This window comes from Stegostoma tigrinum, chromosome 32, assembly GCF_030684315.1.
Source record: "Stegostoma tigrinum isolate sSteTig4 chromosome 32, sSteTig4.hap1, whole genome shotgun sequence".
NCBI lineage: Eukaryota > Metazoa > Chordata > Chondrichthyes > Orectolobiformes > Stegostomatidae > Stegostoma > Stegostoma tigrinum.
In genome coordinates this window covers 807,400-945,003 of record NC_081385.1, presented here as the reverse complement: position 1 = coordinate 945,003, position 137,604 = coordinate 807,400, and the positions used below count along the sequence as shown (strand labels likewise).

General features: G+C 44.8%; 3 protein-coding genes across 6 annotated transcripts in view; 1 reads left to right on the top strand and 2 right to left on the bottom strand.

The window, feature by feature from the left end:
* Positions 1–20,628: 20,628 nt before the first annotated feature.
* Positions 20,629–95,881, bottom strand: hoatz (HOATZ cilia and flagella associated protein). 4 transcript variants are annotated; one of them, XM_048562448.2, is made up of 7 exons: positions 95,635–95,881; positions 90,956–90,994; positions 75,472–75,542; positions 38,041–38,100; positions 28,131–28,183; positions 24,013–24,137; positions 20,629–20,792 (listed from the first exon to the last, which is right to left on the bottom strand). In XM_048562448.2, the coding sequence occupies exons 1-6, from the start codon at positions 95,858–95,860 to the stop codon at positions 24,014–24,016; spliced, it is 573 nt and encodes a 190-aa protein (XP_048418405.1). In that variant the 5' UTR covers positions 95,861–95,881; the 3' UTR covers positions 20,629–20,792; position 24,013. The 4 variants fall into 4 exon arrangements, with proteins under 4 accessions (XP_048418405.1, XP_048418406.1, XP_048418408.1 ...); XM_048562449.2 differs by lacking the exon at positions 24,013–24,137; XM_048562451.2 differs by lacking the exons at positions 24,013–24,137; positions 28,131–28,183.
* Positions 95,882–104,903: 9,022 nt separating this feature from the next.
* Positions 104,904–125,663, top strand: btg4 (B-cell translocation gene 4). Its single transcript, XM_048562315.1, has 5 exons — positions 104,904–104,937; positions 117,729–117,918; positions 118,831–118,968; positions 123,192–123,558; positions 125,366–125,663. The coding sequence occupies exons 2-5, from the start codon at positions 117,746–117,748 to the stop codon at positions 125,540–125,542; spliced, it is 855 nt and encodes a 284-aa protein (XP_048418272.1). The 5' UTR covers positions 104,904–104,937; positions 117,729–117,745; the 3' UTR covers positions 125,543–125,663.
* An 11,672-nt stretch (positions 125,664–137,335) lies between these two features.
* hmbsb (hydroxymethylbilane synthase, b) overlaps positions 137,336–137,604 on the bottom strand; it is a 19,285-nt gene continuing 19,016 nt past the window's right edge. Inside the window, exon 11 of the mRNA XM_059639071.1 lies at positions 137,336–137,604. This exon is cut by the window's right edge and continues 3,258 nt beyond it. The gene's annotated coding sequence lies outside the window, so the exon portion shown is untranslated.

The window sequence follows — 137,604 nt, the reverse complement described above, 5'->3', positions numbered from 1 at the left end:
ATGATTTCACAGAATCACAGAATTATTACAGAGAAGGCCATTTGGTTTTTCCCAGGTTTTGCCTCCACACTGAGACTGCCAAAAGCAATCCCAGACATCACCGTCACCGAGGCCGAGCCCCAGCATGTAAGAACGCTCGATCTTCGCCAAAAGGCTGTTCAAAGAGCATCATTATCTCAAGCCAATCTCCTTTCCTTTCCCTGTTTGCTGCACACTATTTCTATCCAAATGACCATCCAATGTCCTCTTGAATGCCTCAAATGAACCTGCCTCCATCACATTTCCAGGCATTGCAGACGCTAACTCCTCACTATGTAACAAAAACTTTTTCTCACATCAGCCTTGCTTCTTTTGCAGATCACTTTAAATCTATTCCCTCTTGCTGTTGATCCTTTCATGAGCGGGAGCAGCTTCTCCTGACCTACATAGCAGCCCGCTCATGATTTTGAATATCTCTATCAAATCTTCTCTCCAAGGAGAACAGTCCCAGATTCTCCAATCTATACCCAAATGCAACATGAATTCCTGGAACCATCCTTCTAAATTGGTCTACACTCTCTCTCCACCTGTTACAAACATTTTCTTCTTTAAAGAAGTGGATACAATCCGTCTAGCTCAACAGAAGAAAAGGAAAGCTCAAGTAAACTAATTATTTAATACTTTTTCCTTCTTTCAATTGTTCACAAGTTAAACATTTGAGTTGTGGAGTCAGAAAAGTCTTTTCTCATTGGGATACATACATACCTCCTCTAAAGGAGAGCAGAACAGAGAGATATTGAGAGCACTGATGGAGCACTTTGCCCAGCACAGTCAAGAAAGAAGCTATATTCATTTAGTTAAGGATATAAATGTGTGGTTTGGGTGGAGATTCTGCCATTTAAAAAAACATGATTCAAATGATTTTTGCTTGCTCTGGATTTTATTTTCCAACTGTTTTGACTAGTTGAGAGAAGAGTTAGAAATCTGAGGCTGATGGTTCTGACATCTGAATTCCTGGGTGCAGGGGGAACTTCCCAGATCCTAATAGACCGTCATTTTGGGGGCAGGGCGGGGGGCTGTTGCTGCATTTTTTCCTGGACTGAAGTTCATCACATTCTCTGATATGGCTGTGAATGAACCCCTTTGTCAGCATCAAATCTACTGCTATTTTCCTTCTGATGTTTCAATCTGAAACTGAACAGAAAACTATAGCTGCCTTGTTATGTGAAGCACAGGCCATTTCCCAGTTCCTCATTGTGTCTGTCTTCCTGTAGGAAAAGAACTGTTTTATTTTAGCCATTGGCCGGAAGGATATTAAATCCTGACTGCAACACAAGTGACGCAAAGGTAAAAGAAACAGAACAAAAATACAATCAAGAGAACAGTTCAGTAATGATAATTCAATCTTTGCAAGCACTATGTAATAGCAGCAGGTATTAATCCACATTTAGCTTCTGATTATCGAATAACATATGTAATAAACTATCTTAATATTGTACAAACCATAACAGAACATAAAATTCTAATAGATGGAGAAGTAGGAGTAAGTGGATGTTTTTTCAATGAGCCAGCACAGACACAATTGGATGAATGGTTTCCTTCTGCACTTTTGGATTCTATACACTCTATGAGAATTATTTCCCTGAGTTTCTAATGCTAAATAAGTTTTGGTATGTGGCATGCTGTATGATGGTTTGGTTGGTGAATGTTGTGCCCAGTGTGGTACTAAACCAACACAGCACATTCCTTGTTCTCACATTCCCTTGACCTTAGAAGCTGGTGAATCCTATTTCAATGTGTCATAGAATGACAGAGCATAAAAGGAGGCCATTCAGCCCATCCTACTTGTTGTGATTGGTTCACTCGCCAAACTGCTTCATTAGTTCATAAACGTTTCAATACTGTGCTGGGTAACATCATCAGTGCAGCCTCTGTTGAAGCACTGTTTGCTTTCCACACTTGCTGTTTAAACACTGGGTTGCGTTTGAGATGATTTCTGGTTATCACTTGCCATGATGTGTATATATAGGGTCTACTTCTACCTGTCTATTTATGATGTTCTTGGTGGAGAACCAGGCCTCTAGGAATTCCCGTGTTTGTCTCTGTTTGGCTTGTCCTCGGATCCTGATGTTGTCCCAATCGAACTGGTGGTTCTCCTTATCTGTGTGAATGGAGACGAGTGAGTATTGGTCATGTCTTTTTGTGGCTAGTTGGTGTTCATGTGTCCTTGTGGCCAGTTTCCTTTCTGTCTGCCCAATGTAACGTTTCGTCGCAGTCTTTGCATGGGATCTTGTATATCATGTTGCTTCTGTCCATAGTGGGTAAGGGGCCATTGGTTTGTGTTAGCTTTTTGGCGTAAGGTTGATGTAGGTTTGTGTGCCAATCCTCTGCCCAGTGGCCGTAGATTTGTGGTCAGTTCAGATATGTTTTTGATGTATGGTAACGTGATGACTGTGTCGAGGCATACTGTATCTTCCTGTTGTTTGTGTGACAGGCATCATCATACCCAGCCCAATGGTATCAATGCGGGTTTCACAAGCTTCAAAACCTCCTCTCCCCTACTGCATCCCAAAACCAGCCCAGCTCGTCCTCGCCTCCCTAACCTGTTCTTCCTCTCACCTGTTCCCTCCTCCCACCTCAAGCCACACCGCCATTTCCTACCTACTAACATCATCCCCCGCCCCCTTGATCTGTCTGTCCTCCCTGAACTGACCTATGTCCTCCCTACCTCCCCACCTACACTCACCTTTACTGGCTCCATTCCAGCCTTTTTAACTTGTCTGTTTCCTATCCACCTACCTTCTCCTCTATCCATCTTTGATCCACCTCCCGCCTCTCCCTATTTATTTCAGAACTCTCTTCCCCTCCCCCACTTCTGATGAATGGTCTAGGCCCAAAACGTCAGCTTTCTTACTCCTATGATGCTGCTTGGCCTGCTGTGTTCATCCAGCTCCACACCTTGTTATATCAGACCCAGCTGTTCAGGTATCTGTTGTCTCTGAATACTTGGTGGAGGTATTAGAGAACTCCTAGAAGCCTGGTTCTCCACCAAGAAGGCCACCAATAAACGCATAGAACCAGACCCTACATACTCCATTGCAAAGACAAACCAGAAATGAGATGATCAACAGCAATGGACCCCAGAGTTTAAATAACAGGCTGGAAAATACAACAGCATTTCATCAGAGGCTGCACTGTTGGAGTTACCCAGTAGGATAATGAAACATCTGTGAACTAATGAACGAGCTGAGCGAGCAAACCAACCACAAGATCCACAACCTGAGCTGCAAACCTGCTCAAGAATATTAGCCACCTTACTAACCATCTTTATCACTATCTCTTGTGAAGCCTGGTCAAAGGCTTTGCTGAAATTCATATAAACAACATCAATCACATGACCCTCATGGTCACCTCCTTGAAAACTTCAAATTTGTTATGTATGACCTTTCACTGACAAAGTCATCTACATTTGAATAAAATGAAACCACTGTAATGTGAATTAATTAAAATGAAATTGAAATTTGAAAATACTCATGCCATCTTTGTGCTTTCATTAATCATTGTATGTTAAAGACAATCGAGTTGGGCTGAAAAATTGTTGTGATGCTAGGACTCTCTGTTTAACCAAGAGGTTCTCTTGTAACCTGCCTGTACCTGCTGCATTGTCAGCTGATAGTGAGTTACACAAATCAAACACTTTCCCTGCTGTGGGGTTGCATGCGATTTCCCCCGCTTGCCACTGGCATTTTAGATTTTGATTCCAATCATGTGAGAACCAGGGGAAAGCAAGAGAACAAAAGTAGTACCCATTTGCTTTTCCACTGTCAGGAACAGTGCATCACATTGAAAATTCTGCCCAGCGGTCCCCCTTGTAGTGAAGAGGCCACTGTGATGTAAGGTGTGTGATTCATGTATATTTTAAAATCAATTAGTGTTGAGATAGAACAAAGAATAAAGAACAAAGAAAATTACAGCACAGGAACAGGCCTTTCGGCCCTCCAAGCCTGCGCTCACATGCTACCCATCACAACTAAAGACCCCTACCCTTCTGAGGACTGTATCCTACTATTTCCATCCTATCCACATATTTTTCAAGATGCCCTTTAAAAATCACAATCGTATCTGCTTCCACTACCTCCCCTGGCAGTGAGTTCCAGGCACCCACCACCTTCTCTGTAAAAAAATTGCCTCATATATCATCTTTAAACACTGCCCCCTGGCACCTCAAACCCACAGCCCCTGGTAACTGACTCTTCCACCCTGGGAAAAAACTTCTGACTGTCCAGTCTTTCCATGCTCTTCTTAGTCTTGTAGAACTCTATCAGATCACCCCTCAACCTCCATTGTTCCAGTGAGCACAACCCAAGTTTAGAACATAAGACCATAAGACATACGAGTGGAAGTAAGGCCATTTGGTCCATCGAGTCCACTCCACCATTTAATCACTGCTGATGGGCATTTGAACTCCACTTCCCTGCACTCTCCCTGTAGCCCTTAATTTTTTATGAGATCAAGAATTTGTCGATCTCTGCCTTGAAGACATTTAACGTCCCAGCCTCCACTGTACTCCATGGCAATGAATTCCACAGGCCCACCACTCTCTGGCTGAAGAAATGTCTCCTCATTTCCGTTTCAAGTTTACCCCCTCTAATTCTAAGGCTGTGCCCACGGGTCCTAGACTCCCTGCTTAATGGAAACAACCTCCCAGCATCCACCCTTTCTAAGCCATGCATTATCTTGTATATTTTTATTAGATCTCCCCTCAACCTTCTAAACTCTAATGAATACAATCCCAGGATCCTCAGCTGTTCATTGTACGTTAAACCTACCATTCCAGGGATCATCCGTGTGAATCTCTGCTGGACAGGCTCCAGTGCCAGTATGTCCTTCCTGAGGTGTGGGGCCCAAAATTGGACACAGTATTCTAAATGGGGCCCGACCAGAGCTTTATAAAGTCTCAAACCTCCAACCTCTCCTCATAGCTAATGCCCTCCATACCAGACAACATCGTGGCAAATATTTTCTGTACCCTCTCCAAAACCAGCACATCCTTCTGGTAGTGTGGTGACCAGAATTAAATACAATATTCCAAATGCAGCCTAACTAAGGTTCTGTAAAACTGCAACATTACCAGCCAATTTTTAAACTCAATACTCTGGCCAATGAAGGCAAGCATGACGTATGCCTTGTTGACTACCTTTTCCACCTGTATTGCCACTTTCAGTGACCTGTGTACCCGTACACCCAGATCCCTCTGCCTATCAGCACTCTTAATGGTTCTACTATTTACTGTATATTTTCTGAGATAATAGTAACAGCAGATGCTGGAGAATCTGAGATAACAAGGTGTAGAGCTGGATGAACACAGCAGGCCAAGCAGCATCAGAGGAGCAGGAATGCTGACGTTTTGGGCCTAGGCCCTTCTTCAGAAAATTTTCTGAAGGGTCTAGGCCAAAACGTCAGCCTTCCTGTTCCTGTGATGCTGCTTGGCCTGCTGTGTTCATCCAGCTCCATACCTTGTTATCACTGTATATTTTCCATCTGGGTTAAAACTTCTGAAATTAATTACATCACATTTTTCAGAATTAAACTCCACCTGCCATCTCTCTGCCCAAGTTGCCAGTCAATCGATATCCGGCTGTATCCTCTGACAATCCTCATCGCTGTCCGCAATTCTACCATCCTTTGTGTCATCAGCAAGCTTACTAATTAAACCGGTTACATTCTCCTCCAAATAATTTATATATATTACAAACAGCAAAGGTCCCAACAGTGATCCCTGAGGAACACCACTAGTCACAGCCCTCCATTCAGCTATTTGAATTAGAGCACATGGATTTGGTCTAAGTCTCTGGAGGTTTCCATGATTAAGCTTGAAAAAAGCCCTGTTCAGTTTCAGTATGCAGAAGTCTTAGCTGAAGCTGGATTGAGACAGTTATTCCTGAAGAAGGATATTGTTTAAGAAATTGGTTATACAGTCATAGAGCTGTACAGCACAGAAACTAACCCTTTGGTCCAACTCATACACGCCAACCAGATATCCTAAATTAATCCAGTCCCATTTGCCAGCATTTAGCCCTTATTCCTCGAAACACCTCATATTTGTGTAGCCATCCAGATGCCTTTTAAATGCTGTCATTGTACCAGCCTCTGCAAATTCCTCTGGCAGTTCCTTCCATACACGCACCACACTCTACATGAAAAAAATGCCCTTTAGGTCTCTTTTAAATCTTTTCCCCTCACCTTAAACCTATGTTTTCTAATTTTCAACTCCCTGCCCTAGGATAAAGACCTTTGCTATTTACCTCATTCATATCCATCATGATAATGTAAACCTCTATAAGGTCACCCCTCGGCCTCCGACGCTCCGGGGAAAATAGCCCCAGCCTATTCAGCCTCTCCCTGTAGTTCATTCATTTCAATCCCGGCAACATCCTTGTAGATCTTTTGTGAACCCTTTCAAATTTAACAACAACTTTTCAATAGCAGGGAGTCCAGAATAAAAGCAATATTCCAAAAGTGGCCCAACAAATGTCCTGCGCAGCCACAAAATGACATCCTAACTCATACTCAATGCAAATGTACCAAATACCTTTCTCATTACCCCAAGGTCTCTTTATTCGGCAACACTCCTCAGGATCCTACCATTAAACATTTAAGTCTTGTCCTGATTTTCCTTACTAACATGCAATATTTTTCTAAATTAAACTCCACCTGTCACTCCTCGGCCCATTGGCCCATCTGATCAAGGTCCTGCTGTACTCTGAAGTAACCTTCCTCACCATCCATTATACCACCAATTTTGCTGTCATCTGCAAACTTACTAAACATACCTCCTATATTCAATTACAAATCATTCATGTAAATGACAAAAAGCAGTGGACTCAGCATGGATCCTTGCAACTCACCACTAGTCACAGGTCTTCAGTCTGAAAAGCAACCCTCCACAATCACCCTTTGTCTCCTACCCTCAAGCCAAGTTTGAATTCAAATGGCAAGTGCTCCATGGATTCCACGTGTCTAGCAGTCCCCCAGTCTACCATACGGAAACTTGATGAATGCCTTGCTGAAGGCATTCTCGTCTACTTCTCTGCCTTAATCAATCTTCTTTGTTACTTCTTCAAAAAACTCAGTCAAGTTAGTGAGACACAATTTCCAACACATAAAGCCATGTTGATTGATTGATTTATTTATTTTCACATGTACCTAAGTACAGTGAATAGCTTTGTTTGTGAGCAGTACAGGCAGATCATAGCAACCAAGGACATACAGATCATAGGGTGAGAAAATTTGGATAGAGTAAGGCATACAGGTTACACTGCACAGGGTGTGTATGAGACAAGATCAACATTAACAAAATTGACTTTATGTTAAGTTAGAGAGTTCATTCATCAGTCTAACAATGGCAGGGAAGAAGCTGTTCTTGAACCTGCTGGTGTATCTGGTTAAGCTTCTGTATCTTCTGCCTGATGGAAGAGGGTATAGGAGAGTATTAATGGAGTGGGAGGGGTCTTTGACGATATTTGCAGCCTTTCCAGCAACGAGACATGTAAATGGAGTCCACGGATGGAAGGTTGGCTTCCGTGATGATCGGGCTGTGCACACCACCTTCTGTAGTTTCTTACAGTCTTGGGCAGAGCAGTTACTACACCAGGCTGTTATGCACCCAGACAGTTTGCTTTCTATGGGACATCTGTAGAAGTTGGTGAAGGTCCTTGTGGACATGCCAAATTTCCTGAGCTGCCTGAGGAGGAAGAAGCGTTGTTGCACATTCTTGACCATCACATCCTGGACAGGTTGTCGGTTATCATCACTCCTACAAATCTGATGCTCTCAACCTCCGCTCTGTTGATGTAGATGGGGATATGTTCTCTTCCTTTCTTTCTGAAGTCGATGATCAGTTCTTTAGTTTTGCCAAAACTGAGAGAGGTTGACTATCCCTAATCAGTCCTGGCTTTTACAAATATAGGTAAATCCTGTCCCTCAGAATCTCCTCCAACAACCTACCCACCACTGACGTCAGGATCACCAGTCTATAGTTCTCTGGCTTTTCCTTACCTCCTTTCTCAAATAATGGCATCACCAGTGGCTATTGCTGATACAAATATTTTACACACAGAGGTTACCTCAGCATAAGAAGTTAGTTTAAAAGTTGCAGGTTAGAAGGGGTTGATTCAAATTTTGAAGGATTATTCTGAAGTTGGGAAAGACTGCGCTCAGTTGTGTGAAGACTCAGTGAAGTGGCTATCAGTTTCTCAAGATGGGAGATTGAAGCCACAGTTAAATTAAAGTCTATAGGTGCGATAGAAAAAGAAACTCCTATTCAGGAGTGCTGTTTGGATTAATGGAAGTGTATTTTATTGTGTGTTTCAAAGTCTTCAAAACCACAGCTGCCAATAACAAAGAAAAAAGGACAATACAGCACAGGAACAGGCCCTTCAGCCCTCCAAGCCTGTGCTGACACATTTTCCCCCTCCATACTAAAACTGTCTTCACTTACAGGATCCATGTCCCTCTGTCCACTTCCTGTTCATGTTGCTGTCCAGGTGCTTCTTGAATGCTGCTGGCGTGTTTGCTTCCACCACCTCCTCCAGCAGCGCGATCCAGGCACTCACCACCCTTTGTGTGAAAACCCTGCCTCGCACATCTCTTTTAAACTTCCCTGCACATGCCTTGAGCCTGTGCCCCCTAGTATTTAACCCCTTCATCCTGGGAAAAAAGGCCTTGTACTTTTCCCCCTATCCATACCACTCACAATCTAATAAACTTCTATCAGCTTGCCCTTCAACATCCCGCGTTCCAATGGAAACAAACCCAGTCTATCCAACTTTTCTTCATAGCTATAATCCCCCTTACCAGGCAACATCCTGGTAAACCTTTTCTGTACTCTCTCCAAAGCATCCACAATCTTCTGCTGGTATATACTTAAAAGAAAACTAAAAAATACTTCGGTTTATTCTATTTTATCTTCATTTATTTTGCATAATAGACTTATGTATCACTTTTGTTAAAATCAAACCTGCAGCATTGTGTGTTTCATGAAAGACCATCATATAAATAAAAAAAAATCTATCAAGCCAGATAGCCACACTGGGATCCAACTTGTCTAGTATTACCATCGTTTGGGATCATAACACCATTGTCCTCACACTTTTTCCAAAGGCATTTCTCCTGTGTTCCCCATTGATTTGTTGGTAATTATCTTATTTTGATGTTGTTCTAATCCAAACTGATGGTAGTACTGGACACATCAGATCCCAGTGTGAAACCTGGTTTGATGGATAAAAAGTGTTATTTTGGTTACTATGGTGGTTAGTCACTCAACATATGCACACAAGGTTGTCATTATATATTCAACAAAAGAATAAAAGGTTATTACACTAAAGGAAAGAGAAACTAAGCTATATGTAGATCTAAGTCAATTTGGAAAGGTCATCATAAACATCAAAAAAGATCCAACCCTTTTCTCAGCAATAATTGTATCAGAGGTCATGGGAACTGCAGATGCTGCAGAATCCGAGATAACAAAGTGTGGGGCTGGATGAACACAGCAGGCCAAGCAGCATCTTAAGATGTGTTCATCCAGCTCCACACTTTGTTGTCTCTTTTCTCAGCAATTTCCTTTTCAGATACTCAACTGCAGTGAAGTTATACTTCTAAAGCAACACTGTAATTTCTTTTTCAATTGACACAATTGCAAATAGTTCCTTTCAGACCTTGCACATTCACTAGATGTTATTTTCTCCCTTATCATCTCCTCCTGAGATATACAGACTCCAACAAAATTGCTAACATTCTAAGCTGTACTAAAGAAAAGTCCTGTCTACTTGAACTGCGGAAACAGTCTCAGACTTCTTTGCAGCTCTGATAAGCATTAAAGTGCCCTTCTGCCACTTTGAATATTTTTTTCCCAACTAAAACCTGATTGTGGTCCCATATTATCTGTTTTATGTTGTAAAAATTCAACTTTATAAACAATTAATCAATTAACTCACCAGGAAACTTGCTAGCCATTTCACTTAAATCACGTGCTCCTCAAAAATGTTGTTTGAATTCTCCTTTCAAAAAACGACTTTCCGACTGTTTTATTAAAAAAGGTCCCCTTCACAAAACCAAAAACCTATTTAACTCTATTTTAGAACCCAAATTCTGAAATGATTGCAATACATTGCAAATCTTGATCATAATACAGAAAGTGTGACCATACTGAGTGGTTGAAGTGGGTCTTGCATTTAAGCTAAAGCTAAGACAGCCTAAAAGGGAGAAGGGAACATAGTTTACAATGATCAATTTTCTTGAGGAAAGATGTGAAGAGGCTCCAGTGGAGCATGAACATTGGTATTGACAGGTGGATTAAATGACCTGGTTTTATTTCTGTATATCCAATATATTCACATAAATCTGAGCTCATTATCCAGGTTGACTTTTCTGTACAGTACAGAGGGAATGCTGCACTGTTGGAGGTACAGTCTTTCAGAACAGACATTAACCTGAGGGCTGCTGGCCTGTAAAGAAAGGAGAAAAAGAGTAGGTTTTTGCTGACCAATATTTATCCCTCAATCAATGTTACATAAACAAATTAATTGCTCATTAATCTGACATCATTTTGTGGGACTTGCTATGTGTAAATTGACTTTTTTTTGCCTATAGAACAATTATAATTACAATGGTGTTGGTGACACAGGCATTATGTCACTGGGCTGGTAATCTAGAATCCCAGGTTATTGGCCTGAGGTAGGGGTTTGAATCCCATCATTTGAAATTTAAATTCAATAACAAAATACCTGGAATTAAAAAAGCTAGCCTAATGGTGACTATTTATCCAATCTGGTTCACTAATTCACTTTAGAGAAGGAAATCTGCTGTCCTAACCCAGCTAGGCCTACATGTGACTCCGCACCCAACTCGATGTAGTTGACTCTGAAATACCCTCTGAAAAGGCTAAAACAGCCATTCAGTTCCAGGGCACAAATACTGATCTTGCCACTGATGCCCAAGTCTTATAGAACCATAGAGACATACAGCACGGAAACAGACCCTTCGGTCCAACTCGTCCATGCCAAACATAATCCCAAACTAGGCTAGTTCCACCTGCCTCCTCCTGGTCCATATCCCTTCAAACATTCCTATTCATGTTCTATCCAAATGTCTTTTAAATGTTGTAACTGTACCATCGTCCACCACTTCATTTGGAAGTTCATTCCACACACAAACCATCCTCTGCATAAGAAAATTGTCCCTCATATCTTTTTTAAATGTCTCTCTTTTCACCTTAAAAATATGCTTCCAGTCTTTAAATCTACCATCTTGGGCAAAGACAACCACCATTAACTCTATCTATAGCCCTCATTATAAGTCGCCTCTCAACCTCCTACTTCCTGTGAAAAAAGTCACAGCCTATCCAGCTTTTCTTTACAACTCAAACCCTCCATACCTGGCAACATCCAGGGGTAAATCTCTTCTGAATCCTCTCCAGCTTAACAATATCCTTCCTATACTGAGCGACCAGAACTGGACACTGGATTTCAGAGGATGCCTCACCAATGTCCTGTACAACCTCAATACGACATCCCAAGTCCTATATTCAAAGGACTGAGCAATGAAGGCAAGCTCCTTAAATGGTATTTTAAGTAGCCCATCTATATGTGACTCAAACTTCAAAAAGTTATGTACCTGATCTTCTAGGTCCCTCTGTTCTACAACGCTACCCAAGGCCCTGCCATTATTGAATAAGCCCTACCTTTGTTTGGTAAATGCAAAATGCAATACCTTGCATTTATCCAGTTTGAACTCTATTTCCTAATTTTCAGCCCATTGATCCATTTGATCCCTGTGTAATCTTAGAAAACCTTCTTCACTGTCAACAATGCCACCAATTTTGGTGTCATCGTGCCATCTACTTTCTCATCCAAATTATTTATAAAAATGACAAACAAAAGAGGATCCAGAACCAATCCCTGTGGAACACCGCTGATGACAGACCACCAGTTTGAAAACCAACCCTCCACCACCACTCTCTGTCTGTTGCTGTTAAGCCAATTATGTATCTAATTAGAAGAAAATTATTTCCTTTCTATAACTAAGATTCTTTCTTTTTCAACATTTCTTCACTGCCACCTCTCTTTTATGCATGACTTACATTTATTTAGATTAAGATCCACCTCCTATATCTTAGTCAATACACCCAATTAGTCCAAGTATTTCTGAAAATCATTCATCATTTTTTATCTGCTGTCTGCCCCACTCTGTTTCATGTCACCAGCAAAGTTAATAATGAATGTTCTCTTGTTCTGAAGCAGGAGAGAACGTCCTCTATAACACGCAGTCATTGAGAATTCAGTCAGATTTCCACCAGTGGTTATTGCATTCTATTTCTCATCTTCAGTCATAAAGCCAATTTCAATTCATGTAGATCACTTACTATTGACTCTCTGAGTTTCACTGTCTCACATGAAGAACTTTGTCTGCATCCTTTCTATTTATTCCTTGTTGTTAACTTCTTGGACATTGTATCAGGGAACATTTCAGACAAGGAATAATATAATTTATAATAATATAATTTCCAAAGAAATGACAGCAGAACAATTGAAGAGGATGCATTGGAATATACAATTTGATCAGCATGTTGGATGTGCAGAAAAACATCAGATACCTGCAGATATTCAAAAACCAAATTACAACTCACTGATCCAGACTCCATCTCTCTCCTGGTGTTGACTTTTATACATGTGAGACACTCAGCTGACTATATATTATCCTGTAGACCTGATAATTTTCAATTTATTATCTTGTATTCCTGATTTTTACACACACACATGATCTAGGTCTTGGTGTGCAAGGGACAATTTCAAAGTTTGAGATGACACGGAACTTGGGAGAATTTTAAACTCAGGAGGACGGTGTAGAAATTTGGGACATTGACAAGTTAGTGGATTGGGCAGATAGGTGGCAAATGAGGTTCAATATGGAGAAGTATGAGGTGATGGAAACAGTGTAACATGAAATATACAACTCTAAATAGTGCGCAGAAGCAGAGATGCCATGGAGAAACTGCTCCATTTGCAAGCAGATTTTACACAACTCTTTAAAACACAATTTTAAAGAGTTTGTAAAAGAAACAAATAAGAAATGAGAATTTTGTTTTTCACTTGGTGAGTAGTTAGGGTCTGCAATGCACTGTCTGGAAAGATGGTGCAGGCAGTTTCAATTGATGCATTCAAGAGGGCGGTGGATGATTGTTTTATTTAAACAATGTGCAAGGTTGCAAAGGTAAAATAGGAAATTAGCAACAAAAAAAAGCTCAAAGAGCCAGTGCAGACACAATGAGTCAATGGTGTTCATCTGCACAATAACAATTCTATGATTCTGTGAAGAGTAGCTCTCCTGATTGTTCAGCACCGTGTGGGTGACAATCTCCTTGATATTAGTTATTCTGTGAATGACATCTTCAGTTAATATTTACTGTGTGTGAGAGACTCTTGGGTTTTACTTATTTTCTAAGTGACTCTTTCCTAATTCATCCATAGGATGAGGGCATTGCTAGCCTGGCAGCGTTTATTGCCCATCCCTAATTATCTAGAGGGCAGTTCAGAGTCAACCACATTGTGGTGGGCCAGGCCAGGTAAGGATAGCAGTTTCCTTCCCTAAAGGACATTAGTGAACCAGATGGGTTTTGTTTTTGACAATCTACAATGGATTTATGGTCATCATATGCCTTTTAATTCAATATTTTTAAAAAATTGAAATTCCACAATCTGCCTCAGCAGGATTTGAATGCAGATTCTGCAGAACAACTTTTGGGTCCCTGGATTAACAGTTTTTGCAGTAATACCACTAGGCCAATGCCTCCCCACGATTATGTTTAGTCACTTTATCAACCTTTTTAAGATGTGTTATGACACACCTCTGGAATAGGTGAGACTTGAACTTAGGCCTTCTGACTCGGACAGAGGGGCACAACTGTGCCTTAGGAGCCTTAGAATAGCAAAGGATCATTTCAATCCATCAACCCATAGGTTCTGAAGTTAACATGCTCCCACTGCACCACTCTCTTGGCTGCTATTACTATTAAACTTAGTTTCAAAGCTTCCTTTTTACATCTCTAAATAAACTTAATGAGTTATTCACATCTATGTATTATTTAATGCATGTGTTTATTTAATAAACATGGTTTCTTAATGTTCCCCTGGGAATTCTATACCTATAAATCTAATTGAAACATTGTAGTTTATTGATGGAACAAGTCTAATATTTGATTGTGATAATGCAACGGAAGTTTAATCTACTGGCATAGACTCCAGAGTTTATAACATTCTCTGCAGAGAATGGGAATGAAACTTCGCTGGTGTTGCTGGCAGTCAGATGTTTACTGATCCTCTCTAGATTTTGCTGTGGGTTTGCAGTATGATTAGTCCTGGTGCCAGAGCAGGTTCATTTTAACGTGCAACGAGTAAGTACTATCACTTGGCTACATCCGAGGTCCTCTGTTTGAAAACTTGCTCTCTACAATGCTCACAACTATTTTATTGTTTGATGATTGCTTTCCTCTTCCTTTCTGAATGATGGTGTTCATAAAGGATTCCAGCCTTGCCCACTGCACTCAATCACTATGATCCGAGAACTTGAACATTAAATTCTCATTGGAGGTATCTATACATAACTACACATTGAGCCTACTCTGACGAGACAGTATTGGATACACAACAGCTAATAACTGTACCTGTTTATGTAAAGTAAAAATTAAGTAAAAGGAATGAATTTGGATGATTAATGGCTCGGGGGTACTCTTTTTCAGACAGCTCTTCAGGATTGAGGCCTTGCTTCCACTCTGGTTTGATGAATTCTGAGGATGGCTTCTAAACCCGATGCTCAATCTGCAGACTTTGCCACAAGCAAGGTAGATGATTCTTCAAGGGTAGAGTCAATAGATTATATGCTCCCTCCAATACCTCAACTTCACCCCTGGATATTTCTGGTAATGTTTCTCAAGATGCCTGGTACCTCTTCAAACCATTTGGTTACTGGTCAGGGTCTGTCAAGAGTCAGTGGGGATGCTTAACTCTTCAGGGATGCTTTGAGAACCTGAAAGGGTTTGCACTATCCTTCTTGGAATTTCCTGGCATATCCCAGTTTCAAGTAGAGTTGCTTCAGGAGTCTAGTGCCACGTGTATAAACGACCAGTCTACCCATCCAAATCGGCTTTGATGTTAGCATTTTGGCTTCAGTGAGTGCCCTCCTGTTGGATTGTCTCTGTCATCAGTGGAGTGGAACGATCTTGTGAAGGCATTACAGATGATAACTTCCCAGTGCTTTGATGAAGAAAGCAGAGAATGGGGATAAAAGGGTCTTTCTCTGGATGGCAGCTGGTGAAAAGTAGTGTTCCGCAAAGGTCAGTATTCGGACCACAACTTTTCACTTTATACATTAATGATCTGGTGAAGGAACTGTGGGCATTTTGGCTAAGTTTGCAGATGATACAAGGCTATGTTGAGGGGCAGGTAGTATTGAGGAGGCAGGGAGGCTGCAGAAGGATTTGGACAGGTTAGGAGAGTGGGCAAGGAAGTGGCAGATGAAGTACAATGTGGGAAAGTGTGAGGTTGTGTACTTTGGTAAGAAGAGTCAAAACATGGATTATTTTCTAAAAAGGGAGAAAATTCAGAAGTCTGAAGTGCAAAGGGGCTTGGGAGTTCTAGTCCAGGATTCTCTCAAGGTAAACTTGCAGGTTGAGTCCGTAGTTAGGAAGGCAAATACAATGTTTGCATTTATTTTAAGAGGACTTGAATACAAAAGCTGGGATATAATTCTGAGGCTTTGTAAGGCTCTGGTCAGGCCACATTTGGAGTATTGTGTGCAGTTTTGGGCCCCATATCTCAGGAAATATGTAATGGCCCTGGAGCAGATTCAGAGGATGTTCACGAGAATGGTCCCTGGAATGGAAAACTTAACATATGAGGACTATTTGTGGATTTGGGACTATCCTCACTGGAGTTTAGAAAGATGAGGGGGATCTAATTGAAACTTACAGAATACTGAATGGCCTGGACAGAGTGAATGTTGGGAAGATGCTTCCATTGGTAGGAGAGACTAGGGCCTGAGGATACAGCTTTAGAAAAAAGGGAAGACCTATTAGAACAGAGATAAGGAGAAACTACTTCAGCCAGAGAGTGATGAATCTGTGGAATTCACTGCCACACAAGGCTGTGGAGGCCGGGTCATTGAGTAATTTACGACTGAGATAGATAGGTTCTTGATTATCAAGGGGATCAAGGGTTACAGGGAGAAAGCAGGAGAATGAGGTTGAGGAACGTGTCAGGCATGATTGAATGGCGGAGCAGACTTGGTGGGCCTAATGCTCTATTTTCTGTTCCTATGTCTTATGGCATGACCTCACACTTTCCCATGTATTCAATCTGCCACTTCTTTGCCCAATCTTCTAATCTGTCCAAATCCTTCTGCTGTATGTCATCCAAGTACCTGAATCATATAAGGACACAAGGGCCACAGCTGTCTAGTAAACTAAAATTGGCATAAATCTTGGGCTTGAAATCTTGTTCTCAAGTATTCTTTTCTTCAGTTGGCCAAAAGTTGAATTGGCATGTTGGGAGGCCATCCTGAACTGTGTTTGAGGAGACTCTTAAAATTTAATGAATTGCCCACTTTTTCAGTCACATGTGTGGTCTACTCTGCAGAGCCTTCTTCACCATCTCCATCAAGCTATGGCCATCTGCTGCCAGTTAATCTTTTGTCATCCTAGTAAATCCTTACTGTTGACACTATGCCAACACTCCAGCCAACTGAACTAATCAGTATTCCTCAAGGAGAACTAGTTGCTGTGGCAACATACACCTTTACAGGCATGTTGTAGGCTAGACCCATAATTAGTGATGGCAGAGGCTTTGCTTATGTATCAGGGTGAGTATTTGCAGTGGGGGTCATTCAAATAAAGTTCACTAATTGATTCCTAATCTACAAGGAAAGGTTGAGCACATACTTATTATAGTTTAGAAGAATGAGGGGTGATCATACTAAAGCATTTAAGATTCTGACAGAGTATGATAAGGTATGTGCTGAGACAATGTTTGCCCTCAAGGAACTCTGCATACAGTTTCTGGATAAAATATTCCTTATTTATGAAGAAGATAAGGAGGGACCTCATCTCTCAAAATGTTGCTATGCTTTGGAATTCACTACCCGAAATTTTTGAACAACGACGATGTCAAGGAATAAGAGGACCAGAAAAAGTAGAGTTAAGGCCATAATCAGGATCAGCTATGAATCTGAGGAAGGGTCACGGGACCTGAAGCATTAGCTCTGTTTTTCCTTCACAGTTGCTGCCAGATCTCCTAGCTTTTCCAGCAACTTTGTTTTTGTTGTTGTTGTCAGCTATGAATCTTACTGATGACAAATCAGGCTCAAGGAGCAGAATGGCCCATTCCATTTTTATGCACTATATTTCTGTATTGGACTGCATTGGGGAAAAAATAGTCTAAGACTCGTCATCTGAACAGAATCTGCTACTTTTGTTTATTTTTTTCCCTGATCTGCAACCAGTGAAAAAGCTAGAGCAACATCATTGTTCAAGCTTGACTTCAAATTCAGGATCCTTTCAAAATCAGGAAGGTATTTTATGTTCTGGACACACTAACAACACCAAAAGATTTAAATTCTGTCTTTGCCTCCCTGGTGTCCTGCAGCATTTAAAATATCAATCCATTGTCCTCCCCAGCACTGTATTGACTGGGAAATGTCAGTCTCCTGTGTCTGGCTGCTGGTTTTGCTGAAAATTTTCAGCTGACTACAGGTTATGGTTAAATAATACTCAGTAAGAACTGCCCACCAGTTGAATATAGGTAAACAGAGAGCTGTAGATTTCTTTTAACATCTTGATTTATTGAAGCAGCATTGGCTTTCTGTACTATACATTATGATTTTCTTTATCTATATCCTGTTCCCATTTTTATGATCTGATAAATTGTTGCCCGAATTGTGAATTTAGCAGCACCTCTGCTACATGGATAAGGGATATAATTGATTAGGGTAATCCACAGGTGGGAGTGTCAATATAGAACCGTCAGAAATGGCTCGGGTGCCAGAAACCAATTATGTCGGGTCGATAAGGATAATTCATTTCAATTGGTGAATCTTATCCAAGTATTTGAATTTTTAAAGAATCTAGCTCTCAAGTATCTGCAGAGTAGCATATAATGCCTCGGTTTTGTTTGTGGACTTTGTAAAGAAGTGATCTATTACACAGCTCACATTTAGACAATGTCCATACTGTGCTAGGATCTATTCCCATTTGGAAGAAAATGGACTTATCAGTGATAGGCAACATGGTTTTGTGCAGGGAAGGTCATATCTTACCAACTTAATAGCATTCTTTGAGGACGTGACAAAGTTGATTATGAGGGAAAGGCTGTAGATGTCACATACATGGACTTCAGTAAGGTGTTAGATAAGGTTCCCCATGGTAGGCTGATGGAGAAAGTGAAGTTGCATGGTGTCCAGGGTGTGCTAGCTAGATGGATAAAAAACTGGCTAGGCAACAGGAGACAGAGAGTAGTAGTGGAAGGGGGTTTCTCAAATTGGAGACCTGTGACCAGTGGTGTTGCACAGGGATCTGTGCTGGGACCACTGTTCCTTGTGATATATGTAAATGATTTGGAGGAAGGTGTAGGTGGTCTGATTAGCAAGTGTGCAGATGACACTAAGATTGGTGGAGTAGCAGATAGTGAAGGGGACTGTCAGAGATTACAGCAGAATATAGATAGACCGGAGAGTTGGGCAGATAAATGGCAGATGGAGTTCAATCCGGGCAAATGCGAGGTGATGCATTTTGGAAGATCTAATTCAAGGGCGAACTATACAGTAAATGGAAAAGACTTGAGAAAATTGATGAACAGAGAGATCTGGGTGTTCAGGTCAATTGTTCCCTGAAGGTGACAATGCAGGTCAATAGGGTGGTCAAGAAGGCATATGGCATGCTTTCCTTCATTGGGCGGGGTATTGAGTACAAGAGTTGGCAGGTCATGTTGCAGTTGTATAGGACTTTGGTTCAGCCACATTTGGAGTACTGTGTACTGTTCTGGTCGCCACATTACCAAAAAGATGTGGATGCTTTGGAGAGGGTGCAGAGGAGGTTCACCAGGATGTTGCCTGGTATGGAGGGTGCTAGCTATGAAGAGAGATTGAATAGATTAGGATTATTTTCATTAGAAAGACGGAGATTGAGGGGTGACCTGATTGAGGTCTACAAAATCTTGAGGGGTATAGACAAGGTGGATAGCAAGAAGCTTTTTCCCAGACTGGGGGACTCAATTACTAGGGGTCATGAGTTCAAAGTGAGAGGAGGAAAGTTTAAGGGAGATATGCATGGAAAGTTCTTTACACAGAGGGTGGTGGGTGCCTGGAACACGTTGCCAGCGGAGGTGGTAGACACAGACACATTAGCATCTTTTAAGATGTATTTGGACAGGTACATGGATGGGCAGGGAGCAAATGGACACAGACCCTTAGAAAATAGATGTCAGGTTAGACAGAGGATCTTGATTGGCGCAGGCTTGGAGGGCCGTAGGGTCTGTTCCTGTGCTGTAATTTTCTTTGTTCTTTGTTCTTTGTTTGACACAACTAATTAATTTGGGAAAATATTAGGGAATGATGGTATTGTCATGATGGTAGCAATGAAATGAGTCATTGGTAATCAGTTTTAATACTGATGTTGGATGAGGGAAGAATGTTGCTATTTATGTATATCCCAGAGGTTCCAATGAGTTACATCAGGGAATTGGTATGGTTTGTAGTCCAACTGAAAGCTTTATAGGTGTATTGTGTGATTCAGTTGCATTGATCCCTGGATTTCCTGTTTGTGATAGATGCTGTATAGGGAATTTCAACTTAAAGTCTCCATTAATTTTGCCAACGGTTTCCTGGGGTTTAGCAATGCTGCTTTCTGGCTAGCCTGGTCGTCAAACTGAGCCATCTAATAAACCATCAGAAATCAACACTGCCCATAAAAGATAAAAAGTACTTGTCAAGACTATGCGTTCTTGATTTAATTATATCTACAAAAAGAAATAGCCACTCAGCCCTACACAGGTTTAGTTGTCTATAATTTGACAATAATGTGCCACATTGTTCTCCCCTATGAGCTAATCAGGCTGTTCCAGCCTGTGAGGAAATAGACAGTACAGGGAGCTTAAGCCTTTTCAAAACATGGTGTGTACCACGGGCCTCTTGTGCGTGCATATGTATATGTCTCAGTCCTACACACACAAGACCTCAAGAAAATATCCAGTAACAAACAGTAAATGAGTTAGTGGCCAGAGGGAGATATTGCAAAAACATGAGTTTTTAAAAGTTGGTCTCCTCTCTGGCCCCACCAACCAGGGGTTCAGCTGTGTCTCAAAACAGGTGGCAGCAGCGATGGTAGATTGTGATTCCTCATAATTTTGAATATTTTGCCAACATTACCATCTAAGTTTAGGCACATGAAATAATTGCTTGGTTGGGAAGTAAGCTATGCCTTGAACTCAGAGCAGCCAGCTTCAATATGTAACTGATGTTGGCATGGGAGCTGTGTCAGCTGGGTGACTTACAGAGGATGTGCAGAATTACAACACTACAATATGGACAAATAAATAGACAAACCAGTTACAGCTGAAAGAAAATACAGTATTTATTGAAACCAAATAAGTAGTTCATCCTCTGTTAGACGTCTCTTTTTCCTGAAAGATTTGCTGAACATTCAGTCAAGTTGCCTTAAGATCTGATAAGTCTCCTCAGCCTCGTTGCTGATCTCTGGGCAGGCAGGCTTTCTGTAAGTAATCAGATGTGACATGTTATGCTATAGACAGGCTCCTTTTGCCTACCTGCAGTCCTTGTTCCTTAAACTATGGTGTGTACAGTGTTGTGTGGCTTGGTCCTGGAATTATTCTTCTGCAAATACAAAGTGTAGCAAATGAAAAATAGGCTGACAACCATGTAGATGGCCCGAGAGACTGGGAAAAAATATATTATCAGCACCCTTTCTCCCTGAGGAAGAATATCGCAAAGAAAGTATGTCAGTGGACTGAAAGGATCACTTTGAAGGGTCTGGGCCTGAAACGTCAGCTTTTGTGCTCCTAAGATGCTGCTTGGCCTGCTGTGTTCATCCAGCTCCACACTTGTGATCTCGGATTCTCCAGCATCTGCAGTTCCCATGATCTCTGATCACAATTTTAACCTCGCTGCGAAGCCTCTTCCAGGATGCCTAAGCTGAAGAAGTTATCCTCCTCCCTCCGGACCAACCTCAGGGGATCTCTCTCCCACTGCAACTCTCTTGAAGGGTCTGGGCCTGGAACGTCAGCTTTTGTGCTCCTAAGATGCTGCTTGGCCTGCTGTGTTCATCCAGCTCCACACTTTGTTATCTTGAAGCACAAATCTTATGGTTTTTCTCATTGCAAGAGCAAACTGAACACAAATCAGGGTTGTGGATCTATTTTTGATTTGCCTTGCAAGTTCAGTCACCATTCACTGCTGATTCAGCTATAGACCCCACAAACAGCCAACAGGCTGCAGATCACAACTCATGACGAACAATGACTGCCAAGGAGTTTACTGTTGCGATAGTGTTTATTACACCATCAGTTCAGTGTGGTTTCTGACCTAGGGCCAATGCAGAATCAGTGAGGGTTGAATGTGAAACATTAAGATGTAAGTGCTTTATTCACAGTGCTGTCAGAGAGCCCTCACGTTCAAACACTTCTCCTAATCCATTTAACTGCAAAATGCTGATCCCAGCACCTTTTGTAGCAACTCAGCTTCTCCACTTTGATGAGCCTAAGAAATGATTTTGTGCAAACTAGACTTAAGCAGCCTGTACCCGAGGTGCTGGTTCCTTGTTAACATTCCTGGGACTGTACGGACTCTATTGGTGGAGGGGTCAGGTGGGGTGCAGGTCTTGTCTCCTGCATCCTGATGTCCCGTGTACGTGATTCTTCATCTGTTCAAGGCTGACGTAGACAGATTTTGAAACAGTAAGGGAATCGGGGGCTAAAGGGAAAAGGCAGAAAATTGGAGTTGAGGATTATCAGATGAGCTATGATCTCATTAAATGGCAAAGTGGACCTGATGGGCAGAATGTTTCTAGTCCTACATCTTATGATCTTTATCAATGCTTAGATAATGTGATGTTGCCGAGCTGTTAGACTGAATGGTCATCATGGCCAAGATCAAACCTGTCATGGATTGAGGACCACTCAATATCACTTCCACTGATTCGTTCACCGTACAGTTACAGCATCCTTAGGGAGTTGAGTTTAATGTAGGCAAAGTTCAGAACAAACCATGCTCTGTGTTTACTTCCAGGACCTTCTGGGAACCTATCATTGAAGTACTTCTTCAAATTTCAGTGAGCTTGCTACTGTGCAGCTGAAGCTGAATGTCAGGAAAGGGGAGGAGAATTCTCACAGCTTGAACATCTGAGACTCACTGAGTGGGATATTGTGAAACTGAAAGCTTATTTAGAACACTAAATAATGAATTGGGTCAAAATCCTAGAACTCTCTCCCCAGTGACATTGTGGATTTATACACAGCAAATGGACGTAGCTGTTCAAGGCAGAAGCTAACCACCACCTTCTCAAGGTCAACTAGGATTGGTCAATAAATGTTGACCCAGCCAGTAACACCTGAAAGGATTTGAACAAAGATGCACTAAGCCGAGCTCTAAAACCTGCAGCAATGGTAGTCTGCAATTTGCAATGCTGGCACTCTGTTTACACTTTGGACACAGTGGCAGAAAGAAGGAATTACATTATTCTGTAAAAGAGAAAGGGAAACACCAAATGGTTTCCTTATAGAACACTCATGAGCTCTACAATCTTTGCGAAAGGTGTAGGCCTTGCAGCAGGCCGTCCTCTCACAATGGAGCCTGGATGGGAGAGATTTCCTCTCAATCTACACTCACTGAGGATCATGAAAGTAATTTAAGGAAAAGAATAATTGTAGTTCACCACTACCAGCTCACAGCAATACATGGGAGACAGAAAGAGGCTGAGATAGAGTGACAAAGAATGGATTAAAAGATAGTGGAACAGACCTATAGTGAAAAATATGACACAGTTGAAGATACTCAGACTGAAAGCTAGAGACATGAGGATTCTTCACTGGAAAGTAATTTCTGCAATGCTGATTCATTTGTAGGCATGCTTTCTCATTGAGTCATGCTTTCCCACGCTGCTGGTTGTAAGGCTCTGTTCTTCCACCTCAACATCCTATTTCTGGTTTAACTTTTTAAAAATTCAATCATCATGTGATAGTATTGCTGACTGGACCAGTATCTGTTCCTCGTTCCTAGTTGTCCTTGGCACGGTAGTAGTGAGCTGCCTTCTTGAACCACTGCAGTCCAAGTGCAACACTGGTGCTGAGGTTAAAGAAGAGAATGGTAGAGGGAGAAGACACAAATTATAAAGACTGTAACTTTTTATTTTTCTGTACTTTTGACTGTGAGCTGGAATGGGAAAAATTATTTTTTTTAAAAACAAGAACTGTGGAAGGGTTGCTACACTTCTTAAAAGCAAGTTAGCAGCATTTATTGCAAGTGTTGTTTTACAATGTTGTTTGTTATAGAGTCATAGTCATAGAGTCAAACTGCAGGAAACACACCCTTCAGTCCAACTAGTCCATGCTGACCATGTTCTCAAACTAACCCAGTTGCATTTGCCTGCATTTGGCGCCTATCCTTCCAAATCTTTCCTATGTACATACCTGTCCAAATGTCTTTACAATGTTGTATCTGTGCCTGCATCTACTACTTCTTCTGGCAGTTCATTCCACACACTATATATTCTCTGTGTTAAAACGTTGCCTCTCATGTACTTTTTACATCTCCTCTCACTTTAAAAATATGCCGTCCAGTTTTGAACACCACCACTCTAGTGAAAAGGTCCTTGTTATTTGCCTTATCTATGCACGTCATGATTTTATAAACTTCTATAAGGTCAACTCTAACCCTCCTATGCTCCAAAGAAAGAAGTCCGAGCCCATCCAGCCTCACCTTACAACTCAAACTCTCCATACCGAGCAAAATCCTGGTAAATCTTTTCTGAACTTTCTCCAATTTCAGAATATCCTTCCGATAGCAGGGTGATTAGAACTGCACACGGTATACCAGAAGAGGCCCTGTTGGAGGATGAGTGATGATGTTTATTGCAGATTAAGTGTAAACCTTGGAAGTGTAAGAGATGCAACAAGTCGCTGACCTGTGGAGTGGTGACCAGTTCTCAATGACAAACGCTTTTGCCTGCCAACAACTATGTGATTGGATCTTAGGTAGCTGAACAGCTTGTCTGTGTGAATGACTATAGCCAGAAGCTATCAGGGGACCTCAGGAAATTACAGTAGGGTCCATTTAATCTGTAGTAAAAGCTCGGTAAAGTCGAACGAAAACCACCTTATTTTCCAAGATAACAAAGTGTGAAGCTGGATGAACACAGCAGGCCAAGCAGCATCTCAGGAGCACAAAAGCTGACGTTTCGGGCCTAGACCCTTCATCAGAGAGGGGGATAGGGAGAGGGTTCTGGAATAAATAGGGAGAGAGGGGGAGGTGGACCGAAGATGGAGAGAAAAGAAGATAGGTGGAGAGGAGAGTATAGGTGGGGAGGTAGGGAGGGGATAGGTCAGTCCAGGGAAGACGGACAGGTCAAGGAGGTGGGATGAGGTTAGTAGGTAGGAAATGGAGGTGCGGCTTCAGGTGGGAGGAAGGGATAGAACATAGAACATAGAACATTACAGCACTGTACAGGCCCTTCGGCCCTCGATGTTGTGCCGACCTGTCATACCGATCTCAAGCCCATCTAACCTACACTATTCCATGTACGTCCATATGCTTGTCCAATGACAACTTAAATGTACCTAAAGTTGGCGAATCTACTACCGTTGCAGGCAAAGCGTTCCATTCCCTTACTACTCTCTGAGTAAAGAAACTACCTCTGACATCTGTCCTATATCTTTCACCCCTCAATTTAAAGCTATGCCCCCTCATGCTCGCCGTCACCATCCTAGGAAAAAGGCTCTCCCTATCCACCCTATCTAACCCTCTGATTATTTTATATGCTTCAATTAAGTCACCTCTCAACCTTCTTCTCTCCAATGAAAACAGCCTCATGTCCCTCAGCCTTGGGTGAGAGGAAGAACAGGTTAGGGAGGCAGAGACAGGCTGGGCTGGTTTTGGGATGCAGTGAGGGTTTTGGGTTGCAGTGAGGGGAGGGGAGATTTTGAAGCTTGTGAAGTCCACATTGATACCATTAGGCTGCAGGGTTCCCAAGTGGAATATGAGTTGCTGTTCCCACAACCTTCGGGTGGCATCATTGTGGCATTGCAGGAGTCCCGTGATGGACACGTCATCTGAGGAATGGGAGGGGGAGTTAAAATGGTTCGCGACTGGGAGGTGCAGGGTTTGTTGCGAACCGAGCGGAGGTGTTCTGCAAAGCAGTCTCCAAGCCTCCGCTTGGTTTCCCCAATGTAGAGGAAGCCACACCGGGTACAATGGTTACAGTACACCACATTGGCAGATGTGCAGGTGAACATCTGCTTAATATGGAAAGTCATCTTGGGGCCTGGGATGGGGGTGAGGGAGGAGGTGTGGGGGCAAGTGTAGCACTTCCTGCGGTTGCAGGGGAAGGTGCCGGTTGTGGTGGGGTTGGGGCGGAGTGTGGAGCGGACAAGGGAGTCACGGAGAGAGTGGACTCTCTAGAAGGCAGACAAGGGTGGGGATGGAAAAATAGCTTGGGTGGTGGGGTCGGATTGTAGATGGCGGACGTTTCGGAGGATGATGTGTTGTATCCGGAGGTTGGTGGGGTGGTATGTGAGAACGAGAGGGATCCTCTTGGGGTGGTTGTGACGGAGGCGGGGTGTGAGGGATGTGTTGCGGGAAATACGGGAGACGCGGTCAAGGGCATTCTCGACCACTGCGGGGGAAAGTTGCGGTCCTTGAAGAACGTGGATATCTGGGATGTGCGGGAGTGGAATGCCTCATCCTGGGACCAGATGCAGCGGAGGCAGAGGAATTGGGAATTGGGGATGGAATTTTTGCAGGAGGATGGGTGGGAGGAGGTGTATTCTAGGTAGCTGTGCGAGTCAGTGGGCTTGAAATGGACATCAGTTTCGAGCTGGTTACCTGAGATGGAGACTGAGAGGTCCAGGAAGGTGAGGGATGTGTTGGAGATGCCCAGGTGAACTGAAGGTTGGGGTGGAAGGTGTTGGTGAAGTGGATGAACTGTTCAAGCTCCTCTGGGAACAAGAGGCGGCGCCGATACAGTCATCAATGTAACAGAGGAAGAGGTGGGGTCTGAAGCCTGTGTAGGTGCAGAAGAAGGACTGTTCCACGTAACCTACAAAGAGACAGGCATAGCTTGGGCCCATGCGGGTATCCATGGCCACCCCCTTTGTCTGTAGGAAGTGGGAGGAGTCGAAAGAGAAGTTGTTGAGGGTGAGGATGAGTTCGGCTAGGCGGATGAGGGTGTCGGTGGAGGGGGACTGGTTGGGCCTGTGGGACAGGAAAAAGCAGAGGGCCTTGAGGCCATCTGCATGAGGAATACAGCTGTATAGGGACTGGATGTCCATGATGAAAATGAGGTGTTGGGGGCCAGGGAATTGGAAGTTCTGGAGGAGGTGGAGGGCGTGGGTGGTGCCACAGATGTAGGTGGGGAGTTCCTGGACCAAAGGGGAGAAAATGGAGTCCAGATAGGTGGAAATGAGTTTGGTGAGGCAGTAACAGGCAGAGACAATGGGTCGACCAGGGCAGGCAGGTTTGTGGATTTTGGGAAGGAGATAGAAACGGGCCGTGCGGGGTTGGGAAACAATAATGTTGGAGGCTGTGGGTGGGAGGTTCCCTGAGGTGATGAGGTCATGGATGGTATTAGAGATGATGGTTTGGTGCTCGGGGGTGGGGTCATGATCAAGGGGGCAGTAGGAGGAGGTGTCGGAGAGTTGGCGTTTGGCCTCGGCGATTTAGAGGTCAGTGCGCCATACTACCACTGCGCCGCCCTTTTCTGTGGGTTTGATGGTGAGGTTGGGGTTGGAGCGGAAGGAGCGGAGGGCTGCCCATTCTGCGGGGGAGAGGTTGGAGTGGGTGAGAGGGGTGGAGAGGTTGAGGCGGTTAATGTCTCGACAGCAGTTGGAAATGAAGAGGTTGAGGGAGGGTAGGAGGCTTGGGTGTGGTGTCCAGGAGGAGGACTTGTGTTGGAGGCATGTGAAGGGGTCAGTGGAGGGAGGGTTCAGCTCCCGTTTAGAGAAGTAAGGTGGAGGCGAAGGCGGCGGAAAAACTGCTCGATGTCCAAACGTGACTGGTATTCGTTGATGTGTGGGTGGAGGGGGACAAAGGTGAGCTTATTTTCCATCTGCTATTGCTGCAAGCTGTTGCTTTTGACCAGTGGGTGAGAGACTGTAGGATTTGTGAACCAGTCATTCTGTGCTTCCTAGAAGGAAGTGGAAAACAACTGCACTGCAAGAGAGAGATCGACAAACAGCAAATCATGACAATCAAAATGACCTTCTTAATGAATCCTGTAGATAGGGGCCATTGAACTGATCTGCACAAATTTCTTAATTGGTAACTTTTGACATAAAAAGTCATTTTGAGTTTTGTTTCTTTGCCAATTACAAAAACACTGAATTTTCCAACTGCTGTTATATCCTTGACCTGATATATGAACTGTGCACTGTGCGCTCCCTGTCTCCTCTCTCATAAGTCTACTGTTTTCTCTCAGGTTTTACCATTTTCTCAAAAACAATAATCACCAACATCATAAACGTACAGGTAAAATGATGTAATTTACAGCACAGACTAAGACCATTTAGTTCATCAAGCTTGTACTGTTACACAATAATTAACTTAGAGAAAAACCTCTCATGGAGTTTTACAAGGTACAGCTGAGCAGGAAGTAGAGGACATTTTAACTGAAACTGTAGCAGTTCGGGAAATACACTGCCATGATCAATAATAGGAAATCATTCTGGACCAGGACATCATGGAATGAAACTCACAGCTAAGGGAAAAATTTTGAATTCAATATTACTCATTGCTTGTTTATATCCCATTGCAGATTAAAAATGGCATGTTTCACAATACTGATAACTGCATTTAACAGGTTTGTATACTGTAGTAGCACTTACGGTGCAGATTGTGTCATTCTCTTTGGTTTATATGGAAGAGCCAATAGTTCTTTCTGTGAAAGAGAAAGTTGTAAGTGATTCAAATCACTAATATTCAGTCATATCCAAAGAAAGCAATAATCTGACTTCTTATAAAAGTAGAGATAAAGGCAGAGATATAGAGTGTGTGAAACAGAGTGAGTGAGTATGTGTGATAACAAGGTGTAGAGCTGGATGAACACAGCAGGCCAAGCAGCATCAGAGGAGCAGGAAGGCTTTACATCTGAAGCATTCACAAAATGAACCCTCTATTACAAAAACATGGTCTAACAGCTCCACATAAGGTAACTTAACAACCCAATCTATTAGTGTAGTTACCGGGTCTATACTGGGCATCATCCCAATTAATTCAGACAGCCTCAAAGAGTGTGCACAAGAAAATTTTCTGTTTCAGAATCTGGATGTACTTACTAGATCTACGTGATCCACTCTTGGAAAATAGGGCAGGGAAGCTGACTGAGGTATCATTGGGAAGGCACTTTGGGGCCAGTGACCATAATTCTATTAGTTTTAGAATATTGATGGAAAAGGATAGACTGGATCTAAAAGTTAAAGTTATAGATTGGAGGAAGGTGAATTTTGATGGTATTAGGCAAGAACTTTCTAAAATTGATTGGGGGGGGATGTTTACAGACGGCTAGAAAACGGAAAGCCTTCAAAGATGAGATAACGAGACCCCTGAGTCAATATATTACTGTTCGGGTGAAGGGTAAGGCTGGTAGGTGTAAGGAATGCTGGGTGACGAGAGAAATGGAGGTCTTGGTTAAGAAAAAGGAAGCATATGTCAGGTATAGACAGCAGGGATCGAGTGAATCCTGAGAAGAGTATAAGGGCAGTGGGAGTATACTTAAGAGCGAAATCAGGAGGGCAAAAAGGGGACATAAGATAGCTTTGGCAAATAGGGTTAAGGAGAATCCAGAGAGATTCTACAAATACATTAAGGACAAAAGGTAACTAGGGACAGAATAGGACCCCTTAAAGAACAGCAAGGCGCCTATGTGTGGAACTGCAGGAGATGGGGGAGATACTAAATGATTATTTTGCATCAGTGTTTAAAGTGGAGAAGGATATGGAAGATAGAGAACATGGGGAAATAAATAGTGACATATTGAAAAATCTCCATATTACCGAGGAGGAGCTGGAGTCTTAAAATGCATAAAGGTGGATAAATCCCTAGGATCTGATCAGGTGTATCTTAGAACTCTGTGGGAAGTGAGGGAAGATATTGCTGGGCTTCTTTCAGAGATATTTGTAGCACCAATAGCCACAGGTGAGGTGCCGGAAGACTGCAGGTTGGCTAATATTGTACCACCAATTAAGAAAGGTCTTTAGGAAAAGCAGGGAACTATAGACCCATGAGCCTGACATCGGTGGTGGGCTTGTTGTCGAAGAGAATCCTAAGAGACAGGATTTACCAGCATTGGGAAAGGCAAGGACTGATTAGGAACAGTCAACAATGGCTTTGTGCATGGGAAATCGTGTCTCACTAACTTGACTGAGTTTTTTTTTGAAGAAGTAATGAAGAGGCTTGATCAGAGCAGTGGATGTGATCTATATAGTTTTCAGTAAGGCACTCATAGAACATAGAACATAGAAAAGTACAGCACAGTACAGGCTCTTTGGCCCATGATGTTGTGCCGTGGAATATTCCTAATCCAAACATAAAATAACCTAACCTACATTCCCCTCAATTCACTGCTGTCCATGCGCATGCCCAGCAGTCGCTTAAATGTCTCTTATGACTACCACTGGTAAACTATTCCATGCACTCACAACTCTCTGGGTGAAGAACCTCCCTCTGACGTCTCCTCTATACCTTCCTCCTAACACCTTAAAACTATGACCCCTCGTGGCAGTCAATCCTGCCCTGGGGAAAAGTCTCTGGCAATAAGGTTCCTCATGGTAGACTGTTTAGCAAGTTGAGATCACTTCAAACACAGGCAGAGCTCGCTACTTGGACACAGACCAGCTGTGTGCCATAAGGATCAGTGCTGGGTTCACTGTTTTTTGTCATTTATATAAATGATTTGGATGTGAACAAAAGAGGAATAGTTTACAGATGATATTAAAATTGGAGGTGTATTGGACAGTGATGAAGGTTACTTCAGAGTACAATGGGATCTTGATCAGATGGGCCAATGAGCTGAGGAGTGCCAGATGGAATATAATTTAGGCAAATGTAAGGCACTGCATTTTGGAAAGGCAAATCAGTCCAGGGCTTATACACTTAATGGTAAGGTCCTGGGGAGTGTTGCTGAACAAACAGATCTTGGAGTGCAGATTCACAGTTGCAGGTAGACAGGATAGTGAAGAGGGTGTTTGGTATGCTTGCCTTTATTGGTCAACACATAGAAGGGAGGGTCATGTTGCAGCTGTACAGGACATTGGTTAGGCCATTTTTGGAATACTGTGTACAGTTCTGGTCTCCCTGCTATTAGGAAGGATGTTGTGAAACTAGAGAGTGTTCAGAAAAGATTTACAAGGATGTTGCCAGGATTAGCGGGAGAGGCTGAATAGGCTGGGGCTATCTACCCTGGAGCGTTAGAGACTGAGGCATTACCTTATGGAGTTTTATAAAATCATGAAGGGCATAGAGAGAGTAAATAAGCAAGGTATTTTCCCTGGGGTGGGAAGTCCAAAACCAGAGGGCATAGGTTTAAGGTGAGAGGGGAAAGACATAAAAGGGACCTAAGGGGCAACTTTTTCATGAAGCATGTGGTACATTTAAAAGGCATCTGAATGGATATATGAATAGGAAGGGTATAGAGGGATATGGACCAAATGCTGGCAAATGGAACTAGATTGAGATGGGATATCTGGTCAGCAGAGGTGGGTTGGACAAAAGAGACCATTTCTGTGCTGTATATCTCTGTGACTCTATGACTATCATTTGCCTAATATAGTCACGTAAGCAGAGTCTGAATACCCAAAAATATACACAATGAAGGAGTGGATACAGCATACTTCAATTTATTCACAACAAATCAAGACAATTGCATATTTACAGATAAGCAGCAATACTCAGTGTACACCAAAATTTTAATTTAGGAGCAAGTCAGAGGTGTGTATGCTTATGAAGTCACACTGAAGGAAGCTGTTTAACCTGGACACAAACATAGGAATGGGAGTCGGAGCTGGTGGTGCTTGTTACACAGTTTATGCATTGACAGGGTGGAATGGCTGTATTTGCTGTCTCAAATACATCTATATTGCAGTAGAGGTTGTATTTCAATATATTCACAGTTCAAAGAGGCTAATTGGGCTTCATCTAAGCGCTGAGTGTATTAGGATGAAGATGCTGGTTTATTGGGCCTGCGTTCTCAGGCTGCGAAACACGAACACCTTACAATCATCTCAAAAGGAAGCTCGATTATTTATTCATCTTCATTGCTTTCAGCGCAATCTTAGTTTTCCATGGAATGATAGAATCACAAATCAAAGACAAATCTCCCAATGATTATTAGCACTGACCAGGGGGCATATTTGTACAATTGAAGACAGACTCAAGAATACAAGAGTGAAGTGATCCATTTTGGGAGGTAAAATGCAAGAGGAAAGTATACTGTGAATGGCCAGACTATGAGGAGTGTTATAATACAGAGGGATCTTAGGTTCCAAGCCCATAGCTTCCCAAATGTGGCAAGACAAGGAGATAAGGTCATAAAGAATACATGGGGCATGCCTGCCTTCATCAGTTGGGACAATGAATATAAAAGTTGACAAGTCATGCTACAACTGTAAAATATTTTAATCTGGACACATTTGGAGTACTGTGCACAAATCTGGTCACCACATTACAGGAAGGATTTGGAGGCTTTGGAGAGGGTGTAGAAGAAGTTTACCGGGATGTTGTCTGGATTGAAGGGTATTAGCTATAAGGAGAGTTTGGAGAAACCTGGATTGTTTTTGCCAGACTGTCGGAGAGTGAACGACAACCTGATAGAAGTATATAAAATTATGAGGGGCATGGTTAGGGTGGATAGTCAGAATTTCTTTCCCAGGTTGGAAATGTCAAATACTACAGGACATAGGTTTAAGGTGAGAGGGAGCAAGTTTAAAGGAGGTGTGTGATGAAAAGTTTTTACACAGAGGGCGGAAGATGAAATAACTCCTCAGAAGCCAGTATCCTATCACCAAGTCACCCTTTATTTATATGTGGAGAGTCCTTGACACTGATTCAGCTCCCTCAGAGCCAGCTCTCAGAGTGTCAGGATGTCTGACACAATTGTTTATAACCAGACTAGATTAACAGCCCCAATTAGGGAACTCGTATCTATATTGTTCACTGGGCACAATGATTATAGTAGGTACATGGAATGTGCTGACAGGGGAGACGATAGAAGCAGATACGATAGCAAAGTTTAAGAGGCATTTAGACAGACACATGTACAGGCAGAGATTAGAGGGATACAGACCATGTGCAGGCAGATAGGATTGGTTTAGAATAGCATCAACATTGGCACAGATATGTGGGCCACAGGGCCTGTCCTGTGTACTGTTCTATGTCATTATGAAGGTGAGGTAGCTGGAGCCAGGTGACAGGTACCCAAAACCTCACTCCAATGTTGCTGGCAAGTGTGATGTGAAAGCCCTAAGCAGCACCTTTTTTATTCCTAGAAGACAGGAACCAACAAGAAGAAGGAATGGTGACAACACGTGTGAGCGAGCATACACAACCATGATGGAGAGTAACTACAGCAGCTTGGCACCAAGCTCCAACACCAAAACCATAATGACACCTGGATCTCATTACAGAAACTGCCTCTCATTGATTGGTTTCTTCAGCCATCAGTCAAAGTTCATCACATGAATCTACTCAATTCTCAGTCAATTCTTATCATGCTACATAGATGGAAGGAAGCTGATACAGTAGCTTAGGAGAAGTAATCAAGATGAAATTCTCAGATGAACCAAAGCATAAATCTTCAACAAAAGATGTTTGATCCGTTTGCCTTTATTAGTCAGTGCATTCAGTATAGGAGTCGGGAGGTCATGTTGCAGCTGTACAGGACCTTAGTTAGGGCTACTTTGGGAATACTGTGTTCAATTCTGGTCTCCCTGCACCAGGAAGGATGTTGTGAAACTTGAAAGAGTTCAGAAAAGATTTACAAGGGTTGGAGGATTTGAGCTACAGGGAGAGGCTGAATAGGCTGGAGCTATTCTCGTTGGAGTGTCAGAGGCTGGAGGGTGACCTTATAGAGGTTTATGCAATTAGGAGGGGCATGAATAGGGTGAATAGCAAAGGCCTTTTCCCCAGAGAGCGGCATAGGTTTAAGGTGAAAGATTCAAAAGGGGCCTAAGGGGGAACATTTTCACACAGAGTATGGTATGTAAATGGAATGAGCTTCCATAGGAAGTGGTGGAGGTTGGTACATTTACAACATTTAAAACACGTCTGGATGGGTATATGAATAGGAAAGTTTTAGAGGAATATGGGTCAAATGCTGGCAAATGGTATTAGATTAATTCAGGATTCTGTTTGGCATGAACGATTTGAACAGAAGGGTCTGTTTCTGTGCTGTATAGCTCTATGACGCTATTACTAATTTATCAGTACGATGTGGAGGCATTGGTGTCAGACTGGGGGTGGACAAGGTCAGAAATCACATGACACCAGGTTACAGTCCAACAGGTTTATCTGAAAACACAAGCTTTCGGAGCCTCAGTCCTTCTCCAGGTGTTAGTGAGAGAGGTAGTATCAGGTCTTTTATTTTTAAATTCTATGTCTGATACTACTCCTCTCACTAACACCTGGAGAAGGAATGAGGCTCCAAAATTTTGTGTTTTCAAAGAAACCTGTTGGACTGTAATCTGGTGTTGTGTGATTTCTAATTTTTCAGCAGGCTGAGAACACATGAAGGAAATTCTGAAAAAAACTGTGTTCATAAGAACTCCAATGAAAATGTCTGCAGGAGAATTACATTTCTTGATTTCTGCATAGCACAAGTGTTTCACACAGGATTTTAATAACTTTGATTCTGAAGCACTCTGCTAAATCAAGTTGCTTCTTGGGTGCAGTATGTATTTAGAGGGACTAGCAGCCTTCAGATGAACATCTTTATGTACAAGTTGTCAAGTGAATTGACTGTGAATGCATCATAATCAGTTGACTTTGTGCTTTTCTTATTAAATCATTAAGTAGCTATCAGGAGCGGGCACCTTCATTAATTTCTTTCCCAGGAGGGTGTGCTAAAACAATGACTGGCCGAATAGATTTAGATGCTGCTAAATGACACTAAACCAGACAGTGGACTAGAGTTGGGACATTCTGATCTCTCTGGCTCAGTTACAATGGACCAATAGAACCATTGTATGTTGATCCACCAGATTTTGAAGTAATTAACGAAAGGAAAACAGTTTGTCCTCATTAATATGATACAGGAACTTGTACAATGTCATTTTCAGACTATGAAGAGGCAATGGCAGTAATATCACCTCCCACATAATAACTGACGAATCAGAGAAAAACATCTTCTACCACGCACTCCACATTAAACATTTGGAAGAACCACTATCCCATGCAGCAATTTGTTTCAGGCCATTTTCAGGACAACTTCAACCCATTCTACCCTAGAATGAGAGGCACTGGCCTGCTCCAATGATATCTCAGAGAGGGTGCTTCTGAATTCACTGGTGCAATGTAGTGCAATTGTTAAATATCCAATCATTTGTGCTATAGATTTATCCATTTCTTAAGTGTCATTTTCTTGTTTTCCAAGAAGAGCAAAGGAACGATGGAAAAGAGCAGCTCCAGCAGTATCTCACTTCCAAATTAAGAATGGAATTCTGTGGTCTGGAAGAGGGGTGTTTGTGTAATCCCTGTGTACCATTTCAATAATCTTGGCTTCTTCTGACAGGAACAAATATGGACAAAATTGACTCTTGTGAAACCAAATTACAGCATGTAGGCTTTATTTATCTGAATGCTTTTTTGAGAATTCCAGGGTCAAACCTAATTAATCAAATAAAACACAATCCTTCAGATGTTGAAAATCTGTTTATAAACAGAAAGTGCTAGAGAAATTCAGTAGGTGTGGCAGTATCCATGGACAGAGAAACAGAGTTAATGTTTCGAGTCCGATATGACTTCAGAAATGAGTCATATTTGACAAGAAATGTTAATTCTGTTTTTCTCTTGATCTTATTTAACTTGTTATTGTCACACATACTTAAGTACAGTGAAAAGTTTTGTTCTGCGTGCAGTACAGGCAGATCTTACCATATGAAGTGTATTAGGATGATAGAAGAGAGAGAAGAATCCAATGTTGCAGCTGCAGAGAAGGTGCATGGAGACCAAGATAAACATTGAATTTAAAATTTGAGAGGTCCATTCAGAAGTTGAATAACAGTGGGGAAGAAGCTGTTCTTGAATCTTTTAATACGTGTGTTCAAATTTTTTATCTTCTGCCTGATGAAAGGGGGTGAAAGAGAATATAACTGGGATTGGAGAGAACTTGGATATGTTGGTTGCTTTCCTGAGATGGCGGAAAGTATAGATAATGTCAATGGATGGGAGGCCGGTTCAGAGATGGCCTGGGCTGTATTCACGACACTCTGCAGTTCCTTGCAGTCTAGGGAAGAGCAGTTGCCAAACCACGCTGTGATGTATTCAGATAGAATGCTTTCTATGGTACACCTATAAAAATTGTTAAGAGTCCCTGTGGACATGCTGAATTTCCATAGCCTCCTGAGGAATTAAAGATGTTGTTGTGCTTTCTTGACCATTGCGTCAACATGGGTCGATCAGGACTGATTGTTGGTGATTGTCACGCTCAGAAACTTGACACTCTTGACCATCTCAATCCCAGCACCATTAATGCTGATAGGGATGTGCCCTCCAACTGCTTCCTGAAGTCAATAACCAGCTCTTTCATTTTGCTGAAATCAATGGAGAGATTGTTGTCTTTACACCAAGCCACTAAGCATTCAATACATTTCCTGTATTCTGTTTGATTGTTGTTTGAGATTTGCCCTACAACAGTGCTGTTGTCAGCAAACTTGTAAACGGAGTTGGTGCAGAGTTTGGCCACACAGTTGTAAATATAGTAGGGGGCTGAGTATGCAGCCTGGTTGGGCACCGGTGTTGAGGATTATGGTGGAGGAGGTGTTGTCTCCTATTCTGACTGATTGTAGTCTATTAGTCAGGAGGTTGAAGATCTAGTTGCAGAGGGAGCCAAGACCTCAGAGTTTAAGAGATGAAAGTGTTTGGAATTATGGTGTTGGAGGTGGAACTGTAAACAATAAATAGTAGCCTGATGTAGGTATCCTTGTTATCCAGATGTTCCAGGAATGAGTGGAGGGTCAGGGCGATGGCATTTGCTGTGGGCCTGTTGTGCCATGACTAACATCTCAAAGCACTTCAAAATTATGGAGGTCAGAGCCACCAGGCGGTAGTCATTGAGGCACACTGCTATGATTTTTCTTTGGCACCAAGATGATGGTGATCTTCTTGAAGCAAGTGGAGAGGTTGAAGATATCTGTGAATACTCCTGCAGGTAGTCCACACAGGATTTGAGTGCACGGCTGGGGACGCCATCTGGGCTGGTCGCTCTTCGTGGGTTCACTCTCAAGAAGTCAATTTAACGTCTGCCATGATGACTGAGGGTACAGGTGCATCAGAGACTGTTAGAATAGACAACATTTTTCCATTGACTCTCTGTTCAAAGTGAGTGTAGAATTCATTGAGCTCATTGGGTAGGGATGTACTGTTTCCCACAATTCTGTTTCTCTTCACTTTGTGGCCCATTATGCAGTGTGAGCCTTGCCACAACTGACAGGCTTCTGTGTAGTTAGTCTGGGTCTCAAGCTTAGTTTGGCATTGCCACTGGGCATCACTGATAGCCTTACAAATGGTGCACCTGGATTTCCTGTATAGGCTCAGACCTGGACTTCAGTAAGCATAGAATACCTACAGCGTGGAAGCAGGCCATTCAGCCTATTGAGTCCACACGGACCCTCTGAAGAGCATCCCAACCACACGCCCACCCCTACCCTATACCTGTAACCCTGCAATTCCCACATCTAATCCACCTAGCCTACACATCCCTAGAACTATGGGCAATTTATCATGGCCAATCAACCTATCCTGCACGTCTTTAGACTGGGAAACTGAAGCACCTGCAGGAAGCCCAAGCAGACACAGGGAGAATGTGCAAAGACAGTCGCCCGAGGGTGGAATCGAACCCATGTCCCTGAAGCTGTGAGGAAGCAGTGCTAACCAGAGGCACATGCTGCCACAGGGAGTGGATCTCCTGGTTCATCCATGTTTTCCAGTTGGCGAACATTCGGATTAACTGCATAGATGCTGCGAGACCAACTGAGTTTCTCCAGCAATTTCCATTACTATTTCAGATTAATGGTGAACTGAAGGAAAAGCAGAGTGACCTAGATGGAAGTGATAATGGTGAACTGCAGATGCTGGAGAATCCAAGATAATAAAATGTGAGGCTGGATGAACACAGCAGGCCCAGCAGCATCTCAGGAGCACAAAAGCTGACGTTTCGGGCCTAACCCAACATCAGAGCTCTCTGATGAAGGGTCTAGGCCCGAAACGTCAGCTTTTGTGCTCCTGAGATGCTGCTGGGCCTGCTGTGTTCATCCAGCCTCACATTTTATGACCTAGATGGAAGAAATGGTTTCTTAATTAACGATAATTACTGATGCATTTGAACTTCATCACCTGGGAACCTAATCAATAAAAAAAATGACAAGTTGGATTACAGTGGGATGTTCAGTCAACATATTGTCAGTGCATGTCTCCATCTGGACTTTGTCCAGTGCCACCTACAGTCTGATTTCTATTTCTGGTACACACTGACCCATGTGCCTTAACACAGCCTGCATCATCTGAAGAATTAATTATTTCTCTTACCCGTATTCTTTCCTCCCTCTGTTTATTAATTAACTCCAGAATCTCTTCTCGTTTCTTAGCCTGTAGAAAGAAAGAATGATTACAGTGATTCCTTTTATTTATTCAATTCTCTATCCCCCAACTCCAGGGAGCTTAAACAATTTCTGTGTCTTCGAGTGCCGGTGCCTTCCATTTCTGGTTGCAGCAGCAGTGCGAGCGGGAGCTTGGAGCAGGAGCCTGTTGGGAAGCCGGTGAGCCACGGTTTTTGAATCTTTAAAAAGCTTACCTCGTGAATAGGCGGAGGGACGCTGAGCAGGAGCTGACACGGGAAACACTACCCGGGTAGTGTTTCCCACCCATCCTCCTCCTCGAACCAAAAAAAAGGTTCTGTGTGCCTGATTGGTAAGGGAAGAAGTTTATTTTTTATTCTTTATTTTTTAAGTCTTGGGAATTTAGAATAATGGGAATGGAGGTCAGGGCAGTTGAATGTTCCTCCTGCAGAATGTGGGAGGTAAGGGTCACCACTAGTGTCCCTGCTGACTACATCTGCGGGAAGTGCACCCAACTCCAGCTCCTCGTTAACCGCGTTAGGGAACTGGAGCTGGAGCTGAATGAACTTCGGATCATTCGGGAGGCAGAGGGGGTTATTGAGAGGAGTTACAGGGAGGTAGTCACTCCTCAAGTACAGGAAAAAGGCAGATGGATTATGGTCAGGGGACAGAAAGGGAACCGGCAGGCAGTGCAGGGATCCTCTGCGGCCATTCCCCTCAACAATAAGTATACTGTTTTGGATTCTGTTGGGGGGGGAATGACTTACCGGGGAAAGCAGTGGGGCACAGGTCTCTGCAACAGAGTCTGCCCCTGCTGCTCAGAAGGGAAGGGGGAAGAGGAGCAGAGCATTAGTCATTGGGGACTCCATAGTTAGGGGAACAGATAGGAGGTTCTGTGGGGATGAGAGAGACTCACGGTTGGTGTGTTGCCTCCCAGGTGCCAGGGTGCGTGATGTCTCTGATCGTGTTTTTGGGATTCTTAAGGGGGAGGGGGAGCAGACCCAAGTCGTGGTCCACATTGGCACCAATGACATAGGTAAGAAGAGAGATGGGGATTTAAGGCAGAAATTCAGGGAGCTAAGATGGAAGTTGAGAGCTAGGACGAACAGATTTGTTGTCTTTGGGTTGTTGCCCGTGCCACGTGCTAGTGAGGCGAGGAATAGGGAGAGAGAGGAGTTGAACATGTGGCTACGGGGATGGTGCAGGAGGGAGGGTTTTGGATTCTTGGATAATTGGGGCTCTTTCTGGGGTAGGTGGGACCTCTACAAGCAAGATGGTCTTCACCTGAACCAGAGGGGTACCGATATCCTAGGGGGGAAATTTGCTAAGGCTGTTCGGGTGGGTTTAAACTAATTCAGCAGGGGGATGCGCACCAAAATTGTAGTTCGACTATAGAAAAGGTTGAAAGTAGGGTGGTCCGAAATAAAGTTTCAGGGAAGCAAGATGGCACCGGCAAGCAAGAAGTTGAATTGAAGTGTGTCTACTTCAATGCCAGGAGCGTCTGGAATAAGGTGGGTGAACTTGCAGCATGGGTTGGTACCTGGGACTTCGATGTTGTGGCCATTTCGGAGACATGGATAGAGCAGCGACAGGAATGGCTGTTGCAGGTTCCGGGACTTAGATGTTTCATTAAGAACAGAGAAGATGGTAAAAGGGGCGGAGGTGTGGCATTGTTGGTCAAGGACAGTATTACAGTTGCAGAAAGGATGTTTGGGGACTCGTCAACTGAGGTAGTATGGACTGAGGTTAGAAACAGGAAAGGAGAGGTCACCCTGTTGGGAGTTTTCTATAGGCCTCCAAATAGTTCCAGAGATATAGAGGAAAGGATAGCAAAGATGATTCTCGATAGGAGTGAGAGAGACAGGGTAGTTGTCATGGGGGACTTCAACTTTCCAGATATTGACTGGGAACACTATAGTTCGAGTACTATAGATGGGTCAGTTTTTGTCCAGAGTGTGCAGGAGGGCTTCCTGACACAGTATGTAGATAGGCCAACAAGGGGCGAAGCCACATTAGATTTGGTACTGGGTAAAGAGCCCGGCCAGGTGTTAGATTTGGAAGTCGGTGAGCACTTCGGTGATAGCAATGACAATTCTATTATGTTTACTTTAGTGATGGAAAGGGATAGGTGTATACCACTGGGCAAGAGTTATAGCTGGGGGAAAGGCAATTACAATGAGATTAGGCAAGATTTAGGGAGCATAGAATGGGGAAGGAAACTGCAGGGGATGGGCACATTAGAAATGTGGAGCCTATTCAAGGAAAAGCTCCTGTGTGTCCAGATAAATATGTACCTGTCAGGCAGGGAGGAAGCTGTAGAGTGCAGGAGCTGTGGTTTACGAAGGAGGTGGAATCTCTGGTCAAGAGGAAGAAGGAGGCTTATTTTAGGATGAGATGTGAAGGCTTAGTTAGGGTACTTGAGGGCTACGAGGTAGCCAGGAAAGACCTAAAGAGAGAGCTCAGAAGAGCCAGGAGGAGACATGAGAAGTTGTTGGCGGATAGGATCAGGGTAAACCCTAAGGCTTTCTATAGGTATTTAAGGAATAAAAGAGTGACGAAAGTAAGATTAGGCCCAATCAAGGATAGTAGTGGTAAGTTGTGTGTGGAGTCAGATGAGATAGGGGAAGCGCTAAATGAATATTTTTCAACAGTATTCACTCTAGAAAACGACAATGTTGTCGAGGAGAATACTGAGATACAGGCTACTAGACTAGGTGGGATTGAGGTTCACAAGGAAGATGTATTAGAAATCCTTCAGAAGGTGAAGATAGATAAGTTCCCTGGGCCGAATGGGATTTATCCTCGTATCCTCTGGGAAGCCAGGGAGGAGATTGCCGAGCCTTTGGCATTGATCTTTAACTCGTCATTGTCTGCAGGAATAGTTCCAGATGACTGGAGGATAGCAAATGTGGTTCCCCTGTTCAAGAAGGGGAGTAGAGACAACCCTGGTAATTATAGACCAGTGAGCCTTACCTCAGTTGTTGGTAAAGTGTTGGAAAAGGTTATAAGAGATAAGATTTATAATCATCTAGAAAAGAATAAATTGATTAGGGATAGTCAGCATGGTTTTGTGAAGGGAAGGTCGTGCCTCACAAACCTTATTGAGTTCTTTGAGAAGGTGACGACACAGGTAGATGAGAGTAAACCGGTTGATGTGGTGTATATGGATTTCAGCAAGGCGTTCGATAAGGTTCCCCACAGTAGGCTATTGTACAAAATGCGGAGGAATGGAATTGTGGGAGATATAGCAGTTTGGATTGGAAATTGGCTTGCTGAAAGAAGACAGAGGGTGGTGGTTGATGGGAAATGTTTATCCTGGAGACCAGTTACTAGTGGTGTACCGCAAGGGTCGGTGTTGGGTCCACTGCTGTCTGTCATTTTTATAAATGACCTGGATGAGGGCGTAGAAGGATGGGTTAGTAAATTTGCAGACGACACTAAGGTCGGTGGAGTTGTGGATAGTGACGAAGGATGCTGTAGGTTGCAGAGAAACATAGATAAGCTGCAGAGCTGGGCTGAGAGGTGGCAAATGGAGTTTAATGCAGACAAGTGTGAGGTGATGCACTTTGGTAGGAGTAACCGGAAGGCAAAGTACAAGGCTAGTGGTAAGATTCTTAGTAGTGTAGATGAGCAGAGAGATCTCGGTGTCCATGTACGCAGATCCTTGAAAGTTGCCACCAGGTTGACAGGGCTGTTAAGAAGGCGTACAGTGTTTTAGCTTTTATTAATAGAGGTATCGAGTTCCGGAACCAAGAGGTTATGCTGCAGCTGTACAAAACTCTGGTGCGGCTGCACTTGGAGTATTGTGTACAGTTCTGGTCACCGCATTATAAGAAGGATGTGGAAGCTTTGGAAAGGGTGCAGAGGAGATTTACTAGGATGTTGCCTGGTATGAAGGGAAGGTCTTACGAGGAAAGGCTGAGGGACTTGAGGCTGTTTTCGTTAGAGAGAAGAAGGTTGAGAGGTGACTTAATTGAAGCATATAAAATAATCAGAGGGTTAGATAGGGTGGATAGGGAGAGCCTTTTTCCTCGGATGGTGACGGCGAGCACGAGGGGGCATAGCTTTAAATTGAGGGGTGAAAGATATAGGACAGATGTCAGAGGTGGTTTCTTTACTCAGAGAGTAGTAAGGGAATGGAACGCTTTGCCTGCAATGGTAGTAGATTCGCCAACTTTAGGTACATTTAAGTCATCATTGGACAAGCATATGGACGTACATGGAATAGTGTAGGTTAGATGGGCTTGAGATCGGTATGACAGGTCGGCACAACATCGAGGGCCGAAGGGCCTGTACAGTGCTGTGATGTTCTATGTTCTATGTTTATTCAATTAACAAAAGCAACTTCAGTTTTGGGTATTTGATATCATTACTAAATCCTATTCACAAAGCACGATCACACGTAGAGAAGATCCAAATAACTTCCAAATCTCACCAAGTTGCGACAAAGACAAATGCAGCAGCCCATCCTGGAACATGCAAGATCCAGTAACCCTATTTTTCATCAAGTGTGGAAGAAAATTCTTCCATGTTCTTCATTGAGCAATGGCATAAGATGTAAAACATCCAGTTTACAAATTGACCAGCCAGAAACCATTAGGTCGAGTGCCTTTGGAACTCTCTTCCTGAAGAATTGGTGAAGGCAGAGTCCTTCAATATTTTTAAGACAAAGGCAGAAAGATTGTTGTTAAGCAGGACAGTAAAAAAAATTGTCAGGGATAAGCAGAAATGCAGATTTCAGGTTACAGTCAGGCCAGCCATCTTTTAATTAAATAGAGAAGCAGGCTTGATGATCTGAATGGCCTACTCCTGTTCCTAATTCTTAATAATGTAACAATGATTTTCCTTTGTAACATTGCAGGATTTCAATAATACATAGAACTAGAGGGATTTCTGTGATTAATTAACATGTTTAATGCAGTTCCAATTGTTCTGTCATTTCCCATCCTAATGTCACACAACTTCCTTCTGCAAAGTCCAGTGATAGTGAAATTTTCAGCAATAACACAATAACAGCCTTTCAATATGCTCCATCCATATTATTCCAACCAAACTTTTATCCATTGTTCTCTTCTTTTTATTAGCATAAGTCTCTATGATTGGAAACAATATTCATTTCACTTAACTGTTCAAATGATGTCCCATAAACCATTTCCACTTCTCTCCTACAGTTTTTGATACAGCTTAAATTCACTTTATTCAAATCAACTTTGAATTCTGTACAATCTTTTCTTACTCTACTGAAATCAGCTAATACTGTACTAAAACCAACCACCAGACCCGTTGAGTTTATCCAGCACTTTCTGGTTCTACTACCTCAATCTGAAACACTTAAATTACTCATAAATTTTAAGAATATAAATTTGCCTTCATTTTTGTCCAACTAGCTAATCCTGTATTATAATAACATAGACATGATTGTTTATTTGATTGTAGAATTATAATTCTGAGCTGCGAAATACTCTATACATGAAATAAACAGCATATTGAATTCCTCTCAATTACTGCATTTCAAGTTCTCATTTTAGTACCATTTAATTCTACTGATAGCTCAACATTTAGCAGTACCAATGTTCTCAACACAACACTTGAAATTATGTTCTTTTGTTAAGATTGAATGACACAGTCCTAGGCAGTTCTTTGCCAACTCATCCAAGTGGCTGTTCATTATGTCTGAGCTTTTCCAGTCCACGGTGTCATTGAAGCTAAACTATGATCAATTTGACATCTATGGATGCATCTTGCAGTAGGAGGAACTGGATAGAAATCAGGAACAAGAAGTTTGATTAATATTTTCCCCTTCCCCACCCTGGTGTTAGAGCTAATTACTTAATGTACACACTTCCTTCTTTGCAAAGATCAACTAATTCAGAATGAATGAAGAATTGGTCTGGTTGTATGGATCAATGTCACATCCAGCAGAGCAGTTACCACTGGGACTTTTAAGCAGAGTCACACCTCATATTCAGAAACTAAAGGACTGTCCTGCAGGTAGTGTGTTCATTTCTGTTCCCTCAGGCTCAGACACAAAACCCATTTAAAAAGTAAGAATTGCAAAAACTTGATACTCCTTTTCCTTCCTGTTTTTAAAGGCAGATGTCACGCATGCCTCAGTGGTTAGCACTGCTTCCTCAAAGCATGAGGGACCCGGGTTTGATTCCACCCTCGGGCAACTGTCTGTGTGGAGTTTTCACATTCTCCCCATGTCTGTGTGGGTTCCCTCCGGATGCTCCGGTTTCCACCCAGAGTCCAAAGATGTACAGGCTAGGTGGATTAGCCATGGGAAATGCAGGATTACAGGTATAGGGTTAGGGGGTGAGTCTGGGTGGGATGTTCTTCGGAGGGTTGATGTAGTCTTGAATGGCCAGCTTCCACACTGCAGGGATTTTTCTGTGATTCTATGGTATGCGGCAACTGTTTTGAATATGGCAGGATCTTATGAACAAGTGAATGACCAGTTAATGTGCTTTTGGTGATGCTGTTTTAGGAAGAAATATTAACCCATACACTGGTGGTACCCTTTTGCCCTTCTTTGAATAGTGAATGGCGTCTTTCACATGTAGCTGAGCACTTCAGGTGGGCCCTCAATTTAATATCTAGTGCATATCCAGCATTTTCAGTTTTGATTTAATCTTTTTCCCATTGATTCAATCATCCAATTTTTTTCATTTCTTCTCAACAATCCCATTCCTGAAAGCAGATACCATTTCTCCTCAACAGGCCAGTAAGTGTGATAAACTTTCATAGAGTACTCAGAGAGCTATAACCTGGTCATGAAAAAGTTGAGCCCAGCATTCCATCATTGTTCTTCATTCTGAGAAAAGTTTCAAAGGTTAATTAGTTTTTGAGTGAGACTGACACATCACTCTTTTCTTGCTGATAATCACTCAGCATGTTGTAGGTGTTGGCACCACTGGGAACTGCATACCAGCCTGGCACAACAAATCCCTAAAACTGTCACTATATGCAAACCTCACGCACCCATGAAGACAGCCTCAGCCGTGATCTTGGATTCATGTCACGCTACATGTGACCCTACCATACTGTTCTGCAATAGTAAAATCTTCCTCACTGTCCTGTTTTGTCACCATCACCTTGATAAATTGCTATGATCTCTTTTGCCTTAATTAGTTTGTACAGTTTTGGTTTACTTGTTACTTTGGCATGCAACTCTTCTACCTATCATGTTATTCCACTCATTTACTTTGTCGCCAGCACTGTCTATTTTTAATATTTTTGTAATTGTCTCTATGCCTCAATCAGATTATAGGTCATCCTTTCGCTTGTTATTCAGCTGCTGACACTTTACTCACACCGTCTGACACTCTTGGTCACCTACAGAGACTTATTATTTGACATTCCACTCACATGTCCACCCCAGTCCAACAACAAAACCTCCACTTCATGAACCTCAGGCATTTGTCAGTGCCACAGGCAATTTGCATAAACTGTTCCAATTTTTGAGAAGAGCTTTGTGTTTTGTTCCGTTGTGAGTATGTTGAACCACAGTGCAATAACCAAGTGGGATCAACTAATACCAGGCCACAGAGACTGTCACTGCTTAATGTTTAATGATTTCAGAGATATTCCAATAATACTCAGAAAATATATTCAAATACATTCTACAAGAGAGACAGTGAACACATTTTTAGGCTTGTGGGCCATTGGCCAAGGAAACTTAATTGTTAATAAGTGCACTACTGAGCTGGTTAGTGGCTCACAAACTAGTGAAGAACTGGTTAGTTGATGGAATTCTGCATCAATAAATCAATTCCACTGAGTGACAAGCGTTTCACAGATTTGGTTTCCCTTTTGAGTCCAGTAATGTCAAATGGGCTGCATTTGAGATACAGCTGTGTTATCTTCATCATTCCTTGGCTGAGGGGGGTTGACAGGGGAGCAACGGAAGTCAAGGCGCTTGCTCCTGATTACTTATTCAGCACTAGAAAGGAAATAGCCTTTAAACTTAGTCACGTCCTAACTTGTCAACTAAACTTTGTAACATGGCAGGTAAGAAGTGCACATCCACCATATTTGGAGAGGAAGGTAATGTTTTTATTGTCCAGGCCTGAAACAGCTTATAGATCTTTTGCATTTCAAAATGCTTGTCTGAGGCTCTCTATGCACAAGCCACGTCTTAGAAGTAGCTGTTAATAAAGAGGTAAGTTTCTGAAATTTTTAAACCTGAATTTGGCATCGCCACCCAAAGGTGTGTGTGCTGGAAATGCTGCCCAGTGTTTGCAGTGTGTCTTAGACAATGGGTGGACCCAGCTGGCTGTAATCCATGATAGAAAATAGAACATAGAACAGTAAAACATAGTACAGGCTCTTCAGCTCACGATGTTGTGCCGAACTTTTACCTTAATCCTAAGGTCTACCTAACAATAGACAATAGACAATAGGTCCTGGAGTAGGCCATTCGGCCCTTCGAGCCAGCACCACCATTCATTATGATCATGGCTGATCATCCACAATCAGTATCCTGTTCCTCCCTTATCCCCATAACCCTTGATTCCACTATCTTTAAGAGCTCTGTCTATCTCTTTCTTGAAAGCATCCAGAGATTTGGACTCCACTGCCTTCTGGGGCAGAGCATTCCATATACCTACCACTCTCTGGGTGAAGAGGTTTTTCCTCAACTCTGTTCTAAATGGCCTACCCCTTACTTTTAAACTGTGTCCTCTGGTCCTGGACTCACCCATCAGCGGAAACATGCTTCCTGCCTCCACAGTGTCAAATCCCTTAATAATCTTATACGTCTCAATCAGATCCCCTCTCATCCTTCTAAACTCAAGAGTTTACAAGCCCAGTCGCTCCAATCTTTCAACATATGATAGTCCCGCCATTCTGGGAATTGACCTTATGAACCTACGCTGCAACCCCTCAATAGCAAGAATGTCCTTCCTCCAACTGGGAGACCAAAACTGCCCACAATACTCCAGGTGCGGTCTCACCAGGGCCCTGTAAAGCTGCAGAAGGGCCTCTTTGCTCTTATACTCAATTCCTCTTGTGATGAAGGCCAGCATGCTATTAGCTTTCTTCACTACCTGCTGTACCTGCATGCTTGCTTTCATTGACTGATGTACAAGAACACCTAAATCTCGTTGTGTTAACCTCCACCTAACCTCCACACCTACCTTATACTATCATCCATATGCCTTTCTAATAGCCACTTAAATGCCCCTAATGAGGCTGACTCCAATACCCTCTCTGGCAATGCATTCCACGTCCCTAATGCTCTGAGTAAAGAACCTACCTCTAACGCCTCCCCTATCTACCTCCACTCACTTTAAAACTACACCCCCTCGTAATAGCTACCTCCACCCTAGGAAAAAGTCTATGGCTGTACACTCTATCTATACCTCTGATCATGATTTATAAAGCTCTGAACCCATAATGTTTAAGTCACATGGAACTACTTGCGTGAGACATCATGGAGTATCTGGGACTGGAAACTTTGCCTAGTAAAAGACGTGAGAAGAACTGAGAAAATATAACTAAACTCTTTTTAATTCTCAATTCTTAGCTCAGCACTCATTGCATCTTCCAGGAATTTACTTATACCATGTTTTGAAAAGAAAGGTTCAACAGACTTAAGCAAGAATTCTTCCATTTCAAGTCCATTTCTTCCCTCTCACTGATCATGTATATATTTCTGAAACCTCTACTACTTTGATTTGGTTGAACATTGGGTCCCTTGCCATGTCCCTCTAAGCTGACGCAGCACCAGGACACTGATCTTCTGGGACAGGGGGCATAAAGATATAATTTAATAGAGTTAAAGTACAAAACAGCTCACATTTGTAAAAATCTTAGTTCATAACAATATTCAAACCAATCTGGATGATACATTTGAATATCCCACCATAAATCTTTTTAATACAACAATTTTTTCCACTTCGATTGCATCAAGAGTTCACAAAGAGTGGGAGCTGTAAATCAATTGTCCATATTGTCATGGAAGTTGAGAAATGAAACGGTCATTTCACCACAAATGATGCCCAGACTCCTAATCAGATTGCTAAGGAAGATGTAATGGATACTAATGGACAAAATGCAGTGTATAGCCTTATTAATCAGAGGCATAAGAATGCTGACGAAGGTGCTTCTGGTGTGGGCAAGCTGCAGGTCTCAGCAGCTTTCTAAACCCATCAAATCAGATTGCTTATATTTGGCAGCATTCCCGGTGGAGGACAGTTTGTGCAGATGATGCGCAATGAGAATACACTATTAAAAAGTGTTTACTTCTTCCAAATGTCAATTTGTTTACAGAACATACCTGGCTATCACAGTTTTCATTTAAAGTAACAATTAACCTCCTGATTATCTGGCAGTTTGAATACTAAAACCATTGACACTGTTATTTCTTTGCTTTATCAGGGAAATGTTGCAACTAAGAAACTGCTCATTTTCCACTGAATATGCATTCTCCATTTTCTGTTTTATAACATTTTCTCTGCTGTATCATTTCTTTTCCACATCATTTCACATTGTCTTTCAATTTGATGACACATTCCTTCATTTCTGTGTTCTACAGTAGTATATGGAAATGATAGAATAGCCAAAGTAGGAAGAGATGAGACAGAGAAGCATTCTTCCAGGCCTGTGTGAAGTTCTCAGCTACTGAATAATGGAGAGAGGTGGAAGGCTGGAGAAAATTAATACGAGGTTTTGTTTGTTACTGGCTTTCACTAAACAACCTTCTGGTTTCATGCTTCTACGGTGTTAAACATAGAACTGAAAGAGAAAAAGAATATACATTTTAAGAAAAGTTTTTCTCTTGGGCTTCATTTGCTTTGTTTAGTGGTGTTTCTTGAAATACTAGTTTGAGCAGCCTCTCTTTTTGAATACTTGCCTGAAGTACTGAAGGAGAGACTTGGGTCAGATTTATAATTGTATCTTCTCAGAGCTTATGATTCAACTTAGTGTTGACAATTTTCTTTTGTCTCTAACTCACAGAGACTTCTCTTAGTTCGTGATCTGTTGTCACAAAGTGCCACAAAATTAAGGAAGGAGGTATTTGAGGCTTCATAGAAGGCTTACAGTGGCAGCAGTTCCTTGTTTGAAGCTACTAATTTTTCAGCTGACACCTTAACTAGACCTTATTTTAGCTGTTGAAATGGAACAGCTGGGGTTGATGCATATATGAAGGCAGGGATAGATGCCTTCATGGTTCTTTGGAAAGTGGCAGGATGTGTACAATGTGGGCTTGTTCAAAGAAACCTCATCCTGGGAAGCAGAAGGCATGTCAGAAGGCAGGATGGTAATGACCTAGGTAAGAGCTTGAAGGGTCAAGTGTCCAAAATGTTGGAATTGAAACGTGGCATGTCAGGAAAGGAAGGAGACAGGGAATGCGGGCTGAAGGGAGATCATAAGAAACTAAGGCAATGAATTAGCAGCTATAGTTAAGAAGACTTCCAAATTGGAATGGTATTTCAGATTAGATTAGCATGGCAGAGATTTGAAGAAATACATCCTCTTTACAAGTGGAGACAATGAAAATGTTTGAAGTTAATGCCCAAGATATGTGGTGAGATCAAATTGGTCTGGAGCCAAATCAAACTCCGATGTGATGGCAATTAACACGTGTATAAAACGGTGCCTGTCCTCTGTGAACAAACATAGGTCACCCAGGCTTTGTGGGCCTGTCAGTTTTCATATGTTGTTGATGTACAGTCACATGACACTGACAGTACATCCCCAAGGAAACTTGCGGTCCATCTTCCCTGCACTTCAACCTCTGGGAAAAGTTCTGTTCCTTGTGTTCCTGATTACCATTCACATCTTCCTTGCTATCAAACCTAGCCAAGCTCCAATTGATCCCTTCAGATATTTTCCTATTTTTATCAGAGTAAAGGAAATGAATGTTATTAGAAAGAAACATTGTTCCAGTTCCACAAACCAAGTGACAAAGGCCCTTAAACAAAAGGATTATTGGCTGCACAGTTTTCCTAAGTCTTTCTGTGAGATACTAAGCCACTAGCTTCTAATTACTCAAAGAAATAACACTGGACTTTCTGAAGAAAGGTCCCGACCCGAAACATCAGCTTTCCTGCTCCTCTGATGCTGTGTTCCTCCAGCTTCACACTATGTTATCTCTGACTCCAGCATCAGCAATTCTTAGTATATCTGACTGAAATCAATAGCTTGTGTTAAGAGGGGTAATAGAAACCCTATCCATGGTGCTGCACTCCTCACAGCAGACAATGTTTAGACTGAGGGAGTGATGAAGTCCACAAAAAGTCTTTAATGTTGATTTTTCAGTTGTTGTGCAAAGGGAAATGTTGTGCTTTGTTCTGGATGGAGTGATTGTAAAATATCCTCGTTCCCAAATGTAAACTGAGAACTAAGTTCCTTGTACCACTACTGCATTGACTTAACTTCCCAGGTTGCATAGTTCATCTCAGATGGAAAATCCTTCAAAAACATATGACCTATCGAGCAAGACCTGGTGCAGCATTTCACAGTTCAATAGCAACACATCTGCTATCAAGGCCTGACAAAATCTGATCAACAAAGCAACTCCCTACATGAGTTGGGATGCCATGTTGTGGCTGTATAGGACATTAGTTGGGCCACTTTTGAAAACCTGCATTTGATTCTGGTCTCACTGCTATAGGAAAGATGTTGTGAAACTTGAAAGGATTCAGAAACGATTTATAAAGGATGTTGCCAGGGTTGGAGGGTTTGTGCTATAGGAAAAGGCTGAATAGGCTGGAGCTATTTTCCCTGGAGGGTCAGAGCTGAAGGGTGACCTTATAGCAGTTTATAAAATCATGAAGGCAATAGACAATACAATAGACAATAGGTGCAGGAGTAGGCCATTCGGCCCTTCAAGCCAGCACCACCATTCATTATGATCACAGCTGATCATCCACAATCAATATCCTGTTCCTGCCTTATCCCCATAACCCTTGATTCCACTATCTTTAAGACCTCTATCCATCTCTTTCTTGAAAGTGTCCAGAGAGTTGGCCTCCACTACCTTCTGGGGCAGAGCATGGATAGGGTGAATAGCCAAGGTGTCTTCCTCAGGGTGAAGGAGTTCAAAACTGGAACGCACAAGTTTAAGGTGAGAGGGGAAAGATTTAAAAGGGACCTGAGGGGCAACATTTTCCCACAGAGGGTGGAATGTGTTATGGCATGAACTGCCAGAGAAAGTGGTAGAGGTTGGTACAATTATAACATTTAAAAGGCATCTGCATGGGTATATGAATAAGAAGGGTTTAGAAAGATATGGGCCAAATACTGGAAAATGGGGCTAGGTTAATTTGGGATATCTGGTCAGCGTGGATGAGTTGGATCTATGGTTCTGTTTCCATGCTAGAACAAAGAGTAAAGAACAAAGAAAAGTACAGCACAGGAACAGGTCCTTCAGCTCTCCAAGCCTGCGCCAACATGCTACCCATCATAACTAAAACCCCCTACCCTTCCAGGGACTATATCCCTCTATCCCCATCCTATTCATGTCAAAATGCCCTTTAAAAGTCACTATAGTATCTGTTTCCATTACCTCCCCTGGCAGCGAGTTCCAGGCACCCACCACCCAATGTGTAAAAAAAAGCCTCATACATCACCTTTAAATTGTGCCCCTCGACCCTTACACCCACGGCCCCTGGTAACTCACTTTCCACCTGGGAAAAAGCTTCTGACTGTCGAGTCTGTCCATGCCCTTCATAATCTTGTAGACCTCTACCAGGTCACCCCTCAACCTCTGCCATTCTAGTGAGAACAACTCATGTTTCTCCAACCTCTCCTCATAGCTAATGCCTTCCATACCAGGCAACATGATGGTAAAACTTTTCTGTACCTCTCCAAAACCTGCACATCCTTCTGGTAGTGTGGCGATCGGAATTGAACACCATGTTATAAAGGCGGCCTAACTAAGGTTCTGTAAAGCTGCAACATTACCAGCCAATTTTTAAACTCAATACTCTGGCCAATGAAGGCAAGCATGACGTATGCCTTGTTGACTACCTTTTCCACCTGCATTGCCACTTTCAGTGACCTGTGTACCTGCACACCCAGATCCCTCTGCCTATCAGTATCTTAAGGGTTCTGCCATTTACTGTATATTTTCCATCTGGATTAGAGCTTCCAAAATGCATTACCTCACATTTTTCCAGATTAAACTCCATCTGCCATCTCTATGCTCAAGTCACTAACTGATCGATATCCAGCTGACAGTCTTCATTGCTATCTGCAATTCCACCAAACTTTGTGTCATCGGCAAATTTACTAATCATACCAGTTACATTCTCCTCCAAATTATTTATATATGTTACAAACAGCAAAGGTTCCAACAGTGATCCCTGAGGAACACCGCTAGTCACAGCCCTCTGTTCAGAAACACACCCTTCCGTTGTTACTCTCTGTCATCTATGACCAAGCCAGTCTTTTTATCCATCTTGCAAGCTCACCTCTGACCCCACGCAACTTTACCTTCTGTATCAGTCTGCCATGAGGGACCTTGTCAAAGGTCTTACTGAAGTCCATGTAGACAACATCCACTGCCCTACCCTCATCGATCATCTTCATCACTTCCTCAAAAAACTCAACCAATTTAATGAGACACAACTCCCCTTTCACAAAACCATGTTGCCTCTCATTAATAAACCGATTGATTTTCAGATGGGAGTAAATCCTGTCTCAAAGAATGCTTTACAATAATTTCCCTCCCACTGACATCAGGCTCTCTGGCCTGTAATTAGCTGGATTATCCTTGCCACCCTTCTTAAACAAAGGAACAACATTGGCTATTCTCCAATTGTCTGGGACCTCCCCTGTAGCCAGTGAAGATACGATTTCTCTCAAGTCCCCAGCAATTTCCTCCCTTGCCTCTCTCAGTATTCTGGGATATGTTTCATCAGACCCTGGGATGTCTATGTTAATGTTTTTCAAGACCCCATACCTCCTCCCTTTTGTGCTCAACATCATCCAAACAATCGACACACCCTTCCCAGACTCATCACCCACCAAGTCCTCCTCTATGGTGAATACTGATGCAAAGTACTCATTTAATGCCCATTTCCTCTGGCTCCACACATAAATTCCCTTCCCTGTCCTTGAGTGGGCCAACCCTCTGCCTGCCTACCCTCTTGCTCTTCATATATGTGTAAAAAGCTTTGGGATTTTCCTTAATCCTGTTGGCCACTGACTTTTCATGACTCCTTTTGGCCCTCCTGACTCCTTGCTTAAGTTTCTTTCAACTTTCCCTGTATTCTACCCTAGGCTTCACGTGTTCCCAGCCTCATAGCCTTGACAAATGCTTCCATTTTCTTTTTGACTAAGCTCATAATATCTCTCATTATCCAAGGTTCACTAAATTTGCCATACTTATCTTTTATCTTTATAGAATGTGCCGACCCTGAATTCCTATCAACTTACACTTGAAAGCTTCCCACGTACCAGATATTGATTTGCCCTCAAACATCTGCCTCCAATCTACATTCTTTAGTTCCTGCCTAATATCGTTGTTATTAGCCTTCCCCCAATTTAGCATCTTTACCTGACAACCACACTTCATCCATCAGTACCTTAAAGCTACTACGGAGACATGGTTATGGGAGGGACAGGATTGGCAGCTTAACTTGCCAGGATACAGATATTTCAGGCAGGGTAGAGGGGAATATAAAAGGGGTGGGGGGAGTTGCACTACTTGTTAAGGGGATTATCACAGCTGTACTGCAGGAAGACATCTTGGATGTCCCCTCCCCCCACTGCACCACACAACCAGCCCAGCTCTTCCCCCCCACCCACTGCATCCCAAAACCAGTCCAACCTGTGTCTGCCTCCCTAACCGGTTCTTCCTCTCACTCATCCCTTCCTCCCACCCCAAGCCGCACCCCCAGCTACCTACTAACCTCATCCCACCTCCTTGACCTGTCCGTCTTCCCTGGACTGACCTATCCCCTCCCTACCTCCCCACCTACACTCTCTCCACCTATCTTCTTTACTCTCCATCTTCGGTCCGCCTCCCCCTCTCTCCCTATTTATTCCAGTTCCCTCTCCCTATCCCCCTCTCTGATGAAGGGTCTAGGCCCGAAACGTCAGCTTTTGTGCTCCTGAGATGCTGCTTGGCCTGCTGTGTTCATCCAGCCTCACATTTTATTATCTTAGAATTCTCCAGCATCTGCAGTTCCCATTATCTCTAGTACCTTAAAGCTTACTGAATTGTGATCACTGTTTTCGAGCTGCTCCCGTACTCAGATGTTAATCACCTGGCCAGGTTCATTCTTCAATACTAGGGTCCAGTATGGCCCCTTTCCTAGTTGGACTGTCCACTTACTGTTTCAAGAAGCCTTCTTTGACGCTCCTTACAAACTCTGCGCCATCCACACCCCAAGCACTAAGTGAGTCCCAGTCAATAAATGGAAAGTTAAAACTCACCCACAATAATAACCCTCTTACTTTTACATATTATAAAAATCTGCCTACATGTCTGTTCTTCTATCTCCTGCTGGTTGTTGGGAGGCCTATAGTAAACCCCAAACATTGTGATTACACCCTTCCTGTTCCCAAGCTCTACCCATATTGCCTCATTGTATGAGACATCCAAGATGTCTTCCTGCAGTACAGCTGTGATAATCCCCTTAACAAGTAGTGCAACTCCCCCCACCCCTTTTATATTCCCCTCTACCCTGCCTGAAATATCTGTATCCTGGCAAGTTAAGCTGCCAATCATGTCCCTCCCATAACCATGTCTCCGTAGTAGCAACAACATCATAGTTTCAAGAGCTAAAACCAAGCTCTCAGTTCATCTGCCTTACCTGTTATACTTCGCACATTGAAACAGATGCACTTCAGTCCACCAGACCCACTTTGATCAGCAACCACACCCTGCCTGCTCTTCCTTTGAGTCTTATTGGCCCTATTCTCTAGCTCCCTTTCAGTCCATTCACATTTGCATTGGTGCCCAATCCCCTGCCAAGCTAGATTAAATCCCCCCGAGTAACACCATTAAACCTCCCAGACAGAATATTTGTGCCCCTCCAATTAAGATGCAACCCGTCCTTCTTGTACAGATCCCACCTGGCCAGAAGAGCTCCCAATGGTCCAGATATTTGAAACACCACCTCCTACACCATCTGTTTAGCCACATGTTATGCTGTACTATCCTCCTATTTCCAGCCTCACCGGCACATGGCTCAGAGAGTAATCCCGAGATTACAACCTTGGAGGTCCTGCTCTTTAATTTTCTACCTAACTGCCTGAACTGCTGCTGCAGGATCTCATCATGCATGTCGTGAGGACCAATATGTACCACAACCTCTGGCTGTTCACCCTCTCCCTTCAGAATGCTTTCAGCCTGTTCAGAGACATCCTGGACCCTGGCACTAGGGAGGCAACACACCATCCTGGAGTCTCTTTTACGTCCACAGAAGCACCTATCTGTACCCCTCACTGTACAGTCCCCTATAACTACTGCTCTGGTGCTCTTTATCCTTCCCTTAAGAACAGAACCAGCCATGGTGCCACTAGTCTGGCTGTTACTGTTGCCCCCCGATAGGCCACACCCCCCCCAACAGTATCCAGAACGGGTACGCTTGTTCTGGGGGGAACCACCACAGGGGATCCCTGTACTGCCTGCCTGCCCCTTCTACCAGTCCCACATCTACCTGCCTGCACGTTGGGTCACCACATCTCTAAAACTCCTGGCTATGACGCTTTCTGCCATCCTCATGCTCCTAAGTGCATTCATTTGCCACCACAACCTATCAATGCGGTCTGTGAGGAGCTACAATTGCAGATGTAGTTATCCTAGACACTGGAAGCATCGTGGATCTCCCACATCCCACAAGTGCAGCACATAATCGCACTGACTGACATTTCTATCACCAATCAAGCTGTTTAAGAAAATTTATTAAACTTAACACTTACGCTTACTTAATGCTGCAAATACCTGAGATAGATCTTCCCTCAGTCACCTTCCCAGGATGCTCCCTGGACCTCTCCCTTTCCCTTTGCTTCTGGTTCTTACAAAAAATTGTGTGTGCTTTCTTTGTTTAGAGCAGGAGGTAGGGAGGGAAACATGGAGGAAGTGTTTGGGGTTGAATTGTCACTTGACAACAGCCCCTCCGCAAACCACCTTCTGGAAGCAGTGACTGTTCTGCAGCTCTATGGCTCTATGACTAAAAAGAACAGCATTAGGGACTCTAGGGTTCAAGCAGACTGGAGAGCAACTGATAGAGGATTATCTACACAGGTCAGCATGGATTACACCTGCCTATTCATACCAATCTAGCATTTAGCTGCATGTGTTGGTTCTCGTAGTTAACCACTCTAAATGTTCCCCACAAGAAGGTAAAATGGAGACAGCTTACTGACTAGCAGCTTGTTACACGGCGAAAAAGGCATTGTTGGCAAAGTCTACAGAAAAATATAATCAAAACAAAGAAATGAATTGCCACTTTTTTTCCAAATACAATATGCCCAAACTAATTTAATTGCTCAGATGTGCTACACTTCCTTTCATCCAATTTCAGAAGTAGCCAAAGCTGACGTTTGTCAGAATTGAAACAAAAAAAAACTGCTATTAATCTGTGGAGAGAAACAGAGTTGATGTTTCAGCTTGAGAGGATCCTGTATCAGAACTAAAGAGAGATAAAATAAAGAAATGTTCACACTGGTGGAAAGGGGCTGAGAAGAAACAAAGGAAAGTCTGTAATAGGGTGGAGGACAGACGTGATTAAATAGTGAAAGATTTCAACATGTAACAGCCAAAGAGAATGGCAATGGCTCTAGGAAAGAAACAAGGGATAAGTCAATATGAAGCATGAATGTTATAATAGAGGCTGACTGAATACAACAAAGGGATAAAGACAGAACAAGCCAGAAAAAAGCCTCAAAATACATGGAGCAAGATGAAGGGCAAAGTCGTGATCTAATATGTTGAATTCAACATGGAGTCTGGAAGGCTGTGAGATGTTGAAAGATAAGGTGTTGTGCCTTGAGTTTGCGTACAGCTTCTTTGAAATACTGTAGCAGGCCATAGATAAGTCAGAGTAGGAGAAAGGGGGAAAATTCAATGGAGTAGTGGCAAGAAACGTGGGCTCGAGCTGTGGCCAGAACATTTGGAGGTGTTCTCCATACATCCACTGCGTTTGGTCACCCCAGTGCAGAGGGGATCACATGTAACAGCGAACAAAGTACATTGGATTGAAAACAGTATAAGTAGATCATCTGACAACAGCAAGAACTGCAGATGCTGGAGTCAGTGAATCCAGTGTGCAGCCAAAGGAACACAGCAGGTCAGGCAACAGAGGAACAGGAAAGTTGGCGTAACAAAATGTGGAGCTGGATGAGCACAGCAGGCCAAGCAGCATCTTATGAGCACAAAAGCTGATGTTTCAGGTTTACATCCTTCATCAGGAGGTTGTTTCACTAGGAAGGACTGACTAGGCCCTTGGATAATAAGAAAGTGTTGCATGAATATGTGCCATGATAACAAAAGGGAGATTGTGTTAGGGTGACTGAGGAGGAAAGTGCTGAAAAGAGAAGCTATATTTGTTGGTGGAATTACTCTGGAGCCAGAGAATTACAGGAGGATGATGTGTGTAATATGGAGACAGGGAAGCTGGGGAGGATGTGATGATGAAGACCCAATCATCATTCCAGAAAGAAGGGAAATTGGTAAGAGCAGAAATGTGAAAGATGGATTGGACATAGTGAAGGTTGCTGTTAACCACATGGTGGGAATTCTCAGTGTAGGTAATGGGCAATGATACCCTATGTACACAGTGCCAAGATGAAATAAAAATATTTCTTATAAGGAACTTGTTCCACTTCTTGGCCATTATCACAGGTTTAAATGAAATTATGACACCAGCAGACTAACAATATTAGTCATTATTTCTTGTTGTTTTTGTGGTTTCCTGAGCAAGTATGTCACATTGTGTTCCCTACAAACCCTGAGAACACCTGGAATTTCACCTCTCACAACACTCCAGATGTGCCAATTACAAATAGTTTAAGAAAGCAGCTCGACACTAACTTCTCAATCTTCGCCCAAAGAGTGACACTAACATCCAGAAAATGAAAAGAAATTAGATTCTCTGTATGAAATAAACTTGGTAACTTCATGAAAATGTAACACCTTCCATACTATGTGTTTATCAAAAATGTCAGGTTCAAAATGCAGCCTTTTCTGAGTGAGTTGATGTTACTTGTGATAATGCCTCTGGATTCAGATAAGGACACCCAGCTAAGATTCCTATCTTGCTGATTATCCAGCAATTCCTGATGCTGGGCTTTCCACTTAAAGATATCAATAATAGAATTAGTTTGTGCTGGGATTCCCCTGCAGTCACCTAGCAGCCATGTGACAGATGCTGAGGAGTTAACAGTAGCTTTGGAGTAGATGAAATGGAGGGGAGTGGGATAGTGGGGTGAAGTAGGCGAATTAAAAGCACAAAATTTTCAAGTTCAATTTGTTTGGAGAGAATCAAATATCCTTCACTTTGCCAGGCGACATGACATGGTTAGAAGCTTATCTATGGCTCCTCGTGTGGTTACCAGCTTCTTGCACCCCAGCCACATATAGAGAGATACAGAAGTCTCTTATCAACTTGGCTGCACACACCAACAACTCATTTCCCAGTCACCTTCCAGCTGCTGCAGAAACAGCTTAAAAACCACAGTTTCTCAGAGAAAGAGAACAAGGCTTTATGTCTATAACACTGTGCTGCAGAGAGTTGAAAACAGGCAGTGATGATAGAATAATCTAACAAGGCTCCTGTCAACCGCTTCCTGTTGGCTCTTCATTTCTTCTACCACTCTTGTTCTTAGATCATTTACAACTTAGAAATGTGCATTGTTTTATACTGTGTAATGTTTTGAAGGAGATGCATCACCTTCAGAATAACTTATCCATTTAAAAATTCCAGAAAATATTGGCTCTTAAAATCAGTTTTTTAATGTCTCCAGTCAGAGTCCCTTCAACCTATTAACAGATCGAAGAGGAGATCTTCACACATACCTCAGGCTAAATTCAGGGCTATTTTTATTTTATGATTTTAATGCAAGATCACCATCAGTCTTGGTATGATAAACCCTACAAGGTCCTTGGGGAACAGTAATTAATCTCCTTATGGACCTTCTTGACTATGAGTTCCCATAGTAATGGGCAATGGTTTGCCCAGCTGGAAATCATCACCTGAAAAATGACATCATCAGAGAGTCTTTGAAAAGGGCCTGGGTTCAAGTCCCACCTGTTCCAGAGGTGTGTAATAATGTCTCTGAACAGATTGATTAGAAAAAAATAAAGAGGTTGTGTAAAAATTAAAAAATAAAGGTGTCTGTTAACAGTTTCTATGGTGCCATGGGTCAGCACATTTGGCCGTTAACCAGACAGCTGGAGGCTTGAGACCACCTAGGGACACAGTCTACCTTACTTTAGAGGCCCTCCTGTAGTGCAGTGATACGGTCCCTACTCCTGGACCAGGAGGTCCAGGTTCAAGTGCAACCTGGTCCAGAGGTATTTAATAATGTCTCTGAACAAGTTGATTAGAGAATTAGGTTAAATAAAACTTTTTAAAGCAGATGCTTGCCCTTAATAGCTTTGCTTGTAAATATTCATTGGCTATTTGGGTGATTACTGGTGGTAGTGAGAAGGGGCAAAAAAAGTGTCATGGTGAATTTGGTGGCATAGTCATTCAGTAGTGTATGATAGCACTTCTGAGATGAAGAACAAGAAGAGCTTTTTTTTTGGTGCAGCAGAAGTGTCCCTGCCTCTGAATCGGGTGCAGTGATTGTAACAAAGTCAGTCAGCTGGACATTATACAATGAGTTTCCAAATAAGGTCTGTTAATCTGGCCCAATCAAGGAGCCATGACTGACATATTTAAAAAAGATGGGAGTGTCAGGGACGTGGACACTCTGGTAGCTGGCTCTGAATGAGGCAGTACCAGAAATGAGGACTGCTCTTCAAGTGGAATGAAAGGGTGACTTGGTGATGGATTCCTGACTCTCTGGGGTTACTTAACCAAGATGTCTGGGTTCAAGTCTCACTGGTTCCAGAGGTATGTAATAATATTTCTGCACAGATTAATTAAAATATATAATAAAGCAGACCTTTTGGAGACCCAGGGTTGAAGTCCTAACTGCTCCAGAAGTGCATAATAACATCTGAACAGTCTGACTTTTTAAAAAAGCAGACCCACACTGGTGGTTGTGGTTAGTAGTTTTAAAAAAAATCAAAGGAGAATCACTCATCTGTGATATAGAATGTTTTATCTCCTCATCCATTTCTATTTTGATTTTTGTTCCTTCCATCTTTACCCTACCTCCCTCACTTTTGGTGTTTTGCATGTAGATATTTAATTGGTTACATGGGTGACTGGTGGTGGTTAGTGGGAACGTGGGGCTGTGGAATGTGGGCCCTTGATGCTGTGCTGACCTGTGAACTAATCCCCCTACACTACCCCATCATCATCCATATGCTTATCCAAGGGCTGTTTAAATGCCCCTAATGTGGCTGATTTCACTACATTGGCAGGCAGGGTGTTCCATGTCCTTACCACTGAGTAAAGAATCTGCCTCTGACATCTGTCTTAAGACATCTGTCTTAAATCTATCCCCCTTCAATTTGTAGCTATGCTGACCACCTCCTCATTGAAAAAATAATAGAACTTTTACAGTACAGGAGGAGGCATTTGACCCATTGTGTCTGAACTCTTTCCTGAAAGAGCTACACAGCCAGTTCCACTCTGCAGCCCTTTCTCCATAACCTTCAAATGTTATCACTTTAAATATATGTCCAGCTCTTTTGAAATCTCCCATGGGATCCACCTCCACTCTCCCAGGTAGTGCATTCCAAATCCTAACAACTGAGTAGTCTCTCCTCATCTCACTCCGGCTCTCTTGTTGACAATCCTGAAATTGTGACCCCCTAGTTACTGACATACCAACCAGCAGAAACAGAATATCCCTCTTTGCCCTTAATCTTCCCTTCTTCAAGGAGAACAAGCTCAATTTCTCAACCTTTCCTTGTATCTAAAATCCTTCATTCCTGGTATCATTCTAGTTAACACCCCCTGAATTATTCCCTGGGCTTTAACACCCTTCCTTAAATAAGGTGCTCAGAGCTGAACAAGACCAATGATTGGTTGAGGTGTAGCATCACTTCCTTGTTTTTATACTTTATGCCTCTATTTATAAACCCAAGGATCTTATTCTCCTTAACTTGTTTTTACTTGCCTGGCCAACTTTAGAGAATCAGGCATGTGAACCCCAAGGTCTGTCTGTTCTTGAACACCCTTCAAAGTTGTACAACTGAGCCTGTGTTATATCTCCATGTTTTTTTCTACCAAAATGCATTACCTCCCACCTTCCTGCATCAAAATTCATCTGCCTAGCTTGCACCCTATTCACCTTTCTTTTGAAATTCTACCATTCATCATCCACACTCATCTACCAAAATGCGTTTCCAATCAATTGTCTCCAGTTCAACTTTTAGATGCCTAAAATTTGCCCTTTTCTAGTCTGGGATCTTAAATCATTGACTTTTTTTATCCTTTTCCTACTTATTATGACACTTATTGTGTTATGATTGCTATTTCTCAAATGCTTCCCCACTATGATATTCTTCATTTGGCCTGCCCCATTTCCAGAACCAGAAAGCACAGCCCCTTTCCTGGTGGAATTGGAAGCATACAGTTCCAGGAAGCTCTTCTGCATACATTGCAGGAATTTCTCCCCTTCTGTGCCTCATGTTCTCTTTTTCCTAGACTACTCTGGCTAATTGAAATCACCAACCATCACAATCCTACAAGACTACAAATGCTGTCTTCTAATTCTCCAATATTTAATTGTCTATATTAAATACATGACAATCATCTCCAACCAGAGATTCTAACTGGGAACAGCATCTCATTCAAGGGCAATGATACTATCTTTGACCAAAGCTGGTATACTTCCTTGCCCTTTACCACACTTGTTTCTGCACCAGTTGTGTGTGCTCGCACTTCTGGACATTAAAGTAAACTAAACAAAAGGCAGACTTGATTATGTGTGATAGCACTCCTGGTATACAAGAAAAAGCAGATCCAGAAAAGACTGTTGTAGTGCAGTAGTAGAGTCCCTGGGTTCCCTGCTTCAGGCATGTAAATAACATCTCTGAACAAATTGATCAGGGAAAACAATCTCTCTTTTTTTTAAAACAAGGACCCAATTTAATCGGATAACAATTCCAATATCAGAAAAAAGTGCAGACTTGATTTGTGCCTGGGTGGCCTTGGAGAGGGAGCACATAGGATCCATCAATGCTCTTGATCTGTTTGGAGAAGGGGGGGGGTACAGTGTTTTATCTCCCCACCAACTCCAGTTTGATTTACTCCTTTCCCACTCTCCCTACCCATCCCAGCAACTTTTGACAGTTTGCATTTCTCATAATGGGCTTTTCTAATTGGCTGCCCAACTCTGATGGTTAACAGTTGAAAACAAAGTCAGTGATTGGTGTGAGGAAAATCATTCAGTTTTATATGGTAATACTTCCGGCTCTGAGGGGGGGGAAAAAGCAGATCCAATGCCATTTTGATTTGGCCTCTTCCCACTTTCCCAACCCCCTCCCTCTCTCTTTTAATGGTTTGCATTGCTCTTAATGGAGTGTTTAATAATTAAAAACAATTGAGGCTTTGGTCAAGAAGGAGGGGGCATATGTCATGTATAGAAGCTGAGATTGAGTGAATCCCTAGAGTAGTAAAAGGGCAGTAAGAGTATACTTGAGGGGAAATAAGGAGGCCGAGGAGGGGACATGAGATAGCTTTGGCAAAAAGGATTATGGAGAATCCAAAGAGATTCTACAAATACATTTAAGGACAAAAGATTAACTAGGGAGAGAATAGGGCCTCTTTAAAGATCAACAAGGCTGTCTACGTATGGAGCCACAGGAGAAGGGTGATATAATAAGTATTTCACGTCAATATTCACTGTGGAGGAGGATGTGCAACCTAGAGAATTTGGAGAAATAAACAGTGATATCTTGAAGTGTGCAAATTATAGACAAGATGGTGGTGGATGTTTTAAAACAATCAAAGGTGGATAAATCCCTGGGACCTAATCATGTGTATCTCAGAACTCTGGGAAGCTAGGGAAGTAATTGCTGGGCCCTTTATTGAGATCTTTTTATCATCAATGACCACAAGTGAGGTGCTGGAAGACTGGAGTTTGGCTAATTTGGTACCATTATTTGAGAAAGGAGGTAAGGAAAAGCCAGGGAACTATAGACAGATAAGCCTGACATCAGTGGTGGGTAGAGATAGTAGGTACTGCTGATGCTGGAGAATCTGAGATAACAAGGTGTAGAGCTGGATGAACACAGTAAGCCAAGCAGCATCAGGAGCAGGAAGGCTGATGTTTTGGGCCTAGACCCTTCTTTTCTGAAGAAGGGTCTAGGCCCGAAATGTCAGCCTTCCTGCTCATCTGATGCTGCTTGGCCTGCTGTCTTCATGCAGCTCTACACCTTGTTATCTCGGTGGTGGATAAGTTGTTGAAGGAGATTCTGAGGGATAGGATTTCCATGTATTTGAAAAGGCAAGAACTGATTAGGGATAGTCAACATGGCTTTGTGTAGGTACGTGGATCTGACTAACTTGATTTAGTTTTATGTAGAGGTGACAAAGATTGAAGAAGGCAGAACAGTGGACATTATGTACATAGACTTCAGCAAGGTGAACGAAAAGGTTCCATGTGGTAGACTGGTTAGCAAGATTAGATCACACAGAATCCAAGGAGAGCTAGCTATTGGGATATAAAATTGGCTTGCAAGTCAGAGCCAAATGGTGGTGGTGGAAGGTTGTTTTTAGACTGTACACCTGTAACCAGCAGTGTGCCACAAGGTTAGGTGTTGGTTACCCTGCTTTTTGTCACTTATAAAAATGATTTGGATGTGAATATAGGAGGAATGGTAGGTTAGTTTGCAGTTGATACCTAAATTGGCTGTGTACTGGACAGTGAAGAAGGTTATCTGAGTACAACAGGACCTTGACCAGATGGGCCAAGGAGTGTCAGATGGAGTTTAATTTAGATAAATGTGAGGTGCTGCATGTTGTTGGTAAGGCAAATCAGGGCAGGACTTACAGACTGAATGGTAGGGTCCTGGGGAGTGTTGCTAACCAAAAAAGGAGTAGTGAAGGTGGTGTGTAGTACACTTGTCTCTATAGGTCAATGCATTGAGAATAGAAGTTAGGAGATCATGTTGTGGCTGTACAGGACATTGGTTAGGCTGCTTTCGGAATACTGCATTCAATTTTGGTCACCCTGCTATAGGAAAGATGTTATTAAATTTTAAAGGGTTCAGATAAGATCTACAAGGGTGCTGCCAGGGTTGCAGGGTTTGAGCTATAGGGAGAGGCTGAATAGACCGGTGCTATTTTCCCTGGACCATCTGAGGCTGAAGGGTGACCTGATAGCTGTTTAAAAAATCATGAGGCATGGATTGGGTGAATAGCCAAGGTCTCTTCCCTAGGATGTGGGGAGTCCCAAACTAGAGGACATAGTTAATCTGTGAGGGGAAAGATTTAAAAGGGATCTAAGGAGCAACCTTTTCATGCAGAGGATGGTGCATGTATGGAATGAGCTGCCACAGGAAGTGGTTGGGGTGTGTACAATTATAACATTTAAAAGGCATCTGGATGGGCTTGTGTAAAGGAAGAGTTTAGAGGGATATGAGCCAAATGTTAGCGAATGGAACTAGATTAATTTAGGATACATGGTTGGCATGGACGAGTTGGATCTGAAGAATCTGTTTCTGTGTGGTATATCTCTGATCCTATAACTGCCTGAAGTTTGATTGAAACCTTTGTGGAAGCATGCAGATGTAGCAGTAATAAAGAAGGCAAATGGTATGTTTGCCTTCATTTGTGACAGGTTTTGAGTAGAGGAGCAGGAATGCCTTGTTGCAGTTGTACAGGGCCTTGGTGAGACCACACCTGGAATACTGTGCAATTTTGGTCTCCTTGTCTGAGGAAGGATGCTCTTGGTCTTGAGCGAGAACAGCAAAGTTTACCAGGCTGATTCCGGGGATGGGGAGTCTTACATATGCGGGGAGACTGTCCGTCCATCCGTCTGTCCTTCCATCCTTCCGTCCGGAGGCTCTCATAGCAACTTATAAAAGTCTAACAGGACTGGGCAAGGTAGATGATGGGAGGATGCTCCTGATGGTGGGTGTGTCTGTAATCAGGGGTCATAGTCCAAGGATTCAGGGTAGATGGAGGTGAGGAGACATTTCTTCACCCAAATAGTGGTGAGCCTGTGGAATTCATTACCAAAGGAAGTAGTTGATGCCAAGACACTGAATGTATTCAACAGGTGACTAGATATGGCACTTGGGGCAAATAGGATCAAAGGTTATGGGGAGAAAGCAGGATTGGGCTATTGAGTTGGACGATAAGCCGTAATGAATGGCAGAGCAGGCTTGAAAGGCCGAATGGCCACCACCTACTCTTATCCTCTGTTTCTATGTCTCTGGATCATCTTCATTTTCAGCTCAAATAAAGTGATATTGAAACAAGCACCTGAATTAAAATAAAAAGCTGCTCAAAAATCAAGTAGAACAACCTTAAATTAGGAAATGGAGCTGCTTTCTGTTATCCACTTAGAGTGAACACGACCTTTTTTCATTAAAAAAAACTGGTTGTTGACTGGTTGGAAAAGGTTTTCCAGCCAAAGAAAATATAGAAGACATAGACTGCATCGTTGATCATGCAGAAAAGCATAGTTCTCCTCCATGCTAATAAATAGAAAAATTGAATCAATCCTGTACCACATGCAGAATTGGGGACAGTCACAAAGGAGCAAGAGATTGAGGCATTCAAAATTTTCTCTGGGATCAACTACAAGGAAGAATTGTGAAGCACAAAGTATTAACAATAGCTTTAAGAAAAGGTGAGGGGCATTCCACACAGTTAAAACAATTGAATACTATGCTGCAAAGGAAGATAAATATTAAAAAAAATTCGTCTCAGCCTGCTCCTGCCCCACCGAACTCATCTCCACCTATCTGGACTCCATTTTCTCCCCTTTGGTCCAGGAACTCCCTACCTACATCCGTGACACCACCCACGCCCTCCACCTCCTCCAGGACTTCCAATTCCCTGGCCCCCAACACCTCATATTCACCATGGACGTCCAGTCCCTATACACCTGCATTCCGCATGCAGATGGACTCAAGGCCCTCCGCTTCTTCCTGTCCCGCAGGCCCGACCAGTCCCCCTCCACCGACACTCTCATCCGCCTAGCTGAACTCGTCCTCACCCTCAACAACTTCTCTTTTGACTCCTCCCACTTCCTACAGACTAAGGGGGTGGCCATGGGCACCCGCATGGGCCCCAGCTATGCCTGCCTCTTTGTAGGTTACGTGGAACAGTCCCTCTTCCGCACCTACACAGGCCCCAAACCCCACCTCTTCCTCCGGTACATTGATGACTGTATCGGCGCCGCCTCTTGCTCCCCAGAGGAGCTCGAACAGTTCATCCACTTCACCAACACCTTCCACCCCAACCTTCAGTTCACCTGGGCCATCTCCAGCACATCCCTCACCTTCCTGGACCTCTCAGTCTCCATCTCAGGCAACCAGCTTGTAACTGATGTCCATTTCAAGCCCACCGACTCCCACCCACCCTCCTGCAAAAATTCCATCCCCTAATCCCAATTCCTCCGTCTCCGCCGCATCTGCTCCCACGATAAGACATTCCACTCCCGCACATCCCAGATTTCCAAGTTCTTTAAGGACCGCAACTTTCCCCCCACAGTGATCGAGAACGCCCTTGACCGCGTCTCCCGTATTTCCCGCAACACATCCCTCACACCCCGCCCACGCCACAACCACCCTAAGAGGATCCTCCTCGTTCTCACACACCACCCTACCAACCTCCGGATACAACGCATCATCCTCCGACACTTTCGCCATCTACAATCCGACCCCAGCACCCAAGACATTTTTCCATCCCCACCCCTGTCTGCTTTCCGGAGAGACCACTCTCTCCGTGACTCCCTTGTTCGCTCCACACTGCCCTCCAACCCCACCACACCCGGCACCTTCCCCTGCAACCGCAGGAAATGCTACACTTGCCCCCACACCTCCTCCCTCACCCCTATCCCAGGCCCCAAGATGACATTCCACATTAAGCAGATGTTCACCTGCACATCCGCCAATGTGGTATACTGCATCCACTATACCCGGTGCAGCTTCCTCTACATTAGGGAAACCAAGCGGAGGCTTGGAGACCGCTTTGCAGAACACCTCCGCTCAGTTCGCAACAAACAACTGCACCTCCCAGTCGCAAACCATTTCCACTCCCCCTCCCATTATCTAGATGACATGTCCATCATGGGCCTCCTGCACTGCCACAATGATGCCACCCGAAGGTTGCAGGAACAGCAACTCATATTCTGCCTGGGAACCCTGCAGCCTAATGGTATCAATGTGGACTTCACCAGTTTCAAAATCTCCCCTTCCCCTACTGCATCACTAAACCAGCCCATTTCGTCCCCTCCCCCCACTGCACCACACAACCAGCCCAGCTCTTCCCCCCAACCCACTGCATCCCAAAACCAGTCCAACCTGTCTCTGCCTCCCTAACCGGTTCTTCCTCTCACCCATCCCTTCCTCCCACCCCAAGCCGCACCCCCATCTACGTACTAACCTCATCCCACCTCCTTGACCTGTCTGTCTTCCCTGGACTGACCTATCCCCTCCCTACCTCCCCACCTATACTCTCTCCACCTATCTTCTTTACTCTCCATCCTCGGTCCGCCTCCCCCTCTCTCCCTATTTATTCCAGTTCCCTCTCCCCATCCCCCTCTCTGATGAAGGGTCTAGGCCCGAAACGTCAGCTTTTGTGCTCCTGAGATGCTGCTTGGCCTGCTGTGTTCATCCAGCCTCACATTTTATTATCTTGTATTGTATAATGTTGGTAAATGCAGGATATTCCAAATCATTTTACAACAAATTAAATATTTTGAAGTATTATGTGAGCAGTAAAGGGTACCCACCATGTGATGTGTTTTGATGGTGTGGTTAAAGGGAGAAATACTGGTCAGAATAAGGGAAAAACTCTCTTGCCGGTCTTCAAATACACCATCTTTCACATCTCTCTGAACAGACAAACTAGGCTGTGGTTTAACATCTCCATAAGACAGCATCACTGACAAGTGCAGCATTCTCTCTACACCCATTATTATTTTTAGATTGAGATTTCATTGCTGGAGCAGTGTTTGTTGGACTCCAACCCTCTGATTCAGTTAACACTGAGTAAAGCTGACATTTGAAAATAGGCTTATCCAGTTAAACAAGACAGCCTGACTGGAGTTTCTCATTCTTAACAATTCAGATCTTTTACAGTGAAGTTGCAGAAATGGTGTCAAATTTCAGAAGTAGCAAAACGTCAATACAGTTTTATACATACACTTGTAATGGATCAAAATGTGACAGCATCTATATAACAAGAAGGTAAGCCTCACTTGAAGACAAATGAGCAAATATATTATGTGACAGAATTGATGAAAGAGTTCAAAGATCAAAAATAAGATCTTTAATGTATTCAAACAGAGTGGACAGAGGAGCAGCTCACCTCCTGCAGTTGCAGTTAAATCAGCTCTCTCAAGTTTCCATTTAATGATTAGCAGAGGAATTCAATACTTTTAAATTCATTTTAAAAAGATCTGAGATTAAATGGAAAATCTCATCAAAATCCTCTCTGTGACATGGTAAAGGAACACCGGGTTATTCCAATTGATCCGAATTATCTCACGCAGCAGAGCTAACGTCATTTCTGCATTACTCCAAGTAAGGATGTTAATGGCCTTACTGCAAACAGCAGTACCATCAGCAAAGCTCGAAGTAACACCAGACACCATTTTTGTTTCTGTAAGCTGCACAGTAGAATTCGCAAAGGTAAACAGGACTGCAAAACACTTACATAAATTCTAGCTAATCAGAGATCTTGCCTCCTGCTGCAAAGCATGCAAAAGTTACAAATACACTGTTTTGAGAACTGGAGCCAATCCTGCCACTGCAACAGTTTTACCGGATGCTGACAGGAATAGGCTGTATTCCAGTTGATAGTTTATTTCAAATAAGTCAGTCAAAATCTGGCTGTGGTAAGCTCAAATATTTTGGTTTGAAGTCAGGAGGTGATTTCCTTTGCAGGGTACAGTTGGCAGCTGAGCACACTGCCAGTTGTATGATGGATGCTGATTTGTCAAAATCTTTCAGGTGAGAACTGCAAATGGACCTGTTTGAAGCAGACATCATCACTTACAGGGGTGAGCTGTTAAAGGGAGTGCAGAGTCAGCGTGATCTGATGGACCCATTCTGATCATGCGGCAGAGATGTGTGCGATGTTCGGAGAGGAATTACCCTGACTTTCTTTCCTCTCACTGGTCTCTTTTTATCTAGATTTGTTTTACCTCTCTCGAGGTCATATGGCTTTTGGGTGAGGTGGAGGTTGTATTGCAGTAGACAATTGATCAATATTGTATGGGACAGACTGGAACGGAACAGAGTACTTTCTCACATCCATCTTTGTTCATAGCATATTATAGATCTAAGTAACATTTTTGCCTGTTTGGATTAGGAGACAATAATTAATGGACAGGCGTGGACAATATTAATGGGGAGTTGAGCAAATAAATCAGTTTAAAATCTGCATTACTCTTTTTTTTAACTTCCACAATGATGAATTTGCAGATCAGGTGGTTTTAGAGAAACAGCTCCAAACCATGTGATTAATAATCCTTTCAGCATTATGTCAACAGAAGGGGTGACTGGTGAGTTTTCACGCACAGACCGGCCACTCTTGTTAACATCTGTGTGGGAATTACTATCTGTATCCAGTTCCCAGCACCTAACATGAATGTCATCTATGTTGAAAGAGCCACATTAAATAGTAAAGTTTCAAATGGCTATGTGCCCTGGAATTCTAAACCCTTTTCCTCCTCTTCTTCCTCCATTCAGCCGCATGGATTTTCTGATCAAGGTGAGTGTCATCAGAGCTGAGGAACATTTTCAGATTTCAAACAGCTTCTGTCAAAGTTATATTCCAAACAATTTGACAGTAAAACTCATCTTTGTATGTCAACAATGCCTGACTTCAAACTGAAAAGAGTACTCTTCACTGCACCAACACAATAAGTGCATTGGCTTCTGCTTTGTACCAGCTGCTATTGCAGGCACCACTTAGGGTCAACATTAACTTGCTTTTATACCGTGGTTTTAAAGTAGAAAAATATCCAGAGAGAATTCACAGGAACATAAATGACTAATGTTTTACACCAAACCAAAATACAGCCATTGGGATTCATAATTAAAAACTTGGTCAAAGACGGTGGGGTTAGGACAATAAGATGTTAAGATAGGAAAGCCATTCAGCCCAATAAATTTGCTCAGACATTCAATGAGATCATGGCTGATCTGATAAATCTCAACTCCATTTCCCAGCCTTTTGGCTGTTATCCTGATCCACTACTAATTAAAAATCTATCTCTGACTTGAAAATATTTAGTGACCCAGCTTCGACAGTCCTCTCCTGTAAGGAATTTCGTACCTTCACTACCTTCTGAGAGGAAAGAAAATCCCTCATGTATCTTAAATAAGTGTGCCTTATTCTGAGATTATGTCCTCTGGTCCTACACTCTCCCACAAGGGGAGACAACCTTTCTGTATTGAACCTTTCAAGTCCCCTAAGAACAAAGAGAAATTGCCGGAGAAACCCAGCAGGTCTGGCAGCATCTGTGGGAAGAAAGCAGAGTTTCATGCCAGTGATTCTTCATCAGAACTATTAGTATCTAAGAAAAACTGGTATTTATTCTGAAGCCAAAGTTGGAGGGGAGTGGGAGCTGAGGGTGGAGGAAGAAGTAGAGGAGGGCAATAGTTAGAGACAGAGCCCAGAGACAGAGTGATATGGGATAGGTAAACAAGGAGACTATGGAGAGTAGGGCAAGACAGAAGAAAAGTTGAATAAATGGTAAGAGGTAACAGTGAGAAAATGGGTTAGCTGTGCTGACTGCAACCCATATAATGTACTAATGGGCCTAGGAGTACATGGGAATGGGCAACTGTGTGAGGAGCAACCCATGTCATAACAAGACTGATTGTGGGTTGAGTAAAAAAACATGGAAGGATGAAATCAGGCCCTGAGTCATGAGACTCAAAATGCTAACTGTGCTTTCTTCACATAGATGCTGCCTGACCTATTGAGTTTCTCCAGCAATTTCTGTTTTCGTTTCAGATTTCCAGCATCCGCAGTTCTTGGTTTTGTTTAACTCCCCTAAGAATTTTAAATGTTTCAATAAGGTCACCTCTAATTGTTCAGAACTCTTGAGTACAGATCCAACCTACTCAACCGCTCCTCATAAAACAGTCCCTCCATACCCAGGACCAAACTATTGAACCTTCTCTGGACTGCATGCAATGCCAGTATATCGTTCCTTAAATATTGTTTACAGTATTCTGGCTATGGCCTGACTAGTGCCTTATGTAGCCTTAGCAAGGCTTTGTATTTTTACACTCATTTTCTTTAAAGTAAAGGCCAACATTCCATTTGCCTTCCCTGTTATTGAGTGAACTTGGATGCTAGCTTTTTGTGATTTTATGCATGAAGATTCCCAAATCCCTCTGTACTGCAGCTTTCGACAGTCAACTTCCATTTAAATAACATTTAGTTCCTCTATACTTCCTACCAAAAGTGCATAACCTCACATTTTCCCTCATTGTATTCCATCTGCCAAATATTTTCCCATTTGCTTAGCTTGTCGATATCCTTCTGCATGCACTTTGAGTCTCCTCACCACTTAGCTTCCCACCTATTTTTGTATCTTCTGCAATACCATAGAAGATCATAGCTTCCCTACAGTGTGGAAGCAGGCCATTCACCCCATTCAGTCACCACCAGCTCTCCGGAGAGCATCCCATCCAGACCCACATACTTATCCTATCCTTGAAACCCTGAATTTCCCATGGCTAATTCACCTAGCCTGCACATCCCGGGACACTATGGGCAATATAGATATATAATCCACCTAACTTGCGCATCTTTGGATTGTGGGAGGAAACCGGAGCACCCAGAGAAAGCCCACGCAGACACGGGGAGAACGTGCAAATTCCACACAGTCACCTGAGGGTAGAATCAAACCCATTTCCCTGATGCTGTGAGACAGCATTGCTAACCACTGAGCCACTGTGCTGCCCCCATATTGGCTATTATAATTCATTTCTCTCATCCAACTCATTAATATGTGTTGCAAATAACTGTGATCCTTGTGGCACTCCACTAGTTACAGGTTGCCACCCCAAAGAAACACTTATCCCAACTTTCTGATCTATTATTTAGCTAATCCTCTATCTATGCTAAGATATTATCTTCAACACCATGGAATATTAACTTATTCAATAGCCTAATATGTGATACCCTACCAAAAGCCTTCTGAAAATCCAAGCATCTTCCATCCAATATTTCCCCTTCTCTTTTTTAATATACTTAAAGAAGCTCTTGCTGCCCGAACTATACAGTAAATGGAAAAGTCCTGGGGAAAATTGATGAACAGAGAGATCTGGGTGTTCAGGTCCATGGTTCCCTGAAGGTGACAACGCAGGTCAATAGGGTGGTCAAGAAAGCATATGGCATGCTTTCCTTCATTGGGCGGGGTATTGGGTACAAGAGTTGGCAGGTCATGTTGCAGTTGTATAAGACTTTGGTTCGGCCACATTTGGAGTACTGTGTACAGATCTGGTGGCCACATTACCAAAAGGATGTGGATGCTTTGGAGAGGGTGCAGAGGCGGTTCACCAGGATGTTGCCTGGTATGGAGAGTGCTAGCTATGAAGAGAGGTTGAATAGATTAGGATTATTTTCATTAGAAAGACGGAGATTGAGAGGGGACCTGATTGAGGTCTACAAAATCATGAGGGGTGTAAACAGGGTGGATAGCAAAAAGCTTTTTCCCAGAGTGGGGGACTCAATTATGAGGGGTCATGGGTTCAAAGTGAGAGGAGGAAAGTTTAAGGGAGATATGCATGGAAAGTTCTTTACACAGAGGGTGGTGGGCGCATGGAACGCGTTGCCAGTGGAGGTGGTAGACGCAGACACGTTAGCGTCTTTTAAGATATATTTGGGCAGGTACATGGATGGGCAGGGAGCAAATGGGCACAGACCGTTAGAAAATAAATGACAGGTTAGACAGAGGATCTTGATCGGCGCTGGCTTGGAGGGCCGAAGGGCCTGTTCCTGTGCTGTAGGCTTTTTTGTTTCTTTGTCTTGATATTACTTGCAAGCTTACCCTCAAAGTTTATTTTCTACCTCACTATTATTATTAGTTTGGTCATCCTTATTGGTTTTCAAAATTTTCCCGATCCTCTGGCTTACATTTGCCACATTGTATATGTTTTCTTTTCTTTTGATGCTATCCTTAGCTTTCCTGGTTAATCACCTTCCTAGAAATCTTTCTCAGTAGAATGTATCATTACCTAAGCCATGAACTAATTTCCTTAAACGTCTGTCAACAATTTTCCGACTAGCTCTGACTCAGTCCTCTGTAATTACCCTTATTGCAAACTTGTTTCTGATCCAAGTTCCTACCCCTAAAATGGAATGCTAAATTCTACCATGTTATGGTTTGTTACAGATCTCCGTAGAAACACAGGGGGATTTAAGTGAAATATAAAAGGGTGAGTCTATGAAGAGGTGGAAGCTAACAATGAGAATTTTAAAATTGCTGCCAAACGTGACTGAACTTTGGTCAACAAATGCAACGATGATGAGTGAACAGGCCTCAGCCTTATTTGAAATAAGATTAACAGAATTTTGGATGAGCTCACATTTTTGGCCAAACATAGAGAAAAAGTTAGGACAGTATTGGAGTCTCATTGTAAGAAGAATTGTGGGCCAAATCACCTGACTAACTTTCTGTGACATACTCTGTCATTACAGAAATTTACCAGTAATCAGTACAACACAGAAAAGGTAAAGGACACAGTCAGAAAGCTCACCTCCAATGCTCCCATTACTTTTCACACACTCTAACCTAGAGATCCAAATAATGTTCTGGGGATCCAGGTTTGAATCCTGCCGTGGCAAGTGGTGGAATTTGAATTGAGTAAAAAAGATCGTTAGATTCTTACTTCGGATGACCATGAATCCATTGCTGATTGTCTGAAAAACCCATCTGGGTTATAATAAAGCTATAATGAGGTCAGGAGCAGAGTGACCCGAGCAGATAATTGCTGGGCAGTGCTGCCTGATAACTCTGTTGATGATACCTTCCATCACTTTACTGAAGATTGAGAATAGACTGGTGGGGTGGTAATTGGCAAGGTTAGGTATGAACTGCGTTTTTGTGTACAATTCATAACTGGGCAATTTTCAACAATGTTGTGTAGATGTGTTGTAACTAACTGGAAGAGCTTGGCTAGAGGAGCAGCAAGTTCTGGAGCAGACATTTTCAGTACTATTACTGGAATGTTGTCAGGTCCCATATCCTTTGCAGTACCCAGTGCCTCCAACCATTTCTTCATATCATGTGGTGTAAATCAAATTGGCTGAAGACTGCTACCTGTAATGGTGGGGACCACTGGAAGAGACAGAGATGGATCATATACTCAGCACTTCTGGGCGAAGATTGCTTCAGCTTTCTCTTTTGCACTGATGTAGTGGGCTCTTCCATCATTGAGGATGGGGATATTTGTGGAACCTCCTCCTTCAGTGAGTTGTTTAATTGTCCACTGCCATTCACAACTGGATAAGGTAGAGTTTAGATCTGATCCACTAGTTTGGGGATCACTTAGTTCCGCCTATCACTTGCTGCTTCTGCTGTTTGGGGTGCAAGTGGTCCTGTTTGTTGGCTTCGCCAGGTTGACACCTCATCTTCAGGTATGCCTGGTGCTGCTCCTGGCATGCCCTCCTGCACACTCCATTGAACCAGGGTTGATCCCCTGGCTTGATGGTAATGGTTGAGTGGGGGATATGCCAGACCATGAGGTTACAGATTGTGCCAGATTCTGCTGCTGTTAATGGTCCCAGCATCTCTTACATGCCTAGTCTTGAGTTGCTAGATTGGTTTGAAATCTGTCCCATTTAATGCGATGATGTTGCCACACAACACGATGGAAGGCATTCCCAGTATAAAAGCAGAACTTTGTCTCCACGCGGATCCTGGCAGCTTTGCAATCCTCTGAAGATGCCAACTTTTTCACGCAGTGAATGGGATATGTATAGATTGTTAGAAAAACCTATCTGGTTCATTAATGTGAAAGAAACCACCATCCTTACCTGATCTGGCCTACGGGTGACTCTAGATCCACAGCAATGTGGTTGACTCTTAACTGCCCTCTGGACAATTATGGAGGGGCAATAAAATCTGGCCTTGTCAGTGACACCTTCATCCCATGAATGAATACAAAATAACTCACCTTCTCCAATAACCTTGCCTTTTCTTCTGCTTCCAGTTGCATGTGAGCTTCGATCAGGAGTTGTTTAGATTCTGGTTAGAAATAAAAGATTGACAGACATTCATTATCATTAAAGCTTAGTCATTTCAAAGCTTTATATAAAGAATTACTATGAAATACAATGACTGTAAGGCATAAAAATAGAAGTTGACTATTCAGTCCATCGATTCTGCTCAGGTATTCAATGTGATTGTGGCTGATCTAATAATCCTCAATACCACTTTCTTGACTTACCCCATAATCTTTTGATTCTCTTACCTTCCCTTGATTAAAAATCTGTTCGTCTCAGCCATGAACACAATTACCTAGCCAGCTCTACAGCTTATGCAGTAAAAAAATTCCATAGATTCACCCTCTCAGAACAAATTCCTCCTCATCTCTGTCCTAGCTGGGTGATACCTTACTCTAAGAAGGGGAGGAAAGGAGAACAAACACTCCACTTCTACTCTATCAAATCTAAGAATTTTCCTTTAATAAAGTCACCCCTCGTTATTATAAACTTCCATGAGTACAAGCTCAAACTATTCAATTTCTGCTCATAAGAAAATCTCTCTATACCCAGGATCAATCCAATGAACCTTCTCTGGACTGCCCCCAGTGCTAGTACAGGGGGTCTGCAATTTACAAACATTCAAGTTACAAATGTTTGTACTATAAATACATGCATGGTTTTAAAATGTAAAGACCCGAAATACAAACATTTCTTGTAGTTACAAACAGCTGCTTTCCACTGTCCTGAATGAGTTCCAACTGGTGAACAAATCGATTTGCAAACGGATTCTGGAGTGAAATCCATCCACACCCCACGGCTGCTGTGTATTATTCCTCAGATAAGCGGATCAAAACATTTTACAATATTTTAGATATGATCTAACTCGTGCCTTGTATAGTTCTATATCCTATTTCTTTTAAAGTAAACGGCAACATTCCATTTGCCTTTGCTATTACCTGCTGAACCTGAATGCCAGCTTTCTTTGATTTATGCATGAGGACACCCAAATCCCTCCACACTGTAGCTTTCTGCAATCATTTTTCATTTAAATCATTGAACCATAAAATCCCTACCGTGTGGCAGCAGGCCATTTGGCCCATTAACACTTCGAAGAGCACCCCAACCAGACCTACCCTATCCCTACGACCTTGCATTTCCCATGGCTAATCCCCCTTGCCCGTACATCCCAGGACACATTGGGTAATTTATTATGGCCAGTTCACCTAACCTACGCATCTTTGGACAGTTGGAGGAAACCAGAGAACCTGAAGGAAATTCATATAGACACAGGGAGAATGTGCAAACTCAATACAGACAGTCAGTCAAGGCTGAAATCAAACCTGGGTACCTGTGGCTGGGAGGCAGCAGGACGAATCATTGAGCCACTATACTGCCCAATATTCAGCTCGTCTATTCTTCCTGCCAAAATACATAATATTGCATGTTCTCATGTCATATTCCATTCACTTAATCTATCTACATATCCCTCTGCAGAGTCATCTCTCCACTTGCTGTCTCACCTATTTTGAACCATCTGCAAACTTGGCTACAGTACATTCACTTTCCTCATCAAAGTTATTAATATATATTTTAAATCATTGTGGATCCAGCATTGCTGCCCATGGCATTCCACGAGTAACAAATTGCCATCCTGAAGATGCCACCCTTATCCCAATTCTCAGCTGTCTGATAGTTAACCAATCCTCTATCCATACTAATATTCTACCCAACACCATTGAACCTTGTCTTATTAAGTAGCAAAACATGTTATACTTTAGCAAATGTCTTCTAAAAGTCTGAATATATTACATTCTTGGTACCCCATTATCTATTCTATTTTTTACGTCTCCAAAAACATTCTGATAAATTTGTTAGGGATGACTTCCCTTCACAACACCATGCTGTCTCTTTTTTTTGTATTTCTAAATGCTCTGCTATCACAAGCTTTGTAATAGGCTCTAACGTTTTCCCAATAATGGAAATGAAGCTAACTGGCATATACTTACTTGTTTGTTGTCTCCTTCCTATTTTGAATAAGGGTGCTAAATTTTTATCTTATTCACTCATGGGACATGGGACATGGGCATTATCAGCTGGCCAGCATTTATTTCCTGTCCTTAATTGCCCTCAAGAAGCTGGTGGTGAGCTGCATTGTTGAACTGCTGCAGCCCACGTGCTATGGGTTGACGAACGATACCATTGACGTGGAAATTCCAGGATATGGACCCAGTGTCACTGAAGGAACAGTGATATATTTTCAAGTTGTGATGGTGAATGGTTTGGAGGGGAACATGCAGGTGTTGGCATTCCCATGTATCTGCTGTCCTTCTGGATGGACATGGTCTTACACTTGGAGAGTGCTGTACGTGGATCTGGTAAATTTCTGCAGTATATCTGCAGATAGTACAGATTACTGCTACTAAGCGTAAGGAATGGAGGAAGTGGATGCTCACAGTTGGTTTGTCCTGGATGTTGTCAAGCTTCTTGAGAGCTGTAATCTTGTTAATTAGAACACAGGCTGCTTCAGCATCTGAAGGGTCATGAATGGTGCTGAACATTGTACAATCATCACAGAACATCCCCACTTCTGAACTTATGATGAAGGGAGGGTCATTGATGAAGCACTGAAGTTAGTTGGGTCTAGTACATTGCCCTGAGGAACTCCTGCAGAGATATCTTGGGGCTAAGATGACTGACCTCTAACAATCACGACCATCTTCCAATGCGTCAAGAATGACTCCAACCAAAGTAGCCCCCTAATACCTATTGCCAAACACGGTTAAATGTGGCCTTGATGTCAAGTGCTGTCACTCTCACCTCACATTTGGAATTCAGATTTTTTTTCATAATGAACCAAGGCTCTCATGAGGTCAGGAGCAGAGTGACCCAAACAGGGCATCACTGAGCAGGTAATTGCTGGGCAGTGCTGCCTGATAACTCTGTTGATGATACCTTCCATCACTTTACTGAAGATTGAGAATAGACTGGTGGGGTGGTAATTGGCAAGGTTAGATATGAACTGCGTTTTTGTGTACAATTCATAACTGGGCAATTTTCAACAATGTTGTGTAGATGTGTTGTAACTAACTGGAAGAGCTTGGCTAGAGGAGCAGCAAGTTCTGGAGCAGACATTTTCAGTACTATTACTGGAATGTTGTCAGGTCCCATATCCTTTGCAGTACCCAGTGCCTCCAATCATTTCTTCATATCATGTGGTGTAAATCAGATTGGCTGAAGACTGCTACCTGTAATGGTGGGGACCACTGGAAGAGACAGAGATGGATCATATACTCAGCACTTCTGGATGAAGATTGCTTCAAATGCTTCAGCTTTCTCTTTTGCACTGATGTACTGGGCTCTTCCATCATTGAGGATGGGGATATTTGTGGAACCTCCTCCTTCAGTGAGTTATTTAATTGTCCACTGCCATTCACAACTGGATAAGGTAGAGTTTAGATCTGATCCACTGGTTTGGTGATCGCTTAGTTCCGTCTATCACTTGCTGCTTATGCCGTTTGGTGTGAAAGTGCTCCTGTTTATTGGCTTCACCAGGTTGACACCTCATCTTCAGGTATGCCTGGTGCTGCTCCTGGCATGCCCTCCTGCACACTCCATTGAACCAGGGTTGATCCCCTGGCTTGACGGTAATGGTTGAGTGGGGGATATGCCAGACCATGAGGTTACAGATTGTGCCAGATTCTGCTGCTGTTAATGGTCCCAGCATCTCTTACATGCCTAGTCTTGAGTTGCTAGATTGGTTTGAAGTCTGTCCCATTTAATGCGATGATTGTGCCACACAACACGATGGAAGGCATTCCCAGTATAAAAGCAGAACTTTGTCTCCACGCAGATCCTGGCAGCTTTGCAATCCTCTGAAGATGCCAACTTTTTCACGCATCGAGTCGTGTATGCTTTGAGCAAGCTTCCAGGGGAGGTGGGGGAGGCTGGTACAATTACAACTTTAAAAAGGATCTGGAGGGGTATGTGAATAGGAAGGGTTTAGAGGGATATGGAACAAATGTTTCCAAATGGGACTAGGTTAGTTGAGGATATCTGGTTGACATGGACATCTTGGACCAATGGGTCTGTTTCTGTGCTGTACATCTCTATGACTCTATAACTCTCAGGATTCTTGGAAGATTACCTCGAGAACATCTATTATCTATGCAGCTACTTCTTTTAATGTTCTCCCATGTGTTCCATCAGGCTCAGGGGACCTATTGGCTCATAGCCATTTTGGTTTCCCAAGCACTTTTTTTTTCTCTAATGATGGTTATTTTGTTTATTTGCTCTCCCCTTTTGCCCTTGATTATTTAATATTTTTGGAATGATACTGGTGACTTCTATCACAAAACATTATTCAATTCCTTTGCCATTCCCCATTATTATTTACCCATGTTCATTCTCTTTGGCTTTGTTCATCTTTTTCATGCATTTACAGAGGATCTTGCGGTTGCTTTGCAAATTTAACCTCAAAGTATATTTTCTCATTGTTTATAATTTTCTTGTTCATCTTATGTTGATTTTTAAAATAATTTTCTCAGTACTCTAACTTAACACATTGAATATTATTTCTTTCAATTTGTTGTTGTTCTTAATTTGCTTGGTTAACCAACGTTGGCTTACCCCCTTCCTAGAATCCATCTTCCTCACTGAGATATACCTATCTTTCTCACTGAGATATATCTATCTTCCTCACTAAGATATATCTATCTTCCTCAATGAGATATATCTATCTTTCTCACTGACATATATCTATCTTTCTCACAGATATATCTCAGTGAGAAAGATACATATATATCTCAGTGAGAAAGATTGAGATATATCTTTGTTGTGAGTCATGATCTATTTTCTTAAATGTCAGCCATTGTTTATTATACAATGAAAAAATGGCGTATATTTTTTACACAGCAAGATCAATTTGTAAATAAAATTAATAAATAGTTAATGTTTTGGTGGTGTTAAATAGACAAAATAATGTTGACCTGACACCAGAACCAAGAAACCAGAAGAATTCCTTCACATCTTCAAATAGCTCCAGCTAAAATATCAGGACTAGAGCTGTTTAGCATCTCACAAGAATAGCTCCAAATAGCTCCATCATTAATACAGTGTGCCAGCCATACGTCCCTAGGTAGCATCTTGCCTCTGAGTCAAGTTATAAGTTCAACTCTTGCTGCAGAGCTTCAGCACAATTTCTAAGTTAACATTCTAAAGCAAAACAGAGGGAGCGCTATACAGTAATAAATGGTCTCTTTCAGATGAGATATTTAACCAAGGCTCTATCTACCTACTTGGGAGATCCCATAGTATTATTTCAAAGAAAAGCAGAAGGTTATACCCCACGTTCATCATGACTTAGCATCACAAATAAAAACAATTATCACATTGCTGATCGTGAGAGGTTGCTGTGTGCAAATTTCCTGTCCTATTTCCTACATTACAAAATTGACTACATTTCAAAAGTACTTAATTGTCTGTAAAGTGCCTAAGGGGTTCTTGCAATCGTGAAAAGTGCTCCGTGGATGTAAGTCTTTCTTCTTACAGCAGCACTGGAGTGTGTAGTTCATCTCCTACTATTCCTTCAGCAGCACGGAGTTCATAAAAAATCTCGCGAACTGCGTTGAGGTTTGAATCCACAATATCCAAAGGCAGAAGCAGCAGTGCCACCAACTGATTCAAGCTGACAATGCAGCAAGTTAGAGCACAGTCTCACAATTAACAGTGATGCAGAAGTCTGCATGTACAATCTGCCGCAATGCATAGCTTTTGATCTAAATCACATCATACTGCAGTTCTGCGCAGCAACAGGTTGCATTTATACAACAAGTTTAACATAATAAAATGTCCTAAGGTGCCTCAGTCAAAAATAACAACATCCAGGAGGAAATATGAGGATAAGTGACTAAAAGCCTGGTCAGAGAAGGTTCTGGAGAGGAATTTAAAAGGTTTAGGGGAAGATAAATTAGTGCCTGACTGCTGAAGGCATGACCACCAACACTGAGGTATAAAACATGGGAGACCAAGAGGAACTTAGAGCTCTGAGGAAGTTACAGGCATTGGTGTTGAAATCCAAGAGAAGATTTGAACATGATGATGAAATTCTTTAAAACTGAAGCTGCTGAATATAGGTCAGCGGATGCAAGAGCAAATAGCAGCATGAGGCACACCTGAAGACAAGATGTCAACCTGGCGAAGACACCAAACAGCATATGCTAAGCGATTCTGCAACCAACAGATCAAATCTAAACTCGGCAGTCCTGCCACATCCAGTCATGAATGGTGGTGGACAATTAAACAACTCACTGGAGGAGGAGAGTCCACAAACATCCCCATCCTCAATGACGGAAGAGCCCAGGACATCAGTGCAAAAGATAAAGCTGAAGCTTTTGCAGCAATCTTCAGCCAGAAGTGTTGAGTGGATGATCCACCTCAGCCTCCTCCAGTGGTCCACAGCATCACAGATACCAGTCTTCAGCCAATTCAATTCACTCCATGTGATATCAACAAACTGTAGGAGACACTGGATACTGCAAAGGCTATGGGCCCTGATAACATTCCAGCAATAGTACTGAAGACTTGTGCTCCAGAACTTGCCACTCCCCTAGACAAGCTGTTCCAGTATAGTTACAACACTGCGATCTACCAGACAATGTGGAAAATTGCCCAAGTATGTCCCGTACACAAAAAGCAGGACAAATCCAATCCCGGCCAATTACCGCCCCATCAGTCTCTTCTCGACCATCAGTAAAATGATGGAAGGTGTCAGTAACAGAGCTATCAAGCAGCACCTGCTCAGCAATAACCTGCTTAGTGATGCCCAGTTTGGGTTTCATCAGAGCCACTCAGCTCCTGACCTCATTACAACCTTGGTTCAAACATGGGCAGAAGGGCTGAATTCCAGAGTGAGGTGAGAGAACCAGCCATTAACATCAAGGCTGCATTCGACCAAGTGTGGCATCAAGGAGTCTGAACAAAACTGGAATCAATGGGTATCAAGGGCAAATGCTCCGGTGGTTTGAACCATACATGACTCATAGGAAGATGGTCATGGTTGTTGGAGGTCAGTCATCTCAGCTCCAGGTCAATGTTGCAGGACTTCCTCAGGGTAGCATCCTAGGCCCAACCATTTTTGGCTCTTCATCAATGATCTTCCCTCCATCATAAGGTCAGAAGTGGGAACATTTGCCAATAATTGCACAATGTTCATTCACAACTCCTCAGATACCAAAGCAGTCTATGTTCAAACGCAACAAGATCCGGACAATATGCAGGCTTGGGCTGACAAGTGGCAAGTGACATTTGTGCCACACAAATGTCAGGCTATGACATCACCAATAAAAGACAATCTAACCACCACTCCTTGATATTCAATGATGTTACCATCACTGAATCCTGCACAATCAACATCCCGGGGGTTATCACTGATCAGAAACTCAACTGGACTTGCCACATAAACACAGAAGCTACAGCAGGCCAGAAGCTGGGAATACTGTGGTGAGTAACTCTCCTCCTGACTCCTCAAAGCCTGTCCACCATCTACAAGGCACAAGTCAGGAGTGTGATAGAATAATCCCCACTTGCTTGGATGACTGCAGCTCCAACAACAGTCAGGAAGCTTGACACCATCCAGGGTAAAGCAGCTCCCATTTGGTTGGCACCACATCCGCTCCCTCCACCACTGACGCTCAGTAACAGCAGTGTGTACTGTCTACAAAATGCACGGCAGAAAATCACCACAGATCCTCAGACAGCACCTTCCAAACCATGACCACTTCCATCCAGAAGGACAAGACCAAATGATATACAGGAATACTACCCCCTTTGAATTCCCCTCCAAGTCACTTATCATCCTGACTTGGAAATATATTGCTGTTCCTTCACTGTCACTGGGTCAACACACAGCAGGACTGCAGCAGTTCAAGAAGGCAGCTCACACCCACTTTCTCAAGGGCAGCAAAGGATGGGCAATAAATGCTGGCCCAGCCAGCCATGCCTACATCCATAAATGAATAAATTTTTAAAAATCCTTGTAAATCTTTTCTGATCAAATCTACAGGGAGAGGCATGGGAATGTGTTTGGGAAACTATTATAATAGCCATGATTGAATGGCAAAACAGATTTCATGGGCTGAATGGCCTAATTCTGTTCCCACACCTCCTTTTTTTATGGCAAGTGATTTGAGGAAATAGCCACTTCAGAAACTTCTCTGAGCATTTTTGACAATACAACCTGAAGAAAATATGCATATCTGCCAAAATTTCGGTATTTGCTCCATTGTCACCCCCGGAGGAAAACAGCGCAATATGAAGAGCTCAAACCCTGTCATCACCAGCTGTTACCTACATCAATTGAGTATAAAAGTAGGGAGATGTTGCTAGAACTACACCAGGCACTAGTCAGACCACAGGTGGAATACTGTGAACAGTTTTGGACCCTCATGTAAGGAAAGATACTCTGGTATTGGAGACAGCTCAGACAAGGTACACTACGATGATGTTGAGTATGGAGCGACTGTTTTAAGGGGAGATTCTGAGTAGATTCGGCCTGCACTAGTTTGAATATAGAAGAATAAGAAGCGATCATATTGAAACATACAAGATGCTTAGGGGACTTTACAGAATAGATGCGGATAGGTTGTTTTTCCACTGTGAGAGGAATAGAGGTCATAATGTCAGAATAAGGGGTCACACATTTAAAAAAGACATGAGGAGAAATTTCTTGTCTCTGAGGGTAGTAATTTTACCACAGAGGGCTGTGGAGTTTGGGTCATTAAGTATATTCAAGGCTGAGATTGAGACTTTTCACCAGTAAGGGAATCAAGGGTTTGACTGACTGATTTATTGTCGTATGTACTGAAATACAGTGAAAAGCTTTGTTTACGAGCAGCTTAGGCAGATCATTGTACCAAAGGACGTACAGATCAAAAAGGCTTAGACAGAGGCACACAGGTTATATTGCTCAGTGCATGCGCTAGGCAAGATCAATGTTGGCAACGTCAGTGTTATTTGAGGCTACAGAGTCCTTTCATAAGTCTGATAACAGCCGGGATGAAGCTGTTCCTGAACCTGCTGGTACATGTGTTCAGGCTTCTGTGCCTTTTGCCTGACAGAAGAGGTTGTAGGAGATCATTACCGGGGTGCGACGGATCTTTGATGATGTTGGCTGCCTTTCCGCAGCAGCGAGCTGTGTAAATGGAGTCCATGGATGGACATTTGGCTTCCATGATGGCTTGGGCTGTGCACACCACCTTCTGTAGTTTCTTACAGTCCTGGGCAGAGCAGTTGCCATGCCAGGCCATTATGCACATGGATAGTATGCTTTCAATGGTGCATCTGTAAAAGTTGGTGAGGGACCTTATGGACGTGCCAAATTTCCTGAGCCACCTGAGGAAGAAGAGGCTTCGTTGTTCCTTCCTGTCTGTTGCATCAACATGGGAAGTCCTAGACAGGTTGTCGGTGATCATCACTCCAAGGAACTTGGTGCTCTCCACCCTCTCAACCTCAGTTCCAGTGCTGTAGATGGGGGCATGTTCTCCTCCTTTCTTTCTGAAGTCAACAGGAAAAGACAGGAAAGTGGAGTTGAGGATTATCAGGTCAGCCATGATATCGCTGAATGGCAAAGCAGTGGGCTGAAGGGCCTAGTTCTGGCCCATGTCTTATGGTCTTTTGGGTTGGGTCATGCAGTTCAGTTTAAGCAAATGGAAAATTTAAGAAAGAGAGGACTCACTCTTCTGAAGTGGACAGATGTATTGCCTTATAACTAACCCCAGTACCTTCATACCTCAGAGGGTGCCGTGTGTAGTGACTCTATACACTTTTCTCTGTACCTCTGTAGCTCTGTGCTTGAGACAATGTAACAATAAATGAAACTCAAAGAGTTATACTAACCAGTATTCACCTCCAATGGATGGGATCAGAAATCAGTGTGCTGGACCTGCTCGGCAACAAGACTGTCATGAGTCCCTGTGAACACAGAGACTGACGTACAGAATGTCTGAAGATGTGAACATGACCACAACATGTAGTCATCGGGCATAAGTGGAGAAAATTTGTGTAAGGTCTACCTAATTCTAAAGACTGGTATTGAAGTGATTGTAATGAAGTCAGCCAGCTGAACCTCATAGAAGAAGAGTTCCCTGATTGGGGCTATTTACACAGACAAATCGGGATCCTGAGCTGACAGATGGAAAGGGAACTGCCTGCTTTTTTACAGGAGTTGGCTGCTGGTCATAAACCAGCTGGTGGCCTCCATGTTGTGGAACTGGCTGGATCCTTTCGTGTCTCCTCCTGGTTTTATTGCTGGAATCCAGAGAACATTGGTTCACTTTTTCTGGGATAAAAAGATGCAGTGGGTCACGGCACAGGTTCTGAATCTCCCTATTGAGGAGGGTTGTCAGTTGTTGGTGTGTGTCTGCACCCAGATGATGACTTTCTGACTTCAGACCTTGCAGTGATATCTTTATGTCGAGCTTCCTCCTCAGTGGTGCACCCTGGCAATGTGTTTATTCCACCTGGTACATGACCTCAGTTATGACACGCAGCTCCAGTCCATTGACCATGAAGGTTTGCAGGACGCTGCCTATCTTTTACCATGACCTGATCAATGCCTGAAACATGGTCGATACACTCAGGCCTATCCAGTGTCAGAAGTAGCAACTGGCTTTGGAAAGCCATTGCTCAGAAATCCAGACCTCCACTGTCAAAGGTTTGAGTGGCCGGTAGAAGGGAGGGTCATGGCAGCAGGGGTGATCAGAGTCAGGGACATGCTGGGCTGGATGCTGCTGCAGGAATTGGCACATAGGGCCACAGTACACGTCCAGCTCACTGCCACCCGATGCCTAAAAACAGTGATGCTCAGATGTGATGTTGTGCACCAGCGGAGCATGTCTACATGTACACCTACCCAGACAGAATTTCACATTGGCCCCAGGATCCTGTACCTCCCTCGGGTGCCTGTGCCCCATAACCTGAGTCGCCTCTGGAATATGTGTTGTATGTCATATAGTCATAGATTAAACAGACCTTTTGGCCCAAACTGCTCCATGCTGACCATGGTGCCTACTCAGCTAGTTCCAATTGCCTGTCCATATCCGTCTAAACCCTTCCCATCCATATCTATCCAAATGTTTTTTAAATGTTGCTATTGTACCTGCCTCAACCACTTTCTCTGGCAGCACACTCCATTTAGTCACTGCTCTCTATGTGAAGAAGTTGCCCCTCAGGTCTTTCCTAAATCTTTCCCCTCTCACCTTAAACCTATGTCCTCTAGTTTCCAATTCCCCATTCCTGGGAAAAAGACTACTTGCACTCATCCTATCATTGCATCTTATTATTTTGTACACTTCAATAAGGTCACCTTTTATTCTCCTACATTCCAAGGAATAAAGTCCTATCCTGGCCAACTTCTCCCTATGACTCAGGCTTACTAGACATGGCAACATCCTTGTAAATCTTCTTTCCACACTTTCCACTTTAACAATGTCTTTACCATAACAGGGTGACTAAAACTGTACACAATATTCCAAATGCAGCCTCACCAATGACTTAAATGACTGTAACATAACGTCTTGGTTCCTCTACACAGTGCCTCAACCAATGAAGGCCAGCATGCTAAATGCCTTCTTCACCACCCTGCCTACCTGTGACATCACTTTCAACAGACTGTGTACTTGTACTCCTTGGTCCCTTTGTTCCATAACACTCCTCACAACCTTACCGTTTACCATCTAAGTCCTACCCTTGGTTTGACTTTCCAAGGAGCAACACCTCACACATGTCTGTATTGAATTGCAATATATTTCTTTGGAAGCAGCAGAATGGTGGGCCATGTATAGACCGTTGCTGCACACTAAACACTCCCCAGACACGCATTGGCTTGTCTTCATACCACCAGGTACTGGGGATCCCCAGTGGAGAGCTCTCTATGTGGGAGTCCTCTCTCTTTCCCTTGGGAATCTGGGTTGGAGGGTGTTGCATGCAGTGGTCCCATATACCTGCTGATTGTGGTGGTTCACAGATACCCAGCCCAACTGCTTGTTTTGCGGCACTGTGGAGTCTGTGGACAATGTATATATGTTGTGAGCATTTGCACCCCCTTTTAGTTATTTAAAAAACCTTCTATTATGTTTTCGGTTCCACTTCATCCCATGCTCCTGATCTTTGGGCATGCGGTGCAAACAGGTGTGGGTAGATCAGAGGATCTCCTCATGGGTCTGCTCCTGGGTCTGGCCTGGCCTGGCTATAAACAGGTCCAGGCAGCGGGCTGTGGAGGGGGTCACTTTAGCTAAATGCCTCCCCCTCTTCCACAGTTATATTCAAGCTTAGGTATCCTTGGACAGGAAGCATGCAGTATTCACTAATGCTCTCGATGCCGTTAGGGAGAAGTGGGCACCACAGGGGATGGTGTGCTTTATTTCCCCCTCCAAATCTATTTTGACATAGTCCTTACCCTTCCCCAAAACTTTGTTTTCCTCACATAGGCATTGCCCTTACCAGGTTTTGCTTGTTAATAGTTCATTGGCCACACAGGTATTTTTCCTGATGGTCAAAATATACTATAAAGTTTTGTCTCAATGGTGTCTTTTTTATTGAGTTATATTCAAGGCTGCATTCAACTGAGTGTGGCACGAAGGAGGCTGAACAAAACTGGAATCAATGGGTATCGGGGGCAAAGGTTCTGGTGGTTGGAGTCATATTTGAGACACAGGAAGATGGTTGTGGTTGTGGGAGGTCAATCATCTCAGCTCCAGGACATTGCTGCAGGAGTTCCTCAGGCTAGTGTCCGAGGCCCAACCATCTTCAGCTGCTTCATCAATGACCTTCCCTCCATCATAAGGTCAGAAATGGGGATGTTCGCTGATGATTGTAAAATGTTCAGCACCATTCGTGACTCCTCAGACACTGAAGCAGTCCATGTTCAAATGCAACAAGATCTGGACAATATCCAGGCTTGGGCTGACAAGTAGCAAGTGATATTCATGCCACATTAATGCCAGGCTATGACCACCACAAATAGGTGACAATCTAACCACTGCCCCTTGACATTCAATGGTGTTACCACCACTGAATCCTCCACTATCAACATCCTGGGTATTACCATTGACCAGAAACTCAACTGGACTCACCACATTAACACAGTGTCTACAAGAGCAGGCCAGAAGCTGGGAATACTGCTGTGAGTAACTCACCTCCTGACTCCTCAAAGCCTGTCCACCATCTACAAGGCACAAGTCAGGAGTGTGATAGAATGCTCTCCACTTGCCTGGATGAGTGTAGCCCCAACAACACTCAAGAAGCTTGACACCATCCAGGACAAAGCAGCCCTCGCTGGACTGGCACCACATCCACAAGGATTCACTCCCTCCACCAGCGACACTCAGTAGCAGCAGTGTGTACTATCCACAACATACACTGCAGATATTCACCAAAGATCCTCAGTCAGCACCTTCCAGACACAGGACTACTTCCATCTAGAAGGACAAGGGCAGCAGATATAATGGGAACACCACCACCTCCAAATTTCCCTCCAAGTGAATCACCAACCTGACGTGGAAGAGTATCGCCGTTCCTTCACTGCTGCTGGGTCAAAATCTTGGAATTCCCTCCCTAATAGCATTGTGAGTCAACCCATAGCAGGAAGAATGCAGTGGTTCAAGAAAGCAGCTCACCACCACCTTCCCAAGGGCAACTAAGGATGGACAAAAAATGCCGGCCAGCCAGTGACGCCCACATTTCACAATATGATAAAAAAAAGTAGGTGATGTGGGGGATATAAAAGCACTGCTGCTAAAAAAAACAGAAAATTCAGAGTCTGTTCAGTCTAGGGATTGGCAGAAAAAAAGGGAGAGTCAGACATGCTGACACTTTGACAGCTAACTCTGAAGACACAGCACTAAAGTCAAGGACCATTTGTATGTAAATAAAGGATGAATTTGTGATGGGATACCAGCCTCTCTGGAGTTATTTCAGATATGGCTTGAAACACAGGATAACAGAAATACAGGTGAAAGTCTTGTAGTTTATTATGCCTCTGTCAGCTCTTTGAAATAGTTTTTCAACTAATCCCACTCCCTTACTCTTTGCACATGTACTACAATTATTCCTCATTCAAGTATTTGTCCAGTTCCATTTTGAAAATTCATATTGAATCTGCTTCCATCATCATTTCAAGCTGCGAGTTCCAACTTACAACAGCTTGCTGTGCAGAAAAGGTTTATTCTATCAGCAATTCTTTTGTCAATTATATTAACCCACAGTCCTCAAATTACCAACACTTCCACCTCCATCTGTTCATTCCTCAGATGCTGGTTGACTGCTACAATTCTCGTCAGTTGTGCAGTACATCTACCAGTAGCTTGTCACTTCCAAGATGTCAGAGTCATAGAGCAGTGGTCCAACTTGTCCATGCCAACCAGATATCCTAAATTAATCTAATCTAATCAGCATTTGGCCCTTGTCCCTCTAAACCCTTCCTATTCACATGCATATCCAGATGCCTTTTAAATGTTGTAATTGTACCAGCCTCCACCATTTCTTCTGGCATTCCATATACGCACCACACTTTGTGTGAAAAAATTGCCCCTTAGGTCCCTTTTAAACCTTTCCTGTCTCACCTTAAACCTATGCTGTCCAGTTTTGAACTCCCCTACTCTAGGGAAAAGACCTCGTTTATTCACCCTATTCATGCCCCTCATGATTTTATAAACATCTATAAGGTCAGCCCTCGGCCTCTGACACTCCAGGGAAAATAGCCCCAGCCTATTCAGCCTCTCCCTATAATTCAAACCCTTTAACCTGGCAACATTTTCATAAATCTTTTCTGAGCCCTTTCAAGTCTCACAATAACTTCTCTATAGCAGAGAGACCAGAATTAAACATGATATTCCAAAAGTCACCCAACTGATGTCCTGCACAGCCACAACAAGATCTTCCAACTCCTAAATTCAATGCACTGACTATTAAAGGCAAGCATACCAAATGCCTTTTTCACTATCCTGCCTAACTGTGACTCCATGTTCAAGGAACCATGAAACTGCACTCCAAGGTCTCTTTGTCCAGCATCACTCCCGAGGACCTTACCACTAAGTGTACACGTCCTGTCCTGATTTGCCTTTCTAAAATGTAGCACCTCACACTGAGCTAAATTAAGCTCCATCTGCCCATCTGATCAAGATCCCTTTGTAGCCTGTTTGGGTGATATTGTCTAATTGTTGTACTGTCCAGAGGAGTCTCAACTTCCTTGCCTCCTTCTCCGTATCTGCTCTATCTGTTTCTGGCTCAGCGACCAATGGTTCACACTCACTCATGAACCAGAGTGTCTGATCTAAGTAAATATTCAGCAGTACTATGCAGCCTGGTCATGGCAGGAATGATTTACTTAAATATCTGAGAGATACTGAGGTCCAGGAGAGGTAATATGTTAGGCTGGGTGACACAGGAGCTGTAACTTACTGATGTCTTCCTCGGTTGGCTGACAATGACAACATTGAACTGGAAAAGAAAAAGAAAAGAGTTGGAGCGAGTAGTATTTGCAGGTTGAACACTCCCTCCCTCAGACAGTGCCCATTGCCCCTGTCCTGTGCCACCAGCTCTGTCCTGGTCAATACTTCCGATCAATGCCCAATGTCACTGGTCATTGGACCCCATTAACAACCAATGCCCCTAATCAGTGCCAATGCCCCTCGTTGGTGCCTCCCGTTGCTACCCCAATCCATACAATACCCACAGTCAGTGTGCTTGGTCAGTGCCCAATACCCCCGGTCAGTGCCCAAAGTCCCTGGTCAGTATCAAATGCTCTCAGTCAGTGTTCAGTGCCCCCGTTCAGTGCTCAATGCTCCCGGTCAGTGATCAATGCTCCCGGTCAGTACCCAAGGCCCCCCTGGTCATTATCCAATGCTCCCAGTCAGTGCCCAATGTCCACAGTCAGTACCCAAGGCCCTGGTCAGTGCTCAATGCCCCCAGTCAGTGCCCAATGCCCCCCCCCCACATCAGTATCCAATGCTCCCGGTCAGTGCCCAATGCCCCGAGTCAGTAACTAGGGTCCTGGTCAGTGCTCAATGACCCCGGTCAGTATCCAATGCTCCCAGTCAGTGTCCAATGCCACTGCTCAGTGCCCAATGCCCCCGGTCAGTGCTTCATGCCCCCGGTCAGGGCTCAAAATCCCCACCCAGTGCCCAAAGACCCCAGTCAGTGCCCAAGCCCCCGGTCAAGGCTCAATGGCCCAGTCAGTACTCAATGCCCCCAGTCAGTATCCAATGCTCCTGGTAAATGCTCAATGCCCCTGGTCAGTGATCAATGGCCCCAGTCAGTGCCCAAGGCCCTGGGCAGTGCTCAATGCCTGTGGTCGGTGCCTAATGCCCCAGTCAGTGCCCATTGCCCCCTAAACGGTGCCCAAAGCCCCCGGTCAGTTTCCAATGCCCCCGGTCAATGCTCAATTCCACTGCTCATTGCCCAATGCCCCGGTCAGTGCCCAGTGCACCTGGTCAGTATCCAATGCCCCCTGTCAGTGCCCAATGCCCCCGGTCAGTGCCCAATGGCCCCGCTCACTGCCCAATGCCCCCAGTCAGTGCCCAATGCCCCCGGTCAGTGCCCAGTGCACCCAGTCAGTGCTCCATGCCCCCGGTCTGTGCCCAATGCCCCCGGTCAGTGCCCAATGACCCTGGTCAGTGCTCAATTCCCCCACTCATTGCCCAATGCCCCAGTCAGTGCCCAGTGCACCCAGTCAGTGCTCAATGCCCCCTGGTCAGTACCCAATGCCACTGGTCAGTATCCAATGCTGCCGATCAGTGCCCGATGTCCACAGTCAGTACGTAAGGCCCTGGTCAGTGCTCAATGCCCCAGTCAGTAACTAAGGTCCTGGTCAGTGCTCAATGCCCCTAGTCAGTATCCAATGCTCCCAGTCAGTGCCCAATGCCCCTGCTCAGGGCCCAATGCCCCCGGTCAGGGCTCAAAAGCCCCGCCCAGTACTCAAAGACTCCAGTCAGTGCCAAATGCTCCTGGTCAGTACCCAATGTCCCCGGTCAGTACCCAATGCTCCTGGTAAATGCTCAATTCCCCTGGTCAGTGATCAATGGCCCCAGTCAGTGCCCAAGGCCCTGATCAGCGTTCAATGCCTGTGGTCGGTGCCCAATGCCCCCTGAACAGTGCCCAAAGCCCCCGGTCAGAGCTCAATGTCCCAATCAGTACCCAATGCCACTGGTCAGTATCCAATGCTCCTGGTCAGCGCCCAATGCCACTGGTCAGTGATCAATGCCCCCAGTTAGTGCGCATTGCTCCCGGTCAGTACCCAAGGCCCCTGGTCAGTGCTCAATGCCACCCGTCAGTATCCAATGCCCCAGATCGCTGCTCAATGCCCACCCGGTCAGTATCCAAAGCTCCTGGTCAGTGCCCAATGTCCCAGGTCAGTACCTAAGGCCCAGGTCAGTGCTCAATGCCCCCGGTCAGTGCTCAATTCCACTGCTCATTGCCCAATGCCCCGGTCAGTGCCCAGTGCACCCGGTCAGTATCCAATGCCCCCCGTCAGTGCCCAATGCCCCCGGTCAGTGCCCAATGGCCCCGGTCAGTGCCCAGTGTACCCAGTCAGTGCTCCATGCCCCCGATCTGTGCCCAATGCTCCCGGTCAGTGCTCAATATCCCTGCACATTGCCCAATGCCCCTGGTCAGTGCCCAGTGCACGCGGTCGGTGCTCCATGCCCCCGGTCTGTGCCCAATGCCCCGGGTCAGTGCCCAATGACTCTGGTCAGTGCTCAATTCCCCCGCTCATTGTCAAATGCCCCAGTCAGTGCCCAGTGCACCCGGTCAGTATCCAATGCCCCCCATCAGTGCCCAATGCCCCTGGTCAGTGGCCAATGCCACTGGTCAGTATCCAATGCTGCCGATCAGTGCCCGATGTCCACAGTCAGTACGTAAGGCCCTGGTCAGTGCTCAATGCCCCAGTCAGTAACTAAGGTCCTGGTCAGTGCTCAATGCCCCCTGGTCAGTACCCAATGCCACTGGTCAGTATCCAATGCTGCCGATCAGTGCCCGATGTCCACAGTCAGTACGTAAGGCCCTGGTCAGTGCTCAATGCCCCAGTCAGTAACTAAGGTCCAGATCACTGCTCAATGCCCACCCGGTCAGTATCCAAAGCTCCTGGTCAGTGCCCAATGTCCCAGGTCAGTACCTAAGGCCCTGGTCAGTGCTCAATGCCCCCGGTCAGTGCTCAATTCCACTGCTCATTGCCCAATGCCCCGGTCAGTGCCCAGTGCACCCGGTCAGTATCCAATGCCCCCCGTCAGTGCCCAATGGCCCCGGTCAGTGCCCAGTGTACCCAGTCAGTGCTCCATGCCCCCGATCTGTGCCCAATGCTCCCGGTCAGTGCTCAATATCCCTGCACATTGCCCAATGCCCCTGGTCAGTGCCCAGTGCACGCGGTCGGTGCTCCATGCCCCCGGTCTGTGCCCAATGCCCCCGGTCAGTGCCCAATAACCCTGGTCAGTGCTCAATTCCCCCGCTCATTGCCCAATGCCCCAGTCAGTGCCCAGTGCACCCGGTCAGTATCCAATGCCCCCCATCAGTGCCCAATGCCCCTGGTCAGTGGCCAATGCCCCTGGTCAGTGCTCAATTCCCCGCTCATTGCCCAATGCCCCGGTCAGTGCTCAGTGCACCCGGTCAGTACTCAATGCCCCCGGTCAGTACCCAATGCCACCGGTCAGTATCCAATGCTCCTGGTCAGTGCTGAATGCCCCCGGTCACTTCTCAATGGCCCCGGTCAGTACCCAAGGCCCCTGGTCAGTGCGCAATGCTCCTGATCAGTGATCAATGCACCCGTCAGTACCTAAAGCTCCCAGTCAGTGCCTAAGGCCCTGGTCAGTGCTCAATGTCCCCGGTCAGTGCTCAGTGCTCCTGGTCAGTGCCCAATATCCCCAGTCAGTGCCCAATGCCTCAGTTCAGTGCTCAATGCCCCCGGTCAGTGCTCAATGCCCCCCAGTCAGTATCCAATGCTCCCAGTCAGTGCCCAATGCCCCCGGTCAGTACTCAATGCTCCCAGTCAGATTCCAATGCCCCCAGTCAGTGCCCAATGCCCCCGGTCAGTGCTCAAAGCGCCCGGTGAGATCCCAATGCCCCCAGTCAGTGCCCAATGCCCCCAGTCAGTGCTCAATGCTCCCGGTCAGATCCCAATGCCTCCAGTCAGTATCCAATGCTCCCAGTCAGTGTACAATGTCCACAGTCAGTACGTAAGGCCCTGGTCAGTGCTCAATGCCCTCGGTCAATATCCAAAGCTCCCGGTCAGTGCCCAATGCCCCTGCTCCATGCTCAAGGTCCCCGGTCAGTGCTCAATGCCCCCGGTCAGTGCCAAATGGCCCTGGTCAGTATCCAATGCCCCTGGTCAGTGCTCAATACCCCCGGTCAGTACCCAAGGCCCTGGTCAGTGCTCAGTGCCCCCGGTCAGTGCTCAACGTCCCCGGTCAGTGCTCAATGCACCTAGTCAGTGCCCAATGCCCCCGGTCAGTGCCCAATGCTCCCAGTCAGTGCTCAATGGCCCTGGTCAATGTCCAATGCTCCCAGTCAGCGCCCCAGTGCCCCCGGTCAGTGCTCAGTGCCCCCGGTCAGTGCCCAATGCCTCCGATCAGTATCCAATGTCCCCGGTCAGTGCTCAATGCCCCCGGCCAGTGCTCAATGCCCCCGGTCAGTGCCAAATGCCCCTGGTCAGTATCCAATGCCCCTGGTCAGTGCTCAATACCCCAGTCAGTACCCAAGGCCCTGGTCAGTGCTCAATGCCCCCAGTCAGTGCCCAATGCCCCCGGTCAGTGCTCAATGCCCCCGGTCAGTACCCAAGGCCCTGGTCAGTGCCCAATGCCCCCGGTCAGTATCCAATGTCCCCGGTCAGTACCCAAGGCCCCCGGTCAGTGCTCAATGCCCCCGGTCAGTGCCCAATGCTCCCGGTCAGTGCCCAATGCCCCCGGTCAGTGCCCAAGGCCCCCGGTCAGTGCTCACTGCCCCCGGTCAGTGCCCAATGCCCCCGGTCAGTGCTCAATGCCCCCGGTCAGTGCCCAAGGCCCCTGGTCAGTGCCCAATGCCCCCGGTCAGTGCTCACTGCCCCCGGTCAGTGCCCAATGCCCCTGGTCAGTGCCCAATGCCCTTGTCCTCACCTGCGCAGCGGCTGATCCCCGGGGCCCGTGCCACCTTGAGCCGCTGTTTGATGTCCCCGGACACCAGGCGGGACTCGAGCGGCGGCTGCAGGGACAGGGAGCTCCAGAAAACTTTAGCGTAGGCCACGTCCTCAGCCGAGGATCCGGTGAACACCGTGTAACTGGAGCGGTCATCAGCTTCGGGGCCCGGCTCCAGCTCAACGCCAGCTTCAGGCTCCTCCGCCATGGTCAGGCCTGGGGAACCTCCCCATGGCAACGGCCTGGCGTCCGGAGCGTCCCCTTGGCAACAGCCAGGCGTCCGGAGCGTCCCCATGGCAACGGCCTGGCGTCCGGAGCGTCCCCATGGCAACAGCCAGGCGTCCGGAGCGTCCCCATGGCAACAGCCAGGCGTCCGGAGCGTCCCCATGGCAACAGCCAGGCGTCCGGAGCGTCTCCATGGCAACGGCCAGGTCCGGAGCGTCTCCATCGCAATAAACCTCATTCTCTTGGAGTGTAACTTTAATTAAACAGTAAATCCCATTGAGTTTAAAAGCAGTGAATCCCTGGTGTTACTGAGGGGATGGTCCCCGCGGATACCAAGGGGCGAGCTATGGATGCACATGAATTACTGAATTAAAAATAATTTATCTTCCATTTACTTCTCGTCGTACCCAGTTCTGATAAAGAGTCACCGGGATCGATATATTAATTCTGTGCCTCTCTCCAAGATGCTGCCAGACCTGCTGAGCTTCTCCAGCAATTTCAGTTCTTATTTCAGAATTCCGGAATCCCGTAGCCCCTTGTTTTATATTATCGTCATATTGGGGTACTCTGCAGTAAAATATTGCCAAACTTTTCCTCTTTCAAAACAGATTGAAGGTCGTAGATTTCTTGTTTTCTCAGTCCCTGCCTGGACTAGTTCCCAACAACAATTTAGGAAGCTTCAGCCTAAAAGGGCACAACTGAGAAAAGACTCACGTTGGAACAGTTTCCGAGATGGAGAGAAAAACAGAGAATTGTAGGTAGTGAGCAGGACGCTAGAGTTCATTATAAACAATTTTATCACAGAGTGTTTAGAAAACCACGCCAGAATCAGACAGGATCCGCACGGATTTACAAAAGGGAAATGGTGCTTGACAAATCTGTAGTTTAATGCTAAGGATTGAGATGAGAAGAAATTTGTTCAGTACCTGAGCCTGTGGAATTCGCTACTACAGGAAATGGTTGCGGCCTCTAGCACCTCACACCTACTGGCCCCAAACCGCCCCCAAACTGGACCATTAACGCTGTCCCATTCACGCTTCAGCTTCGATGAAGAGTTATGCAGGCTCGGAACGTTAGGTGGCGCTCTCTCCATAGGCGCTGCTTGACCCGCCGTCATCTCCAGCGTTTACTGTTTGCAACACAGATTCCAGTGTCTACAGTAATTTTCGCTAATGTGCTTACTTTTTCTGTGGCTCGATATTAATACAGTCCTGGAAAACTGGAAAATTCAGCGCTGACAACCTGTTGTAGCGATGAGAGCAAAAACTCAATATTTAGAACGCATGTATCAACTTGTCTGTATTAATTATCGGGTATTATGGTAGAAGGGTTTGAGATGGGGAGGAAGGGCTGATTGTAAACTACCCGTTATCATCAGGATTAAATCGAAATCTATACTGCATTCTCGCTATTCTAAACAGGAACAGCGGCGTTCTCTTCACGTCCTGGTCAACATTTCTTTCAATCCCTGAATGAGGGGATCCGGTCATCATCTCTGTTACGGATGGGATCGTGCTGTGCACATGTTAGAACATAGAACAACACAGCGCAGAACAGGCCTTTTGGCCCTCGATGTTGCACTGACCTGTGAACTAATCTAAGCCCCTCCCCCTACACTATCCCATCATTATCCATATGCTTATCCAAGGACTGTTTAAATGCCCCTAATGTGGCTGAGTTAACTACATTGGCCGGCAGGGCGTTCCACGCCCTTACCACTCTCTGAGTAAAGAACCTGCCTCTGACACCTGTCTTAAATCTATCACCCCTCAATTTGTAGCTATGCCCCCTCGTACAAGCTGAAGTCATCATTCTCGGAAAAAGACTCTCACTGTCCACCCTATCTAATCCTCTGGTCATATTGTATGTCTCTATTAAACCGCCTCTTAGTCTCCTTCTCTCCAAACAGAACAGACCCAAGTCCCTCAGCCTTTCTTCATAGGGCCTGTGCTCCAGACCAGGCAACATCCTGGTAAATCTCTTCTGAACCTTTTCCAATGCTTCCACATCCTTCCGGTAATGGGGCAACCAGAACTGCACGCAATATTCCAAATGAGGCCGCACTAGCGTTTTGTACAGTTGCAGCATGACATCACGGCTCCGGAACTCAATCCCTCTACCAAAGAAACCTAAAACACCGTAAACCTTCTTAACAGCACTATTAACCTGGGTGGCAACTTTCAGGGATCTATGTACATGGACACCAAGATCCCTCTGCACATCCACACGACCAAGAATCTTTTCCATTGACCCAGTATTCTGCCTTCCTATTATTCCTCCCAAAGTGAATCACTTCACATTTATCCGCATTGAACTCCATTTGCCACCTTTCAGCCCAATTCTGCAGTTTATCCAAGTCTCCCTGCAACCAGCAACATTCTTCCACGCATGTTGGCAGCTGCTTTCCTGCATTACAACATGACTATACACATAATTGCACTAACTGCGCTTCATCAAGAATGCTATCGATTGTAAAAAGCTTTGGGATGCCTCACAGCAGTGGGGTGGAGGTTGGGGAAGGTGCCAGAGAAATGCAAGTCTTTCTTCTGATTTATGCAATTTTCAAAATACTCGCTTGTCCCAAAACCCACCCCATTCCCAATATTTCCACGACATTCACAGGAAAGGTCCAAAATTAAAGCCAAGCGGAATGTTCCCTGGCTGGGGGTAGGGATTAGCCTGGAATTTGCTTGCACGGAGAACTTAGCCGCTGAAAGCATTGAGCAAGTGGAGAGATGCCCAGGCTGGACATGGCCCAGACAGAAAGGAAACTCAGACTCTGAGATTTCTGAGTCTATGGAAGAGAGCCTCGGGACCTTTGGCTTTGAGTCCAGTCAGCTGCCCCCCAATAAGAATAGACCCCCTAAACTGCGGAATTTCCCTCTCTATCCACGCCCCTGACCCATCCCCACCCTGATCCCGAACCCCCCCTGCATTATCCCAACTCCAATCCCTATTCCCCTCCATCACTGCCCTATCCCAATCTCTACGCCTTCCCCTCCTTACTGTTCCCACTCCACCTGCCCATCCCACTCATCCCAATCCCTGACCCCTCCACCCCTTCTGCCTCATCCCAATTCCTGTCCCTTCCCCTTCCTGTTCCCATCTCAAACCCAATCCCTGTCCCCCTCCTGCACCTAACCCAATCCCTATCACCCCTCCCACTCCCATCCCCAGCCCAATCCCTATCCCCCTTCCCCAGTCCAATCCTGATACCCTTCCTGTCCCCAGCCCAATCCATGTCCCCTCCCCCTCCTGCCACCAGCTCAATCCCTAAAATCTACACCTCCTGCCCTCAGCCCAATCCCTATGTCGCCCCCGTCCCCAACTCAAACCCTATCCTGCACTCCCTCTCGTCCCCAAGCCAATCCCTATCCCTCTCCCATCACCAGCTCAATCCCTATCCCCCTCCCCCTCCTGTCACCAGCTCAATCCCTATTCCCCTCCCCCTCCCGTCCCCAACTCAATCCCTATCGCGCTCTCCCTCCCGTCCCCAGGCCAATCCCTATACCCTTCCCCATCCCGTCCTCAGCCGAATCCCTATTCCCCTTCACCTCCTGTCCCCAGCCCAATCCCTATCCTCTTCCCCCTCCCGTCCCCAGCTCAATCCCAATTCCCCTCCCCCTCCCGTCCCCAACTCAATCCCTATCCCCCTCCTCATCCCGTCCCCAGCCCAATCCCTATCCCGCCCCCATCCCGTCCCCCGCCCAATCCCCATTCCCCTCTCCCTCCCCAGCCCAATCCCATTTCCCAGGCCGATCCCTATTCCCCCCATCCCGTCCCCAGTCCAATCCCTATTCCCCTCCCCATCCCGTCCCTAGCCCAATCCCTATCCCTTTTCCCGGTGCTGCCTCTCGGTAATTGTTGTTCTTCGTGGTTTCCCAGGGAAATTCTTCAAAGATTAAATTTCCAGGTTGACCTTGCGGAAGGATCACTGGACCCGAAACGTTAAACTCTGATTTCTCTCCGGAGATACTGCCAGACCTGCTGAGCTTTTCCAGCAACTTCTGTTTTTGTCAGTGACTTTGTGCTGAGCTCAGAATCAGTTCATCAAATACAGACTGTTTCTGTTTCTTTTTTTTATTTACGCGCGATACACAACGTGAAGCGAAATTGACACGATCTCCTCCTTCATTCTCAGCCAGCTGTGAGCAGTCTAACGGACCGAAATCGAGTGTGGAATCGAATATCCAAAGGGGAACAACAATTTATAGCGGAGAGACATGAAGAAGTTAGGATCGTACAGCTGGTTTTAACTCGGCGTTTGCAATGTCAGGCTCCGTCACCGTCCCGTCTCCTCCTGCTTCACAGCTGCTTCAGTCCCCGGTTCCCGGCGCTGGGATAGCGACCCGTTCGCCTGGCCGTGTGGTTAGTGATTGCTTGGTTAGCGATCACCAATCAGCTAACTACACTGCCTGGCAACCAGGCGTTTACTACATACAACGGCCAGTGGTTTCCAGCAGCGAAACCGACATAGAACCCAACCGGAGGGGGAAAGAAAGTGACAGTGATGATACAATATCTTAACCAGAAACTCCTCCCGCTGTTCCAAACAGCTCGGGATAAAATAAACATCTTCAACAACGTTCAACATTAACACTAACGGACTCTTACTAAATGAAACCAATGACAAATATGACCGGACAGCTAATTGGGTAGAAGGCATGTTACATTTCCGTACAATTTCAGAATAAACATCACCGAAATGAAGTTGTAAAGTTGGTGAAGCTAGTGACTTTATTCACCAGGACCTGCTCAGACACAAATTGATCGTCCACTAGTCACTAGCCCCCAAGTTGGAACCAGATACACACCACGCGGTCGAAAACGCTCAATTATTGGAATCTTCCAAACTTCATCTCTGATCGAGGGCCATGTAAACATCCTCCGGGGAATGGGGGAACTTTTCCAAGGAATTGGAAATCCAGGGTAAGAGGCTAATCCAGGGCGGGAAGGAGCTGTGAGATGGGAGGAGGGGTGGGGGTGATGTGCTGAGGTTGAGGTGTCAGCAATTCCGGGGGGTGGGGAACTGGGGGGGGGGGTCAGCCTGCTGGAGGAGGGGTTCCTGCAGAATCCAGGCCCGTTTTGATGGTAGTGTGAGTAGCGATTGTCCCAAAACTACTGGCAATCAGCTAACTACACTGCCTGTAAACCGGGCCCCTCCCGCAAACCGCGCCGCCACCCCCGGGCCGTGCCCGTAACCCGCAGCTTCTAACCTGAGTAAGAAAAACAGAGGGATTAACATTGATTTAAACAGTTGAGCAAATGTAATCAGTTAAATTCCGCTGTTCACACGCTTCCCATTTTAAGCCAACAACGTTTGTATAATAAACTTCACTCTTACAATTCCTACAGCTCTATCTAAAACGAAAGTGGCTGGATTTTCTTACTTTTAAATAACATAAATGAACGAGTTTTCAACATGAGCTCTCCCCAGAGGTTTAGTAATTCCGATTAACAATTGCTTTGATTCACCTCCGTTTTGGAGGTGATTATTTGAAAGATTAAACGAATGAGCAATATTTCCAATAAAATCAAATATATTTAATCCAGATTAATATTTAAATACACGGAATGTGCGGGGAAGTACCAAACCTGGATTAAGTGAAAACATTCAACGTCACCTTACTGAACGCGAATGTTGAACGAATTCACTGTAACCGTTGCAGAGATTTCCTGTTTTTTTGTTTTTGTATAAATTAAAACTACACCTTGAAACGAAATACAATTTGAAACGAGCTCTGCTCTTGACCCAGGGGTTGATTTGTGATTTCTCGCCCCGAGCCCGCACTGTACCTTCCTCCTTTTGGCTTGGAGAGTCCGGGGCAGATTCGGTGTGAGCTCTCTGTTTGTCCCGACTGTAGTCAGGGGGACCGTGACGCGAACCGCTCCGGTGGATCCACCGCCACCTGCAGAATACACGGAAGCTGTTCTTATACCTGGGGTAGGTGCGTGACCCGCCCTGGGCACCAGTTACCAGGGCAGCGGTACCCAGCCCGGGTACACTGTGAGTTTATCCCAGTCCCTTTCATTCTTGTCTGTCCATCACTAACTTCTCCCATTAAAATCACTTCTCTGTCCTAATTCTCTTTATTTTCAGTAATAACCGTGATGTCTTTCAGAAATAAACCCCATCACTGAACCGCAACGTAACTCACATCAACAACCCGATAGTTACACGGAGACCAGTCACTTTTCAGTAAAATAGAGAAGGGCACCCTGCTCCCCGGGATCAGAGCTGTGACCAGCACCATCTCGGTCTGAAGGAATTCTGGCTTCGGATTCCCAAAGATCCGGGGGTGGCGGGTGGGTGGAACTGATTGGCAAGCAATACATCGGGAGCACAAATCTACTGAGACTTGTAAAAACAGACGTGGGCCCCTTAAGGAAGGAACTCTGCCCGGACTCCCTGTGACTCCAGTCCCGCAGCCAATGGTTCAATCTGAAATGACCCACAGTTGAGTCGCTTTATTTAATGTTATGTCACCTGTGCCTAGGTACAGGGGGAAATGGATCCAGGGTAACTCTCCAGAGACTGCCCAAAGGCCATGCTACAACTGTACATCGCAGGCTGCCTTTAAAGATGAGAGATAGAGAGAGAGAGAGAATGGCCAGGATATGCAACTCTGTCCCGCACAACACATCTTAAAAGTCGGTTCAGAAAATGATTTAAATTGCGGAGGGAGTGGATTTTCGGAGATGGAACAGAAAGGAGGAGATGGAGCAGGAGGAAAAGCAAAGAGTTATTAATCTCCCGGAGGCTGCAAATCCCAAACTCAAACAGAAAGTGCCGGTCACATTGGCCAGGGATCGCAGTGGAAACCTGCCGGAGCCGCTGACGATTTCCAACATTCACTGATTCCATTTCTTTTATTTGTTTTTAATGTAATCGGGTCTTTATTTTCCTGCCACACTCTCTGAAGAGTGAGGTTTAAGGACTTGACTGATTCCCGGAGGGGAGTCAATTCACTTTTTAGAACAAGGTAGTACTTTTATCAATGATTTGGAAATGGTTCTGAGCAGACCCCGGGGGGCGGAGTCGTTCCAGAGTCTCCAAATTCCAACCCAAGCATATTGCTCCCTCATTCTCCCCATCCCCACCCCCAGGGGGTCGGGGTGATGCCTCAGGGAGCTGTGTTCAGGGTAGGGCGAACGGAAAGACATGGAGGTGAGAGGGTTAATCAGGCTTATCCTGGTGTTCGGGCCTGTAGGCAGGCTCTGCTATCACTGTCCATAACTCCTGGCTACAACACCTGATCAGAAACGACAGGAGGCCACTCACACCCTCCACCCTGCTCTCCCATTCAATACTATCCCGGCAGCCCATAATGGGAGGAAGGGTGAGTCCGGTTAAGGACCAATGTCCCGGTTATAGTTCCTCTCTAACCAGCCTGCTCAGAGATGGTGTTACACAGGCCTCCCGGGCCAGAGGCAGGGACACTACCCCCGAACACCTGGCCTTGTGCTACCACCCCACACCCACCCCGGTATTTCAAGAACAGTCGCCGGTTCCCCGGGACGGTGTTGGAAAATGATACCCCACCCCCAAAACCCGGGGCTCATCGCCAGACTGCTCCCCCCAACCATCATGCCCACCCCAATACCTATCACTGCCTCTCCATGTCACTCTCTGTCTCTCACTGTCACTCACTGTCACTCACTGCCTCTCACTGTCTCTCACTGTCACTCACTGTCTCTCACTGTCACTCCCTGTCTCTCACTGTCTCTCACTGTCACTCTCTGTCTCTCACTGTCACTCACTGTCTCTCACTGTCTCTCACTGTCTCTCACTGTCTCTCACTGTCACTCCCTGTCTCTCAATGTCACTCACTGTCTCTCACTGTCACTCCCTGTTTCTCAATGTCACTCTCTGTCTCTCACTGTCTCTCACTGTCTCTCACTGTCACTCACTGTCTCTCACTGTCTCTCACTGTCACTCCCTGTTTCTCAATGTCACTCACTGCCTCTCCATGTCACTCTCTGTCTCTCATTGTCTCTCACTGTCTCTCACTGTCACTCACTGTCTCTCACTGTCACTCACTGCCTCTCACTGTTTCTCACTGTCTCTCACTGTCACTCCCTGTCACGCCCTGTCACTCACTGTCTCTTATTGTCACTCACTGCCTCTCACTGTTTCTCACTGTCTCTCACTGTCACTCACTGTCTCTTATTGTCACTCACTGTCTCTCACTGTCACTCACTGTCACCCCTGTCTCTCATTGCCACTCTCTGTCTCTCACTGTCACTCCCTGTCTCTCACTGTCTCTCATTGTCACTCCCTGTCACCCCCTGCCTCTCTCTGTCTCTCATTGTCACTCCCTGTCTCTCACTGTCACTCTCTGTCTCTCACTGTCTCTCTCTGTCACTCTCTTTCATTCTCTGTCTCTCACTGTCACTCTTTGTCACTCACTGTCACTGTCACTCCCTGACACTCACTGTCTTTTACTGTCACGCACTGTCACTGTCATTCACTGTCATTCAGTCACTCACTGTCATTGTCACTCACTGTTTCTCACTGTCACTCACTGTCTCTGTCTCACTCTGTCACTCTCCTTCATTCTCTGTCTCTCACTGTCTCTCTCTGCCACTCACTGCCACTCAGTGTCACTCCCAGTCTCTCACTATCACTCCCTGTCTCTCACTGTCTCTCTCTGTCACTCACTGTCTATCACTGTCACTCACTATCATTGTCACACTTCCCACCACTCACAATTTCTTCCAACAACTCAAGATCTTGCTTCTTTGGAATAGTTTAAATTCCTGGTGTCTCAGTTTAACTCCAGAAATGCAAATTTTCATTGGAACTAACACCTAAATCCACTGACCTCCAACAATGAGGCTGTCCTGTTGCTCTTCACACTGTCTCTGGTGATTGTGAGGCTCACTGCAGCACTGAGTGTGGACACAAGGGAGAACAGACTGCCCACTGTGCAACTACTCCTGATTGGCCACATACTCCAGTCCAACATTCACTCAGAGACACGAAGGATCAGGAGCAGGAATCTGCTCTGGTTCTGACCGTGAAACTTCAGCAGATCGAGACCAACATCAAAGCGATAAGTATAGAATGCAAGTCTGAGAGAATACGACAGTATGGGAGGGTCAGTGCTGAGGGAGCGCCGCACTGTCGGAGGGTCAGTGCTGAGGGAGCGCCGCACTGTCAGAGGGTCAGTGCTGAGGGAGCGCCGCACTGTCGGAGGGTCATTGCTGAGGGAGTGAGCACTGTCGGAGGGTCAGTGCTGAGGGAGCGGGCATTGTCAGAGGGTCAGTGCTGAGGGAGCGCCACACTGTCGGAGGGTCAGTGCTGAGGGAGCGCCGCACTGTCAGAGGGTTGGTGCTGTGAGAGTACTGCACTGTCGAAGGGTCAGTGCTGAGGGAGTGCTGCACTGTTGGAGGGTCAATACTGAGGGAGTGCCGCACTGTCAGAGAGTCAGTGCTGAGGGAGTGTTACACTGCCGGAGGGTCAGTGCTGAGGGAGTGCCGCACTGTCGGAGAGTCAGTGCTGAGGGAGTGTTACACTGCCGGAGGGTCAGTGCTGAGGGAGTGTTACACTGCCGGAGGGTCAGTGCTGAGGGAGTGCCGCCCTGTCAGACGGTCAGTGCTGAGGGAGTTCCGCACTGTCGGAGGGTCAGTGCTGAGGGAGTGCCGCCCTGTCAGACAGTCAGTGCTGAGGGAGTTCCGCACTGTCGGAGGGTCAGTGCTGAGGGAGTGCCGCACTGTCAGAGGGTCAGTGCTGAGGGAGCGCCACACTGTCAGAGGGTCAGTGCTGAGGGAGCGCCGCACTGTCAGAGGGTCAGTGCTGTGAGAGTACTGCACTGTCGAAGGGTCAGTGCTGAGGGAGCGCTGCACTGTTGGAGGGTCAGTACTGAGGGAGTGCCGCACTGTCGGAGAGTCAGTACTGAGGGAGTGTTACACTGCCGGAGGGTCAGTGCTGAGGGAGTGCCGCCCGTCAGACGGTCAGTGCTGAGGGAGTTCCGCACTGTCGGAGGGTCAGTGGTGAGGGAGTGCCGCACTGTCGGAGGGTCAGTGCTGAGGGAGCGCTGCATTGTCAGAGGGTCAGTGCTGAGGGAGCGCCTCACTGTCGGAGGGTCAGTACTGAGAGAGTTCCGCACTGTCGGAGGGTCAGTGCTGAGGGAGCGCTGCATTGTCAGAGGGTCAGTGCTGAGGGAGCGCCTCACTGTCGGAGGGTCAGTACTGAGAGAGTGCCACACTGTTGGAGGGTCAGTGCTGAGGGAGAGCCGCACTGTCAGAGGGTCAGTGCTGAGGGAGTGGGCACTGTTGGAGGGTCAGTGCTGAGGGAGTGGGCACTGTCAGAGGATCAGTGCTGAGGGAGCGCCGCACTGTCGGGGGGTCAGTGTTGAGGGAGCGCTGCATTGTCAGAGGGTCAGTGCTGAGGGAGCGCCTCACTGTCGGAGGGTCAGTACTGAGAGAGTGCCGCACTGTTGGAGGGTCAGTGCTGAGGGAGCGCTGCACTGTCAGAGGGTCAGTGCTGTGAGAGTACTGCACTGTCGAAGGGTCAGTGCTGAGGGAGCGCTGCACTGTTGGAGGGTCAGTGCTGAGGGAGTGGGCACTGTCGGAGGGTCAGTGCTGAGGGAGTGGGCACTGTCAGAGGATCAGTGCTGAGGGAGCGCCGCACTGTCGGGGGGTCAGTGTTGAGGGAGCGCTGCATTGTCAGAGGCTAGGTGCTGAGGGAGCGCCTCACTGTCGGAGGGTCAGTACTGAGACAGTGCCGCACTGTTGGAGGGTCAGCGCTGTGGGAGCGCCGCACTGTTGGAGGGTCAGTGCTGTGAGAGTACTGCACTGTCGAAGGGTCAGTGCTGAGGGAGCGCTGCACTGTTGGAGGGTCAGTACTGAGGGAGTGCCGCACTGTCGGAGAGTCAGTGCTGAGGGAGTGCTGCCCTGTCAGACGGTCAGTGCTGAGGGAGTTCCGCACTGTCGGAGGGTCAGTGCTGAGGGAGTGCCGCCCTGTCAGACGGTCAGTGCTGAGGGAGTTCCGCACTGTCGGAGGGTCAGTGCTGAGGGAGCGCTGCATTGTCAGAGGGTCAGTGCTGAGGGAGCGCCTCACCGTCAGAGGGTCAGTGCTGAGGGAGTGGGCACTGTCGGAGGGTCAGTGCTGAGGGAGTGGGCACTGTCGGAGGGTCAGTGCTGAGGGAGTGGGCACTGTCAGAGGATCAGTGCTGAGGGAGTGCCGCACTGTTGGAGGGTCAGTGCTGAGGGAGCGCTGCACTGTCAGAGGGTCAGTGCTCAGAGAGTACTGCACTGTCGAAGGGTCAGTGCTGAGGGAGCGCTGCACTGTCAGAGGGTCAGAGCGGAGGGAGCACCGCACTGTTGGAGGGTCAGTACTGAGAGAGTGCCGCACTGTTGGAGGGTCAGTACTGAGGGAGTGCCGCACTGTCGGAGAGTCGGTGCTGAGGGAGCCCCACACTGTCAGAGCGAAGCCCTAACATGGGGAAGAGTTGGTGCGGGTTTCCAGCGTTCTTATTGACATGCATCCCTCAGGCTGTATTTACGAATACAATATGCGCCCGTTATCACGTTGCTGTTTTGGGAGCTTGCTCTGCCCGTGTTTCTGTCCATTATGACATGACTGTAAATGGGAAAGTATTTCATTTACTAGCTGTTTTTCGAAGTCTTGGGGAGGAAGAAGGTTCTTCGTGAATGCAGGCATTTCTGATGATACTCCATTCACTGGATGTGGGTATCGTGAGTTTGTTTCAAAGGAAGGGAATTTTTCTCGATGTGACGTGCAGCCGTGAGATTGTGGCCAGGCAGTTTTGACAGTTTTGGACGCAAAGAATGTTTCAATGAGTTTAGCCCAAGTGTAGAGCATTTTGTGCACTAAATAAATTATATTAAAATCTCAACATTTCGACTAAATATGGAGGAAGTGCAGAGTGCCTGGTGCAATTGGGAGCTCAAAATATCGAAAACCATGTGGACAGTTCTGAGGAAGGATCACCGGACCCGCGACGTTAACTCTCATTTCTCTCCACGGATCCTGCCAGACCTGCTGAGCTTTCCCATCAAACTCTGTTTCTGTTTTTGTTTGTTGTGAGCAAAGAGGAATTAAAGAAAGATTTCACAGCCTGAAACAAAAGATACCAACATTCTCTTGAAGCCCAAGTTATTCAGCTTCAAATCCTCGTCACCACTGGTTACCAGAGAAACGCCTGAGTAAGGAAGCGTTTGCTCCTGGTCATGTCTGGGCTTGTTCACACACGAGTCCACAAAACCCATAATTTAATCTCAAATACATTGATGGGAATCAGTTTAACCCATTCACTGACATCAGCTGGGCTGTGCAGCGTGAGCGGACAAAATGCATTGTACACATTCCTACAATCAATATCCAACATTGGAATGCCATGAATTCTACTGCAAAATTTGCACAATATTCTTCTCTCAACTCTAGCCCATCAAACAAAGGTTCGTGGCCATCCTGTTTGCGCAAAGGCATTCTGTTGCCTGCGAACTGGCTGCACATTCCTCCCGAGGTTAGCCCTGAAAGGACTTGAGGGACCAGAAGCATGTCAGAAACATGCCGCTTCCCGGACACACACACTCCCCTGCACTCAATTCACTTTGGCAACGAACAAGCCAGAAGCTGGTCGCGGGTGAAGTGACACCGCGATATCGCTCAGTTCGGATTTTAACTGAACACCTCGGGCGTTCGTCCACTTTTGAAACTGGTTCAAGGAATCTCCGCTCTCAAGGAATTCGAGCTGAGCTCTTTGACGAGTTCATAACGAACCTGGAGCTGGGGAGGCTGTGTCAGGGAAAACTGGAATTTATGAGATTATTAAACCCTTGTTACTCCAAATACAGTGAGAATAATCCACAAGTGTCCTTTTGTTATAAAACAATGTCGCAATAAAACTCTTAAACTAATGGCACTGTCTTGAATCTTATTTCATTCTAGCCTCTCTTCAACAGGAAGAGTTCTTTTCTCAGAAGGTTGGAAACAGGAATTAGAAAACTTTCTACAGCATTCACCCAGAGTTCGCAACAAGCTCTCAACCCTGGTACAGGACGGGATTAGATACAGAGTAAAGCACTGCTCCCCATCAAACAATTCCCAGGGCAGTACAGGATCGAGTTAGACAGAGAGTAAATCCTCCTATATTCTGTTAAACCCATAGTAAATGGAAAGTAAAGCTCCTTCAACATAGTCACTATCAAACTCTCCCAGGACAGGAACGGCACGAGGTCAGATACAGAGTAAAACTCCCTCTACACCATATCCATCCATCACATCCAGGACAGGGACAGCACGGGATAAGATACAGAATAAAGCTCCCTCTACACCATATCCATCCATCACGTCCAGGACAGGGACAGCACGGGGTAGGATACAGAGTAAAGCTCCTCGCTATTTTTTTAAACTGAAAGTAAAGCTCCCTTTACCAAAATGCAATACCTCGCATTTATCCAGATGGAATTCCAACTGCCGTTTTTCAGCCTATTGATCCTTTTCTTCCTTTACTCATTAACGGGATGTGGGCGTAACTGGCCAGGCAGCATTTTTTGCCCATCCCTAATTGCCTAGAGGGCAGCTAATAGTTAACCTCGTTGCTGTGGATCTGAAATCACATGTAGGCCAGATCGGGCCGGGTAAGAATAGCAAATTTCCTTCCCTAAAGGACATTACTGAACCAGATGGGTTTTTCCAACAATGGATTCATGGTGATCGTTTTGACTCTGTGGTTCAGATATTCACGGAATTCAAATTCCACTGCCTGCCATGGCAGTATTCCAACCTCAGAACATTATCTGGGCCTCAGAACATTATCTGGGTCCCTGGCTTAACAGTCCAGCAATAATACCACTAGGCCATTGCCTCCCCTGATCAAGATCCCTTGGTAATGTTAGAAAATCTTCTTTACTAGCTACCAAACCACCGATTTTAGCATCGTCTGCAACTTTATTAACCATGCCTTGCATATTCTCATCGAAACCATTTACATAAATAACAAACAAAACAGGGCCCAACACTGATCCCTGTGGAACACCGCTGGTCACAGGCCTCCAGGCCATAAGGCAACCCTCCGCCATCACTCCCTGTCTCCTGCCATTAAGCCAATTGGATACACAAGGATCTGCCCTGGGTCCTCTTTTCTTTGTCACTTATATAAATAATTTGGATGAGAAAATACAGAAAGTATAGTTAGTAAGTTTGTGGGCAGCACCCAAAACTGGTGGCATAGTAGAGAGTGAAGAAAGTTTTTTAAGATTATACTTCAGAGAATCAATAGTTGCAAATGGGGATTATCAATAGTTGACGATGGGTTGTGTATGTTAGTAGATCATGAGATTACATTTTTTACTGGCAGTAGTAATGAAGGGTCTAGGCCTGAAAGTTCGACTTTCCTGCTCCACTGATGCTGCCCGACCTGCTGTGTTCCTCCAGCTCCACACTGTGTTATTCCTGCTCCCCTGATGCTGCCCAACCTGCTGTGTTCCTCCAGCTCCACCCTGTGTTATTCCTGCTCCTCTGATGCTGCCCGACCTGCTGTATTCCTCCAGCCCCGAACCATATTGACTCTGGCACCAGCATCTGCAGTTCTTGATGTCCCTGACATGTAATGACAAGGCCTGGTATGTGGGGTTAGGAGTAAGGACATGGAAAAGGTACCTCAACTCCTAAAACTGTTTAACTCGATATCGAGGCCAGTGGGCTGCAGGGTCCCCAAGCAGAAAATGAGGTGCTGCACTTCCAGCTTGTGCTGAGCGTCACTGAAACACTGCAGCAAACCTGAGGCAGAGATGTAGGCCAGGGAAAAGGGTGATGCGTTAAAGTGGCAGGCAACTGGCAGCTCAGGATCTTTTTTGCAGGCAGAGCGTTGGTGTTCTGCGAAGTGGTTACCCAATCTATTGCTTTGTTTCCCCAGTATAGAGGAGACCACATTGTGAACAGTGAATGCATTAGACTGGATTCTGGGAAGTGCAGGTAAAGTGCTGCTTTCACCTGGAAGGTATGTTTGGGCACTCGGATACTCGGGAGGAAGGAAGTGAATGGGCAGGTGTTACACCTTCAACAATTGCAGAGGAAGGTGATGTGGGAATGTGTGGGATTGTCGGAAGAGAAAGGGAAGTGGACCAGGGTGTCCCAGAGGGCACAGGTCCTTGCAGAAGGTTCACAAGGGAAGGGAGGGGAATGTGTGTATGGTGATGGCATCCTGTTGGATGTGGCAGAAACAGCAGCTCATGGTTCTCTGGATGTGGATGCTGGGGGTGCAGTAGGTGAGGGTGAGGGGAGCCCTATCGCTGTGGCAGGAAGGAAGAGAGGGGATGAGGGCAGATGTGTGGCAGATGGATCAGATCCAGCTGAGGGCTCTGTTGACGACGGTGCTAGGGAATCCTCAGTTGAGAAAGAGGGTGGATATTTTGGTAGGTCCCTCGTTAAAGCTGACATCGTCAGAATAGATTCGATGGAAGAATTGGGAGAATGGGATAGAGCCTTTACAGGAAGCAGGATGTATAGTCCAGGTAGCTAGGGATTCTGGGTTTGTATATTCGCGGCCAGTCTATCCCCAGAAATGGAAACATTTCAAGGAAGGGAAGAGATGATCAGAGATGGGCCAGGCAGAGGAGAGAGCATGGTGAAAATTGGAAGTAACAATAGATTAACTATTAAACTGTAGATGAATTTTGGATGAGAGAGGGAAGCAGCACCAATGATGTCAATGATGTATGAGAGAAAGAGTTGTAGGTGAGAGGTGGAACAGAAAGAGTTGCAGTACTTTGCTCGATGGAATGGTGTCTGTGTAGCTGAGGAAGATGGGGAGAACAGGGGGAGCCGCTGTTGATGTAGTAAAAATGCGAACAGTCAATTCCAACTGTTAATAATTGTGTCGGGTCAGAGATTCAAGATGATATTCTGCCCAATTTTCTTGTCCTGTGCATCCATTGGGTCAGACATTTCCCAGGGATTTACTTGATGAACAAACGGGTTTGAATGAAATGTTTGGCTCAGCACCTGTCGGTCAGGAGCTGGGATCTGAGATAATCAAACGAGACCTGTTCAGACTTGCTCAAAATGCCTCAGCCATTCAGGTGGTTCAAAGTCCAACAAACCTGTGGTCTCTATTTGCAAACAAATCCTTGTGAGTTAATTTTATTGTCACTTTTAAAATGGGCTTTTAAAACCGAATTCCCTGGGCACTACCCCAGGCAATTTGGTTTAATCTGACCTCAGACAAACTAACAAAAATGCAGGACAGCCCAGGTGTCCATATGGGGGCCGTTGAGAGTGAAAACCAGGAACAGAGTAGGTGCTGATACCACTCAGACCTGAGATGAGGGTCAAAGAATTCCTGATGACTCCCCACAGGCCAATGCACGGAGACAGCAATTTTCACTGCAAAGCCAAACACAACACGAGGGGGGCATTTCCAATTTCAAACAGCCAGAGGCCCAGCACTGAGGGAGCACCAGACTGTCAGAGGGTCAGTGCTGAGGGAGTGCCGCACTGTCGGAGGGTCAGTGCTGAGGGAATGGGCACTGTCAGAGGGTCAGTGCTGAGGGAGTGGGCACTGTCGGAGGGTCAGTGCTGAGGGAGTGGGCACTGTCAGAGGGTCAGTGCAGAGGGAGTGTGCACTGTCGGAGGGTCACTGCTGAGGGAGTGGGCACTGTCGGAGGGTCACTGCTGAGGGAGTGGGCACTGTCGGAGGGTCAGTACTGAGGGAGTGCCGCACTGTCGGAGGGTCAGTGCTGAGGGAGCGCCGCAGTGTCGGAGGGTCAGTGCTGAGGGACTGTCACAATATTGGAGGGTCAGTACTGAGGGAGCGCCGCACTGTCAGAGGGTCAGTACTGAGGGTGAACCGCACTGTCAGAGCATCAGTGCTGAGGGAGCGCCGCACTGTCGGAGGGTCAGTGCTGAGGGAGCGCCGCACTGTCAGAGGGTCAGTGCTGAGGGAGCGCCGCACTGTCAGAGGGTCAGTGCTGAGGGAGCGCCGCACTGTCGGAGGGTCAGTGCTGAGGGAGCGCCGCACTGTCAGAGGGTCAGTGCTGAGGGAGCGCCGCACTGTCGGAGGGTCAGTGCTGAGGGAGCGCCGCACTGTCAGAGGGTCAATACTGAGGGAGCGCCGCACTGTCAGAGGGTCAGTGCTGAGGGAGCGCCGCACTGTCGGAGGGTCAGTGCTGAGGGAGCGCCGCACTGTCAGAGGGTCAGTGCTGAGGGAGCGCCGCACTGTCGGAGGGTCAGTGCTGAGGGAGCGCCGCACTGTCAGAGGGTCAGTGCTGAGGGAGTGGGCACTGTCAGAGGGTCAGTGCTGAGGGAGTGGGCACTGTCGGAGGGTCAGTGCTGAGGGTGTGGACACTTTCAGAGGGTCAGTGCTGAGGGAGCGGGCACTGTCGGAGGGTCAGTGCTGAGGGTGTGGACACTTTCAGAGGGTCAGTGCTGAGGGCGCGCCGCACTGTTGGAGGGTCAGTACTGAGGGAGCGCCGCACTGTCGGAGGGTCAGTGCTGAGGGAGCGCCGCACTGTCGGAGGGTCAGTGCTGAGGGAGTGGGCACTGTCAGAGGGTCAGTGCTGAGGGTGTGGGCACTGTCAGAGGGTCAGTGCTGAGGGAGCGGGCACTGTCGGAGAGTCAGTGCTGAGGGAGTGGGCACTGTCGGAGGGTCAGTGCTGAGGGAGCGCCGCCCTGTCAGAGGGTCAGTGCTGAGGGAGCGGGCACTGTCGGAGGGTCAGTGCTGAGGGAGTGCTGCACTGTCGGAGAGTCAGTGCTGAGGGAGTGGGCACTGTCGGAGGGTCAGTGCTGAGGGAGTGCCGCACTGTCGGAGGGTCAGCTCTTAAGTGTTCGACATTGAATGTGAGATGAGACACTGAATGAAAACTGTTTGCCGTACCCGGGCCGGGAAATAATCTGGATACTCTCTGAAAGAACAGCAAGTGAATTATGACGATTTCTGTTCAATATTTATCTTTCAATTAACGTCTTTATAGTAAATTTGCAGGTCATTTATTTCATTGTTATTCACGAGCTTTGTTTCGTTCCCTGGCTTCTGGGGCTCCCACATTACAGCCGTTCGGAAATATTTCATTAGTTGCGAAATGATGTGTGTCACACGTGTAAGAAGGGTGCTATATAAATGCAGGACTTAATCTCTCATTTCATTATCAATCATAACGTGGAAGTGGTGCAGGCAGTGACAGCAGTGAGTCAAAACTGATGAGAAGCAGGAGTGAGATTAAAACTCTGGGCTGCAATCAGCAGTGAATCTTAAACGCCTTCTGCGGAATTAAGAGCCTCTCTTGGTCTTCCCACCACTTCCGGAGGCTGGAAATTCGAGACAACCTCTCACTGCCCTCCAGTGGAACTTTGTAGAACTGCAATATTCATCTGCACTTTCAATAACTCAGTTCCCAAGTTCTAATTTTCTCCTCTAGTTTTTAAAACAGTTTTGTCCTCACAGATTTTTATGCCTCATTTTGATCTTTGGTCAGGGAGCATTAATCGGTGACAAGATTAATATGGACAAGGCACCAGACGGGATGAGAGATAGTAGGAACTGCTGATGCCAGGGTCAGGCACAACACAGCGTGGAGCTGGAGGAACACTGCAGGCCAGACAACTTCAGAGGAGCAGGAAAGATGACATTTCAAAAATGGTCTCAACCCAAAACGTCAATTTTCCTACTCCTCTGATGCTGCCTGGCCTGCAGTGTTCCTCCAGCTCCACACGCTGTTATACCAGACTGGATGAGATGCTGCTTGGCCTGCTGTGTTCATCCAGCCTCACATTTCATTATCTTGGAATTCTCCAGCATCTGCAGTTCCCATTATCTCTGGATGAGATGTGTTGAATGTACTGACGGAAGGCTGCAGATAGACTGTCAATTATCATCAATCTTCCATCAACTCAAGAGTAGTGCCAGAGGGCTGGGAGACAGCAAATATTAAACCCTTCTCACAAAATGGAGTAAGGATACCCCCAATAGGTCTATCAATGACAAGGAAGTTTCTAGGAATTTTGATGCAGGGCAAAATTATTAGTCACTTGGTGGAAAAATTGCGAACAAAGGCCAAAGGAAATTGACAGAAGAAACAATTGAATCACGAGGGAAAATGTTTTCACACAGCAAGCATTTTGGGTCTGTAAAGTACTTTCTGAAAGTGTAGTGAAGGCTGGTTTAATCAAGGCTTTCCGGAGGGAATCAGAGAGTTATCTGAAAAGAATGAGTGTGCAGGAATTCAGGGAGGAGTGAAACTGATGAACTATTCTTTTCGAAAAGCAGCATGGGTAAGGACTCAATGGCTTCTCCTGCACCGCCACAATTCTGTGATTAAAGATTTTATCTCTCTGTACATCTTTCCTCTCTTTCATGATCTGTCGCCTTCTCTACCTCATTAAATTTCCTCCTTCTGTCTCTTTTTTCCCTCTCTCCATCTCTGACACTCTAACATCTTGTTGTTCCATGTCTCTCTGTGTATCTGCATCCTTCTGTCACATACTCTGTAATATTTAATTACTCTCCCGAGACAGGATGTGAGCTGATCCTTCTGTCCTGTGTCCATTCCAGTGAATTATGAATATTCATATATGGGAGTGTGTGTCTGCTCATCTCAAATCCATTGGCTTTGAGCCACTGCACCTTCATTCACCCCAACAAGTCCACACCTGTCTTTGCAATGAGTAATCCATGTAATTTACACATCCCTGGATTCCACAGACACTTTAGCATGGCCAGTCCACCTAACCTGCAAACCTTTGGACTGTGGGAGGAAACTGGAGCACCCGGAGGAAACCCACACAGACACGGGGAGAATGTGCAAACTTCACACAGTCACCCGAGCTTGGGATTGAACGCAGGTCCCTTGCGGTGTGAGGCTGCAGTGCTAACCACTGAGCCACCATGCCGCTGCCTTCACTTCTGTCTGACTGTTGTCAGCTGTTGAAATAGTTCCTTTAATGTAAAAGAACAGTCCAAGTTGCTTCACAAGAGGTGAACAGTGACCAAAAGAATGAGCTTTGAACAGTGTCTTTAAGTGAGGGAGAGAGTGAGGTGGTGAGGTGGCAGAGGGAATTCAAGAGATGAGGGCCAGCTAAAGACATTGTCACCAATGAGGAGCAGTGAAGGAGACCTCCTGAGCTGGGAATATGGCTCTTTACCTGAACATCAGCGAGGTGTGAAACGGGACATCAGAATGCTCCACGCTGAGTGTTGTAATATTGATGGAGGCCAATAATTTCACGCTGGTGTTATTCATTTTCAGAAGTCACTCAACACCAGTTATTGTCCAAAAGTTTAATTTGAAACCACAAGCTTTCACAGCACTGACCCTTTGTCAGGTGGCCAGTTAATGGAAAAATAATTCCAGGTAATTAAGAATGTCAACAGATAAGTACAAATAGTGTGAGTAGAGTGTTGACAAGCTGAATAACAAGTGAAGGGATGACCTATGAACTGTTTAATTAATGTAGAAAAATAATTACAACTAATCAAAATTTATTTGTGATTGCTTTGGTATGGGAGGGGCCTGTGCAATATGGGTGGGGCCTGTTCATTGTGGGAGGAGCATTTTCAATATGGGAGGGACCAGTCCAACAGGGTGGGCCAACTCCTGATTGAAGTTTAAATATTGGGTATTAGCAGGTCCTTACCTCTAAAACAGGAGGCCTAGGTTCAGCTCCCCCTTCTTCAGAGATGTGTGATAACTTTGCTGGACAGGTTGATTAGGAAATATGATCAGTAAATATGGTTTAAGAATGGGTTGGGAGCAGCTCTTAATGAATCTCCTCTCCCCAGAGCACAGGCTTAATTGCACATGGCGCTCACTGTCAGTAGCCCTTATCACAGAGTGACTTCTCATCACCTCAGGATCTCTCAAAGCACCTTTCAGCCAATAACATACTCTCAAAACGTGGCAGACAATTTCAGCAAATTGAAAATGACCAAACCATCTGTTCTAGATTATGTTGATTGGGGGATAAACCCAGGGTGTGGGAAACAGCACTCGGTAGAGAGTGCCTTGTACTTGTTAATTTCTCTCATCTGGAGGAGACTTTGGTGAGTGGATTCATTCAAAGATTTCAATTTGGTTTCTTTGCTAAGTCAAAGGTGACAGACAAGGCCTCTTGTGAGCTGCTTCAATCCATTCTGTGCCAGGATGGGGTTAAAGGAAGGATTTGTAATGGGTGTGGTATGTCTGTGGGGGTGTGTAGGGACAGGGATTGGGAGGGGAGGCAGGTGGTATCCAAATGGAGGGGAACAATCTCATTGTCTGGCCTGCACTACAGGGATGGAGTAGAAAGGTCACTGAGTTACTTCTGTAGGCTATAATCTGCATTGGGGGAGGGTAAGGAAGAGGATTGTAGCTGGGGATTGTTCATCCACTAACTGGATTGGAGGAAAACTAAACTGTCTGCTTTCTCTGTGATCCTTAATGTCCAACATCATTGTAGAGCCTCCAAATAGGCTGGGTGTTTCAAGGTGGTTCATTAACTTGGAAATGAAGTTCACTCAATTACTGAATTAAATGTTGTGAGAATCTATTAAGTAACAACCTTTTCATGAGATGTAGTTGGTGATGGGATCCAGGCTAATGGCCTGATTGATTGGTTTCTCTCCTAGCTGAAGATGAGGCAAACTTTAAATAGACTGGGCTGGGGAGGAGGGGCACTGCTATACCGAAGCTGACACTGAGATTGTGGGGGGTCGGGTTTGTGATTCTATGCCGGTGTTTCTGCCCTTTTTGAAGTTAGGGTTCAAGTTTTGCCTGCTCTAAGAGGTGCTCTGAATGGGTGGATTACAAAATCCAGTTACTCTCAGATTTGGTCACACATCTGTTTGTGGGAACCTGCTGTGCCGAGGGGAACTTGTTAAATGGTGTTTAATGTTGTAACTTTCCAGGTCTTACTGATTGGACAATGAAAGAGGAAATTGCTGCAACAGTGGTTTTAATCTCCCGAATGGTGAAGAAAAATGAGAAACTCAGCAAAAAGAAGGTTGAGAAATTCTGCAGCAAACTGACCAAAGTTCTGTTTGAAAAATACAAGAATCACTGGTACTGGGGGGACCCAGCCAAGGGCCAAGCATACAGGTGGGTGGTCCAAGGGTCCTCTTTTTTTTCTCCCCCTCCCCCTCCAGGTGGGGGTGATAATGAAGGGAGACTAGATCGAGGCAATTTGCCTGTTTTTACAGGCAATGTTGTATATTTCAATTCTGACTTACAATCTTTCCAAAGAGAAGCAACGTTTCTGGATCAAACTTAAAATATCAGTTGGAAAAACCCATCGAGTTTCAGCAAAATAAAATGTGAACTGAACTGTTACAAAACTTGTCTGGATGTATTTTGCATCAACCTGTTTTGACAATTGCATGTATAGAACTTTTTTCTGAAATAGAAAACTTTTAGTTTGAAGCAAAATAATCCATGTAGTGTTGGGATTATCATGTGACTAACAAAACTTCTTTTAAAAAGAAAAGACCAAAATGCTGGAAAAACTCAGCAGGTTGAGCAGCATGCCAGAGTGGAAACAGAAATTATTAATGCTTGTTTCAATTTGAACAGTTCCAAAGATGATTTGGTTTAACAGTGTGGAGCTGGAGGACCACAGTAGGCCAGGCAGCATCAGTGGGGCAGGAAAGCTGACATTTCAGATTGGGACCCTTTTGAAACGTCAGCTTTCCTGCCCCACTGATGCTGCCTGGCCTACTGTGGTCCTCCAGCTCCACATCGTTATTGCAGACTCCAGCATTTCAGTTCCTACCATTCAATTAAGATTAACTGTTTCACTCTACAGATGCTGCCAGATCTACTGAGTCTCTCCAGTTTGCTGTTACTTCAGGTTTCCAGCATCTGCAGTATGTTGCTTTTGTTTTTGCACTTTACTATCTTTACGTATGCTGCAGGTTGAATAAACAGCCTCATGTTAACCAGACTTTTGAGACCCTGGCTCAGTGACGACACTGACTAGAATCCTCCTGGTTTAATCTTTGTTTCCCATCCCAGGTGTATCCGGGTGAATAAGAGTCAGCCTTTGGATCCAGTCCTGCTCCAGGCGTGTCTGGAAAGCAATATCGAATATTCTTCACTGCAGCTGCCAAGCGAGCTCACTATCTGGGTGGATCCTTATGAAGTGTGGTGTAGGTGAGAGTTCACTTTATCATTCTGGCTGCTTGGTGTCTCTGGGATTACTTTGGCCTCTACTTCCATCCACCTGAGGCTGAATGGAGTTGGAGTAATGGTCTGTTCTGTCCTGGGTCTGTCAAAACACCAGGACCACTGTGACAAAGAGTTGCAGCGCAATGCTCCCTCCCTAAAGGGTAACAAGTGTAACAAGTAGCTCCTGTTCTGTTTAAATACTTGCCGGGGTGGGGAGAAGCCCAGTTCTGAAGGAACATTTTGTATCCTGTGTTCCCCTTCCAGCTGCAATCTCAGGAGACTAGAGGGGAATATCTGGGAGATGCTGCTGAGAACCTATCCAAGTAAACTGTTCTGTAGTTTCTCCTCCTGTTGCTATCCAGACTACATCCTGATTTAGCCTTTAACAACTCACTGTGCCTTGGAAAAGTGAGCTGACTGCAAACGTTGTCAGAATAGGTTCTTGGAACAAGCCATTTGACCCACCCAAGTCAAGTTACATTTCACCCTCCTCTAATTCTATCTTAATCCTCTAGTCATATCTCCCTCACAACTGTTTAACATTCCCCCAAAATAAATCTATCACCGTGCTTCAACCATTCCTTGTGGTAGAGATTTCCATAATCTAATCTAAGGGTAGCACATAGACTGGGAAAGGAGGGCCACAGATAAGGGATTTGATTTAATCTAATACAAAGTACTCCATGGTTTAGCTTAAAGATGTAAAACAGGACAAGAGAGTTCAAAATCTTGGCTTCCTCCTGGGACTGGGAATCCTGTCCTAATGGGAGTGTTTGGTAGAGCAGTTGGGGAGAGCTTAAACTCCAATGTCAGTACTCCAATGACCTGTGTACAGTCAGTGAAGGAGGGAGCAGGAACAGAAACAAAAGGTAGACAAGAGGATGTGATGTCCTTGGTTTCTCAGCCTAAGATTCAAACAGGATTATTGAGAAAACTGAGTGAGGCAAACAATGTTAAAAGGACAAGCTTAAAGGCTTTGTGTCTTAATGTGTGCAGCATTCACAAAGTGGATGAACTAATTGCACATATATAAACAGGTACAATATAACTGTGATTACGGAGACATGGCTGCAGGGTGACCAGGGATGGAAACTGAATGTCCCAGGGTATTCAGTATTTAAGGCAGGACAGGCAACAAGGAAAAGGTGGTGGAGTTGCATTGCTGGTTAAAGAAGAAATTATCATAATGGGATATTAGCTCTGACAATGTGGAGCCTGTATAGGGAGAGTTAAACGTCAAGGGGCACAAAACACTTGTGGATGTCCTATATAGACCCCAAACTACAGTGGGTGATGTTGGGAATAACATTTAAACAGGAAATTAAATGCATGTGATAGGGGAATATCAGTGGTCATGAGTGATTTTAATCTGCACTTAGATCGGACAAATCAAGTTAGCCACAATGCCATGGAGGAGGAATTCCTGGAGTGTATACGGGATGGTTTTCTTGACCAATAGATGGAAGAACCAACTAGAGAGCAGGCCATCTCGGACTGAGTACTGTGTAATGAGAAGGAAATCATTGCCAGATAAGTGTGAAGCTGGATGAACACAGCAGGCCAAGCAGCATCTCAGGAGCACAAAAGCTGACGTTTCGGGCCTTGACCCTTCATCAGATAATCCCTCTCTGATGAAAGGTCTAGGCCCAAAACGTCAGCTTTTGTGCTCCTAGATGCTGCTTGGTCTGCTATGTTCATCCAGCTTCACACTTTATCTTGGATTCTCCAGCATCTGCAGTTCCCATTGGCAATGATTTCCTCAGAGATAATCTAGTTGTGCATGATCCCTTGTGGAAGAGCAACTATAACATGAGAGTTTTTTTTTCCTCAAGATGGAGAGTGCGGTTGTTAATTCAGAGAATGGGGTGCTGAATCTTATTAAAGGAAACCTGAGGATATGGGGTGTGAGTTTGCTTTGGTCGGGGGCAGGGGGGGGGAGGTGTGGAGAGTTACTTAAAGGGATGGCAGTGGATACGCAATGGCAAACATGCGAGGAACGCATGGGGGAACTGCAACAACTGTTTATCCCTGTCTGTCGCAAAAGCAAAATGGGTAAGCGGGTCAATCCATTGCTTACAACGGAAATGAAGTAGTATCCGATCCAAGGAAGAAGCTACAGATTGGCCAAGACAAATAATAAACCTGAGGATTGGGAGCAGTTCAGAATTCAGCAAAGTACAAAGGGATTGATTTAAGAAGAAAGTACAATACGAAAGTAAGCTTGCGGGAACATGAAGACTGATTTAAGTTTCTATAGGTAGATGAAGAGAAGGAGATTGGTGAAGACAAATATATATCCCCTACAAACAGAAATGGGGGAATGTATAACAGGGGACAAAGAAACAGCAGAGCAACTGAATACATACTTTGGTTCTGTCTTCACAGATACAAATCACATCAGAAATGTTGCAGAATGCAAGATTTAGTGACAGGGAAGAATTGAGGGAGATCAATATTAGTAGTGAAATGGTGCTGGGAAAATTGATGGGATTGAAGCTGAATAAATTCACAGGGTCTGATAATCTACATCCCAGCATACTTGAAGTAGGTCCAGAAATGGTGGATGCATTGGTGGTCATCTTCCAGGATTCTATAGACTCTAGAACAGTCCTTGCAGATTGGAGGGTAGCTAACATCACTCCAATATTCAAAAACTGGGAATTATAGGCTAGTAAGCCGAACATTGGTAGTGGGGAACGTTCACAAATTCATCATCAAGGACTCTGTAACAGAGCATTTAGAAAGCAGTGACAATCAGTGTGAATGTATGAAAGGGAAATCATGCTCCACAAATCTGTAGAATTCTAAGATGCAACTAGTAGAGTTGATGGGGTGGGGTGGCAGTCGATGTGGTATATTTGGATTTTCAGAAAGCATTTGACAAAGTCCTGTGATAGAGATTATTGTGCAAGCATGTGGGATTGGGAGAGGTGTATTGAGTTGGATAGAAAACTGGTTGACAGAAGAAGTGGTGTGGGAATTAACAGGCAGTAACTATTGGAGTGGCACAGGGATTGGTGCTGGGACCCCAGCTATTCATAATAGTTGTTTAAATTTTGGCTGAGGGAACAAAATGTAACATCTCCCAAGTTTGCAGATCATGCCAATTTGGGTGGGAGGGTGAGCTGTGATGAGGATGCAGAGATCCTTCATGTTCTGGACAGGTTGGGTGAGTAGGTAAATCAAATGGCAGATGCAGCATAATTTGGATAAATGTGAAATTATTCACTTCAGAAGCAAAAACAAGAAGGCAGATTACTACCTGAATGGCTGTAAATTGGGAGAGGGGAGTGTGCAGTGGGACCTGGGTGTCCTTGTGCACCAGTTGCTGAAGGTAAACATGCAGGTGCAGCAGGGAGTAAGAAAGGCAAATGGTATGTTGGCCTTCATTGTGAGAGGTTTTGAGTGCAGGAGCAGCGGTGTGTTATTGCAGTTATACAGGGCCTTGGTGAGGCCACACCTAGAATATTGTGTGCAGTTTCGGTCTCCTTTTCTGAAGGTGCTGTTGCTGTCAGGAGTGTAGCGAAGATTTACCAAGCTGATTCCAGGGATGGTGGGTCTGATGTATGAGGATTGATTTGACTGACAATGGGGATTGTTTTCTCTGGAGTTCAGATGAGTGAGCAGGATCTCAGACTTGAAACTCAAACAGGACTGGACAAGGTAGGTGCACATAGGATGTTCCTGATGGTGGGTGTGTCCAGACCAGGGGTGTCAGCCTGAGGGTTTGGGGATGAGGAGACATTTCTTTAACCAAAGAGCGGTGAGCCTGTGGAATTCATTACCAAAAAAAGTAATTGATCTCAAGATATTCAAGAGGCAACTAGATATAGGATTTAGGGTGAATGGGATCAAAAGGTTATGGGAAGAAAACAGGATTAAGCTATTCAGTTGCACAATCAGCCATGACCATGCTGAATGGAGGAGCAGGCTTGAAGGGCTGAATGGCTGCCTCCTGCTCCTATCTTCTGTTTGCAATAGAAACTTTTTATTGTGAAAGTTGGCCACATTTAACAATAACAACATTGATAAGAATAAAACTTATTCCACCAAGTGCCCTTTGGAAATAAGGTTTGAACATGCCTGTCTGTCCTTTTTTACTGATTTTGAATTAATAATGACAAGTTGTGAAATTTCCAGGAAATCCCAATCCTGGCCTTGTTTAGTGAAGCAAGTGGTGTAATTTTTTTTCTTAATTTCTGCTGCAGATGTGGAGAGAAGAACCAGCCTTTCATTGTGACCAGGTTAGAGGACAATAATACAGACTTGGAAATTTTTAAAGACATCAGCAGTGCTGCAGAGCGTGCAGGCTGTGAATATAGTTCTGGAACCTCTTCTGATGAGGAAGGCTACAAGAAGCCAAATACCACCTCTGTCAGTGACACCCATGCTGGTTATCCAGCTGGGGTTCAGGAAGACTTCTCTGTCCCCTTGGAAAGAAAGACCATACCAATTGTGAACAACCCGAACAGTGTATACCAGGTGGAAGTATGTACCAGCTTCAAAGGCCGTGGGAGCCCTGGTCCAGGATTGCAAACCATTCCGACAGTGATTAACCCAAAGAGTATCTATCAGGTACATTTGTGGGGGTGGGGTTCAGGGTCAGTAAAGCTGCAAATGTTCTATTCCCAATTTCCTGGAGCTTAAACATTTCTAACATCATATATTAAATGTCACTCAGTCACTTTGCAATAGTCTTTATGCCAATCCTCACTTTGATTTTAAACTTTTTGCTTAGATTTGTTTTAGAATTGTCAAGTTGCTGGTGAGTAACTTGTTTTGCTGACAAATGCGCTCCCTTTTTAATGAGGAGGGTGAGAAATTGAAGGGTTGAAGTTGCCTTTGAATCCATTCAGAGCTGATTGTGTGTGTCTCTCTCAGGACGGCAAACTGAGACTGGCTGGAACCTGATTATTGCTTATTGCTCATTGCTGGGGTCTCAATTCTTTACAATTCATACAAAAGATTTTTGGATGAAGGGTCTAAAGGTATGGTAACATCATTTTGATATAAAAATAGGTACCAAATGTGAGTTATGAAGATGATATAAAGGGATATGGATAGGTTGCATGAATGGACAAGGTGGGAAAGTATCAAACTGTCTACATTGGCAGAAAGACTTTTAAGAAAGCATATTATCTAACTGGTGAGTAATTAATGAGGTCTGGGTGTCCGAGTGCACGAGTCACAGAAGGCCGGTATGCAGTTACAGCAAGTAATTGGGAAAGCTAATAGAATGCTATGATTGTTTGAAGGGAACTTAATGTCGAAGTGGGGAGATTGCATCTGGAGTACTGTGTACAGTACTGATCACTTAAAGAATGTGAATGCACTAGGAGTTCAGCAAGTTTACCAGACTAATTAATAAATACCTAGAATGAATGGATTACCTTTTTTGAGAAAAGGCTAGATCTCTATCAGCTGGAATTGAGTCGGGGTAACTTGGTCAAAACGTGAGATCCTGAGGGGACTTGACCAGGTGGATGTTGAAAGATGATTCTTGATAATCTCTAGAATTCAGGTCACAGTTTAAAAAGAAGTGTGCCCTTTTTTAAGACACAGGAGGATCCTTTGCCTTCTAAAGAGCTTCAAGCCTCAAAAACAGGTTGCAGAATCCTTAAATATTTAAGGCAGAGGTAGATTTTTGATGACTGAAGGATGAAAAATTATTGGATATACAAGAATGTAGAGTAGAGGTTAAAAATCTGATTAACTGGGACGGTATGGCATGGTGGAGCAGGCTGAGTGGCCTTCTCTTGTACCTTGTTTGTATGTTCAGGAGTAAATAAAGCACTATGGAAGCTTAAACCAGAGGAAAATCATTAGGCACCAGGTCCCAATATTTGGAAGGAAATGTGATTTTATTTTGGGCAATGTACACATTAGCAGCAATGGTCAGAACCTTGTTGGAGGGAGGGTAACTTTTTCCACCACTCTTTTTTTTCTAAAGGTGAAATTGATAAGTAGAAGTGAAATTTTAAAATTTTTTTAAAGGGATAAACTATATTTTGGAGAAATCTGCTTGACCAAGCTAAAGGTTCCTTGCTTGAGGATTTGGTTCAGAGAATGGAATGGTTGTGGTCTATGTGGACCTCCTTCTGAAGAAGGCCTTGACAGGGTCACCAGAAAGGTGACAGTAGTGAAGATCAATGGGGCTAGAACTTGGGTGGGAAAAACCAGATTAAAACAGGTCCAAGGTTGTGGCTCTTGAGGTTGAGCACGTGTATTCCATTGACTCCTCAGACCACATTTGCTCAACTTTCACTGAGGTGAGTGTGCCCAAAATAAATATGAGGCTAAAGACCTTTTTGTGATCTTTTCTCACCAGTAACTTCCTCTGCTTTAACTGTTTTTAAAGCTGTGTTTTAAACTGTCTTTGCAGGTAAATGATTACAACAGCCACCCTCCAGCTGTATGGCCCAAGTTTCTACGAAAGAAGATGTTTCCTGAAGACTACAGCTGCCATTCATTCCAGGGCAATTACAGAGGGTACCGAGCGTCCAACATGTTCCTATTTCCTCGTGTGGACCGTTATCATTGGGTGAACACCAAGCGATAATCTCTGCCTGTGCTTTCCTTTTGAACTCCTCCTTACTTCTCCCCAATGGCTTTCTGGCAATCCAGTTCTGACTGACTTTTATTGACTTGTGTCCTGACCCAGTTGGGGAGTTGAATGTGTCCCACTATTTTAAGCATCAGTGCATTTGTTAGCACAATCTGTTCTTTGTCCAGTTCAATGAGGACTGAAATGCTATTTTTTATACAATCAAGTTAGATATTTCTTTATAGATAGATAAATTATATATTCATGGTTGTGTTTAATTGCCATTTAAACAATTTTAAAGGCTAGAATGGAAATGTTTGAAAATGTATAATGAATAAAAAACCACTTTTTAAAAATCTTTACAATGCTGCATCCTGCTCTTCTGTTCTTGCCTGAGCTTAGACAATGGTTCACCTGCTGGGAACAGACATCTGGCAGGTTCCATCAAGCACATTGGAACCAAGTTTATTTCAGGTATTTTGAGCTGTCAATTGGCTGGAATCAGTTGTGTGAAACTGAATGTAAATCTTGCTTTATTTTGGAAATATGTGAAGTTGGCTTTAACAAAATGACTCCTCTGACTATCCAAACTCTCTCGGAGAGATGCATGAATAAACTTCCCATTCTAATGGGATGGGACCCTGTTTAAGGAGGGGTTACTACCAGTTGTATAAGTGTTTTTGTGTTCCAACACCAGGATAGCAAATCAAATCAGCCTCACCATTGCTGGATTTGCAGCACAGTGCAACTAAAGTATTTTAACACCCTCATGACTCGGTGTTCCTAAACAGTCTTCATGAATAACGGATCTTTGACACAAGTTTATAAATTTGAGTTTTTGCTCCCTGTGACTTTTTAACAGCACAGCACAGACAAGCAACAAGATAATCTAATTTAAATCAGAAACCCTAGCCTTGTGGTGATAGCAGGAGCTGCAGATGCTGGAGAATCTGAGATAACATGGTGTAGAGCTGGATGAACACAGCAGGGCAAGCAGCATCAGAGGAGCAGGAAAGCTGACATTCCAGGTCTGGACCCTTTGATTAGCAGCAGTGCCGCCTTTGACCAATTCAACATTCAACCAGCTACCAGACTTGAGCATAACAACAGCTTCATGCTGGCTTGTCTCTAATGTTATTGGATCAGTCATTAAGCTCATTACTTTCCAGGCCAGTTCCCAACAGAAAACAAATGTTTTCTTTTCATTTTTGGAAAAATGCTGCTGCTTAAAGTTCACTTGTTAATGTCCACTCATGGTTTCAAGTGGAGGAAGCATAGAGGGTGGGTGGTGGGGGGAGACAAAACAGTGAGGGACTCTACACTAAACATTGTCTTCCTTTTACAGATGCTCAGTAGCAGCAGTGTACTAAGGCTCCTTTACAGACAGCACCTTCCAAACCCACAACCACTTCCGTCAAGAAGGACAAGGGCAGCAGATACCTGGGAACACCTCAGCCTGCAAGTTCCCTTTCAAGCACCTCCCCATCCTGGCTTGGAAATATGGCTGTTCCTCCACTGCTGGATAAAAATCCTGGAATTCCCTCGCTAAAGAGCATTGAGTCTACCCTACAGCATGTGGGCTGCAGCTATTCCACAAAGCAGGTAATTGCCTTCTCCAGTGGGCAACTAGGGTTGGGTAACAAATGTTGGCCTAAAACATAGTATGTCCCATCTGAAATGGTGAGTAAGCAGGCAGTGAGACTCAGGAACAGTTGTTACATGGTACACCAGTACTTGCATAGTCAGGGTTCACTAGATAATTACGTGATGATCAGGTAGTTACCATCAAGCAGAAGTACTGAGGTGTTTATATCCGACACAGGAAATCACCTCCTGGGAGTTTGAGTTCCATTTGTTGACTATCCAATCAGGTAACAAATCAGAAGTAACACTTTAATACAGTCTATTTAGCTCCGAACGAGTCTTCACAACATTAGTCACTATGGGGTTTTTTTTTGTTTTATGGCATATTTTAGTGGAAAAAAAGTTTTCAAATGAGTGGCAGTTACATTGCCTGAAATTGTTGACTATCTTGGGTGTTTGTGCTCTGAATATAAGATTATTGTAAACTCTACAGTAAGAACATCTTCACCTGCAACTACCTGTTTGTGTTCCTCTCCTGAACGTCAAATAGACCTATTCCTGTCATCCTTTCTTCAGGGGGTCAGTTTGTCCTTTTTGACAATCTCTACAGCCCCCTTCACTGTGTCCAGTGCTATCTCTCAATATAATCTGAACCGTCACTTTATGCCAGAGTTTTGAAACAGCTTAAAAGTTCATCTGAACATTACTGACTGTGGGAAATCCTCCATCCTTTTGAGGCTTTCTTGTGAAGGCTGTAATAGATGCAGAAACATAGTCCATATTTGCCTTTGAGCTGGGGCCAGCTGCAGCAGCCTCTCAAGGAATAGACAGAGTAATTTCACTTTGAAATAACTTTGTATCAACAGAATCTTCATGTGAATCAACTCCGTGTTGGTGCTTGTTTAAATAATTGCAAGCAGCTTCTTGTTGATGGTTCAATCAGTGATCCAGTAGATCCCTGAAGGCACTTAGTGATTCCGTGCTTTATTCTTGTGCCAAATGTGAAAATATTTTCCAAGACTGAATCACTTCACTTGGAGTTTTTCTAAAAGCTGGGAAATGCTGCTTTCCTGAGGGAGACACTAATTACATTCACCCTCATTCATCAGTTTTGACTTGATTAGACTGATGGGATGATTCACTTGTTTCAGAATCAGAGGGTCATGGGTCCCACTCCTGTTATCCATAGCCACCAAGGTCTGAGGTCATACGACACCAGGTTATAGTCCAACAGATTTATTTGAAATCACAAGCTTTGAGTCCCAGCCATTTGTCAGGTGAAGAGTGGAGAAGCATACAGATCTAGAATTTATAATTGTAGAGATCAAACAAATGGTGTGAGTGGAGTGTTGATAGGCAGAATAATAGGTCTCTGCAGCTGATCAAGAGTGTCAGCAGCTGAATAACGTGACCTATAATCCAATTAAATGAAGCATAGATATAATTACAAAAAGTTCAAAATATGGTGGTGCTGGAGACAAACCAAATGGCTTTGTGTGATATAACCTGATAGATATAAGAATCACATGCCAAGGTCTAACCAAAGTGACAAGAAATCCAAAACTGTACAAACTAATTAAGGTGGAGAGATCATAACAAGTTATCAAAGTGCTGGTGTTGAAACAGGACAGTAAAAATGGGATACAATGCTCAACTCATTTATCACCACTTTCCCACATGCCACAGTGAAAATCTGCAACGACCATCTTAGGCAGGATACGACTGGTAAAGTACACTTTGTCATCCAGTACTTTCCTGAAGTGGAGAGGAAAACACCATGTTCTTTGCAACCTTCAACATGTCATCGATGATGAACACCTCACAAGATCATCCCTGTGCCCCCAGTACTCACCTTCAAACAACCGCCAAACCTTAGACAGACCATCATGCGCAGCAAACCAGCCAGCCTTCAGGCCAACATTGACCACAACACTGTACAACCCTGATGAAGGGGCAGTGCTTCAAAAGCTTGTGGTTTCAAATAAACCTGCCAGATGATAACCTGGTGTCATGTGACTTCTGATCTTTTCCACCTCAGACTAACACAAGTACATCCATATCATAATTACCATGAATACTATCTCTGTGCCACTAGTGAGGGACTGTAGTAAGTACCATCTTTCAGACCAGCAGTAAACCCTAGCCCTGACTGTTGACCTGGGTGGGTAACAGTACCCAGTGGTGTGATTTGTGAGTGTTCTCCATTGTTTCCTTTTCATAAAAATTCTTTGTGGCCAGTATCTCATCAATAGGTAGGAGAATGTCCCACGCTGCTGCTTCCTACAATAAAACTCAATGATACTTTAATAAAGCAAAGAACTGTGGGTGCTGGAGATGTGAACAAAACAGAAATTGCTGGAGAAACTCAGCAGGTCTTACAGCATCTGTAGAAAGAAAACAATGAATGTTTTGAGTCCAGTGATTTTTTTTTCATCACAGCTGAATTTATGTCAAAGATACTTTATTTGAATAGAACATAGAACATTACAGCACAGTACAGGCCCTTCAGCCCTCGATGTTGTGCCGACCTGTCATACCGATCTCAAGCCCATCTAACCTACATTATTCCATGTACATCCATATGCTTGTCCATGTGATGCACATTGAGACCTCTATAGTCCATTAAAGTTTCTGTAGATATTATAATCTTTTAATTTTGGACTAGTTGTGAATACTATCCATTGCATTTGGTTTTGGTGTTTGAATCTTCCTAAGTATTGACAATCTATCTGGGTGCTCCAGAACAGTCCTCTCTTCTGTGTCGAGCTTTCATTCTCCATTCGCCTTTGACCCACTCTTCTCCACTGACACAAAACTGCTCGTCTGACTATTGATTTTTTTTTGTTTGGCAGCTTTATTAGAGGGTGATCGGATGTCTAAACAGTCTCTGTTATCATTGTGAAGCAGCATCTTAGGAGCTTTTGTGCTCCTGAGATGCTGCTTGGCCTGCTGTGTTCATCCAGCTTCACACTTTGCTATCTCGGATTCTCCAGTATCTGCAGTTCCCATTATCTCTGTTATCATTGTGAGTTTTTTTTAAGCCTATGAAATATGAGCGGTTTAGACCAGAGGGTTTTGAATTTAAACCACTGATTATTCCACCCTGTTTGGTGGTTAATTAAATCACAGCCATCCAGGAGCAGATTACTCTGCAATGGACAGACTCAGGCTGATGATTGAACCTGAGATAACAGTGTGGAGCTGGAGGAACACAGCAGGTCAGGCAACATCAGAGGAGCAGGAAAGTTAACATTTCAGGTCAAGACCCTTCTTCAGAAATGGGGGAGGGTGAAGGGAGCTCTGAAATAAATAAAAAGAGGAGTGGTGCTGAGGAAAGTAAATAGGATGGTGATAGGTCTGTGCAGGTAAATAGTGGTGAGAATTGGTCAGTGAGGTGGGAAAGAGTGGATAGGTGGGAGAGAAGACAAACAGGTTGTGTCAGGTCACGGAGGTGGGGATGAGAGGGAGGATTGGTCATGGTATGAGGGCAGGTGTAGAGAGATTTTGAAAGTAGTAAAGTTCATATTGAGACCATTGGGTTGTAGGCTCCCAAGGCGGAATATGAGGTGCTGCTCCTTCAGTTTTCAGGTGGTATTATTGTGAAACTGGAGGAGGCCAAGGATGGACATATCATCCAGGGAGTGGGAGGGGAGGTTGAAGTGGTTTACGACTGGTAGGTGCAGTCATTTGTCGTGAACCAAATGTAGATGTTCCACAAAGTGGTCTCCCAGCATGGTCTCCCTAATGTAGAGGAGGCCACATCGGGAACAGCTGCTACAATAGACCAGATTAGCGAATGTGCAGTGAACATCTGTTTAATGTGGAAGGTTGTTTTGGGTCCTCAGATGAAGGTGAGCGGGGGGGGAAGGTGTAGATGCAGGTGTAGCACCATCTCCAGTTGCAGGGAAAAGTGCCGGGGATAGTGCGGTTAGTGGGCAGTGTGGAGAGAGCAGTCCCTATGGAAGGCAGATAAGGCTGGGGAGGGTAACATATCCTTGGTAGTGGGGTCAGACTGCAGTGGCACAAGAATGATACGCTGAATCTGGAGGTTAGTAGGATGGTATGTGAAGTGCAGCCCTTGCCTCATCCCATGACCAACCCTCCCTCTCATCTTTGTCTCCTTGACCTGTCTTCTTTCCCATCCATCCACCCCTCCCACCACTGCCTACCTGCACTCACCTATCACCATCCCCTCTATCTTCCTTAGCCCCACCCCTCCTCTCTATTTGTTTCTGAACTCCCTTTCCCACCCCTACCTTATTTCTGAAAAAGGGTCCCGACCCAAAACATCAACTTTCCTGCTCCTCTGATGCTGCCTGGCCTGCTATGTTCCTCCAGCTCCACACTGTTATCTCTGGGTCCTGCATTGGCAGCTCTTAGTATCTCCGAATGAGTATTGAAACCCTCTTGTTATTGCTGCATTTCTGATCACAATTATTGCTGTGGCGATGCTCTGCATTGAGCAGGAGGAAAAGATAGGTTTCCTGTATCTTGTTGATGGGAAACGGTCATCCTTTCTTGGCTCATGGTCTCTCAGACACAGTCACTAACAGGCGATAGAAATTAATCAGAAGAGATGACTGGGTTCAGCCAAATGATAGTAGAGTGCCAATATCTAAGGCTGATTGGGAGAGGGGAAATATTTTGCTTTGACATGTTTTCTGTTCATTGTAGAATTCAATGTCTTGCTGCAGTCTTTTTGTTTTGAAAAATTCTGCTGGGTGATTGCAGTTGTGATTAGTCAGTTAGGTAATCAATTTCGAGTCCTTATCACTTTTCTGCTGAATTGCTGCCTGAGCTTCTGTAACGAGTGTGCTAATGGAGCTAGCAATCCTGCTGATAAAGGCAGCATCACATTCTTTGTTTGCCTTTAGAACCAAGAGTTGTTCGTTTTGGTGGAAAATACTCCCGCTTACTGTGTAAGTGTAAAAATAGGTTATTTTCTAAGGTGAGTATGTGAACCACCTTCTGCTTTCCAGGTTCTGATATCACCACCGATACTGAAACACTACAAAGTTCCCTCTAACCTCTCCCCATCAAACTCCAGAATTACAATGGCACAACGTTAATACAGCTCCTTCTACACTGTCCCCATCAAATACTTCCTACACCTTTCCCTGAAATTCAATACTTGGTCCTTCATGCTTGTCCTCTTGGCCTAATGATTACACTCATCCCACGGTCAGGCATTCACATTTAACTCCAATCTTGGATCCGGCCAAACACTTTTTGACGATTCATTGTGATGGGTGTGTCATTGGCATTTCTTGCCTGTCTCTAGTCACTTAAAAGTGGTGTTGAACCACCTCTTGTACAGCTAGACTCCATCTGGTGCCTGCCAAGCCTGAGCATTGTCAGGAGGGAATTAATCGGGTGTTTGGACGAGCAATGACCAAGTACCTTATGTATATCTAGCCGAGGGGATGTCAATCCTGAAGTTGATAATGCTCCATACACCTGCTTTCCTCTCCTTCATTCTGGGTCAGATCACTAGTTTGGAAACTGAGCAGGAATCAAAAACTATTTAAAGTACAAGGACTATTTGTACGTTTTTCTCTCCAGGATCTGGATTATATAGTCATTGCTTGTGTCGACAGCTGACAATGTTGCTGTGATCTCGGTACAACCGTAACTTTCCATGTACCTGAGAGTGTATCTGAATGACAGTAACTTCAGGGTCTGGGTAAATGACAGAGTGAGGGAACTGGATTAACAGCAGGAGGAGATAAGAGTATTTATACACAGAGCCATTTCTGTCTTCCGATAAATATATGAAGTTAACAAAGTAATCAGCTACTTTGTGCTATTCCAGCATTACAAGTGCCTCGTTTCAGCGGGTAATAAGCTGATTTTTTTTAAATCACAGCCAACAGGTGGAGTTCATTACCTTTCCTAAAACAGAAACTGAATCAGCTTTATTTCCAGGCACACAATGCTGCTTTCAGTCCTGGTTTCCTGCAGCCCATACTGCATGCATTTCTCAAACTGTGCCCAAAGTGGCAGACAGCCCATTGGTGCCGGGGCCTGATCCCTGGCACTCAGCAGATCGCTGGAACGAAACAGCTAGGAGGAAATCATAGCAGCATGTATTGGGATGTGGATTTCTGGCTCAGCAAGTGTGCTTTGGCTGCAAATGTTTTGTGACCCAGCCAGGTAATATCATCAGTGTACCTCCACTAGTGTTCTGTCCCGCTGGTTATTTATGTGCCTTGGTTTGCTGGAGTGGTTCGTATTACTTCTGGTTGTGTTTCTCACAAACCACTGAAAAACAGAACCGGAACTAATACCTACTACCCCAGCAAACTAGGCATATAAATAACCAGCAGGGCAGAACACCGATGCTTCACTGGAGGTACACTGACAATGTTGCCTAGCAAAGTGACAAAACATTTGCAACCAAAACACACTGGGTCAGCCAACACGTCTATAACCGCATCCATAACCCAATCTACAAATCTTCTCAAACTTTAAACAGCACGAATTAATCAGCACAATGAATCCTGCTCTTTTCTAAGCCTTATTTTGAGATTTAAAACAGTAATAGGAACATTACCAACCCAACCTGGAGATTTAACACTTAAAATAGAGGATTTGTTTCTGCTTCAGGCACATTTGAGAAATTGCACTGAATGGTTTTTCAGGTTTGTGCCAACATTTATTTAAATAGTTAAAAATAAAATCTTTTATAATTAGTGCAATAGTTTTTTATTGTTTGTTTCCAATATTCCTTGATGTAATTTTGGCAGTAACTTAGCAGTGTTTTTATTAATTCAGCTCTAAAAATGGGTTATCAATCAATGTCAGCATTTTTCATAAAAGTCAACTGCTCAATTTATAGTAACAAAGTGTGGAGCTGGATGAACACAGCAGGCCAAGCAGCATCTCAGGAGCACAAAAGCTGACATTTCAGGCCTAGACCCTTCATCAGAGAGGGGGATGGGGAGAGGGAACTGGAATAAATAGGGAGAGAGGGGGAGGCGGACCGGAGATGGAGAGAAAACATCAGAGGAGAGTATAGGTGAGGAGGTAGGGAGGGGACAGGTCAATCCAAGGAAGACGGACAGGTTAAGGAGGCGGGATGAGGTGGTAGGTAGGAAATGGAGGTGCGGCTCTAGGTGGGAGGAAGGGATGGGTGAGAGAAAGAACAGGCTAGTGGAGCAGAGACAGTCTGGGCTGGTTTTGGGATGCAGTGGGGGAAGGGGAGATTTTGAAGCTTGTGAAGTCCACATTGATACCATTGGGCTGCAGGGTTCCCAAGCGGAATATGAGTTGCTGTTCTTGCAACCTTCGGGTGGCATCATTGTGGCACTGCAGGAGGCCCAGGATGGACATGTCGTCTGAGGAATGGTGGGGGGTTGGGGGGAGTTAAAATGGTTCGCGACTGGGAGGTGCAGTTTGCAGAATACCTCCGCTCGGTTCGCAACAAACAACTGCACCTCCCAGTCGCGAACCATTTTAACTCCCCGCCACCGTTCCTCAGACGACATGTCCATCATGGGCCTCCTGCAGTGCCACACTGATGCCACCTGAAGGTTGCAAGAACAGCAACTCATAATCCGCTTGGGAACCCTGCAGCCCAATGGTATCAATGTGGACTTCACAAGCTTCAGAACCTCCCCCTCTCCCCCCACTGCATCCCAAAACCAGCCCAGTTCTTCCCCTCTTCCCCCCCACTGCATCACAAAACCAGCCCAGACTGTCTCTGCTTCCCTAGCCTGTTCTTCCTCTCACCCATCCCTTCCTCCCACGTCAAGCCACACCTCCATTTCCTACCTACCACCTCATCCCGCCTCCTTGACCTGTCCGTCTTCCCTGGACTGACCTATCCCCTCCCTACCTCCCCACCTATACTCTCCTCTCTACCTACCTTCTTTTCTCTCCATCTTCGGTCCGCCTCCCCCTCTTCCTATTTATTCCAGTTTCCTCTCCCCATCCCTGTCTTTGATGAAGGATCTAGGCCCGAAACGTCAGCTTTTGTGCTCCTGAGATGCTTATGTGGAATAAATGTGGCTAGATAGCTGCTTCTGCAATTTACAGAGACACTAAGTACCAGCTGAGGTTACCAGGAAAGTCCCACCTTCTTAACTCCTCCTTTCACCGGAGATGTGATGACCCTGAGGTTAAACTAGTCGTGTCTCTCTCTCTCTCTGAGATAGCAGCCCGATGGCATCTTCTAACATTGTGGATTGCAGGATGATACAATGTCCTTTGCATTCAAGACTGAGCTTGCTGATGCACTGATCACAGACTGGTGCTAATAGACTCCTGTATAGTAGGACCCCAGGAGGTTTCAGCTGGATGTGTGAAACAGCATTACAGGCCTTACGCCCAGCACTGCCTTCCAGTTATTGGCATGCTACATGCACTCTTTACCTGTGATAGCAACTCAATCAAATTAGGATAGGATTCCCACTCACCATCCTGACTTAGAAATATCACAGTTCCTTCATTGTCACTGGATCAAAATCTTGGAATTCCCTCCCTAGCAACATTGTGGGTCTATCTTTAGCATGGACTGCAGTAGTTCAAGGCAGCAGCTCATCACCACATTCTGAAGGGTAATAAATGCTGCTTTAGCCAGTGATATCTGTTCAGCACGAATTAAAAAGACACCAGTTTTGGTCTCAGGTTTGATCTTCAGTTTGCATGAATTAAGACATTAAGGGATTAAAACATGGGTGGGGCAGTTTTGATGCACATTGCTCCACACTAGCTCTCAACAAGTGTATGTACAGACAAGGCCCTGCTGGCAATCTTCTCGCACAATCTAATAACTATCTGACATTGTGTAAAAATGGTTACTGGGCACCCTGGAGAGAAGCTGGAAAAATCTTATGATTCTCCAATCTCTCGGACACAATACAATCAGCAGTAAATGTGACCTCAACGATGTCACCCATAAGCAAGGCACTCGTTCAGAACAATTCAAAACAAATATACACAACAGCATTAACCGCCTCAGTGCTTCACTGGGAAAACCCAACACCGAGCTGAAGGGTGGTAGTATCAGGGCAGCTGAACAAGGCTTGGTCAGACAGGTAGGGAACTCCAGGGCTTGAGGCCCAGGCTGATGGTAAATGATTAAAATCTGGGATATACAAGGGGCTAGAATTGGAGAACTGCAGAGATCTTGGAGGGTTATAGACTTGAAGGAGTTTGCAGAGGTCAGGAGGACAGGAGTCAAAGAGGGGTTACGGAGCTGCCAAAAATCATTTTTACAGATTCATTTTCAATTTACCACTCTCTCTTGAAAGCACAGGCAGAACCCTTAAGAATACTGATAGGCAGAGGGATCTGGGTGTGCAGGCACACAGGTCACTGAAAGTGGCAATGCAGGTGGAAAAGGTAGTCAACAAGGCATACGGCATGCTTGCCTTTATCGGCCAGGGCATTGAGTTTAAAAATTTGGTAACGTTGCAGCTTTACAGAACCTTAGTTAGGCCGCCTTTGGAATGTTGTGTTCAATTTGATCGCCACACTACCAGAAAGATGTGGTGGCTTCAGAGAGGATACAGAAAAGATTCATCAGGATAAAAACCAAAAGAACTGTGAATGCTGTAAATCAGGAACAAAAACAAAGTTGCTGGAAAAGCTCCGCAGGTCTGGCAGCATCTGTGGAGGAGAAAAGAGTTAACGTTTCGGGCCCAGTGACCCTTCCTCAGGACCCGAAACATTAACTCTGTTTTCTCCTCCATAGATGCTGCCAGGCCTGCTGAGATTTATCAGGATGTTGCCTGGTATGATGCGCATTAACTATAAAGGAAAGGTTGGAGAAACTTGGATTGTTCTCACTGTAATGATGAAGGCTGAGGGGCGACCAGATAGAGGTCTACAAGATTATGAAGGGCATGGACAGGCAGGACAGTCAGAAGCTTTGTCCCAGTTGGAAGAGTGAGTTACCAGGGCCATGAGTTTAAGGGTCAAGGGGCAAATTTTAAAGGTGACGTATGAGGCAAGTGTTTTTTACACAGAGGGTGGGTGCCTGGAATTCGCTGCTGTGGGAGGTAGTGGAAGCAGATACTATAGTGACTTTTAAAGGGCATCTTGACAAATACAGGAATAGGATGGGAATAGGCGGATACAGTCCCCGGAAGACTAGGGCGTATTAGTTGTGATGGGCAGTATGTCAGTGCAGGCTTGGAGGGCCAAAGGGCCTGTTCCTGTGCTGTAATTTTCTTTGTTCTTGTTCATAGGCCATTAAAAAGATCCAAAAAGGAAAAGAACTTCTAAAAACCACTTTGTTTATTCTGATATCATTGCAAGAAGAGACAAAATACTAATCAAAGACACTCCGCCACAAGCTATGCCAGACTGTCACATGGACTATCACATCTGAGACAGCAATAAAAACCCTCATCCTCCAAAATGAGGTTACTCAAAGACCGTCCTGGAGCAGAGATTTCATTATTCCTTTCACAAGGTCCTTCTCTTAAATAAATGAGCTTGATCACATTACCCTGCTTTAAGAGGTCCAGGAGCTGAATGGGGGATTC

Bases quoted from the DNA above. Each gene is read 5' to 3' on its own strand.
- hoatz (XM_048562448.2), bottom strand. From the start codon at position 95,860: ATGGCGGAGGAGCCTGAAGCTGGCGTTGAGCTGGAGCCGGGCCCCGAA. The intron at 75,543-90,955 runs GTAAGTTACAGC...ATTTCTAACCAG, and splicing joins GCCAACCGAGGAAGACATCA to AATCTAAACAACTCCTGATC. The intron at 24,138-28,130 runs GTAAGTGCTACT...ATCCTCCAACAG, and splicing joins AGAATGACACAATCTGCACC to GGCCTCTTCTGGTATACCGT.
- btg4 (XM_048562315.1), top strand. From the start codon at position 117,746: ATGAAAGAGGAAATTGCTGCAACAGTGGTTTTAATCTCCCGAATGGTG. The intron at 117,919-118,830 runs GTGGGTGGTCCA...TTCCCATCCCAG, and splicing joins GCCAAGGGCCAAGCATACAG to GTGTATCCGGGTGAATAAGA. The intron at 118,969-123,191 runs GTGAGAGTTCAC...TTTCTGCTGCAG, and splicing joins CCTTATGAAGTGTGGTGTAG to ATGTGGAGAGAAGAACCAGC.